This window comes from Dama dama, chromosome 27 (assembly GCF_033118175.1).
Source record: "Dama dama isolate Ldn47 chromosome 27, ASM3311817v1, whole genome shotgun sequence".
NCBI lineage: Eukaryota > Metazoa > Chordata > Mammalia > Artiodactyla > Cervidae > Dama > Dama dama.
In genome coordinates, this window is record NC_083707.1 from 2,980,985 (window position 1) to 3,120,931 (window position 139,947).

The 139,947-nt window shown below is 51.3% G+C and overlaps 5 protein-coding genes and 1 long non-coding RNA gene across 15 annotated transcripts; 3 read left to right on the forward strand and 3 right to left on the reverse strand.

Annotated features, from left to right (window-relative positions):
- Positions 1-266: 266 nt before the first annotated feature.
- Positions 267-15,716, reverse strand: RBFA (ribosome binding factor A). Its single transcript, XM_061131348.1, has 7 exons — positions 15,447-15,716; positions 12,731-12,773; positions 10,569-10,745; positions 10,008-10,120; positions 7,016-7,100; positions 2,214-2,287; positions 267-1,070 (listed from the first exon to the last, which is right to left on the reverse strand). The coding sequence occupies exons 1-7, from the start codon at positions 15,569-15,571 to the stop codon at positions 809-811; spliced, it is 879 nt and encodes a 292-aa protein (XP_060987331.1). The 5' UTR covers positions 15,572-15,716; the 3' UTR covers positions 267-808.
- Positions 15,717-16,633: 917 nt separating this feature from the next.
- On the forward strand, positions 16,634-21,049 carry LOC133047447 (uncharacterized). 2 transcript variants are annotated; one of them, XR_009690754.1, is made up of 2 exons: positions 16,634-17,186; positions 20,000-21,049. It is a non-coding gene; the product is annotated as an uncharacterized LOC133047447 (long non-coding RNA). The 2 variants fall into 2 exon arrangements; XR_009690753.1 differs by having other exon boundaries at positions 16,634-16,873.
- Positions 17,570-30,348, reverse strand: LOC133047445 (probable 2-ketogluconate reductase). 4 transcript variants are annotated; one of them, XM_061130645.1, is made up of 7 exons: positions 30,029-30,347; positions 27,523-27,638; positions 26,201-26,585; positions 25,148-25,319; positions 23,755-23,933; positions 22,311-22,407; positions 17,570-17,799 (listed from the first exon to the last, which is right to left on the reverse strand). In XM_061130645.1, exons 3-7 carry the CDS (start codon positions 26,580-26,582, stop codon positions 17,643-17,645), a joined length of 987 nt encoding a protein of 328 aa, XP_060986628.1. In that variant the 5' UTR covers positions 26,583-26,585; positions 27,523-27,638; positions 30,029-30,347; the 3' UTR covers positions 17,570-17,642. The 4 variants fall into 4 exon arrangements, with proteins under 4 accessions (XP_060986628.1, XP_060986626.1, XP_060986629.1 ...); XM_061130643.1 differs by having other exon boundaries at positions 27,523-27,707; XM_061130646.1 differs by lacking the exon at positions 27,523-27,638 and having other exon boundaries at positions 30,276-30,348.
- Positions 30,349-40,712: 10,364 nt separating this feature from the next.
- On the forward strand, positions 40,713-51,863 carry TXNL4A (thioredoxin like 4A). Of its 2 annotated transcripts, none has more exons than XM_061130666.1 (4): positions 40,713-40,843; positions 41,232-41,399; positions 47,536-47,639; positions 51,456-51,863. In XM_061130666.1, exons 2-4 carry the CDS (start codon positions 41,247-41,249, stop codon positions 51,625-51,627), a joined length of 429 nt encoding a protein of 142 aa, XP_060986649.1. In that variant the 5' UTR covers positions 40,713-40,843; positions 41,232-41,246; the 3' UTR covers positions 51,628-51,863. The 2 variants fall into 2 exon arrangements, with proteins under 2 accessions (XP_060986649.1, XP_060986650.1); XM_061130667.1 differs by lacking the exon at positions 40,713-40,843 and adding an exon at positions 43,590-43,659 and having other exon boundaries at positions 41,261-41,399.
- Positions 51,864-56,068: 4,205 nt separating this feature from the next.
- On the reverse strand, positions 56,069-64,450 carry HSBP1L1 (heat shock factor binding protein 1 like 1). Of its 3 annotated transcripts, XR_009690828.1 has the most exons (6): positions 64,335-64,432; positions 63,956-64,199; positions 62,474-62,709; positions 61,560-61,726; positions 59,039-59,096; positions 56,069-58,940 (listed from the first exon to the last, which is right to left on the reverse strand). XR_009690828.1 is itself a non-coding variant. In XM_061131210.1 (5 exons), exons 1-4 carry the CDS (start codon positions 64,383-64,385, stop codon positions 59,072-59,074), a joined length of 237 nt encoding a protein of 78 aa, XP_060987193.1. In that variant the 5' UTR covers positions 64,386-64,444; the 3' UTR covers positions 56,069-58,940; positions 59,039-59,071. The 3 variants fall into 3 exon arrangements, 1 of the variants encoding a protein (XP_060987193.1); XR_009690829.1 differs by lacking the exon at positions 63,956-64,199 and having other exon boundaries at positions 64,335-64,450; XM_061131210.1 differs by lacking the exon at positions 63,956-64,199 and having other exon boundaries at positions 61,560-61,653; positions 62,643-62,709; positions 64,335-64,444.
- Positions 64,451-71,487: 7,037 nt separating this feature from the next.
- Positions 71,488-113,622, forward strand: SLC66A2 (solute carrier family 66 member 2). 3 transcript variants are annotated; one of them, XM_061131206.1, is made up of 5 exons: positions 71,488-71,821; positions 76,391-76,524; positions 83,819-83,872; positions 99,847-100,063; positions 112,113-113,622. In XM_061131206.1, the coding sequence occupies exons 1-5, from the start codon at positions 71,619-71,621 to the stop codon at positions 112,318-112,320; spliced, it is 816 nt and encodes a 271-aa protein (XP_060987189.1). In that variant the 5' UTR covers positions 71,488-71,618; the 3' UTR covers positions 112,321-113,622. The 3 variants fall into 3 exon arrangements, with proteins under 3 accessions (XP_060987189.1, XP_060987192.1, XP_060987191.1); XM_061131208.1 differs by lacking the exon at positions 83,819-83,872 and having other exon boundaries at positions 71,490-71,821; XM_061131209.1 differs by lacking the exons at positions 83,819-83,872; positions 99,847-100,063 and having other exon boundaries at positions 112,113-112,311.
- Positions 113,623-139,947: the final 26,325 nt, after the last annotated feature.

Below are 139,947 nucleotides of genomic sequence, written 5' to 3' on the forward strand. Positions count from 1 at the left end.
AGGCCATGCCACTGCTGCTGGGACACAGGCAACCTTCCCAAGACAGGCTACAAGAAAGGGAATCACACGCCCTGAAAGCCACGCTACAAACGTCCCTGCTCTATCTCAGCAGGAATCCTTCTCCAGTCGTCTGAACTGGGTTGGTATTTTCAGTATTTTCAGCATTTTCAGTACTTCAAGGCTGACACCTGGTGAGTCGAGATGTCCCAAATTTAGGACACTTTCTCTGTGTCAGACTCAATGATTATTTCCTAATGAGGCTCATCTAAGACATGCATTCTCTTTAGAAGTCACAGCACAGAATCTCACACTCAGAAGAACTCGTCAGCAACTCAGGGCCAGGACTGACATCTCCATCAAAAGGCACTAATGTGGGGCTAACCCAGCTGCAGAGAGGACAGCCGTTTACAGTCCAAGGTGAATGAAGCAGGCAAAGCAGTGCATCTGTGAACAGAGGCCACCTGTGCATCCCAGGACTCGAGTGTCTGCGTGTCCAGGAAGACCAGGGGAGCACAGCAGCCACAGATCTGCGGGCTGTGGAGAAACCAGTGAGTGAGCAAACGTGCACACGTGGAGGCCTGACCGCTCACCATCCACCAAGAGGGTTTACACCCTTCCCACAGGCCTGCCCTGCAGCACTGCACAAAGGGTGCAGACGGCACTCGCAGTGCGCACACACCCGGAGCCAGGTCACGATCCACTGCCTCTGATCCTTTCTCTCCACCTCAGCTCCTGCTCTGCTTCTTGGAGCCCCACCCGTACCCTGGGGCGCGCTCCTCAGGAGGCCCCTCAGTCGTCCAGGGGCTTGTCACTCCCCACCCTGCAGATAGTTCTTGGGAGACAGGTCATCGTCCAAGTGGGGCTTGGCCTTCCTCCTCCTCATCTGCTTCATCACGTCAGCCATGTGCTCTGGCCACAGGTGCCCCGCACTCCTGTGCCCTTGCTCTCTTCTCCTCTTGTACTCCAGGATCTGCTTGTTGAGTGCCTCATGGTCAATCCCACACAGGTTGAAGTGTGCAGCAGGGCCCACGGTATCACTTGGCAAAGCCACATCCAGGGACTCGGGGTCGCTGGGGGAGAAGGGGAGTTGTCACACCAGGCACAAATATCACATGGCGTACAAACACTGTTAGCCCCCTGCCCACACACGGTGCTGCCACTTCTCTAATAGAACTGTGGAGCCAGCACAAAGCAGGGTTTGGTCCAGTGGTCTCCAGTCTAGCACTTCTTGATCAGCACCCCTGGAGCCTGTATGTGGCTCAGGCCACCATGCTCCTGATGCAGACATTCTGGGCTAACATCAAGTGTATTTTCATGGCTTCCCCACTTAAACATGGCTAGTGCACTAGACTAGTTAAACAGAATCATGAGGAGCTGGTCCTTAGTTACCTGATGAACCAAAAGAGAAGACAAGTCTATTCTGAGGGCAAAACCAGAGCAATCCTCACAAAACCCCAATTTGGCCACAGCACGCCCCTCACTCTCAGATCTGGAAGGGCTCCACACCCACAGGCGCTCCACCTGTCTCTCCCAGGTCTGCTCCTCATTGAGCTGGAACTGGGGACTCACTGCCACTCGGGGCTTCTGACCTAGCTCAGGGGTCCAAGTGTTACCCCCCACCCCCTGGCAGGCTGGCTCCTATAGGCCCTGGGCCCTGAGGCCCTGATGGTACCCAATTGATGCTCACATAGCTGATCTAAGGATACAGGCTAGACACCCAGTGTAGCTGTTCCCTCACCTGAAACAGGTACCCCTCCACACCCCGAATCCTCACATCACCTTCTCAGAGGCCTATCCTGATATTCATTGCTTCCTAGCAAGACACAGGCTCCAAAGACACTGCCATTTGTTCACAGCATTCCCTAAGCATTAGAACAGGCCTGCTGGGAGCAGGCACTCGACATAAATGCACAAGGGAACGGAAAGGATGGGCTGCAACCACCAGCACTCAGCATCCAGGCCCCAGCACTTCTAGTGGGCCCAGAGGCCCTCCTGACACCTCCCCGAGGTGCTGGGTAATTGGCCGGGCTGCCACTGTGGACTGCCATGGGCCAACACTGGGTTGGGCCTTAGGTCAAGACCCTAGAGCATAAAGCAGGGCCCACCCCCACACACTGGGCTGGGGGCAGGCAGGACTGTGCAGCGGTTGTGGAAACCAGAAAGTCCATAACTGTGTGTGCCCAAATCAAAAACACATGTCCACATGTTACCACCTGAAGTCACTTTGCACAAAGTCTTCTTTTTCATCCCGGGGTCCAAAATCAGCAATTGCCAGTAGCCGATCAATCTGAAACGCAACAGACAGTGGGTTACCAGAGAGAGCTGTGCTTCTCCACTGCTTGCACCCGAGAGGGGCGCCAGCAGACTGCGAGTGTCAGGCCGCCCAGAGCCACGGCCACCTCAGGGCCCGGCCGTGTGACAGGGCTCCCTCCCTGACACTGCCCATGCCCGTGATCTTAGTTACACTTGTTCTGATAACAAACCAAGACTTCTCAAAAGACTATACTTAAAGCGTGTAAATGTTAGTCAAATTTACAAAGGAACCAGTTAAATATTAGTTGAATTACTGACACTTACTGGTTTCTAATGAGGTTCAGTAAAATGCTTCAATTTTGCCATAGAATTTGCTTGGGGGAAAGAACCCCCCAGTGTGGCTATGTGGGAGTCACAAAGCCCAGCATTTGACTCCAGCTCTGTAGGGTATGAGGGGCCAAGACTGGAGATGTACTCTGCTCCTCAGCAGGGCCCAGCAAGCTCCCCCAACCTTCACCTGCCTGCTCTGATGCCGCCAGGACCTCCCACCAGGGCTGTGCACGGAGACCTGACCTCCCACTTCAGTACAAGCCCAGCCAGCCTGACCCACAACTGGGTCCCGACATCCACATGAAGTCATCATCAACAAGTGACGCTATTAAAACCACAAGGTGAGAAGAGGCAGAACAGGACACGAGCCAGTCCACAGAAAACCCAGGAACAGGATGATGATGCTACATCGAGGACAAACTGGCCTCCTGGAGTTAAAACTGGGAGTTAACTCACATTCCTGATGGCCAACGGTGCTGAGCATCTGAGTATGCACACTGGCAGAACCACCAGTGCTGGGCACCCCCGAGTGTGCACACTGGCAGAACCAGTAGTTTTGCTGAATTACCTAGGCTTCAGTTTGGACATAGTTGATACCAGCCTCTTTCAAACATCCAGACCTGTGACCTGAAGACTGCATTCTATCCTGAGAATGCAAAGTAAGCTGTTCAAACTGGAGCAGTAGCAACTACTTGCAACTTTTGTTGCAACAATATTAGACAGAAATAAACTGACAGAAGACTCCAAGTTTCATCAAGAACTAATTTCAAATTTCTGTGTCTATCCAAGCTGCTTACCAATGGAGGATTTTAAATCTTTAAAATGTACAGAGTCTGAAAAACTCTGCTCTGACTTAGCCAGGGGAAGCAGTGACCATGCCCTTGACAATCACCTGCCCAAATCAGAAACCCACTCTGGTTCAGCCTTTACTCCTAACTACAGTGAGACAGAGTGCAGGACAATGCGTCCAGCCATGGCCTGACCTTCCCTTGGCGGCTCCACGTGCAGGACCCGCCATCACCATGTGACCCTTCAGAACTTCCCTTGGGCACATGTGGTAGGACAGACAGGCCTGAAGTGGACAAAGGCCCCCCTAGAGACACACAAGCATACAGGTGGGAGCACGTCCTCCCTCTAATGACTTTTCTGGAAAGGAACCCACACAGCCAGGGAGCACCTTGCAGTCATGACATCTTCCTCCACAGAGAGTAGGACGAGTCACAATTTAGCGAGAGCAGGGAGCCCACCCTCCGGGACAGACTGGGCTCCTCCTGCAGCCCTGCACGGGGACTCCTGCTGGGGTCTGCACACCACAGCCCAAACCCTGCCTGGGCTGACAAGTGGCTCTGCATCTTCACTCCTGCTCCCCTTCTAGCGAGGAAGCCACACACCCACGAGGCTATTATCCAAATAGTGTTTCCAGTATAGGTGTATGATGAAAAATGAGAAACAACAATGTACAACCGGATCTTTCTTCCTCTGTGGACCTACGCACTACCTAGTCTTACAGTGAACACGCCACCAAATCCTCCTGCAGTGCTGCTGGCTTCTTCAGTGAACCTTTGAGAGTGTAAGACGCCTTAATAACCGAGGAACTATCACCAGATGAAAAATGCATGTATGTAATAAAAGCTATATATGACAAACCCACAGCAAGCATCACCCTCAATGGTGAAAAATTGAAAGCATTTCCCCTGAAATCAGGAACAAGACAAGGGTGCCCACTCTCACCACTACTATTCAACATAGTGTTGGAAGTTGTGGCCACAGCAATCAGAGCAGAAAAAGAAGTAAAAGGAATCCAGATAGGAAAAGAAGAAGTGAAACTCTCGCTGTTTGCAGATGACATGATCCTCTACATAGAAAACCCTAAAGACTCTTCCAGAAAATTACTAGAGCTAATCAACGAATATAGTAAAGTTGCAGGATATAAAATTAACACACAAAAATCCCTTGCATTCCTATATGCTAACAATGAAAAAACAGAAAGAGAAATTAAGGAAACAATACCATTCACCAGTGCAACAAAAAGAATAAAATACTTAGGAGTATATCTACCTAAAGAAACAAAAGACCTATACATAGGAAACTATAAAACACTGATGAAAGAAATCAAAGAGGACACAAACAGATGGAGAAACATACCATGCGCATGGATTGGAAGAATCAATATTGTCAAAATGGCTATTCTACCCAAAGCAATCTATAGATTCAATGCAATCCCTATCAAGCTACCAACGGTATTTTTCACAGAACTAGAATAAATAACTTCACAATTTGTATGGAAATACAAAAAACCTCGAATAGCCAAAGTAATCTTGAGAAAGAAGAATGGAACTGGAGGAATCAACCTGCCTGACTTCAGACTCTACTACAAAGCCACAGTCATCAAGACAGTATGGTACTGGCACAAAGACAGAAATATAGATCAATGGAACAGAATAGAAAGCCCAGAGATAAATCCACGAACCTATGGACACCTTATCTTTGACAAAGGAGGCAAGGATATACAATGGAAAAAAGACAACCTCTTTAACAAGTGGTGCTGGGAAAGCTGGTCAACCACTTGTAAAAGAATGAAACTAGAACACTTTCTAACACCATACACAAAAATAAACTCAAAATGGATTAAAGATCTAAATGTAAGACCAGAAACTATAAAACTCCTAGAGGAGAACATAGGCAAAACACTCTCCGACATGAATCACAGCAGGATCCTCTATGACCCACCTCCCAGAATATTGGAAATAAAAGCAAAACTAAACAAATGGGACCTAATGAAACTTAAAAGCTTTTGCACAACAAAGGAAACTATAAGTAAGGTGAAAAGACAGCCCTCAGATTGGGAGAAAATAATAGCAAATGAAGAAACAGACAAAGGATTAATCTCAAAAATATACAAGCAACTCCTGAAGCTCAATTCCAGAAAAATAAATGACCCAATCAAAAAATGGGCCAAAGAACTAAACAGACATTTCTCCAAAGAAGACATACAGATGGCTAACAAACACATGAAAAGATGCTCCACATCACTCATTATCAGAGAAATGCAAATCAAAACCACAATGAGGTACCATTACACGCCAGTCAGGATGGCTGCTATCCAAAAGTCTACAAGCAATAAATGCTGGAGAGGGTGTGGAGAAAAGGGAGCCCTCTTACACTGTTGGTGGGAATGCAAACTAGTACAGCCGCTATGGAAAACAGTGTGGAGATTTCTTAAAAAACTGGAAATAGAACTGCCATATGACCCAGCAATCCCACTTCTGGGCATACACACTGAGGAAACCAGATCTGAAAGAGACACGTGCACCCCAATGTTCATCGCAGCACTGTTTATAATAGCCAGGACATGGAAGCAACCTAGATGCCCATCAGCAGATGAATGGATAAGGAAGCTGTGGTACATATACACCATGGAATATTACTCAGCCGTTAAAAAGAATGAATTCGAATCAGTTCTAATGAGATGGATGAAACTGGAGCCCATTATACAGAGTGAAGTAAGCCAGAAAGATAAAGAACATTACAGCATACTAACACATATATATGGAATTTAGAAAGATGGTAATGATAACCATATATGCAAAACAGAAAAAGAGACACAGAAGTACAGAACAGACTTTTGAACTCTGTGGGAGAAGGTGATGGTGGGATGTTTCGAAAGAACAGCATGTATATTATCTATGGTGAAACAGATCACCAGCCCAGGTGGGATGCATGAGACAAGTGCTCGGGCCTGGTGCACTGGGAAGACCCAGAGGAATCGGGTGGAGAGGGAGGTGGGAGGGGGGATTGGGATGGGGAATACATGTAACTCCATGGCTGAGTCATGTCAGTGTATGACAAAACCCACTGAAATGTTGTGAAGTAATTAGCCTTCAACTAATAAAAAAAAAAAGAAAGAATTCAAAAAAATTTTTAAAAATAAAAAAAAAATAAAAGAACAAAAGCTGAAAAAAAGAAAGAAAAATGCATGTATGTTAACAGGGTTTTAACCTCTAAAACCTGTATGGAAAACAAGGAAAACAACTATGAAACAATGACAGTTCCAGGACAGAACGTAAGTGTGTCAGCCTTGATGGTGTAAAGTAACCACAGACAGACTGAAACTCAGGGAAGTGAGAGGAGGCGGCACGCTCAGGGGGCAGCTCCGACTGCGTCACATTTATATTCAAACTACAACCATGGGGTTATAGTTTTGAGGGTGATTCTGACGAGCATCAAAAAATTAAAGCTATGCAATGTGGCTTCCTCTGGGGAACTGGGGTGAGGACAGGGACACAGGAGCCCTACTTTTCATTTGTACCTTTCCAAATATTACCTTTTAAAATCTGTACACAGGATTCTTTTGAATATTTAAAACTTAAATGTAAAAGCTTATGCATACAAAAGTTGACACAGTAAAGACACAATTATGTAAAAGCCTTACCTCCATCACAGCTGCATATTTCTTGTCCTGAACGAACACTATGGGCGGCACATTCCTCAGGGTCTGCTGAGACATCAGAAGATGCCTGGAGAGAAAATAAGGTTTGAGCAGTTGAAGTGACATCTGGCGGAGGGATGCCAGAAACAGAAATGTCATCTCACAAAGAGGTGAGACGTGAGTTTTGTTCATCACAGTATTTGAGGATGAAAAATCTTCCTTAGCCAACTGCCACATTTCAATAGGGATATAAAATGCATTATCAACTGTTTTTAATGCTCTAAATGCAGCTTTTGAGACCCTTATCAAGTCTGCCGTGAACTTGGGAAGGCCTGCGGGTGTCACCGCCAGCGTCCACCCCTCCATTCACGGGCACCAGCAGCGGCTCCACAGAAGGGTGGCCACCAGCCCACCACCACCAGATGCCAGACACAGAGACACTGCTGGGACACACAAGCACAGCTGCTCAGCGACAGAACTGGTACACAGTCATGCGGATTTACACTAAAGCCTGGTGATCCAAAGAGGTGGGAAACATTCTGTTCAACTGACTTTTCTGATTGCTACTGCTGTTTAGTCGCTTTAGTCGTGTCCGACTATTTGCGACCCCACGGACTGTAGCCCACCAGGCTCCTCTGCCCATGGGATTCTCCAGGCAAGAATACTGGAGTGGGTTGCCATGCCCTCCTCCAGGGGATCTTCCCGACTCAGGGATCAAACCCATGTCTCCTGCATTGCAGGTGATTCTTCACCACTGAGCTACCAAGGAAGCCCCACTTTTCTGATTACATAAAAGCTAATAAGAAAACCATGCTGTTATCTCAACACTTGTTGGAAATCTCTCGTTTTCTTGTTTCTGTGAAATGTAAAAACTGAGAGTGACGAGCACTCTGACGCCCAGCTTCAGAGACCACAACACTGTGAGGGATGCAGAGCAGCTGAGCAAGCACACAGGAGAACACCAGACCTGCAGGACCCTGCTCTCAGCATCTACCACCTCGCATTCTAAAAAGGAAGCGTGGGGCTTCCCTGGGGTCCAGGTGTCAAGAACCCGGGGACGCAGGTTCAATCCCTGGACCAGGAAGAGCCCACACCCCATGGGGCAACTAAGCCCGTGAGCCCCAACTACAGAGCCTGTGCTCCGGAGCCCATGCTCTGTGACGAGAGTCACCCCTGCTCCCCACGACTGGAGAAAGCCCGTGTGCAGCATCGAAGACCCAGAGCAGCCAAAAATAAATAAAAACTTTAAGAAGAAAAATGGAAGCCTGCTGTACAGTGGAGGCAGGAGGCCCAGGGAGAAAGAGAAGAAGGAAGGAGAAAGCCCAGTTCTGAGGTTTTCCGAGTTTTAAAGACTGAGGAGAAAACTGATTAACTTTTTTCCTACCACCCAGCTCAGTGGTTCTCACAATTTTTGGTCTCAGAACCCCCTTTATACTCTTAACAATTACTGAGGACACCAAAGACCTTTTGTTTATGTGGGTTACATCAATCAACATTTAACACATTAGAAAGTGAAGCTGAAAAATATAAAAATATGTATTCATTAATTCATTCAAATAACAGCTGTATTTTAAATGAGACTAAGAAGAGTGACACTGCTTGCTGCTGCTGCTAAGTCGCTTCAGTCGTGTCCGACTCTGTGCGACCCCATAGATGGCAGCCCACCAGGCTCCCCTGTCCCTGGGATTCTCCAGGCAAGAACACTGGAGTGGGTTGCCATTTCCTTCTCCAATGCATGAAAGTGAAAAGTGAAACTGAAGTCGCTCAGTCATGTCTGACTCTTAGCGGCCCCATGGACTACAGCCCACTAGGCTACTCAGTCCAAGGGACTTTCCAGGCAAGAGTACTGGAGTGGGTTGCCATTGCCTTCTTCTGACACTGCTTACATGGTTTCAAATTTCTTTAAAACCCAGCATAATGGAAGTCAAGTAGTTTCTCACCTCTGTATCTGCATTCAATCTGTCCTACTATTTTGCTTAAAAAAGAAGGAAATGTAAGCTCGCGGATCTGTAACTGAAAAAGGAAGAGTATGTGAACAGCCCTTCAGAAAGGTGTCGACGTTCTCTGATGCTACACAGAATCTCAACGAAAGTGGTTTATTTAAGGCTGCAATGTGGAATCTGAAACCAGAGGGATGGACAGGTCACTCTCGGTACATTAAAATCCTGTGATCCTCTTGCCCTCTGAATTGACCTTTCCCCATTGGTGATTTTGTTACATCACACATTGGTATTTTTCCGAAAATAGTGATTTACCAAGTTACACAGATTTTCAGAATTGATGATGCACTTTACAATATATCATCTCCAATCTCATCAAAAGGGTCTTATGAACTGCAAAGCTGTCAAACTCACAGTAGTGGGTACAGGCTTTCTCAAATTCTCATTTTCACCAAAAGCTTGAATTTTATCACTGGTAACAAACATGGTCAGTTGTTTTCTTGAAGCGACACGTTCACTTTACTCACTTTGGAGAAAATGTCTGTCAGATACCTACATCTTAATAACCACAGTTGGTTCACTTGTTCTTCCAAGTGAAAAATGTGTATTCTGGATCACAATCAGCAACCACAATATTTTTCCAAGACAACCACCAGGACTTCATCCACACTTTCCACCACAGATACTAAAAAGATGTGCCCAAGGGTCAGATTTAATAAAGGGAGTAACTTCTGCTTATTCACCAAGCGTATTCTTAATGAAGCTGGCAGTTGATTACCATGAGTACATGCTGACGCCACAGTGACGACCAGGACATCCTCGGTGCAAACGTCCACACAGCAAGAAAGGAAAACCACACCTCACCATGAAAACAGCTCTTACCTCAGGAACGTCCCCCGACAAAGGACCCACTTAGGGAACCACTGACCTGGCTTGTGGCTTATATGAAGATGTGAATTCTGTTCTGAAATTCAAGAAAACACTTCCCAAATTTTCCTTAAAAGCAAAAATGGTGAACACACCGGCCGGCAGGCAGGGTCAGGCAGACGGCTCACCTCATGTGCGCAGCACTTCTCCGAAGGACGGCCTCCGTGTGTGCGTTCTGAGCCTCAGAGAGGGTCGTCCTCCAGAAGATGCGGCAGGCGGAGAAGTCTGAAGTCAGAGAGACCTGAGCTCCCCCACCCCCGCCCCAAATCTCTGTCAGTTCACCTGGGCTCTCGTGGACAGTGAGTGTCAGGAGAGAGGCACTAACCCAAGGGCAGTCCCGGCTTTGCCCCCATCACTAGTGCCCAGCGCCCTGACCTGACTCCAGCCCCTGCCCCGCCCCAGAAGCACCTCAGTGCCCTCTGCCCTCCCTGGGGTGAACCCACTCCACCCTGAGGGTGCAGACGGCAGGAGCCAGCTCCCCGTCCTTACCCGGAGAGGAAGGCACATGGGCCACCATTCATCTGACCCAGGTCTCCCTCTGATGGCCCGCCTCACCCCGGGCAGAGCACCGGGTGCTGTCTGAACCTGCCCCCCATGCCTTCCTCCCAACACCTCAAGGCACACACTGAGCCTCCCTCCTGCCTCTCCCAATGCCAGGCGCGTGATGGGGTGCAAGGCCCCTTGGCTACCTTGCAGAGCTCCACGTTCAGGTCACACAACTCCTGGCTCACTTCAGGGGTGCACAGCATGTCTGTGAGCGCTTTGTAGAGGAGACCGTTCAGGGCCCTCAGGCGCACCTGGTCTTCCTTCCGGGTTCTCCGAGAGGTGCACTTCGTCAGGAACTCCAACTGGGATGACTTGTGGGTCTCCATCAAGAAGAAAGGCCAACATTACACAAAGGCCAACATGACATCTGTACATGAACCTTACTGACAACAACGGTCACCCTCAGTCACCTTGGCTTTTATATATACTTCATTTTACAGACCTGGACCCATCCAGATTTTACCTAGTATCCCTTCAAAATTAAAAGCAGGCCAAGTACATATATATTTCCAAAAAAATTCTTAGTGAAATGTAACCCACATACCATAAAATTCTCCCTCTTAAAACGTACAATTCAGTGGTTTCCAGTATCAGTTCAGTTGCTCAGTTGTGTCCGACTCTGCAACCCCCATGGACTGCAGCACGCCAAGCTTCCCTGTCCACCACCAACTCCTCAAGCTCACTCAAACATTGAGTCGGTGATGCCATCCAACAGCCTCATCCTCTCGTTCCCTTCTCCTCCTGCCTTCAGTCTTTCCCATCATCAGGGTCTTTTCCAATGAGTCGGTTCTTCACATCACGTGGCCAAAGTATTGAAGCGTCAGATTCAGTCCTTTCAATTAATACTCAGGACTGATCTCCTTTAGGATGGACTGGTTGGATCTCCTTGCAGTCCAAGGAACTCTCAAGAGTCTTCTCCAACACCACAGTTCAAAAGCATCAATTCTTCAGTGCTCAGCTTTCTTTACAGTCCAACTCTCACATCCATACACGACTATTGGAAAAACCATAGCTCTGACTACACTGACCTTTGTTGGCAAAGTAATGTCTATGCTTTTTAATATGCTGTTTAGGTTTGTCATAGCTCTTCTTCCAAGGAGCAAGCATCTTTTAATTTCATGGCTGCAATCACCATCTGCAGTTATTTTTGAGCCCCCAAAAATAAAGTCTGTCACTATTTCCCCATCTATTTGCCATGAAGTGATGGGACCAGATGCCATGATCTTTTTTTTGAATGTTGTGTTTTAAGCCAGCTTTTTTACTCTACTCTTTCACTTTCATCAAGAAGCTCTTTAGTTCCTATTTGCTTTCTGCCATAAGGGTGGTGTCATCTGTATATCTGAGGTTATTGATATTTCTCCTACCAATCTTGATTCCAGCTTGTGCTTCATCCAGCCTGGCATTTCGCATGATGTACTCTGTATAGAAGGTAAATAAGCAAGGTGACAATATACAGCCTTGATGTACTCCTTTCCCAATTTGGAACCAGTTTGTTATTCCTTGTCCAGTTCTAACTGCTGCTTCTTGATGTGCACACAGATTTCTCAGGAGGCAGGTAAGGTGGTCCCATCTCTTTAAGCAGTTTGTTGTGATCCACACAGCCAAAGGCTTTAGTGTACTCAGTGAAGTAGGAGGTTTCTAGTATACACAGTTTATTTTTTTTCTAAAAGGAACCATTCGTTACATACACTTCCATGATACACATACAATATATTTCAGAAATACTGCAGACTATTATAGACTTTTACAGACTATTACAATATTACCTTCCAGAGTATTACAATAAAGCAGATATCACAATACAATGAGTCACATGAATTTTCTGGATTCCCGAAGCATATAAGTTATGTCTGCACTATAGTGTAGTCTATTAAGTGTGCAGTAGCAGTGTATCTAAAGACAATATACACGCCTTAACTGAAAACACTTTTTTGCTAAAACATGCTGACGCTGACCTGCCAAAGCAGGGATACCACAGACCTCAATCCGTAAAAAGTATGTAGGAAATGCAACACAAGGAGTGCCTGCATACCTACACATATCTGTGTTACACACACACACACACAACCTGAAGGGATGTCACCATGTTAGAATCTGGTAACAGATACGACATTCTGGAAAACTGTGGTGTAATTTTTTTAAAGGTCAAATCCCCACGTTAGCAGCATACATACGCAGGCTCACCCCTCCAGACCCTGCTCCCTCCCGTACTGATGCAGACGGACCACAGGCTGGAGTGCTGCCCAGGGCAGGGCCTCCTGCCCTCCAAGATCCCAAAGTGCTTGTCACTGCTCCTCCTACTTACCAAGTGAGAGCCCAAGGAAGGACCTTCATACCAGAACTTCTTCCTGTAGAAGAAAGTGAGAACTCTGCTGGATACAATGGCAAGCTGGGTAAGAAACAGTTACAAATGCTAACCGCAGGTTATGATATCACAGCTGTTTCTAAAGGGCTAAGCCTGGACATACAGACTAAGTTCCTGGGGTTCTAAAAGATTTAGATATCCACTGACAGCAGCATGGGTTTTCAGGGAGGGACAGAAGGCAGTTTTAATTCAGCTCCAAGTTTTACCTAAGTCTACTTCTAATCCTAAAGATGGAGAAAGGGGATCTTAAAAACACACCTACCGCACACGTTTCCTACTCAACAAAGCTGCTGCCTGGGATCTGGTTAACAACTGACACCGTCACACACTGACAGCTAGGTCAGCAGAAGGCAGATGGGAGAGCCAGGCTCCTGACTGCTGCAGCCAAGCAAGGGAGGGGGGTGAGGACCATCCAGGCACCAGCAGATTAGAGATGGAGGTCAGCAGGAACTCAAGTTCCACTTTTTACAGCTACAGGTGGTGACATGGAAAAACATTTATAGATAAGCATACACCCCTGACTTAACCTGAACACATATTGTTTTCACTTTGTCAGCTGAATGGGTATAAAAGACAAATACCCCAGTAGCAATGACATACTCAGCTCCAGATCATGGTTCTGATGCCAGTGTTCAGTGAAGGAACCAGGCAGAGCTCCTTGGAGAAATGGCTGGTTCTAGTGCTGAGGCATTCTGTAGTGCCATAAAGTAAAGAAATGCTAATAAATTTCTTTAAACATAAAAACTACTTCAAGGGTTTCCCCGGTAGTCTACTGGTTAAGAATCTGCCTGCCAACACAGGGGACACAGGTTTGATCCCTGATCCTGGAAGATCCCACATGCCACAGAGCAACTAAGCTACTGAGCCCACAGTTCCTAGAGCCTGTGCCCTGCAATGAGAAGCTGCTCACTGCAGCTAGAGAGTAGCCCCCTCTCCCCACAACTAGAGAAAGCCTGTGGGCAGCAACAAAGACCCAGTACAACCAATAAATAAATAAAATAAAATAAATAAAAACTACTTCAAAACCCCTAACAATGAAGTATGTCAAAGGAACACAGAAGCCACCTGAAAGAGCTGGAACAAAGCTGGAGCAAAGCTGGAACAACTGGAGCTGGTCAAAGCTGGTCAAAGCTGGAACAACTGGAGCAAAATTAAGTAGTAATGGGTTCTAACCCATGGGTGCATACTGATAGGAATTAACAAATGGAGAAAAAGAGACACATGTTCCATCAAAAGTCTCAATAATTCATGAACCTAACTCACACTACTCCTCATGTGTGAGCGGCATACAGTGACTTCCCTGCAAAGATGACAGCATGGAATCAGAGCAGGGGAGGTAACTTTACCTCAAGTGGATAAACTTGACAGACACAAAGGACCCTAATCAGTGATCAAGACCTACATCAACAGGGATAAACATCATGTATGTGTTCATATGGTGTGATGATGTGATGAAAATGTCACTTTACATGTATCATCTTCCCCCCACACCAAGACCCCAGTATAATCAAGAGAAAATCATCACACCAGTACCAACAGAGAGGCATTCTACAAATATCTAACCAGTGCTCCTCAAACTGTGGAGGTCATCAAGCACCAACAGTTGGAGAAACTGACACAGGTGAAGAGGAACCTAAAAAGATGTCCCTGGGTAGGATACCGGAACAGAAAAAGGACAGCAGAAAACGAAGGAAAGGTGCATAAAGCTCGGACTTTAGTTAATAATAATGTATCAGTGCTGGCTCATCCACTGTAACACATATGCCAAACAAATATAAGAGATTAATATAGGGGAAACTGTGCTCATATGGGAACTCTACTCATCTTTGCCAATCTAAAACTTTTTTAAAGTGTATTAAAACAAAACATATACATATATACACTTATACATATCTACAATAGAATCAAAATTATATGGAAATTAACATAATTTATTATACTTATCTCTTATCACAACAAAACGTATCCTATTTTTTTAATTCCTCAAATTAACCTCACAGAGAAAGCATCAAGGTGGAAAGGCAATTCTTACATATTTTTCTTATTTCCCTGTGATGAAACTGCTCTCCCGTAAAAACGCTTCTAATAACAAGAATCACCATCCCTCGGTGTCCGTAAGGAATTGGTTCCAAGACCCCACAAACACCAAAACTCGAGGATGCCCAACGCGTTGTGTTTGCTCATAAACTCCGCGCATCCTCCCGGACACACTAAGTCATCGCTAGGTTACTTACCATACCTAATACCATGTAAATACTACCAAAACAGTTGCCAGCAAGGCAAGTTCAGGTGCTGTTTTTTAGAACTTCGTGGAATTTCTTCTGAACATTTTCAATCCCAGGTTGGTTGAATCCGAGGATTTGAAACCTCGGACCCACGGTGGAATGTAAACATCACTTTGCTTTAAAAGTTCACTTTGCTTTTAGCAGACTTAAAATCATCACAACTACAGTTGTGTATTAAAGTACGGAAAAAAGGCAGGGTGGAAAAACCGCAAACAGCAGCCGTGACGGGTGGACTTTCACCCGCGGAGACTGCGCTCACAGACTTGGCTGCGCGCTCGGGCGCCAGCTAGCGTCCAGGCGGAGCCCCCACCCTTGAGGACCCCGGCCCGGGTCACCGCCCCAACGCCCTCCACCCCACTCGGGAACATTACTTGGTTTTCGAAGCGAATTTCTTGAGCAGGTTCTTGCCACAGGACACAGGCGAGCTGTGCAGACCTCGGACACCACTCAGGAGCCCCAGATGGAGCCCTGGCCGCCACCTTAGAGCGGCCCACATGTTTGCTCAGCGACTGCGGACAAATGGCGACGCAAGGCGGGGCGACGGTGACAAGGAGACGTGGGCTGGGGCAGAGCCAGAGGGGGAGACCTTAGCCGGGAGACGTCGGCAGGAAGACAAACGCGGCGGGGCCGTGAGCAGGGAATGGGCGGGGCCCAAGGAGACGTACAGCGGAGGGAAGCGGGGCGGGGCGACGTGTGGGGCGGGGCTACGTTTGCGCGGCGTGGGCAAAGGCGACGTTGCCACGGAGACGTAAAGCGGAGCGACGCTGAGCGGGGCGGTGTGCGGGGTAGGATACTTTGACGGGGCGTGGGTGTGGGTGGGGTAACGTTGCCAAGGAGACGGGGAGAGGAGCGCGCGGGGCCGAGCGAAGTGTAGGTGGGGCTATATGACGAGAGGTCGGTGGGGCGTCGTTGCCCAGGAGACGTGGGGCGGAGCGACACGGGGCGAGGCGACGTGGGGGCGGAACTACGTTAAAGAGGCGTGGGCGGAGCGTCGTTGCCAAGGAGACGGAGTCGCGAGACGCGTTGCAACGCTGACGTAATTTGGCGTGGGCGGGGCGACGTTGCCAAGGAGACACTCAGGCGAGTGACGCTGGGCTCGGTGACGGTAACTGTGACGTGTCGTGGAGCGAAATAGACGGGGAGACGTGGGGCGGGGCGAAGCGAGACGGGGCGATGTGTAGGGCGGGGCTATGTAGACTAGGGCGTGGCTGACTGGTATTACTAAGGAGACGTGGAGCGTCACCACTCGGGGCGGGGCGACGTAAGGCTTTGAGGCGACGTGGGGCGGGAAGACGCGCTAGGGGAACCAGTGAAGAGGCTCTGGGCCAAGTGCTGGGCATGCTGATAGTCAGCGGGAGACTGGGCGGGGCGCAAGGGCGCGGCGGTATCTGGGGCTGAGTAGACGGGCTCTGAGGCGGCCGAGCGGAGGCACGTGCGGGGAGGGGCGGGGCTGAGCGTGAGCAGGTGTGTGCAGTCACACGTCGTTAGGCGAGTGGGCCGGGCCGGGTGGGGGACTGTGCACCGTAGGTGGGGCGGGGCGCCTGTGGGTGGGGCCAGATATCAAGGTGCTGAGCGGAGCGCCACGACATAACCTGAGGAGCAGACCAACCACGACCCCGCTGTTCTTCCATCGAGTGCCGCGTTAGCTGGACTTTGCTGCTGGGGAAGCACGCAACACACCCGGAGGCGGAGACTGCAGAGCGAGGAATACACTTTATGCACACGCACGGAGCTAAGAGAGACGGGGGCGTTGCAACTCCCTTGCTACAGAACATCAAATGAGGAGCAGGGAAGTAAGGTCCGTCTTCACTCGGTGGTTTAAATGAAAAGCCGGCGTCCTGGAGCAGAGCTCCTGCTGCTGGCACAACTAGGAAGGATCAAGTTCCTTCCTCTCTTTGCTACTAGTTCGTTTACTCACTTCCTGTGACACTTGCTCGTCAGTCTATGTGGAGGAGAAAAACAGCTTCCAAACTGCTGCAGAAAGGAGGCATCCTCACCCCAGACGCCTCTTCAAGGTCACCCCTGGTAATTCCGCATTAGGCACTCTCTCCCCGCTCCTTTGCTCCCGCTCAGACAGACCTCCTGGCACTGCTTGGTCTTCTCCCCTACTAGTAAGTAAACCCTTGAGTGGGGACTTGGCACATCGAAGGTGCCCAATTATCCTTTTTTTGAATGATTGAAATAGTGATCAGACTGTCAGGGAGGACTATATAATCCAATCAATTTACCAGAATTTATCAAGATTGAAAGCAGCACAACTCTCTGGGAAACCTATAGACCAAGTGCATGCTTTTGCACTGTGGACAAGTAATTCCCTGTGCTCAGTTTTTTCACGAATGGTAACACAACTTCCCTCTTAGAGCTGCCTTGAGGATGAGGTGAGCATGTGAGAAAAGCATTTAGCAAACTTTCAGCAGGTGATTAAGTATTATGACTAGTCCTTAAGTTTTTCATCTAAGTAGTATTAATGCAATCTATATAATGGACTCAAACATAAAGTATACAGAAGTGTTTCTTTCCCATTTAATCTGCTGTTTCCATCCCACTGAATGCTTAACTCACATAAATCATTTAAGCAGCACTTCGTTAGGAATAGGAAGGCCACTGAAAGAAGCCAGGATGCTTTCAACCAAATTTTCCATTATCTGTCGTCTTGCTTGATGAGTTGCACTTCCAATGTGAGGTGTCAGAGTGATGTTCTTCAACTCCAATAAAGGATGATCTCTGAAATACAGATTAATGGAGGAAAACAGAGTCATTTGGTTTCTTTAACTTCATATTCTGGTTTCACATCCCCACTGAGATGGGGAAGGCTGTGGGAGGCCTCATGATGTACTGAGATGATACCTAGATGTACGCTAGATGATCACTGCTCATTTAACCCTGGTTTGGGTGACCCATCATTATAACATATCCTAACTGCACCCAGGCCATTAGCTCACAATTGCAGAACATGCATGATGGGTTAAATGACAGTGACCTGCAAGATAAGAAAGGGCCTTGGGGTGCTGACTCAGGCATGATGGGTCAAGATGAATGCACCTTTAATGGGAATGGCATTCAGAGGGAAAAGATTTCTTAACTAGGATTAGCAGGTTAGAGGGAGCTCTCTTCCAGGAAGAAGGCACAGAATGGGAGACAGCCTGGAAAGATAAGGTTTTAGTGAAGTCAGTCAGGCAGACTCAAGCATAATGATGGATAATATTAGAACTCAGGATTGGAAAAGTGCTGTCACCTGGCCCAACAGAGCCTCTTTATTTTAATACAGACAGAGGCCAAAGTAGCCACATGACAGTGATTCCTCCCTGCCCAATAGCTCCTGAGGCTCAAGGGGCACACCCCTGGGAATCCTAAGGACCCCCAAACCTATGGAAGTTCTCTACAAGCACCTGTAATTTATGCCAATGCAGTGCAACCACCCTCACCTCCAGGACTGATTGAAGTAAGACGTATTGTGTGGTTCAGTTAGCAGGGATAGGACTATTCTGAAAAACACTTGTGTTCCCCCCTATGAAGCAGGTGGGCCCTACTATATAACAGCACACAACAGAAACCAGTCTAGGTACGAGGGTATGAGACAGGGTGATGCTTTGTCCCAGCGGACTTGGAACCCAACACCTGCCCATAAGAATATCTGAATGTACAGGCAAGAGACATTTGTGTTGAGAAGGCATAGCAAATACCTCTGCAATTGTTACTGACTTATGTAATTAAACTGCACTGTACCATGAATGTATAGCAATATGCTGTAACTGGCACTGTTGGCAAGATTTAACTACCTCATGAAAGTAAGTCAGATGATAATACTGACAGTGATGATCAATGGGAAATGACTGGCCTGAGGAATTACTGGATTTCGCTAAATATCACCTAACTTTATATACTAAATAGTGCTACATGAGTTCATCATAACATACAAAATAGTGGTAGATGAAGAGGTTGAGGGCAAGAAGTAATCAAAAAATACAAAAATACAATGGGTTAGTTGTTTCTTTAAATCTTATCCCTGCCCCACAGTGACTCCTTCAAATGTCACACATAGTCTAACAGCAATACTATTGCTGAACCTGTCATATAAATACTGTAATAAATGTAGATACTCCAATAAATATCATTTTGCTGTGAGACAGCCTAGGCAAAGGGCCTTGCAGTCCATGGGGTCACAGAGTCAGACACAACTGAGTAACTGAACTGAAGGGCCACAGGGGTGGCCTGTGTAATAAAGAATTAACTCAGCAGGCAGGTTTGGAGTTCTTGAATTCTGCACATTCCAAAGACAAGGCTGGCCTTTGACTGGCCTCTGGAAGATAACCCATGAGCCCTTCAGATATATTGCCTGGTATCTGATCCTTGGGGTCTTGGAGAAAGCCAGAGAGTTGTTGCTAGTGGTTTAATTTGTGGTGAATGCCTGTTTTTGTTTGCCTAGAGCTCTTGGCCAGTCTGTATCAGTTTGACCTCTGTAGGGGCTGGAGACTAAGAAGTAAGTAAGTGTCAGACAAGTGGGTACTCCATGCCGACATGACTGAGTCCAGATACAACACTCAGTGAGCTTCCCTGGATGGAAATACTTAATGTATGTTGTCATGCATCACTGCTGGAGGTATAGGCACTGTCCACACAACTCTGCTTGGAGGACAAGCCTGGGTCTCCTGGACTCCACTCTAGAAGTTTTCTGCCTTTGCTGATTTTAAACTTACGTCTTTTCACTGTAATAAACTGTAACTGTGAGGATAAAAGCTTTTCTGCGTTCTGCACGTCTTTCCAGCCAATCATTAAAACTGAAGGTAGTCTTGGGGACCCCTGGCACTACTGGCAAATGAAACTTTTTAAAATAATTTGTAGCAAATCCTTTTGTAAAGTAAAGAATACTTATGTAGTATGACTAAATAACCCAAGATTTCCTACTTTTTATTTTTTTTCACAGTGAGCGGAATCAAAATGTCTCCCTGAAAAAGATGAAAACTCAAACGTATCTGATAAATACCTTGGCAAAAGAGCTTTAACAAAAATGATTTCACGTGGGACACTGGGAGTGCATCACCTATTAGGATAAACTAAGCTTTGGGATATAACACTGGTATTTGCCCTGTGACTTGTAAGGAAAAGCTCTTTTTAGCAGGTTAGTCAACAGGGGTGATCGCATGACTTCTGTTTTGAGTAAGTTGGCAACTGTCTAAAATAGTCATCCTTATTTATTTATATTGAAATTATTTTTTGTTCTAGATTAGTGGCTCTCTTCTGAAGAGCCTCTTGATGTGACAGACTATTTTCTTAGGCTCCAAAATCACTGCAGATGGTGACTGAAGCCATGAAATTAAAAGACACACTTGCTCCTTGAAAGAAAAGCTATGACTAACCTAGATAGCATATTAAAAAGCAGAGACATTATGTTGCTGACAAAGGTCCATCTAGTCCAAGCTATGGTTTTTCCAGTAGTCGTGTATGGATGTGAGAGCTGGACCATAAAGAAAGCTAAGTACCAAAGAATTAATGCTTTTGAACTATGGTGTTGGAGAAGACTCTTGAGAGTCCTTTGGACTGCAAGGAGATCGAACCAGTCAAGCCTAAAGGAACACAGTCCTGAATATTCATTGGAAGGACCGATGATGAAGCTGAAACTCCAATCCTTTGGCCACCTGAGGTGAAGAACTGACTCACTGGAAAAGACCCTGATGCTAGGAAAGACTGAAGGGGACGACAGAGGAAGAGATGGTTGGATGGCATCACCAACTCAATGTCTGAGTAAGCTCAAGGAGCTGGTGGTGGACAGGGAAGCTTGGTGTGCTGCAGTCCATGGGGGTTGCAGAGAGTCGGACATGACTGAGTGACTGAACTGAGTGGCTTGCTTACTTGACCTTTATACTCTTAAAAATTGAGAACCCCAAAGAACATGTGTTTATGAGGATTATGTCTATCAACATTTATTGTATTAGAAATTAAAACTGAAAACAATGTAATACAGTCATACACTTCATTAACTGTCTGGGTGATGATGTCATCACACATTCTGAGGAAACCCTGCTGTGCTCTTGTAAGAAAACATGAGAGGAAATGAACAACTGCTTATGCAGCAGGAAAACAGTTATGCTGTGGAAACTTCTGTCTCTTTCTAGATAGGATGCTGTCTGATTCATGTGTTTTTTTTTTGCTTTTCCTATTTTTTATTTTTTTAATATAAATTTATTTCAATTCGAGGCTATGATTCATGAATTATTAAATGAAGCCAGTTAGACCTTTAAAAAGAAAAATAGTTTTGACTTCACAGATCCCTTAAAATGGTCTCCAGACCACATTTTGAGAAACTGTTCTCAATAAATTATTGTTTTTCTCAGATATGCCTAATTTCTACGGCCAATCTTGATAAACTTAGATATCAAATTTGGTCAAAACATTGATCTGACAGTAATTTGCTTACTGGATAGAAATCAAAGTTAGGAATAGCTGGTTTAACAGATGACAGCATCAAGATTCAAAATAAATAAGAGAATTAAAACGCCAATCCCACTAGGCTGGATCACACGGTCAACATACAAGCAAATGAAATTAAATGCAAATAAATGTAAAATTTCATGCATAAACTTTAAAAAAAAAACTTGAGAGAATAGCAATTTCAACTTTAGCTGACTAAAAAACTTAATGAGTTAAGGTGCAATGAGGCTATGAGGAAACATGCTGCTAACACAACCTCTGTGTAACTTCTCTGCAGTGGTCAGACCACAACATGAATACTATGTGCAGTCCTCAGCAGAGTATTTTCAAAGGACTGGAAGGCAATAATAAGGACAATGTGTCTGGAAATGACATCATTTAGGCTACAAGTGAAGGATATGAAGATATTTAGCCTAAAAAAAAAAAGACTATGGTGAAATGTGGTTATCTGAAGGTTTGTAAAGAGAAGAAGCATCAAAGTTAGTCTCTGATGCTCCAGGGGGCAAACCAGGGTCAATGGGTAAAGGGAGGACTATTTGGCTCAACCGGAGAAAGACTATTCTGTGCGTTCTCAATCCATGGGGTCTGAGGCCCCAGTGCCCTGAGGGCCCTGTCTGTGGAGGTGCTAAAGCAGAGGCCTGACCCACTGCAGAAATGGACAGGTCACCAGGGGCATGCTCCAAGGCCAAGACCCTATGTGACTGCAACATGCGGTTCAATGTGGCTGCAGAAGTCAAAAGCAGCAGCTGTCTGAGGCCTCTCCCAACCGGAGGGAGAGAACTGTAGGTCCTGTCCGGCTTCCTTACCTGGGCAGGGGCTCTGGGTACGTCACATCCAGCGCTGCCGCCTTAATGAGCCCGGTCTGAAGGGCTTCCACCAGGGCGTCTTGATCAACTAGCAGACCTGGGTGGACGAGACCCCTCCTCTGTAGGCCCAAGTTAGGCAGTGCTCTCTGGTCACACTGAAACACATCTTGATCTTGTCAGAGGTTTGACAAAAAGCACGTGAACTTCATTCTGCCAATCTATTCTCAAGACACTGAGAGCCTGCCATGTGCCAGGCAGTGCACTAAGCCCTTCACAGATGCTTCTCACTGACTCTGCTTACCCAGCAGAAGACAATACTCATTTTACAGGTGACATACTCAGCTGAAGTCACATACTTCTAACACATCCACCCAGATCTGAGCCCAGGTCTGTCTGGCCCTGAGCCTGGGCCCTGCCACTTCACCACACCACCTCCCAACCACTGGAGGATTCCAGGAAACAGCCCCCAGATAATAGTTTTATATACATGCCAAAAAACCAAGCAGCCACAAACATGAACCGTAACTGCATTTCAAATGTGAAATAGCAGGGCCTGCTTGAACAGTGCTGAGAAGGAGACCCTTTCCCTCAAGCAGAGAAGTCCCTCTTCCCACTGGTGGGCTGAGCTGCCCCATAGTCAAGACACAACACCCAGCCTGTGCGTGCTAGCTCCAAGCCCTTCCTAGAGTGTTTGCTTTTCTAGAATCTTTGTCTCCAACCTCTGACATCACCAAAAGCACATAATGCACTGGTCCTTCCTGCTTGTCAACAGGGTATGAATTTTCGAGACCTTCAAGCACATTAGCTTGGCCCTGTGGGATTTCACGGCAAGCACTGTTATCTGGGTTTTACGGATGAGAGATCCAGGTAGCTGCTGGTAGTGCCAGGTCTCACATGTCCTCTGGCCCCCAACCCCAAAGGCAAGTCACCAGCAGGTGTGATGCCAGCACCGATCCTCACACGTGCTCAGGTCCCCAGCATTGAGGAGCCAGTTTTCTCCTTTACAAATGCTCCAGAAAACTTAGTTACAACACAGGACCTATGGCTTCCTGTACACAGACACACAAAGCTCTACACTAATGTCAAATAACCAGACTTAAGTGAGGCTCAGAAAATTCATCCCTGTAACTTTTGCTTGATTACACGTGGACAGTCAAATTGTGATGGCCCTACCCAAGGAGATGCCCACACTGAGATATGAAACTCCCACAGAGGTTCAGCATTCTCATTCTTTATGTTACTAATTTGAGGCTCAAAATGATGTGAAGATAAAAAAATCAGAAATATTTGTAACTATAAAGTATAATCCCTTTAACGCACCATCCACAAGTCTAGTGGATTTTTAAGACCATTCAGGGAAAAGGTTGACTGGAAATGAGAGAGTGGCCAGGGCTGGGGGTCCTCCTGCACAGCCCTCCAGCCCACATACAGCTGGAGCGGGTACCTCTGCCGATGTTGACAAGGATGGCAGTGGGCTTCATTAACCTCAGCTCCCGCTTCCCGATCAGGCCCTGGGTCTGTGGCGTCAAGCTCACCGCCAACATCACAAAGTCCGACCGCTGAAGCAGGTCATCCAGTCTCTCACAGTAAATGGCCCCAACAGCTTCCTCCTCCTCCAATTTTCTATGAAGGGAACAAGGGAGAAGACCATGTTCTCTGCTTAGAAATTCATCCGTTTGCCCCAGGAGTTTCTGAGAGGGCTGCAGAGTCCCTCAGTATGCTCAGTATGTCCCCCATGGGGCCAGACCCCATGTGGGTTCAGAGGTGGCTGGACCCAGAGCTCAGGGCTTACCCATGGAAACCTGCATCTCTGGGTGCTCTGAGCCCTGTGTCTGTGGCATTTCACACCAGACTGCAAGCCTCTTGTGGACAGGAGCTTCCTCTCACTCAGCTCTGAGCCCCCAGAGGCTGGTACAGCCGATGGTGTCAGACATGCTTTCAGTGACATGAGACACTGCTGGATATAGGCAAACACGTCAGAAACTCCAGAAAATAAACAACAAAATGGGAGAGGGTCGGGAGTGCCATGTGTTCAACAGAGAGCAAGGCCCCAAGGTTCTGGTGCAGGCAGCTTGTGTGCTGTTTTGGGTTCGATCCTAGCTTCTGCTCTGCCCACCCTGGCAGCTGATTACTCAACAGAAATGCCAAGCTCCAGGAGGGCTCAGCGGCCTTGGTAGCCACTCCTGCCCTACAAATACGCAATACAAAACTGTATGGATTCTTTCTACACATCTTGGCCAGGGGACCGCCTGGAGGAAAGGAACGGCCTGCACACCCAGCCACTATGAAGGCCCTGCTCGTATCACATGCCTGTCCCCAAAGAGCCCTGGCCTCTGCATCAGAATGGAATGCAGGTGAGAAAAGCCAGGGCGTAGGCAGGAGGCATCAACGAAGTGAGGGCAAACAGGCAGGTCTGAGACAGAATCAAAAGACTGGGCGCTGGGCCAAATGCTGCTCATGGAGTATGAGGAAGACGGTTTCAGACCGAACGCTGCTGGGGGAAGCCCTGTGCCCTTGTGTCATGTGTACTAAAGTGTGGGCAGCATCTCCCATGGTCAGAAAGAATCTGCTTACAAATTTAAAAAGCACATAATTGTAGGTGAGCCAAAATCTCTTTTCTCTGGTGAAATTTCTTCCATGAAGAGAAGCTTACCTGCCACATTTTTAGGGAATCATAAAAATGCTACAATCCATTCTTTGATCATCAACCCTGCTTTCTGGAGACAGAATAAGGGAATCAAATAAAAAGTGAAGAAATAATATATCAAAGCCATACTGAAGGCAGTGATGATGTAAGTTCTGCTCAGTTAATTTCAAGTCTATTTTCTGAATTTTACCTGCGTTTCCTATTGTGATAGACAATCTTCATTTCAAATGCTCTGGCCCTTTGAGCAATCTTATAGCCAATGCTGCCCATGCCGATAATTCCCAGAGTGGCCCCTGTCACTTGTTGACCCATATAGTCTGTAGGAAAGTTCTCTGTATGTGGTGAAACAGCCAACTGATGACCTAAAATAAACAAGGTGCAGAGTGGGCAGTGTGGACAGCACCATACACAGAATCCCCACAACCCTCACGGGACCTCCTAACAGAGATGAGGTTAAAGGAAGCCCGAGATGGACCCTGAGCACTCAGGCACGTCTATCCAACAGCAAAATGTTTCTGCAGGAAGGATGGATCGGACAGCAGTTTTCTCATCACAAACCCAAACTTCCTGGCATGATGCTTTAAACGAGCAACTTCTTTCACATTAAGGGAAGATTTGTAGTTAAAATTTGTTGGTTCTGGTGTGTGTGTCTGTATGTTTTTGACTACATGTATGTGTATGTGACTGCATGTGTTTCTGTATGGTTTATGTGCATATGCAAGTGCGTGTGTGTGTGTGAGTGTGCACGTGTGAACCAGCAATCAGAAGAGAACCAGCCTGGTTTTTGCCTCCTCTCCTCAAGCCCCTTCACCCCAGAGCTCCACCAGGATGACAGCCAAGTGCTGAACGGCTGCACGGTCCTTCCCAGTGATGTCCAGTGTGTGGAGAGGTGGGGTCTCACCTACTCATGTGTGGGCCTTCATGGAGGGTAGCAGGCTGACTGGCCAATGGATCACCCTGGGGTGTTTCCATAGTGGTGCTGAAATTACCTCACATGTATGGGTACCCCCATGGCACAGTGAGTAGAATGTGATGGAGGAAAAGACAGTGCTCAGACAGACCATGTGGACTGCATGTGTGCAGGGGCTGAGACCGGCCCTGGCCGGGCTGTAGCAACCAAGACTGGCTCCCACCCCAGGGCCACAAAGTCCTGGACGCAGTGTGAAGAGACCAGGGCTTTATCAGGTGTGATATTAAACATCTGTCATCTAATCTGGAAAACCAGCATCTCCTGGCTGTTTACCTTCCACAACTCTCCGAGCTGCGGCAAGCAGCAAGGCCATCCCCAGGTCTGCCGTGGGGCTGGAGACAGCATGTGGTGTGTTGGCCACCTTCACGCCAAACCTGGCCATGAGCCCTAGGTCCAGATGGTCCAACCCCGCCCCTGCACTGGCCACGATCTTCAAGGAGGGCAGGCTGCACAGGAGCTCCTGGCTGACGGCTGGCCTTCCGCCCCAGATGTATACAGCTTGGATCTTGGGACCCAGCTGTGCTTTATTTTCCAAAAAGTCTTGCATGGTAATGAGATTAAAGTGTCTCTTCAGGTCTTCAGCATGATCTTCACATATGCCATGTGGTCCTTCAAGATCAGACACCAGAACTCCAGGTAGGTCCTGATCACCCATGGCCTACAGAAAGATAGATGCAATTTCTGCTGTCAGAGAGTTTTCAAGAGAACAACCTGTATACTCTTCTACTATTCTTTAGATTTCCTGAACTATAAGACTGGAATTATTTCCTGGATGAATTCCTGTAAAGTCTGAACCACAACAGACCGGGACTCTGAAGGAACCAACACCCCATCAGGCCCACGTCCCTCCTATTGGACGTGGGTCTTTATTTCTGCCCTTTGGCCATAGCAGCTGCAGTAACTAACTGATTTTTTTTTTTACTGTGAAAGTAAAAGATATTTGTTATTGTCTGTCAAACAAATTAAATAATGTCTTATGTTCCTTGTTCCTAATTTAAACTAAGATTTTTTTTTTAAGATTTTATAGCTTTCCGCCGAAAAGAAAACCAGCTGCTTTGAAGAGTTGAGGCTAATAAGTGCATTTTATCTTTGGGTCACAAACTTGGCTAAAAATGTTTAAAATGTGTTCAAAGTTCAGAGAATAATTGGCTAAAAAAAAACTTGTGTTACTTCTTGGACTTTGAGTAAAAGATTAAAAGAGCTTCATTAAGGATAAGACTTTAGTTTTACAGAGAGCAGGCTCAATTCCTGCCTGCTTCAAGTTGGTTATGGAACAATAACACACATCCATCATGCCATTACTGTCAGTGGGTATACATAGTGAAGATCCAAGACCATCCACATGACTCGTGGCCTCTCCAAAGGAGAAGAGATGAGAGTCGAAGTGGGGAGGGATGGCCATAGCAGAGGGTGGGAGCGTTGGGCAGATTCAGGAGCTCACCCTGTCCCTGGGCTCTGCCCCTTGTTCCGTAACTCCTTTCACCAGCACCAGCCTCTGACCATCTCCACTCACAGCCAGGAGTCTAGCCAAGCAGCATGAGACAGGAAGTGGGATCCCTATTAACTGCTTTCCTAGAAGGGAGCACGGGTCCTACCTGCTGCTGACCCTGGTGCTCAGAGGGGCGGGCAGGGTTGAAAGATGGAACTTTGGCTCCAGCACCGATCTGCGGCTGATCAAAGGTCTCCCAGGCTTCCTGGGTTCTTGGTGAAACTGACATGATATCAACAGGTGTGTTACAGCTGCGCCCTGAGATCACATCTCATTCTCCTCCCACAGTTTCTGCACAGAGAGAAGTAAGTGGACTTGCCTCTAGCAGGCGTCCTTGGATGCCCAGTATTGACACGATGGTTGGTTAGGACATTCTGACAACAAAGGAACTCACCACAAAGATGTATTGTTAGATACCCACATTTTGTCCATGTCAAAAGATAAACCCATGGGTGAAATTTGGAAAAATAAAAAATTTTACAGCTTTGTTTTTAGTTAAGAGAGTGATAGTTCAGACATGTTTATTTTCTAACTGCTATGTGCATGCTCCTTGCACTGTTTAATTTGAACTGCTAACACAGATTTAAAATTAGTTATTTTCTCCTTGCAAAATGATTGCTCAATTAAAAAATAAAAGACTTTGTATTAACTTTGCTGAAATTGCCTTCCACAGACCCAAGGCTCTAAACTCAGGATTTTCTTCTTTTAAAGCCTCTTTAAAATTGAGACCCAGAAAGAAAAATAAAGTAGACTGAACTTCCAACCTCTTCTTCCAAGAAGACCGACATGTGCATGGCACTCATTAGGAAGGTGCAGAGGAAGGCATGTAGATCCCTGACCAGTGACTGTGGCTGCCCAGCTGGACTCTGAGCCCAGAGCAGGATGGGGCAGGGAGCACCAGGTAACACAAGAAAGGAGAGTGACTTCAGTTCACAGAAGGGGCAGGGGTGGGGCCAGGCAAGGGGGAGGGGGGGTAAGAGAGTTTTCTAACTTAAAAGCAAAAATGAAAATAAAAACCAACTGCAACCAAATAAATATTTTTAGTTTTGGGAACAGAGAGAAAGAAACAAAGATAGGGTGAGGCAGGAAGGAGGACAAAAAAGCAGGACCACAGGCGCTGGTTCAGGCCACTCTGCCTGACTGTGATTCTCCCTGAAACTTGCTCTCCTCCAAAGCAGAGTGAGGGGAACACACAGCCTTGCATCGTGGCCCAGATAATGAAAGAGAGCATTCTGAGCCTGCAGGACCAGGGGCAAGCCTTCAGTGAAGGGGGTTACTAATGTTCAAATCTGAAGAACAATTTAGACATCTACCTAAGTGTCTAGAAACAAACTTACACCAAAGAGAGAGACTGAATTCATATAGCACAGTAAAATTTTTTAAAAATTTCTTAAACCTCTATTTCCTCACAAAGCTTCCTCGCAGTATTTGAGAGACGAGTCCAATACCCTCCCATCATCCCCACATTCCCCAACATGCCAAGACTTGCTTCAAACTGGCGCCCACTGACTTGTATCTTCTCTCCCTGCCACTCTGTCCTCTGATCCTCTCTCTAGTCCTTTGCAAAGCCTATCCTCACCTTGAAGGAGGAAATAGACAGAGCTGGACTCCATCTTAGGCCAGGCTGCAAACATTAGGCTACACTCATGGTCACCCTCCCAATGGACTCTGAACTTAGTGCCCAGTGTCTATAGAAATGGCATACAAGTGGAAAACCAGATCCCCTCGAATAAAAGAGCCTCAGGACTTGTACTTGGACTCTCCATTGCCTAAAAGAATATGCTAATTATCTCTGTAGTAGAACAAGGTCATAAATTCCATTATGTTTATAATGTCTACTGTTTAACTATCTAGGCTTCTGACACATGACTTGTGGGTTAACTTTGATCGTATCTCTCTTTACCTTGTCCAGACTAGTTTCAAGGAATTTGGGGAAGTGGGTTTGATCAAGTACACTTAGGGTATACAAGGTTTTCACAAAAATTGGTCGGGGTCCTTGGTTAAGAGGAGACTCTGCCTTGGGCCCACCGATGTAATAAACTGCACTCCACTATCTGCATTGTCCTTCTGAGTGAGTTTGTCCTTCTGAGTTCCAGGTTCCCGGAACCCATGGCTACAACAATCTCACCTATGGAGCAGCTCTCTGCCCTCTCCATGGGGATAAAATCACAATTGTTTGTTTTCTGTCCTCTACAGATCCCTGATTCTGCTCCAAAGAGGCTCAGAAAAACAGACTGGGGTGGGGGGGGGCGGGAATTCTGTAACAAAGAGTAGGTGATGCCATGTTTAGCCCCTCTGCTTTTTTTAATCATCCTTATGCTGATTTTTGGATTTGCTGCAAATGATCTATTCATGCATGACTAGATAAAGGGACCTGAAGATTAAGATATACCAAAAGACATATCCTTGAGGGTGTGTTTGCCATTTCTGACTTAATGAATAAGAAATGGTTTGTCAGGGCTTGCTAAAAATCAGAGAAAAGAAAGGCAAGATAAAAAAATTAAAATTTGACTAATGTAGGAAATAAACTGTAAAATCTGATGTGGGTACCTGAATCTTATTCATTTAAAGCTTAATGCCACTGCCTAGAGTTTAGGAAAAAAAGTACATACCTGTCCAAAATGACCTTGAGAATCTCTGAAGCCACCTTAAGTCTTCTCTGGAACAAGGGAGGTATAAATAACAACACTGGAGTCTCCTTATTAAATTCTTCAGGATTGTGCCCTGGGGGCCCAGAAGGGCCTTAGGATGCTAATGCTGCCCACCTGCCCCAGGTGAAGTCCAAGGTCAGTCATGTTTACGCGGCAGAGCTCGATCCAGTCTCCCCCTCAAATCGCAACATTCTAGGGGTACATTTACCTTTTAAAAAGACTCCAGATTTAAGGGACGCTCCAGCCAACCTAACCTCCCAGCCAAGACCTGGACAGTGAAGGCTCAGGTCAAAGAGCACAGTTCCCAGCCCCTCCCCGCCCCGCCCCTCCCCGCCCCAGCCTCGCCCCAAAGCCCACAACCAGCTGGCCTTCTCTGCCAGCCCCGCCCCATCCAACTAGGCCGCGCCCACACTTCCAGCATTAGGTCCCTGAGGCTGAGAACTTTTGGCACGAGAAGCCGCCTGAAGGGCAAATGGCACCTAGAGGGACGGCTTTGGTGGAGCCTCCTACAGGAGCAGGGTCTAGATAGTAGAGTGTGGGGCCTGTCCAGCGCGCAAGGTTGCAGGCCGGTCTCAGCGTGAGAAGTGTGAAAATCAACACGCAGAAACCTCACTTCAGATAGAGTTGGGAGGCCAGAAGGGATAGTTCTGGGCACCACCCTCCCTTGATTGGAGACCCAGCAGGAAGAAGGGCGCAACCTAACTGCCTACAAGGAAGGAAACCTTCCTCCCAGTCTGGAAGCAACCCAGCCAATGGGAAGCTACTACACTTCCAACTCCAGGTTCCCTCCAATGGACACTCCAATGGACAAGAAGCCATGCCCAGCTCCCCCTTTGTTGTTGTCACTCAGTCCTGTCTGACTCTGCAACCCCACAGTCGCAGGCTGCACCGTCCTTCACCATCTCCCAGGGTTTGCTTAGACTCATGTCCATTGAGTCAGTGATGCCATCCAACCATCTCATCCTCTGTCCTCCCCTTCTCCTCCAGCCTTCAATCTTTCCCAGCAAAAGGGTCTTTTCCAATGAGTCTGCTCTTCCCATCAGGTGGTCAAAGTATAGGAGCTTCAGCATCAGTCCTTCCAATGAATATTCAGGGTTGATTTCCTTTAGAATTGATTTCCTTTAGGATTTGATCTCCTTGCAGTCCAAGGGACTCTCAAGAGTCTTCTCCAACACCAGGGTTCAAAAGCATCAATTCTTCAGTGCTCAGCCTTCTTTATGGTCTTAACTCACATCCATACATGACTACTGGAAAAAAACATATCTTTGACTACAGAGACCTTTGTCAGCAATGTCTCTGCTTTTTAATAACGCTGCCTAGGTTTGTCATAGCTTTTCTTCCAAGGAGCAAGTGTCTTTTAATTTCATGGTTGCAGTCACTGTCCGCAGTGATTTTGGAGCTCAAGGAAATAAAGTCTGTCATAGTTTCCATTGTTTCCCCATCTATCTGCCATGAAGTGACGGGACGGAATGCCATGATCTTAGTTTCTTGAATGTTCCGAGTATTAAGCCAGCTTCTTCTCTCTCCTCTTTCACCCTCATCTCTCCCTTCTCCTCTATAATAGAGATTCTTCTCCTTTGTTCTCTGGACTTGTCTTTCTTTTGCCATTGATTGCCTCTTTTAAATCACAGTTTTTGCTATTCCTGAATAAACCCATTCTGCAAGGCAATGCTTTCTCAAGAGCCTTTTTATGAACTTGAGATAGAATAGTAAAACACTACCTTCTCTTTCAGTCTCCACTCTACTCTATTCTACTAAACTCTACTCTCCTCTTTCAGTTCCAGACAGTTCTAAGAAGTTTCCTACCTTAGCTGTTATTTATTCTTGTTATTAGTCTAGTGTACATTTATCTTCAATTTGGGGCCTCTGCTGAAATTTGAGAGAAAGTCTCACTTTAACATTGTCTTACATTTGATTTAAAACATTTCTTCTTTTAAAAATGCAAATCCTTCTAGAAGAGTAATAAGGCTCTTCAATAATTTTTTATTAGTAACAATTAGTTCTGTCAAATTGCCTTCAACTCAAGCCAGTTGCTCCACAGGAATGAGGGCTCTGTTTGGCCATGTGTATCCTTTCCCAATTAGGAGACATAGGAACATCTTCTCCCACTGAATATCTGTCTTGCCCTTACTTGAGAATTCCAGGTTGTGTTTTATAATGCTTATGTTTAGTTATTTTTAAAATGAAGAATTCGGTTTCTAAAGATAAAATTAATTCAGGACGTCTGATTAACTCAGAGATGATTTAGCCTATTTATTCCCATCTTCTTAATGATCAGATACTTTTAGAGGAAATGAAAGGAGAAATGGAGAGCTTTGGTCAAATAATCGATTTTTCTTGGCTGGACTAGTGACTTTTCAACTCATTCCATGAGGCCCCTATACCAAAATCAGAAAAAGATACTGCAAGAAAACTACAGACCAATATCCTTTGTGAGTTATAGACACAAAACCTTCAATAAAATACTAGCAAACCAAATTCAGCAACATATTTTGAAAAACTACTTAGACCAAATATGATTTAGCTTCTCTGGTGGCTCAGAAGGTAAAGAATCTGCCTGCAATGCAGGAGACCTGGGTTCAATCCCTGGATCGAGAAGATCCCCTGGAGAAGGAAATGGCAACCCACTCCAGTATTTTTGCCTAGGAAATCCCATGGACAGAGGAGCCTGGCCGGCTACATACATGGGTCACAAAGAGTTGGACACGACTGAGTTGTTGTTCAGTCACCCTGTCATGTCTGACTCTTCATGACCCCATGGACTGCAGATGCCAGGCCTCCCTGTCCCTCACCATCTCCCAGAGTTTGCCCAAGTTGATGTTCACTGCACTGGTGATGCCGTCCAGCAATCTCATTCTCTACGCCCTCTTCTTCTGCCCTCAATCTTTCCCAGCATCAGGGACTTTTCCAATGAGTTTTCTGTTCACATCAGGTGACCAAAATAGTAGATCTTCAGCTTCAGCATCAGTCCTTCCAGTGAATATTCAGGGTTTATCTCCCTTAAGATTGCCTGGTTTGATCTCCATGCTGTCCAAGGGACTTTCAGGAATCTTCTCAAGCACCATAGTTCAAAAGCATCAATTCTTTGGTGTTCTGCTTTCTTTACAGTCCAGGTTTCACAACCATATGTGACCACGGGAAGACCATAGCCCTGACTATATGGGTCTTTGCCAGCAGAGTAATGTCTCTGCTCTTCAACATACTGTCTAGCTTTGTCATTGCTTTCCTGCCAAGAAGCAATCGTCTTTTATTTTCATGGTTGCAGTCACCATCCACAGTGATTTTGGAGCCCAAGAAGAGGAAATCTGTCACTACCTCCACCTTTTCCCCCTCTATTTCCCATGCAGTAATGGGGCCAGATGCCATAATCTTAGTTTTAACTAAGCCAGCTTTTTTAGTCTAGCTTAGTCTAGCTTCTTTTTTAGTTTTTTCAATCTTAAGCCGGCTCTTTCACTCTCCTCCTTCACCCTCATCAAGAAGCTCTTTGCTTTCTGCCATTAGAGTGGTATCATCTGCATATCTGAGGTTGTTGATGTTTCTCCTGCCTATCTTGATTCCAGCTTGTAACTGATCCAGCCCAGGCATTTCTGATGGTAAGCTCAGCGTATAGGTTAAACAATCCTATAGACAGAGGAGCCTGGCGGGCTACAGTACACGGGGTTGCAAAGAGTCAGACATGACTGAGAGACTAATACTAGTACTTACGTAAGATTTATCCTAGGAATGCAAGGTTGGTTTCAGTTCAGTTGCTCAGTTGCGTCTGACTCTTTGCGACCCCAAGGACTGCAGCACACCAGGCTTCCCTGTCCATCACCAACTCCCGGAGCTTGCTCAAACTCATGTCCATTGAGTCAGTGATGCCATCCAACCTTCTCATCCTCTATCATCCCATTCTCATCCAGCCTTCAATCTTTCCCAGCATTACGGTCTTTTCCAATGAGTCAGTTCTTCACATCAGATGGCCAAAGTATTGGAGTTTCAGCTTCAATATCAGTCCTTCCAATGAATACTCAGGATTGATTTCCTTTAGGATGGACTGGTTGGATCTCCTTGCAGTCCAACGGACTCTCAAGAGTCTCCCCCAACACCACAGTTAAAAAGCATCAATTCTTTGGCACTCAGCTTTCTTTATAGTCCAACTCTCACATCCATACATGACTACTGAAAAAACCATAGCTTTGACTAGTTGGACCTTTGTCAGCAAAGTAATGTCTCTGCTTTTTAATATGCTGTCTAGGTCTGTCATAGCTTTTCTTCCAAGGAGCAAGCGTCTTTTAATTTCGTGGCTGCAGTCACCATCTGCAGTGATATTGGAGTAAAAAAAAATTAAGTCACTGTTTTCATTGTTTACCCATCTATTTGCCATGAAGTGATGGGACAAGATGCCATGATCTTACTTTTCTGAATGTTGAGTTTTCAGCCAACTTTTTCAGTCTCTTCTTTCACTTTTATCAAGAGGCTCTTTAGTTCTTCTTCACTTTCTGCCATAAGGGTGGTGTCATCTGCATATCTGAGGTATTGATATTTCTCCCAGCAATCTTGATTCCAGCTTGTGGTTCATCCAGCCCAGCATTGCGCATGACGTACTCTGCATATAAGTTAAATAAGCAGGGTGACAATATACAGCCTTGACATACTCCTTTCCTGATTTGAAACCAGGCTGTTGTTTCATGTCCAGTTCTAACTGTTGCTTCTTAACCTGCATACAGATTTCTCAGGAGGCAGGTAAGACTGGTTTAACATACAAAAATCAGTGTAGTACACCATATTAACAGAATAAAGTACAAAACTCATATGATCATTTCAACAGAAAAAGCATTTGGCAAAACCAAACAACATTTCATGATTAAAACAAATAGGGCCAGTGGTTAAGAATTTGCCTTGCAATGCAAGGCACACCAGTTAGAGCCCTGCTCTGGGAAGATCCCACCTGCCACAGGGCAACAGGGCCCATGTGCTACAACTACTGAAGCCTGCGAATCCTAGAGTCCATGCTCCACAAGAGAAGCCATAACAACCAGAAGCCTATGCACTGCAATGTTAGAAAGCCTGTGCATGGCAACAATGATACAATGCAGCCAAAATAAATAAATATTAAGAAATAAACAACCATTCAATAAAGTAGGAATAGAAACGAGTTTCCTTAACCTCATAAAGGGCATCTGTGAAAAACCCACAGCAAACATAATATTAAATAGTGAAAGTCTGAATGCTTATCCGCTAGGATAAGGAACAAGACAAAATGTCTGCTCCTGCCACTTCTATTTAACACTGTACTGGATGTTTTAGCCAGGGCAGTTAGACAAGGAAGAAATAAAAAGCATCTAGATTGGCAGGGAAAAAATAAACTGTGCCTATTTGCAGATGACATGATCTTATATGTAGAATATCTCAAGGAATCCACTAAAAAAACCATTCAAAATAATAAATGATTCATCAAGGTTGCAGAGTATAAGTGTTAAATCACTTCAGACATCTCTGACTCTTTGCAACCCTATGGACTGTAGCCCAGCAAGCTTCTCTGTCCATGGGATTCTCCAGACAAGAATACTGGAGTGGGTTGCCATGCCCTCCTCCAGGGGATTTTCCTGACCCAACGATCAAATCTGCATCTCTTATGTCTCCTGCGTTGGTAGGCAGGTACTTTACCACAAACACCACCTGGGAAGCCCGAAGAGTACAAGATCACTATACGAAAATCAACTGTATTTTGTAATGTATAGAAATATTAAATCACTATGTTGTGCACCAGGAACCAACATAGTGTTGTAGGTCAATTATGCTTCAAAAAACAAACAAAAAATTCATAGAAAAAGAGATTTGTGCTTACTAGAGGTGGGGGGTTGAGGGAAGGAGAATTATAAGAAGGTGGTCAAAAGGTACAAATTTCCTGTTTTAAGTAAGAGGGCTGAGCTTTGCTGAGCACCAAAGAATTGATGCTTTTGAACTGTGGTGTTGGAGGAGACTCTTGAGAGTCCCTTGGACTGCAAGGAGATCAAATCCTAAAGGAAACCAACCCTGAATATTCATTGGAAGGACTGATGCTGAAGCTCCTATACTTTGACCACTTGATGGGAAGAGCAGACTCATTGGAAAAGACCCTTTTGCTGGGAAAGATTGAAGGCTGGAGGAGAAGGGGAGGACAGAGGATGAGATGGCTGGATGGCATCACCAACTCAACAGATTTGAGTTTGAGTAAACTCTGGGAGTTGGTGATGGACAGGGAGGCCTGGCATGCTGCAGTCCATGTGGTTGCAAAGAGTCGGAAAAAACTGAGTTACTGAACTGAACTGAAGTAAGTGGGACTTCCCTGGTGGCTCAGTGGTAATGCCGGAGACACAAGTTCGTTCCCTGGTCCAGGAAGATGAGTCATGCCTGGGACAACGAAGCCCATGTGCCACAACTACTGAGCCTGTGTTCTGGAGTCCTGGAGCTGTGACTACTGAAGCCCAAACGCTCTAGAGCCTGTGCTCTGCAACAGGAGAAGCTGCTGCAATGCTAAGCCCACACACCACAACTAGAGTGGCCCCTGCTTGCCACAACTAAAGAAAAGCCTATGCAGCAACAAAGATCCAGCACAGCCAAATAAATAAATAAAATTACATTTAAAAAAAGGTAAAAAAGTACTACAGATGTACATGATTAATATAATAAACACAGCTATAAATTATATATGAAGATTGTTAAGAATGTAAATACTAAGAGGTCTCATCAGGGGAAAATATTTTTTCTTTCTTTTTTTTTAAATCTATATAAGATAATGGATGCTCACTAACCTTACTGTGATAATCATTTCATGATGTACACAAGTCAAATCATTATGCTGTACACTTTAAACTTATACAATGCTGTATGTCAGTTACAGCTTAATAAAACTGGAATAACAAATAAAACCAAATGAGAAAATCTATTTCTATACATTGATTATGAATAACCTGAAAATATTTAAAATAACAATTCCATTTAAATAGCATCAAAAGGAATAAAACATTTAGGAACAAAATTAATAAAGAGTGCAAGACATGAATAGTGGTAACTATAAAAATCATAGAAATTAAAGAAGGCCTAAATAAATGGAAAGATATCCCATATTCATGGTTTGGAAGACTTAATACTGTTCAGATGGCAATATTCCCTAAATTGGTGTACACATTCAACAAAATTCCTATCAAAACCCCTGGGGTGTGTGTGTGTGTGTGTGTGTGTGTGTGTGTGTGTGTGTTTGCAGAAATTGACAAACTAATCCTAAAGATTATATGGAAATGCAAGGGACCCAGAATGGCCAAGCCAATCTTAACAAGAAACAGAATAGAAGGACTAACACTTCCTGATTTCACAGCTTATCACAAAGCTATGCTAATCAAGAGAGTGTGGTACGACATAAGGCTAGACATACACATCATTGGAACAGACTTGAGACTACAGAAATAAATCCTTATATTTAAAATCAATTGATTTTCAACAAGAGTGTCAAGGCAACTTGATGGTGAAAAAAAGAAATCTTTCCAATAGATGGTTCTGTGACGCCTGGATATCCGCATACAAAAGAACGGAGTTGTTAATCCCTGGTTGGTGAACTAAGATCCCACAAGCCACATGGAATGGCAAAAACAAAACAAAAAATCAGAAGAATGGACTTGGACTCCTACCTAACACCATACACAAAAACTTATTCAAAATGATCACAAACCTAAAAGGAAGAGTTAAAACTGTAAAACTTTTGGAGAAAGAGGAGTAAATATTCCTGGTCTTGAGTTGGGCAATGGTTTCTTAGATATGACACTCAAAGTACAAGCAACAGAGTGAAAAAAAGATACAATGGATTTCTTCAAAATTTAAAAGTTTTATGCTGCAAACAATACTAATAAAAAAGTGAAAATTTAATCCACAAAATGGGAGGTAATATTTTCATATATCTGATGAGAGATTTCTATCCAGAATGTATAAAGAACTTCTGTAACTCAATAATAAAAAGACAATTAATCCATTTTTAGTGACAAAAGGAGATAAACAGACATTTCTCCAAATGGCCGACAAGTATATTAAAAGATGCTCTATATCACTAACCATTAGGGAAAGTTGTGATGTAATAAAACATCACAACTAGCAGGGTATCATTCCAAAAAAACAGCAACAAAAACAAACAAATAACAAGAGTAGACAAAGACATGGAGAAATCCAATACCATCATGTTGCTGTTGGAAATGTAAAACGGTATAGCTGCTTCTGAAAACAGTTGGCAATTTCGCAAAACATTATATGTAATTATAATATGATTCAGCTACTCCACCTGTATATAACCAAGAAAAATGAAGACTTAAATCCATACAAAAACTTGTACACAAGTGTTCATAGCAGCATTACTCATAACAGCCAAAAAGTGTAAACAACTCTAATGGCAATTAATTGATGGATAGATAAAATGCAGTATATCTAAACAATAAACAACAAAAAGGAACTAAGTACAGTTGATCCTTCAGTGATGACCCTCTGTGAAGTCAAAAATCCTTGCATAACTATATAGTTGGCCCCTTATATCCCTAGTTCCCCAGATTTACCCAACTGCAGACCATGTAGTACACATAGTACATGTGTAAGTTCAAATCTGTGTTTGTTCAAGGGTCAACTGTGCTGATGCCTGCTATTATGTTTATACAATGTGGGTGAACCTTGAGAACATTATGCTAAGAGAAGGAAGTCAAAAAACCTACATATTTATGTTTCCATTTACACTAAATGACTAGGATAGGTTAGTAGTTGGTGGTGGTGTAGTCGCTAAATCACGCCTGACTCTTCTGACCCCACAGACTGTAGTCCGCCAGGTTCCTCTGTCCGTGGGATTCTCCAGGCAACAATACTGGAGTGGGCTCTCATGTGCTTCAGGGGATCTTCCTGACTCAGGGATCAAATCCCTGTATCCTGCATGGCAGACAAATCTTTACCAACTGAGCCACCATGAAAGACTACATATTTATGTTTCCATTTACACAAAACATCTAGGATAGGTTGCCTGCATGCATGCTACGTCGCTTCAGTCATGTCTGACTCTGTGCAACCCTACTGCAGCCTGCAGCCTGCCAGGCTCCTCTGTCCATGGGATTCTCCAGGCAAGAATACTGGAATGGGTTGCCATGCCCTCCTCCAGGGGATCTTCCCCACCAAGGGATGGAACCTAATCTTCTGCATTGGTAGGCTGGTTCTTTACCACTAGAACCACCTGGGAAGGCCCTGCTACTGCTGCTGCTGCTAATTTCGCATCAGTTGTTTCCAACTCTGTGCAACCCCATAGACGGCAGCCCACCAGGCTCCCCGTCCCTGGGATTCTCCAGACAAGAATACTGGAGTGAGTTGCCATTTCCTTCTCCAATGCATGAAAGTGAAAAGTGAAAGTGAAGTCACTCAGTCGTGTCCGACTCTTTGGGAAGGCCCTAGGATAGATTCGGAGAAGGCAATGGCACCCACTCCAGTACTCTTGCCTGGAAAATCCCATGGACAGAGGAGCCTGGTAGGCTGCAGTCCATGGGGTCAGGAAGAGTCAGACATGACTGAGTGACTTCACTTTCACTTTTCACTTTTATGCACTGAAGAAGGAAATGGCAACCCACCTCAGTGTTCTCGCCTGGAGAATCCCAGGGATGGGGTCGCACAGAGTCGGACACGACTGAAGTGACTTAGCAGTAGCAGTAGGATATATTAAAAGTTGCCAAAAGCCAAAGGGATGAGAAGGATGTGGGACTAACTGCTGTGTGTGCTCTTAGTCTCTCAGAAATGTTCAACTCTTTGAGACCCCATAGACTGCAGGCCACCAGGCTCCTCTGTCCATGGGGATCCTCCAGGCAAGAATACTGGAGTGAACTGCCATGCCCACCCGTAATTGGGTCGCAGAGTTCTATAACTCTGTGAAAAACCATCTTATTTAAAATGCGCGCATCACTTGATGGTAGTAGTATAACATAGTGAAAGTCGCTCATTCGTGTCCGACTCTTTGCGACCCATGTATAGTCCATGGAATTCTCTCGGCTATCATACTGGACTGGGTAGCCTTTCCCTTCTCCAGGGGATCTTTCCCAACCCAGGGCTCCCTCATTGCAGGCGGATTCTTTACTAGCTGAGCCACAAATGGTATGTAAATAATATCTCAACAAAGCTTTTTAACAAAGTAAGTATCTGGAGTGTTGCACAATGTTGCACAATGATGTGAACATACTAAATGCCACTGAACTATATAGCTAAAATGGTAACTTTTATATTACTTAAATTTTACAACAAAAAATGTTTAGAAACACTAATTTCAATAAGTTACTTGGGTGCATTTGCGTCTTACCAGTACTCTTCTGTACTGGTAAAGAACTGCTTTTCACAAGTAAAGCAACTGTGCTTGCGTCTGGAAAGCAGGGCCTCCAAAATGATTAATTAGGGGGGCTTTGTGTGGGAGTGAACGGCGACGAGCCTGTCCTCAGAGAGGTTATTCTCTTCGTTCACTCCCGGGTCCCGGTCGCATCGCGGAAGTTCGGACGCCGACTCACTGGAGACGCAGTAGGTCTGAAGCAGCCGCCGCCACCTTCAGCCCCAAGTCCCTCAGAGTGGAGTCCACGGCCCTGCCCGGCCCGGGCGCGCGCGCGCACTCGCCGGCGCTCACGCTCTGCGGGCGCGCGCACGCACTCGCCGGCGCTCACGCTCTGTGGGCGCGCGGGCCCACTCGCCGGCGCTCACACCCTGAGAGAACGCTCCGCGCCCGGAAGGACCGCTGAGCGGGAGGGCCCCGTGTGGGCAGAGGTGCGTGCGCGGCTGGAGACGGTGGGGAGGGGGCGGCGAGTGATGTGCGGTTGTGCGATTCCAGGCGTCCCCTGGCCTTGGGTTCTTGGCCGGGGCGCAGAGGCGTTCCTGTGGCGGGATCGGGGTCGGAACTTGGTGGACGCGGGCCTGGCCCTGCCGGCGGCGCATCGACTGCACCTCGGGGTGAGCCCCCGTAGGCCGGGGGCTCCGTGGTGAGGCTCTGTGGTGTGGGGGCCCCTCAGGCTGAGCCCCCGTGGGGTGGGGGCCCCGCAGGGTGACACCCCGTGGGGGGGCTCTGTGGTGAGGCTCCGTGAGGCGGGGGGTCCCGTTGGTGTGCCATGGGGGAGCTAGGAGGAGCTGGCCGGTGATTTCCCCCATTCACCCGCAGACCCGTCAGCCCGAGATGTCGTACATGCTCCCGCACCTACACAATGGCTGGCAGGTGGATCAGGCCATCCTTTCGGAAGAAGACCGCGTGGTCGTCATTCGGTTTGGGCACGACTGGGACCCTACTTGCATGAAGATGGATGAGGTTCTGTACAGCATTGCTGAAAAGGTAAAGCATCCCCACCTCCCGTCGCGTCCTGCCATCCGGTTTGGTGTTTGCATCCTGTTGGATTGCTGTTGTTTGGCCGGTAAGAATTAAAAGTACAGCCAGTTCACCAGTTAAAGAGAAGCAGTAGGATTCACAGAAGTACAGACTTACCTTGGGGTATGAGGATGGGCTCCCTGAAATTGGTCAGAATAGCTTATATCCTTACTGGCAGAAGTTTCCATAGATTTTCAAATTTTAAGAGGTTCATGATGTCTCTCCCTGAAGAAGTGAAAGATTCTTATTAATTTATAGGGATTTTAACTGATAGGGTGTTTTCAAAAATTTACATCTGTAGTGCCAAGAGCAAAACACTTTTGCAGAATTTGGCTGAATGTAGGAGCTTACTTTGAATGGCTTAGTTTAAAAAACTTGTCATTTTTTTGGTACCGTGTTGGTTGTATGTATTGAGCAGAACATCTATGGTAACAACATAGTAAATTCCCTTCTTTTTATTTGAGTCCCTTCTTTTCCCCAGGGTGCTCTTTGTAAGTGACTTGATTTATAGCTTAGAGTGAGTCCAGTGTAGGAAACATTGGGAAAAAGAACTGTAGTGTTAAAACTAGTTTTCCTAATCCTTAAATTTAGTACACGGGGTTGTCTGTGGCCATTTGCTCACAATAAAGAGCAATTGTAGGGCACTGTTGAATAATTAGGGCTTAATTTTCTTTCTGTAATTGTCTCATGGGTATTTTAGGGTAAATTTGATTTCAGTTCAGTTCAGTTCAGTCGCTCAGTCGTGTCCGACTCTTTGCAACCCCATGAACCATAGCATGCCAGGCCTCCCTGTCCATCACCAACTCCCAGAATTCACCTAAATCCATGTCCAAATTTGATTTAGATTTTTGCAATTGTAGTAATAGGGCAAGTAATAGGGCAAGAGGCAAAAATATTAGGGTATTAGTAAAAAATTTTAATATTCAATGTTATCTTGAAAGGTTATTCATTTTAATAAAGAGTATAAAAATAAGGGAAACATTGAAGCCATCATTTATTTCACAGGAGTAAGATATGCTAATATGGGCTGGATTAAAATAACTTCTTTGAGTAAAGAGTAACAGGTATAAGGATATAGTTTGTATTTAGGAATGGAAAAGTAGTCTGACCTGCCATCAGTAATTTTCACTGTCTCCTCTTTGGTAGGACAGGCAGAGTGAGGTAGGGGTGGTGTCACTGTGAACATTAGGGACCATCCTTCTGTGTCTGTCACCGAAAGTGCATCTCAGAGAGTCAGATTCTGCAGATCTGAGGTGAGGTCCAGAAGCTCCCCCAGGAATTCTGAATCCCTTCAACGAGAACTGAGTCAGAGCAGGAGTCTGTGGTGATAACCTTAACCTCCCCTTCCTCTTGGACACCAAGGCTTTGAGGGAGCTTGAAGAGATGCCTGGGAAACTCAGGAGAGCAGGGTTCTGCCAGTTGGGTCCTCCCCGTCGGGTCAGAGGTCATTTCCACATGACTTGAGCTGCAGTGGTCAAGGGCAGAGACTGCAGAAGTCAGTGATAACGGATGAAGACCCTGTTCCAGTAATCAAATCACTGCTGTGTGGACGCTGACGTAACTTAGGTGTATGTTCTGGGTTCTGCCTTGCAGGTGGCGCGTAAGTACCAGGGGATGTCCAGACCCGGTCGCCCTCAGCACAAGGCTAGGATGGCAGAAGTGTGAGGGTTGTTTGCTGTTCATATCTGAGCAAAACTCAGCAAGATACTCTTAGCTAGGAGACAGATTTTGTGTCAATGTAAGTTTTTAGGGACCTTTACCAGAATTGTTCTTTTTTAATCCCTATGTAGAAGTCAGAGACCAAATTGCTGTAGTGCTAGCAGGTGTGCTCTTTTTGGAATAGAACCTGTTGGTAAGAACAGTTTAATTGGGCTCACTTGGAGTATTTTTCTTTGGTCTTTTAAGTTATTCTTTTTGTTTTATCCAGAACTTGGATTTCTATTTTAATAAACTTCCGATATTATGTATTAGTATAGTCATTAAAAATGCAAACTTGAAATGCATTACAAAACTGTTAATGTTTTATTTTCTGCTTAGTATAAGGGCAGAATATGAGTTTATAATTCTGGAAGCCCTTTTCGGGGACGTTCAACAGGAATTTTTGAAATTTAAGGTTTTAGTATAAAGAACAATTTAACTGTCTATCTCCCTCTGCAGAAATGGCAGATAATGGGAGATGTTCCTCATCTTGTTACGAGCCCTGTTTGGATACCCCAGCTGTTTTAAAGTGAGTAAAATTCCAACATTGAGGCTGGACTTGATTATACTATTTTCCTGGAATGTGTTTTATTGACTCTGCTTCAGCAGCTCCAGCCCCACCTCATGCCGGATTAGTTTTGAGCTGTACTAAAAACATAGAGATTTGTTGAAAGATTTTACAGATGTCTGGAGTTTGGTAGAATTATTATCAAAATAAAGTTTTCACGACTTCCCTGTGGTCCAGTGGCCCTGACTCCAGGCTCCCAAAGCAGGGGGCCCAGGTTCAATCCCTGGTCAGGGAACTAGCTCTCACGTGCCACAACTAAAGATCCCACGTGCCACAACTAAGACCCGGTGCAGCAAAATAAATAAAAATAAATATTAAAAAAAATAAAGTTTTCTGATTAGTGGGTGATTTTATGCACAGCCTCAAGGTAAGACTATTTTGTCTTGCCATTTTGGAGGAGTGTACTTTGGCAGCACTGTGACCAAGTCCCATTATGTGTAAGAATAAATGGGATGTTTAATTTTTGTATGTTTAAAGAGTTCACACAAGTAGAATTTAAAATATGCAAAACCTCAGTTATACTATCTCATAGTCAGACCTTCTAATAAGATTGTATTTAAGGTAAATGTATTCATGGAATTATTTAGGAATGACTTCCGGGGGTCTTTCTTAAACATGTCATACAGTAGGTTGAACCTGCAGAAATTTATTCTCAATTGAGAAATCTCATAGGAACTAGTAACCAATCAGGGCAAATAATAGTTTGAGAAAAGGAAGTTATCACGCAATTTTTTGATGGCTTTGAAAGGAACTATCTAAAAATGTAAAAATTGATACTTCAAAAATACCAATTGACAGTCCAATTGACAGTCAAGAACATTTGTCCAGAATTTTAGGTGGGTTCTTAGCTAATGGAGGAGCTTCATAGAGAAGGTGGAAGGCAACACTGACAGCCCTCGGTCTTAGTGACATGCGTGAGTGGCATTGAGTGGCTTGCAGGACTGTGGAACTGCATTGTCACTGTGTGAGAGAGGCCAGCTGGTGCTGCAGGGCTAGAGGGCCTGTCAGGTCACCTCCTCTAGGAAGAACAGACCATCTTTTAAGGCAGGTCTGTTTGAACTCAGGATTATGTAATTAAGTCCATAGTGACAATAAAACATTTTCTGAGTTTTGAAATATATATGTATTTCTGAAGCTCATTCATTCAACTAGTGATATTTACTGGTCCCCTGGGTGTGTCAGGTCCTGGTTGGCTCGAGGACCACCAGAAAAGACAGCAGATGTGGTTCCTGACCTTGTGAGGCTTCTCGTCCATCATGATGGGATTTATGTGGAAGGAAGAGATGATGAAGACCTGTAGTGTCAGATGTTTTTTTGACTTCTGAATGAGCTACAGTTTTCTTACTCATTATTGGAGGCAAAAGAAAATAAGACCTTTTTAAAAAGTCTCACATAAAAACCAACATTCACAGTGTGAAAATTGTACATCATTGAGTTGTCATTTTATGCTTTAGGAGGCTATGCGTGTGTGTGTGTGTGTGTGGTTATACTGTGATGTTAATACCTAACTTTTACATTGTAGTACCTTTTTTTTTTTTCTTTTTGTGAGAGAAGAAGTAAAATAAAACATCTCTGCTTAGTAAAACTAGATGCAGGCAGGACTTATGAAAGGCAGGAGACCTAGGTTCGTTTCCTGGGTCAGGAAGATCCCCTGGAGAAGGAAATGGCAACCCACTCCAGTATTCTTGCCTAGAGAATCCCATGGACAGAGGAGCCTGGCAGGCTATGGTCCATGGGGTTGCAAGGGTCAGACACAACTTAGCAACTAAACCACAACCACCAGAACTCATAAACCAGCAGGGTACCTTTTGCCAGGAGGCAGTCGTACAGCAGAGCGAGTGGCTGCTTTCAGCAGTCCTCCGTCTCTGTGTGCATGGGACCACATGGGGCTCGGCTCCCTCTCTGCCTTCTGCAGGTGTGTTCTCTCTGTTCACCAGGAAGAGGGGATGTGGGAGAGGTTCAGAGAGACTCCTTTTCTTCCCCTACCTCGGCACTGACGTCTGTCAGCAAAAGGCGTACTTGTGAATGTAAACTTCCTTCCCTCCTTTTTGTGGAAGGTGGTGGTTTAATGTCCATAGTCAATATTTCTTAATATCCCCAGATGTACAGAGCAGAGCATAGTGGACTCTGTACTTGTCGCAATTACCAGTATTCTGTCAGTCTTGTGCCATTTAATCCCTCAGTTTTTGTACTTTAGTATTAAACCAAATCCCATGCTATTTCACTGGTAAATTACAGTCAGATTTTTAGAGTTAGTTTGGAAGAAGAAATGTGCATTTTCTGTGATGTTTCTGGGGCTGCCGTAACAAAGCATCACAAATGGGGCAGATTAAAACAAGAGAAATGTGTTGTCTCACAGCTTGGGTGTCAGAAGTCTGAGACTGGGATGTCAGCAGAACATGTTCCCTCGTGAAAGTCCCTGCTGTTCTCCCCATCCTGGTGTGTCCCCTCCTGGGGTGCTCCCCGACTTCTAGGTGCCTTCCCTAGCCCTCTGGGTTCAGTTGGCGTGTTTGTGTTCTCCCTTGGCCTGTTTCAACCAGCCGGGTTGGATCATGGTTCAGACTCCAGTATGACCTCATTTGACCTTCTCTAATGTGCTCTGCAGGCACCGTGTTCCCAGGTCAGGCCACCTTCTGAGAACGAGGGGTCAGGGCTTCAGTTTGTTTTCTTGTTAGGGTAAAAGGACATAATTCAACCCACAGTATTTTTTTTTCCATTTATTTTTATTAGTTGGAGGCTAATTACTTTACAATAGTGTAGTGGTTTTTGCCATACATTGACATGAGTCAGCCATGGATTTATATGTGTTCCCCATCCTGAACCCCCCTCCCACCTCCCTCCCCACAACCCACAGTATTTTAAGTTAGTATTCGCTTTCTAAAAGGCACTGAGACAGAAATTATAAGGAGCATTTAAAATGTCATGTCCTTTGTTCTAAAGATTCTATTTTAGGTGTATATCCTTAAGAAATAATGAAATATGTATATAAATTTAAGGGTAATAATGTTAATATGTGAATAATTGATATTAATGAAATTTTATTTATATTCATGAAAAATAAAAATAACAGAAGAATGGTAAAATAATGGCATAGCCATTTGATGAACTGTTAAGTAGCCATAAAGTTTTGTTTTGATTGTTTTCTTATATACAGTATACAGTTTATATGAAGACACTCATAATTAAAGTGAGATACAAAATATTATAGTATGATCACTGTATGATCACATTTTATTAGAACAGCATAAACAATATAGACCAGAAAAGTGGAAAGACTATAGTAAAAATATGTTCTCAGAAATTAACTCTGGGTGTTGGAATTGGACGTAATTTTATTTATGGTTTTCTGAGTTTTCTAAATGTTCTGTGATGGACTTGCAATTAAGGAAGAAATTAGAGCATTTGTTACCTACAATATGATTTGAGTTGTTAGGCAGGTGTCCAGACCTAAGTTAGAGGGAAATGTGTGGCTGAATTCCAGGGGCATGTTTTAAAAAATTTGTTTGCTACATACAATTAAATGTTTGTAAAAGTTCATGTAGCATTTTACTGGATCAGCATGAATGATGTGTCCGTGGACTTTTCTTGCAGGACTCTCATAACTTGCTATCTGGAAAACGTTAAGCATGCTAATGGACAGTTGCTCAGGACTGTGATGCTAGTGAAGTGATTTCCCACATGGCAGATCTCCTGGGAAAACCTGTTGCAGAGCTAGTTTGAAAATTGTCCTGTTATATACAGATTCTTTTGTTTTTGTTTTTTAATGTGCTTTTACAGGAAAAAAAAAGTTGATTTGTTATTTCAGTTCTTTTCCCCTCCAATCTCCTTTACTTTTAGGTTAAAAATTTTGCGGTTATTTATCTTGTGGATATTACAGAAGTACCTGACTTCAACAAAATGTATGAGTTATATGATCCGTGTACTGTCATGTTTTTCTTCAGGTATGTTCACTTATCTTAAAGTTGTTATTTAAATTGAATAGATGGTCTGGGCATTTAATGCAATCAAGGTATCTTTAGAAGGAAGTGGTAATGCAGTCATATCATAATACAGTTTGTATCACCAGGCAATCAATGTGATCTTTTAAATAATTTTCAAAGTAACAATTCCAGTTTTACCATTTACTCAGTTACAAATTACCCTTTTGAAATAACTGCCCAGGGACCTAGGTGAAGTGTAATTAAATGGAGGACATTCTTATTGACATTTAAGATAACTTTAAATTTAATCTGTTGATGAAAAATGTGTTTACAGTAATTCACTTTTTAAATTGAAGAATGTGTTTACAGTAACTCAGTTTTTAAATATATTACTGACTCTGTTTAGCATCCTTTTGTGATATCCAAGAGGGAAACCTGTACTTCGTTAGTTTGCTTATAAATACAAAATCTTATAAAAAGATCATTTATCAGCTGAAAAATTCTTTTGTGGACCCTAGTCAATCAATCATTGGCTCGAGTAATAGAATCTCCCTGGTTGCCTTGAATGAATTTGCACCTATGATTTGCAAACTTTGCATGAAAGGAGAATGTGGAGTAGCTACTGATTAGACACAGGAATCTGATTCAGATATAAACACGGTTTTTGGTATTTTTGTGATAAAGTTAAGTAACAGCATGAGTGGAAAAAAAATTTCTGTTGTGGAGGTTTAATTTGGAAAGAAATCACCATATGACACTGTTTTTACTTGTCAGAATTTCTTATGTTACTGCGGAAGTTAGTAAGCAATGTAAACACTAGGCCAGCTCTAGAAGCAGAGCTTCCTAGTGGGTGAGGAAGTCTGGGTGGGGTGTGCAGGGTGTGTACTCACTCTCTGTTCTGTGTAACAAACTTGATGGTCTGTAGGTCAGAGTCCAGGCAGGCTCAGGGTTCTGACGTGGGGCCTCCAAAGGCCAGAGTCACAGGCTGGGCTCCCGTCTAGGCTGTCGGTCAGGGAAGAATCCACTTGGCTCAGGGGCACTACTGGTTGGATCCAGTTTCCGGTGGTCACAGGTCTGAGATCTGTTTCTGCTGGGCCCCTCTCTGCTCCTAGAGGCCCCTCTGTCTTTGAAACCCTGAGCAGTGAGTCGAGTTCTTTTCATAAGCTGCTCCAACACCCTGTTCTGCTTTCAGAGGGCATGTGTGATTGGATTAGATGAACCCCTTAATCCAGGAGAATCCCCTTATTTTAAAATCAACTGATGAGTAACCATGGGGACCGCTGCAGACCCCTCTGTGCGGTATCATGTACCTGATGATGGACATGGTCGCGTTGCAGAACAGTTTCGGGGGTTCAGGCGGGAGGTAGGGGCTCTTTTAGGGTTCTGTGCACTGCAGCGTGCCAGACTAGGCCCACCCCCACCCCCAGTTGCAGAGATTCATGTTCTGCCCCCTCCGTGGCCCCCCCCCCTCAGCTCCCATTGCAGAATCAGGTGTGGATGAGGCTTCTCTGGCCAGCTTTGGAGGCTGTTCCTTATCTGTGGCCCCTCCTCCAGGATGCAGTGTGAACAGTCATGAGAAACAGTCTTCTGGGCATACAAAAAGGGAAGATGGGGAGGAGGGGCTCTGATGCAGCACTGGGTCGTCCTCCTGGCCCAATGCAGGTTTTTATTTTTTGCCTTTTCATGAAGGGCGTTTGCAGCTGGTTCATTTTTCAACTGCTTCCTGCCAACAGCGTTTTGGGGTTTTGTCAGCTCTTCTCACTGCATGCTCTTCCCTTTCAGCCTGAGCAAGTAGGGTTCCTGTCCTGGGCTCTGGGTGCCCTCTGCCCAACAGCTGTTTCCTCGGGGAAGAGCCTGTCCTGTGACTGGACACTCTGACTTTAGGTCTTTCCTAGGTTTCCGCAGAAGGTTGTGTGGCCTCTTTGTCAAGAGTTGAGCAGCCGTTTCTGGATTTCAGCACCTTCTACTACCTGGAGAGGCCGAGAAATTTTTCTGATTAACAGATCTTACACTAGTTTGTCTCTCTTCTCCTTTTATTATAAGCAACACGACACTCGGCAGCACCTTCTAGACACTTAGGTGTCCTCAGCTGGTATCCACGTCCGTCACTTTAGAGTGTCGCAGACATCCTCCACTCTCTGTAACACATCCCCGCCTCCTCCCAGTCCTTGTTCCTACTGACAGGCTGTTGAAGGCAGTCTGGGTCTTTTCTGTCTACCCCTCAGAATTCTCCCAAAGTCCTCCCGTCTTGGATTCTGCCTTCCACTGCATGTGAAAAGCCTTGAGGGGCAGGAGATGCCTTGCTGGGGGAAGAGGTTGAGTGGTGCTGGGGCTGGGTGTGTATTTTGATATTTTAGAACTGATGCTGCACTCGGAAAAGGAGACAAAGCCTTCTGCTGTTCCTGCAACCCAGAATTCTAAGTCAAGTAGTAGCAGTATTTTAGTTAATTTATTCACCAAATATGTATACACATAGAGTCCTGCTCAGTTTTATGTCTATGTTGGGACATGAATCAGATCAGACAGGGTGCCTGCTGTCACAGAACATCCTCTGATGGCAACAGCAGAGCAGACAGCACCGGAAACCAGGAAGAAGTGACAGGTGACAGCGTGTGTGCGTGCCGGTGGGAGCGGCTTCCCCTCACCCACAAGCAGTCGTAGGATCTAGAAGTGGCCTTCATTAACATGAACTCCCTTGTAACAGAAGAGGTGCCTAGGAATAGCAAGGCACCCATTTCAGCTTTATGGCCATGAAGTGTCTTCAGGAACTGAGGACCAGAGTCCAAATATCCCATCACTCTTACTGTGGACAGTTCCAAAGGTTTTGGCAGTATTAAGCCAGGAACTGTGGATAAAACCAAATACATAGGAGAGTATATCTTTTGAGTGACCACATATATATTTTTCCTATAAGTCACAGTATTGCAGCAGGTATTTGCAGAGGCACAAATACTGATTGTCATCAGGCGGCAGGGAGTGTGTAGAGGCTGCTGAGTAAGTTCAGCTTGAGCCCAGCAGGGGCATAGGGCAGAATGGCCCACACGCGTGGGGACCTGCAAGGACTTGGGCGACACAGGTGGGGGTGGGGAGTGGCAGGTATGGAAGGGAGGGCAGGGCCAGGCCCAGATGCCCGGATTCCTGGGCCAGTGTGACTCCTGGAAGCGAGTTTTTGCAGCAGGAGAGTGACGTCCAGTTTGCCTCCTGGAAGCTCGCCCTAACTGGAAGGAAACCTCATTGCAGCCCCAGGTGGAGCCCACGCCAGGAAATAGCAGCCGGCAGCCCGGCGCATAACCTCTCAGAAACAGAAAGTTAAATCAATAACCATTAGTGCAGCTGGTACAGCAAGAGTTAATATCTTTATTTTATGAAGTGCACATATAAGTTCATTTTAAAAGGTAGCTTCTTGAAAGATCCATCTATGGAGAATCGAGGAATGCAAAATATCATTCACTTCACAGTCAGTAGGACTTTCAGTAACATTTGCACTAAGTGCTCGCAAGAACACCATGAGAAACTCACACATTGCTTTGAAAAAGTACTGTAAGTTACTACAACCCCCTGGAAAACTGTTTGGCTTTCCAGGTAACTGAGGCTGTGTCCTTCGACCCTTGATTGCCCTGTAGGTTATTTGTCCTAAGGAATTACAGAGCACACAGAAGGAACACGAGTGTCTTAACAGTATTTAGATGGTTTCCAGTCTTCTAAACCATGGTGGATCCTCTTGATTGTGCTGATGTTTGACAAGAACCTGTAATGGAGGTGGGGATGTAAGGCATGTTTCCATGCAGTTCTTTTTCAGAGGGATTCTTGTGAGCACTGACCCCTTCCCTCTTACAGGAACAAGCACATCATGATCGACCTGGGCACCGGCAACAACAACAAGATCAACTGGGCCATGGAGGACAAGCAGGAGATGATCGACATCATCGAGACAGTGTACCGGGGGGCCCGCAAGGGCCGCGGGCTGGTCGTGTCTCCAAAGGACTACTCCACCAAGTACAGATACTGAGCTCGGTCCACCCGGTGCACATGGTGCCCTGGGGTCATTCTCATGGGGAAGTATTTTCAACTATTTAAAGCCTTTGAGAAAGCGTTTGGGAAAGCTCAAGGAGCTGGAGGGTTTTGCAGTGTGGGTGGCATTGCCTCGCCTTTCAGTCTGCCTGGTCATTGTATTTTTGTATCAGCAAATATCTGTAAATATCTAACTGAAATAAATAAAATACACGGTGATGGGGATGGTCAAAATTGTTTATTTACTAAGAAACTTAGTGTATAGATTAATGATTTTGGCAGTCAAGAATTGACTCTTTACCATTGAGTAAGGCTCAGTGTGTCTCATGGTTCCAGAGGCTAATGTTGGATCCAGCTGTCAGGCTGGTCCTCCAGGGCCTGACAGGAGTCTGTTCCCACCCTTCTCCTGGCTCTGGTGGTTTCTGGCGTCTTAACTGTCCCTTGGCTGGTGATGCTTCACCACAGTCCCAGCCTTCATCCTACGCGGTGTTCTCCCTCTGTGCGTGTCTGTTCAGATGTCCCACGGGGTGAGGGCTGCCCTGCTTCAGCATGACCATCTCCACTCATGACGTCTGCAACAGCCCCATCTCCACAAGGACACATTCTGAGGTCTTGGGGTGAGGACTTTCAGTGCAGAAATTGTCAGGGACACAGCTAAACTCTCAACAGAACCAAAGGCTTGAGTTCAGGAAGAATACACACAATGAAAAATTATATTTTATTCTGGTTATAAGAACAGTATGATAAAATAATGATTTTTGCAGTCTTCCCTTTAAAGACTAAGAGCTGATTCTTATACTTCCTAAGATCAAATCTAATACAGTGTATTTTACGTGGAAACCAGACCCTTCGGTCCATGTAGCTACTTTCCTCATCACAATCTCAAGTTCCTCTCCTAAATCGCTTACCCCAGCGGCATTTGTTAGTTGGAATCTTCCCGGGCAAATCTCGGTGCACACAGACTATGAAGTCAAGAGTGGACACCTGGCGTGGAGGAGCAGAGGGAACTCTCTGGGGAGCACACCTGGAGCCCACACCTGGCTTCACAGCCGTCCTCCATCGCTTACTGGGAACCTTGGGCAAGATCTCTCCCGTGTGAAGAGGATGGTAGCGTCTGCTGTCTGACACCTGCTGTACTCAGTCACAGCATTCCCTGGGGGCCCTCTGCTGTGAAAAGGCTCACTGCCTTATCAGATTGACTCATTGTTGAAACATGAGTGTACTTACCAAAGAATGAAATTTTTAAAAAGATACACACACACAAGTATGTGCTTTTAGAACCGGATATAGGGACTTTGCCAACAAAGGTCCGTCTAGTAAAGGCTATGGTTTTTCCAGTAGTCATCTCTGGATGTGAGAGTTGGACTATAAAGAAAGCTGAGTGCCAAAGAAATGATGCTTTTGAACTGTGGTGTTGGAGAAGACTCTTGAGAGTCCCTTGGACAGCAAGGACATCCAACCAGTACATCCTAAAGGAAATCTACCCTGAATATTCACTGGAAGGACTGATGCTGAAGCTGAAACTTCAGTACTTTGGCCACCTGATGCGAAGAACAGACTCACTGGAAAAGACTCTGATGCTGGGAAAGATTGAAGGCAGGAGGAGTAGGGGATGACAGAGGATGAGATGGTTGGATGGCATCACCAACTCAATGGACATGAGTTTGAGTAAACTCCAGGAGTTGGTGATGGACAGGGAGGCCTGGCATGCTGTAGTCCATGAGGTTGCAAAGAGTCGGACACAACTGAGTGACTGAACTGAACTGAACTGAACTGATAGGGGCTTCCCTGGTGGTCTGGAGGTTAAGACTGCACTCCCAATGCAGGGGGCGCAGGTTTGATCCCTGGTCAGGGAACTAGATCCCACATGCTGCATCTAAGAATTTGCATGCCGTAACTAAAGATTCCAGTACAACCAAATAAATATTTTTTAAAAAATTAAAAATGGATATAAAACTCAAATGCAAATAGGCAGTTTAATGTCTCCAGTTTTAATTTTTCCGAAAATAGTATAATACTGTATCATATGAGGTGCTAAAGCAAATGTGACCCCAAGTACCTGGCATATGAAAGACATTTGATAGTATACTTCTGACATTTATTCAAGTAAGACCATTAGCCAGTAATTACCTGAAAAGATACTCACCGTCATCAGTCACCAAGGGAATGCATATCAAAACCAGGAGATGCCGCTTGACACCCATGAGAATGGGTGTGAACAGATTCAAGAGTCTGTTATTACAAGTGCTGAGAAGGATGTGAGAAACTGGATGACATGCACTGCTGGTGGGAAGGGACAGTGGTGCAGTCACTGTAGAAATCACTGTGGCAGTTCCTCAAAAATAGGGCGTGGAATTGCCCATCAGAGTCACTCCTAGATGTACATCTCAGAGATTCAAACATGTATGTCCACACAGAAAGTTGGACACGAATTTTTATGGCAGCATTTTTCACAAGAGCCAAAGACAGACGTCTGAAATGTCCATCAGCTCCCCAGTGGATCGAACAGTGCTATATCCATGCAGTGGACTATCGCTTGGTCATATGAGGGAATGAAGTACTGATGTAGGCTCCAAACTTGAAAACATTAACATGAGTAGAAGAAACTAGTTACTATGTCATGTGTGATCCCATTTATAGGAGATGTCTAGAATGGGCAAATCCATAGAGACAGACAGTTGATTAGTGATTGCTTAAGACTGGAGGATGGGGAAATTGGGCAGTGACAGCTGATGGGTACAGGATTTCTTCTTAAGATGATGGAAATCTTGCAGAATTGTGGCGGTTATACATGTCTGTGAATATATGAAAAAATCACTGAATTGTATGCTTTAGTTGGATGAATTGCATGGCATATGAAGTCTCTCTCATTGATAAAGCTTTATTAACAAAAAAAACAAAAAAATCATACTTCACATTTGTAAATTTACTCATAAATTTGTTTTATTTACAAGTTGTAATAACTTCATTCACATTTGACTTTAAAAATTATCTTCTCACTGGTGCTTTATAAGTATAATATCACTGAATTATGATTTGACCTCTTTATTCTATGTTTATATCTTATTGTAAAAAGCTTATTAACTGTAATACTAAGCCTATATCTTATTACAATCTACCTCACCCTTAACCAAGTAACTTATAAGTCACTTCTCAAATCCTTCCAAGCACCTGCCAGGTAGATAGTTTACAGAGAAGGAAACTAAACCGTAGTTGACCAAAGTTACAACTAATTGGGCTTTCCTGGTGGCTTAGTCAGTAAAGAATCTGCCTGCAGTGCAGGAGGCCCAGGTTCGATACCTGGGTTGGAAGATCCCTTGGAGAAGGAAATGGCTACCTACCCACCTCAGTTCAGTTGGTAAAGAATCTGCCTGCAATGCAGGAGACCTCAGTTCAATTCCTCGGTCAGGAAGATCCCCTGGAGAAGGGAAAGGCTACCCACTCCAGTATTCTTGGGCTTCCCTTGTGGCTCAGCTGGTAAAGAATTCACCTGCAATGCGGGAGACCTGGATTCAATCCCTGGGTTGGGAAGATCCCCTGGAGAAGGGAAAGGCTACCCACTCCAGTATTCTGGCCTGGAAAATTCTATGGACAGAGGAGCCTGGTGGGCTACAGTACATGGGGTCCCAAGAGTCAAACATGACTTAGTGACTAAACCACCACAACTAATTGCAGAGGACATGAATTTGAAACCTAGATCTGTAGGGCTATCAAACCTTGCCTCATTGCTGTGCATGTTGCTTTTTTTCAAGTTGAACTAGTAGAGAAAGGTGATGATACCCCCAGTTCTCTGAGCATAAAGAGACTTCTTTTTCCCATTCTTCCCAGGATGAGTTTTATTGCAAAGTCCAGGAATTAGACAAGGCAGCTGACACAGAGGCAACCAACCTACGAGGTACAGAATATACTCAGTAATAGAGTAAGTAATCAGTAAACTGGAAAGACAAGCACACACAGGAGACATGAGAGTACTGCAGCACTCAGTTCAGTTCAGTCACTCAGTCGTGTCCGACTCTGCGACCCCATGGACTGCAACATGCCAGGCTTCCCTGTCCATCACCAACTCCCGGAGCTTGCTCAAACTCATGTCCATCGAATTGGTGATGCCATCCAACCATCTCATCTTCTTTCATCCTGTCTTCAGTCTTTCCCAGCATCGGTTTTCCCGTGAGTCAATTCTTCACATCAGGTGGCCAAAGTATTGGAGCTTCAGCTTCAACATCAGTCCTTCCAATGAATATTCAGGACTGATTTCCTTTAGGATTGACTGGTTTGATCTCTTTGCAGTCCAAGGGACTCTCAAGAGTCTTCTCCAACACCACAGTTCAAAAGCATCAATTCTTCTGCACTTAGCTTTCTTTATTGCCCAACTCTCACATCCATACATGACTACTGAAAAACCATAGCTTTGACTAGACAGACCTTTGTTGGCAAAGTGATGTCTCTGCAGAGTTATTTATTGCAGCATTATTTGGAAACATGATAAATAGTAAAAGGACTATTATATTGCAGTTAGTTACATTGATCTAGACCTACACATATTAACACAGGCAAATCTCAAACCACTGAATGGAAAACTAGGTACAGAAGGATACTGGGGTATAATGCTATTTACATAGTTTTAAGACATTCACAACAAAGATCTGAAACAGTACAAGAAACAGCAGCCGTCTGTTTGCAACAGGCTGTTACGTAGGCATCCAAGTGTCCACAGGCTAGACTGCCCAGTTCTGTCTGCGCTGAGCCGGTAAGAGATGAGGAGCGGGCACCGACCGAATCAAAGCATCTACTGTATACAACTCTCCTAGAAAACCGCACTGATGATGTTTCTGAAACCACACTCAGAGTGTGGTTTCTTGGGTTGCTTAGTTAAAACGCAGGGTGTATATTCAAGACCTCCTCAGACTTCTTGTGACTATATGAGGTCTTGAAGATCAGACTGGGACCTTTTGGAAGACTTGCTTTAGGTGGGTATCATTTTGAAGAGTTTTCCTACATAGTTTTTAAATGCAACTGATGCTAGCATTCTTTTTGGCATTTTTACACTTTTTGTCAAAGGTTTACAAAGAACACTCAGTGCCCTCAGGAGCTCAGTGGTGCCTCCCCACACCACCCCGGTCTACAGTCACTGCTGTTGTTCCCAGTCTTCCCTGTGGCCTCTGGTTTTCTTGTCAAAAAGTGATCAAGCTCTCACACATCTCCGTGGGCAAAAAGCATCATAGAAAAGATTGCAAAGTATTTAGAAACTTCAAAAATTCATTCATTAATTTAAAAAAATGTTTGAGTAGCTCGTGGGTCCCAGGGCTGGTGTCAGCCCTGAGAAGCTGAGGTGAGCAAAATCAAACCGGTTGCTGCCTTGTGGAGGAGACTCAAATGATTACAAAGAAGTGAAATGACAACTGTGACAGTCAGCCAGAGACCACATGAAGTACATCAGACCCAGACAGGCATTCAGGGAAAGAACCTCTCAGGAGATCATGTTTAAGCTGAGATCAGATACAAAAAGTGCTAACTGGTGTGTGTGTGTGTGTGTGTGTGTGTAACTCTGGTCCAGAAGGAACCTTGGAACCAGGCCCTGTGGTGGGACGAGGGCCTGGGACTGGGGAATGTGGTGTGGTTGAGGGGAGCTAGCGGCTGCAGAGAGGCTCTGCTAGGGAAGGAGGTGTGAGGTGATGGAATTCACTTCCAAAAAGCTTGGGCGGGAGTGCTGAAAGGAGATTTGGGGAGAGTTAAAAATCTATGATGATAGATCAGGCAATTGTAAAAAAGAAAATGAAATGTGAGAATTTAAAACTTTCAGCACTTCTGCCTTATAGATTCAACTCTATTATTAAGCTTTATATTTTCATAAGTTTCATAACTTTGTGTTAAGTGAGTTTTAAATTACAGATTCAATCCTAGAGTATAGGATTTGATATTGAAGTAACTCCATTTTACTTAGGTATTCAATGAATAAACTGCTTTCTACTAAAGTTGTGTTAATCCCATTTAGATTAGAATAAGAGTATTTAAGTACATGTAAATCTGTCTAGTATTTTCCCTCTTGTGAAAACATTCTGATTTCTTCTAAATATATGTACCAGGGTGCTGGAAAATAGCAATTATTTGTAAAAGTGTTAGGAAAATACTGAAACAGATATGATATTAAAAAATACCAAGTAATCTCTTTAAAGGTAGATATCTGTGGTTTGAGTGAATAACTGAGATGTTAAACGGCCAAATGAGCCAATAAAAGAGGATCAGCTGAGAACTTTCTTTGCAAAGAAGTTAATAAATTTTTGACAATGTCTATGTTTTTATTTAATAACTAAACAGAAGCTTTCTTTCCTACTTACTTAATTTATTAAAAATCCTGGACTTTAAGTTGTGTTCTGTGTTATTCATGGAAATGCAAATCTGTTTGGTTTACTTTAATTCAAGTAATTTTCTCTAGTTTCTGCTAAAATTAAAATTACAGCTAAGATGCTTTGAGATCTTTCATATAACCAAATGGAAATATGATTTTAAGCCACCAAGAACACTGAATTTAAATGATGCAATTTGAAAACTTTGGGTTTGCATTACTGTTGGTAAAATGACCCTTCCTTTCTTACATGCATTCTGCTCAGTGTGCTTGGCCTGTGGTCATACTTCTGGCCCTAGAGAAATGTGCAGAGAATTCGAAGATAGCCAATGCTCATTAAAGCACATTTATACTAGCCAGAAAGTAAGAAATGACCTCAACCCCAAGGAATGGTTAAGGAGATGGTTAAATTGTTTCAGCCACATGATAGAGTATAGTAACCATACAAAGTGTGTAGGAAACTTTCACATGGGGAAAAGTGTTTATGATATGAGAACAGGATATTGGATTACAAGCAATATGATGAACTATATAAAATTGCTTGCACAGAAAAAAGTATCGATAGTGTGTAATTCTGAATTGTAGAAGTGCTTTTGACTTTAGTATAAAGAGTATGATTTCTTTTATATGCAGGGATAATTTTTCTTTTTATAAGAGCCTACAATGGACCTTGTTTTAGGTGATCATAGCTTTTTTTTTACTTTGGCTCAGAGATAGGTGAATTGACAATTACTTGAAAACATCTCTAACTGACAAGATAAAGGTGGGTGCAATCTTTGTGCACCTCCTTGGTCATGACCTCTACGTGGGGGCGGGGCAGGTGAGGGTGTCCCAGGAAGCAGTCCAGAGTTCCTGCATCAGCTGCTTCTCTGGTTTTCCTTTGGTTTGGAGAACATACCATCAGGGTCTGCTTGGACTGGACGGTGAACATGAATCTTCCCCCAAATCGTGTGACTGGAATTATTGAACTGAAATGCAGATGTTGAAGAAGCAACTTCTATAGAAAACTGCTTATGATATTCTTAAGAAACCTCTATATAGAGCTTAATTCTGGAGGAAAACTGACCTGTTATAGTAAAGTTTTCACTTTTTCATATTTTCAAATGACTGTTCTGTCTTCAAGTCTGTAAGAAAAAAATTGAAAGAAGTAATGGTTGATTTAAATATCAGTTAATGTGCAGTTAAATAAACTGGACTCCAAAACTATCAACAAAAAAAATGTACCTTACTTTCCTGTAATTACTAGAACAGTTTTGTACAGGAAAAATTCAGTATATAGAAAACCTGAATGTTAAACGATTCTCATTTGAGTCAGACGCTTGTGTGGATGCACAATTTAAGGCGAATAAACAGTGCCTGCTCTTCCAATGGCAGAAGGCTACTTCGCATCAAAAGCGTGCAGACATTCTCCTCGAACAACTGCCTGCCTGCTTCCCTGCAGCAAGACAGGTGTTCAGATACCGCACCCAAGCGGGAGCCAGGAAAATGTGGAACAGTAGTCTGGGGGTTCATGGACTCCCCTACTCACAGCAGGAACACAAGTTTAGGGTGTTTACCAAACCCCCTGAAATCCACAGCAAGAGCCCTGTGTTAGGAACCCCTGGCCCAGAAAAAGCAAGAAGCACAGATCTAGCCAAACAGATTTAGACCTATTCAGGTACCTCTTTTAATTTAAAAGGCATTAACTGACCTCTCAGGAGAAGGCAAAGGCAACCCACTCCAGTACTCTTGCCTGGAAAATCCCATGGACGGAGGAGCCTGGTGGGCTGCCGTCTATGGGGTCGCACAGAGTCGGACACGACTGAAGTGACTTGGCAGCAGCAGCAGCAACTGACCTCTCATGCTGCTTTAAATAATGGCTGTATGTGCATCAAAAAGGTGAGGTTTTGATATCTACTTGTCCATTTAACTTGATGCCTAACCTATGATGGGTTCTGACCAAACTTAAAACAGCCCGCTGGAGTCTGGGTGGTGACAGGAAGGGACCACGTTCCTGGCCACCAGCCCCCTCAGGGCAGCACGCTGAGGACGTGGTGCTCGGCACCTGCAGGGAGGACAGCATTCCAGGGCAGGTGGGTCTGTCTGAGGCAGTCCTCCCACCCGGGTAGAGCCAAGTATTCCGCAGACAGCTGGAGTGCCCGCCCCCAGACCTGCAGCTCATGTGTCCAGGACAGACTCCATTGATCTTTTCCACCAGGACAGCAGATATAGAAATTTATAAATAAGTCATTGACAGTGAACTCGCTCTGATTCAGCAAGGTAAGCACAGGTGATCTGCCAGCTGACTCAGGATAACAACTGACAGAGAAATGAAAGCGAGGAAAACAACAGCATCTACCTGTTCAGCTAAAATTAGAGCGTGCTCACAGAAGCAGAATATTATGTCAGTGAAACATGCTTGAGTATCTTAATAAAATAAGGCTTGTGTCTCCAGGTATGTTACACAGACAACACATTCAGTCTGAGAACTAAAGCCTAGCATTTATCTACATCTTCCAGATGAAGTGCAGAAAAAACAAAGACACTAATTCAAAAAGATACATGTACCCCAATGTTCACTGCAACATTATTTATAGTTGCCAACATAGGGAAGCAACCCAAGTGTCCAACAGATGACTGGATAAAGAAGATGTGGTATATATATACCATGGAGTACTACTCAGTCATAAAAAAGAACGAAAATTTGCCATTGGCAGCAATGTGCGTAGACTTGGAGGGCATTATGCTAAGTGAAATAAGTCACACAGAGGAAGACAAATATTATATGTTATAACTTGTATGTGTGAAATCTAAAAAACATAACAAACTAGTGAATATACAGACTCACAGATACAGAGAACAAATGATTGGGGAGAGGGGAGCAGGGGAGAGGCAGTTAGGATTAGATAATTCGGAGGTATAAATTATTATATAACATAAGCTACAAAAATACATTGTAGCTTGGGGAATGTAGCCAATATTTTATAATAACTATAAATGGAGTTTAACCTTTAAAAATTGTGAGTCACTACATTGTACACATTACATGTACACCTATACATATAATATTGTACATCAAATACAATAAAAACTTCAATAAAAATAAAATGAACGTGAAAGATAAAATAGTAAAAAAAAAAAAATGAAGTGCAAAATTCCACCAGAAAAGAAATGCTTGCATTCTGGGGGGCAGGGTGGGACCCTCAGGAAGCGCTCATGAACCAGGGGGAGAGCCTAATGCATCTGTGTCTTCTTTAAATGAATGTACTGTCTCAAACAGAAGCCACTAGTCATCACTCCCGACCTCTCACTCATCGTGACTTGTGTTTTGATTGAAGGCTAATTTGAGCGATGAGGGTGAAAAGTACTTTAATAAAATCCACTTTTTAAATGGTGGTTTTTCCTTTAAATGTGCACTTTTTAAGGAACAATGAGAGAGTGTTTCTGTTCTACTTAGAAAAGTGCATTTGTGAATTTTTAAAATCCTAAAGGTTTTTCATGCAGTGCAGAAGCAGTAGTTCCCTTAGTGAACAAATACGGGGTAAAGGTTCAAGAGGAAAGCAGAGGACATGTGACAGGTGAACATTAGTGCCCTAATAAGGCCTCACCTGTGTTTCTGAGCAGGACTGTCAATTCCGGCTTGGGCCATCAAGTCATTCACGTTCTTCTGCAAGTCTTCAATGCGACCCCCCATTTCTTCCAGTATAAGGTCAAGGAGAGCAGAACATGGGACACGGGCACCTAGCTCGGTCCCTCAAAGACTGATGAAAACTCCCTGTGGTGCACATGAAAGGAGGGAGTTGAAGGCACAAACACCTTCAGGTCAGTGCTCACTAACCGTGTCCCGCGGGCTTGGAGCTGCCATTAATCCTTGCACTGTGTACCCAGTTCTGAAAACTTGGCTCCCTTTCTTTGCACATGAATTCTAGGCTGTGAGCTTGTCTGATATATTTAATCGTGTTTTAACCAAAGTCTAATCAGCATGTACATATGATGAAAATTACCTTTGTTTAAAACAATTTCCTACTGTTTCTTTTTATCATGTTCAAGAATCTTCTTTTCCCTGTTGGGCCCCATCTGCAGGATCAAAAGTTGCAAGTAAAGGGTTCCCTCAGCAAATGATGCGCACACATTTTAAGGCAGGAGTTTAACTGTGTGATGTGAGTTCACCTGGGGATGTCTTAGGGCAAGTGTCCCTTTTTCTGGGTTTTCTTAAACCAGAAACAAACACTCTACCTAACTTTGATTGAATTCATGTCTTACCAGATAGTCAGCTGCTGAAGTTACAAAGCAAACCAAGGCCAGGAGAGTCATTATAAAGATCCCTAGGTTGAAGACCTTCCCAGCGTGTGTGCAGGGTTCAGACTGTTTGAGGGAGTACAAACGCTACTGAACAGGCCATCCAGATTTAGTTAAGCCTGCTGGAAAAGCCCACTGGATAGTGTGTACTTTATGTATGTCCTGTGTTTTATCCCTGCCTTACATAAACACCCTGCATTGCTGGTCAAGCTGGAAGTATTACCTTCAGGTGGTAATTAACACATCAGGATGCTTTGTAAAAGCACAGATGAAAACACCAGGAAGCTCGGGGTCAGTAATTATCCACCAACAGCAGGAAACAACAAGGTAGTCCACAACAGTTCAACAGTCCAAAAGCATTGCAATATTTGTTATGAAATAGAAAAGGATATTTCTGAGGTTTAATGTTGCCGTCAGAGCTTGAAAATGTTCTTGAAGTTCCTGAAATAGATTTTCTGCCTGAAAAATTGAACAAGACAAGTGAATATATATTTACTTGTGATGCAGAGCATTCTAAGAACCATGGAAGGGGAACCATCCCTAAAAACAGTTAGTTGATTTCTTGTTTGATGCTAATTTTTTTACATTGAAGTACAGTTGGTTTACAATGTCATGCCAATCTCTGCTATACAGCAGAGTGAGTCAGCTATACATGTACATATATTATTTTTTAATATTATTTTCCATTATGGTTTATCCTAGGATATTGAATATAGTTCCTTGTGCTGTATATTAGGACCTTGTTTATCCATTCTAAAGGTAATAGTTTGCATCTACCAACCCCAGACTCGCACCCCATCCCTCCCCCTCCCCTTGGCAACCACAAGCCTGTTCTCTATGCCTATGAGACTATTTGTTTTGTAGATAGGTTCATCTGTGTCATATTTTAGATTCTACATATAAGTGATATCATATGATGTCTTTCTTTCTCTGTCTGACTTACTTCACTTAGTATGATCATCTCTAGACCCATCCATGTTGCTGCAAATGGCATTAGTTCATTCTTTTTTATGGTTGAGTAGTATTCCATTACATACATATACATACCACATCTTATTTATCCATTCATCTGTCAATGGATATTTAGATTGTTTCTATGTGTTTTGGCTTTTGTGAATAATGCTGTGAAGATAGGGGCTCATGTATCTTTTTAAATTATAGTTTTGTCTGAATACATGCCCCAGGTGGGCTTGCTGGATCACACGGTAATTCTGTTTTTACTGTTCTAGGAACCTCCAGGACTGTTTTTCACAGAGGGTGCACCTTACAGTTAATTGATTCCGGACAGGGTGAGGCGGCTTTCCCATGCAAAGAGTAAAGAAAATCAACCAACAGGTTCAACCAACAGCTGGAACAGTGACAGCCCAACCATAACTAAGCAAACAAGCCTGACCCGTACCACACACCACCCACAACGATTAACTCAAAGCCATCAGACATTTAAATACAAGCAACAAACTGTCAGACGTCCAGAAGATAGCATAGGAGAAAATCTCTAACCTCGGCTTCTCAAAGAATTCTTAAGGAGTTTTGCTAGGGTCCCCAGAGCACACCGCGTGGGCGCACGCCGCCCCTACACTCGTGGGTGCTTGTTCGCCGGGACTGGGTTTGCAGAAACCTGTTAGGGGGCCAAACCGGAACACCATCCCTGTGACTGACGGCGGGCACACTCAAGCTGCCCTGAGTGTCCAGGTGGAAGTCTCACCCCGTCCAGGACACTCCCTCCGCGCACAGTGTTATCTCCGCTTTAGAGCCGAGGCGGGTCTCCCGCTGGACTCTGCTTTCCTGTGTGGAGCAGGCCCTCTGTCTGGAGCGCTTCCCGGCGGTCAATCAGATTTTTTTTTTTTTTTTGGTCCGAAAAACGTGGCTTCAATTGTGTACACCTAACCAAATCTTCTTAATGAGACTGCCAGCCCTGGGCCATCTCATCTCTGGCACTGCAGCTCCTTCTGCAAATGGGAAGCAGCTGGGGGTGGGTGGGGGTGGTGGCGCTTCGCGGGCTGGGTGAGGGGCGAGGGGATCCAGCCTCGGGGGCAGGGCGTCCATCCCGGAGGGGCGCTCAGGGCGGAAGGGTCCCCACTCACCGTGTCCCGCAGTGCGCGCCCGCCGGGTGCTTCGGGGCCCGGTGCGTCCATGTCTGCGGCCGGCGGGCCCGGGCTGTAGGCGGGCCGGCTGGTCCCGGGTCGGCCGCTCCGCGGCGTCCGCTCCGCCACCCTGGGCTCCCGGCGGCGATGGCCCGGGACGCGCAGAGCAAGACCCGAGAGGCGCGCGGGTGGCGGCCTGGGCGGGGCGGGACCTCGGCGGACAGGCCTATCCCAGCTCCACTGTTTGTTTTACTTTCATCGTTTCAGAGCCCAGAGTGAGCACGACCTTTTAATGATCATCCTGGCAGAGAATGCACAGCATAGAAATTTCCGTTTTACCTGCTTCTAAGCGCACGGTGTGGTGGTATCAGGCACCACCGCGTTGCTGTTTGACCACGACCGCCATCCGCTCCCGGAGCCTTCTGCTCGTCCCAAAGCCAGGCTCTGCGCCTGGGGACAACACCTCCCCAGCTCCCCAGCCCCTGGCACGCGCCCTTCCATCCTGGAGGCTGGGTGGGGGTGCGGGGGCGGGATGGAGTCCGGCCGCAGCCCACGTTCGCACTAAGGTCCTGGGCCTCCTGATCTTCCACCCAGGAGACTCTCCTCTCCCTGAACCTCTGCCATTCCTGCCCCCAACTTTAAGATTAAGAATAGTTTTGTTCTGGGAATTCCCTGGTGGTTCAGTGATTAGGACTCCAAGCTCTTACTGCCAAGGGCCCAGGTTCAGTTCCTGATCAGGGAACTAAGATCCCACAGGCCTCCTAGGGTGGCCAAAAAAAAAAAGAAAAGAAAGACTAGCTCTGTCCTGTGACCAACAAAGAATGGCCAACACTTGAGTCTCTGCTCTGATTTTTTGAGGATCTGGAAGGAAGCCGTCACTGCTGCCTTCTCTCCCTCTGTGCCCTGCAGGCCCCGTCTGGATTGTGGCTTGGGGGCACTTCATGGGTGATGGTCCGGGACCCTGTGCTTGGCAAGCACCTGCTTTGTTTACACATCTGCACCTCTCTGTGGGCAGGGCTGTGTCTGTAAGGGCGCCCCAGCACCCCAGGGGTCTTGGCTGCTGGATGTGTGCGGAAGCACAGCCTTTCCTGCAAAGAAACCCAGCATCCTCTTTCATCAGGAGAATGCAAATCAAGACCACCAGCGGAGCCACTTCACACCCACTGTGATGGCCCAAGTCAAAGGAATAATGACAGGTGTGGGCAAGGAGTGGCAGAGTCTGAGTATCACACCCAAGTGGGAAGGTGCTGTGGTGCAGCCAGTCTGGCAGGTCCATAAAAAGTTGAACACAAAGTTACCAGACAACCTCAGCCCTGTCTCTAGGCATGTGCTCGAGAGAAAAGACAGCATATATCCACACAAAAACCTGTACAGAAAAGTTTATAGCAGCATTATTGACTATTAATGATAGTCAACAGGTGGAAATAGCCAGATGTCCACCAACAGATGAATGGATAAACAAAATGTGGTCCTGCCTCAGGATGGAGTACAATTCAGGCATAAGAAGGAATAAAGCCCTGACCTATGACACAGCATGGATGAACCTGGGGAGCATGATGCTCAGTGAGAAGCTAGTCATGGGAGGATGAGTGGTTAGACTCCATTCACAGGACAGGTCTAGACTGGCAGATCCATAAAGACAGGAAGTGGAGGGGGAAGGGGAGAGATTGCATCATAGTTAAGGGGTTTCTTTCTTTCTTCAACTATAATCTCTGTGGTTCAGTGGAAACCTACTCAGAAACTCTCTGATAACCCCGAGAACCCAATCTCTACTGGAGAAATGGGATCTGTCATTCTCTATCTAGCACCTAGACTCCTTAAAGTGAAAGTGAAAGTGAAGTCGCTCAGTCGTATCCAACTCTTTGCCACCCCATGGATTGCAGCCTCCCACACTCCTCAGTCCATGGGGTTTTCCAGGCAGGAGTACTGGAGTGGGTTGACATTTCCTTCTCCAGAGGATCTTCCTGACCCAGGGATAGAACCCGGGTCTCCCGCATTGTAAGCAGACGCTTTACTGTCTGAGCCACCAGGGAAGTCCTAAGAAGGGGTCAAATTCTTAGTTCTGCCTTTGTGGAACACAAATTCATTAATATGGAAATGAGAATCACTCAACAAAAACTCATTTGGTTAAGGATATTAAATCCCAGGAACTTGGTTCAGGGGGGAAATTCTCTAATGAAGCTGATCTTGCAAATCAACAACAGGAGAGTATTCAAGTGTGCTGTGAAGCAGCAGAAACTAGACAATGCTTCACTGGTGCAAAGACAGGCTGGGGAAGAAAACAGAGTCTGGGTAAGAAGTACACAGGGCTTCCCTGGTTGCTCAGTGGTAAAGAATCTACCTGTGATGCAGGAGACCTAGGTTCAATCCCTGGGTTAGGGAGATCCCCTGGAGAAGGGAATGGCTACCCACTCCAGTATTCTTGCCTGGACAATCCCATTGACAGAGGAGCCTGGTGGGCTACAATCCATGGGGTCATAAAGAGTTGGATGACTGCGAGACTAACACTTTCACTCACAAGAAGTACACAATGGAATCAGAGACACAGACCACAAGAGCAGCAGCTAAATATGAAACAAAACTTTAAATCAGAAAGCTAGAATTTTAACTCTGAGAGATGAGAACATTGGTGTGATTGATGTGACCCAACCACTAAGGCTGAAGAAGCTAAAGTTGAATGGTTCTATGCAGACCTACAAAAGACCTTCTAGAACTAACACCAAAAAAAGATGTCCTTTTTATCACAGGGGACTGGAATGCAAAAATAGGAAATCAAGAGATACCTGGAGTAACAGGCGAGTTTGGCCTTGGAGTACAAAATGAAGAAGGGCAAAGGCTAGGAGAGTTTTGCCAAGACAACTCACTGGTCATAGCAAACACCCTCTTCCAACAACACAAGAGATGACTCTACACATGGACGTCACCAGTTGGTCAATACTGAAATCATATTGATTATATTCTTTGCAGCCAAAGATGGAGAAGCTCTATACAGTCAGCAAAAACAAGACCAGGAGTTGACTGTGGGTCAGATCATGACCTCCTTATTCCCAAATTCAGACTTAAATTGAAGAAAGTAGGGAAAACCACTAGGCTATTCAGATATGATCTAAATCAAATCCCTTACAGTTATACAGTGGAAGTGACAAATAGATTCAAGGGATTAGATCTGGTAGATAGAGTGCCTGAAGAACTATGGATGGAGGTTCATAACACTGTACAGAAGGCGGTGATCAAAACCATCCCCAAGAAGAAGAAATGCAAAAAGGAAAAATGGTTGTTTGAGGAGGCCTTACAAATAGCTGAGAAAAGAAGACAAGCAAAAGGCAAAGGAGAAAGAGAAAGATATATCTATCTGAATGCAGAGTTCCAAAGAATAGCAAGGAGGGATAAGAAAGCCTTCCTAAGTGATCAATGCAAAGAAATAGAGGAAAACAATAGAATAGAAGGACTAGAGATCTCTTCAAGAAAATTAGAGATTCCAAGGGAATATTTCATGCAAAGACGGGCACAATAAAGGACAGAAATGGTACAGACCTAACGGAAGCAAAAGATATTAAGAAGAGGTGGCAAGAATACACAAAAGAACTACACAAAAAAGATCTTAATGACCCAGATAACCATGATGGTGTGATCACTTACCTAGAGCCAGACATCCTAAAGTGTGAAGTCAAGTGGACATTAGGAAGCATCACTATGAACAAAGCTAGTGGAGGTGACAGAATTCCAGCTGAGCTATTTCAAATCCTAAAAGATGATGCTGTGAAAGTGCTGCACTCAATATGTCAGCAAATTTGGAAAACTCAGCAGTGGCCACAGGACTGGAAAAGGTCAGTTTTCATTCCAATCCCAAAGAAAGGCAATGCCAAAGAATGTTCAAACTACCACACAATTGTAGTCATCTCACACATTAGTAAAGTAATGCTCAAAATTCTCCAAGTCAGGTTTCAACAGTATGTGAACCAAGAACTTCCAGATGTTCAAGCTGGATTTAGAAAAGGGAGGGAACCAGAGATCAAATTGCCAACATCCTCTGAATCATAGAAAAAGAAAGAAAATTTCAGAAAAACATCTACTTCTGCTTCATTGATTACGCTAAAGCTTTTGACTGTGTGGATCACAACAAACTGGAAAAGTCTTCAAGAGATGGGAATACCAGACCACCTTACCCTGCCTCCTGAGAAATCTGTATGCAGGTCAAAAAGCAACAGTTAGAACCAGACATGGAACAATGGACTGGTTCCAAATTGGGAAAGGAATGGTTCTACATTAAGCCTACATCAAGGCTGTATATTGTCACCCTGCCTATTTAACTTATATGTAGAGTACATCATGCAAAATGCAGGACTGGATGAAGTACAAGCTGGAATCAAGATTGCCAGGAGAAATATCAATAACCTCAGATATGCAGATGACACCACCCTTATGGCAGAAAGCAAAGAGAAACTAAAGATCCTCTTGATGAAAGTGAAAGAGGAGAGTGAAAAAGCTGGCTTAAAACTCAACATTCAAAAAAAGAAGATCGTGGCATCTGGTCCCATCACTTCATGGCAAATAGATGGGGAAACAAAGGAAACAGTGACAGACTTTATTTTTCTGGGTTCCCAAATGACTGCCCATGGTGACTGCAGCCATGAAATTAAAAGACACTTGCTCCTTGGAAGAAAAGTTATGACCAACCTAGACAGCATATTAAAAAGCAGAGACATTACTTTGCCGACAAAGGTCCATAAAATCAAAACTATGGTTTTTCCATTAGTCATGTATGGATGTGAGCATTGGACCACGAAGAAAGCTGAGCGCCAAAGAATTGATGTTTTTGAACGTGGTGTTAGAGAAGACTCTTGCGAGTCCCTTGGACTGCAAGGAAATCAAGCCAGTCAATCCTAAAGGAAATCAGTCCAGAATATTCATTGGAAGGACTGATGTTGAAGCTGAAGCTCCAGTACTTTGGCCATGAACTGACTTTGGCAAAGAACTGACTCACTGGAAAAGATCCTGATGCTGGGAAAGACTGAAGGCAGAAGAGGGGGACGACAGAGGATGAGATGGTTGGATGGCATTACCCACTCGATGGACACGAGTTTGAGGAAGCTCAGGGAGTTGGTGATGGACAGGGAAGCCTGGCATACTGCAGTCCATGGGGCCACAAAGAGTCAGACACGACTGAGCGACTGAACGAACTGAACTGGATGTAAGAGGAAGTTCTATCCCTGAGGCATGAACACCAGCGGACGTGCCCAGATGCCCCTCTGAGTCCATGTGAATGGCTTAATTTCTAAGGCCTTCAATCTAAGATGCTGCTGACTTTCAGATGCATCATTATTGCCAAAAAGGGAGAAATGCTGCCAATTCGCCGTGCTGTTTTTTATTTTATATTCATTAAAAGAGCTCTTTTATAGTTATTGATGCTTGGTGATGGATACATGGAGTTCACTGTGCTATGATCTCTACTCTTGTGTATATTTGAAATTCTTACTTAAAAATTCTGTAAGAAAAGAAGAGTTCTTTTAGGGTACTTATTTGGATATACAGATTTTTTTGAAACTTCCTATTTTATACTGACATATAGCGATTAACAGTGTGATAGTTTCAGGTTAACAGTGAAGAGACTCACTTATACATATACCTGTTCTCCCCCAAACTCCCCTCCCATCCAGGCTGCCACATAACATCAAGCAGAGTTCCATGTGCCATATAGAAGGTCCTTGTTGGTTATCCATTTTAAATATATTGGTGGATACACAGATTTTGAGCATAGAAAATTTTTTTGCTTCCTTTTATTGGTTGTTGCAATATCTCATAATTTTAACTTATTTTTAAAAAAGTATTTCCTTTATTTATTTATTTGGCTGTCCCAGGTCTTAGTTGCGCCATGTGGGATCTAGTTCTCTGACCAAGGATTGAACCCAGGCCTTATGCGTTGGGAGTGCAGAGTCTTAGCCACTGGACCACCAGGGAAGTCCCTTAACTTCTATTTTTAATGCAACATAAGCACCTATTTTTTAACCCACTAATTATTTATTATGCAATTCTGGCCCCATTTATAGTAAGTGCCTTTCCCAGAAGCAATTAACCTGAATCATGAGGACTTCCTGTGTACGTTGTGAATTTTGAAACAGTGGTTCTCAGAGCTGGCTGTACGAACGAGCCACGCCAGGAGGCTGCCTAGACTCAGCCCTGTAACACCTGTCAGCTCCCTGGAGGGGAAAAATGCCTTCCAGGGGTTTCTTTGTGTGAACAAGTGGTCAAACCTGCAGAATGAAGACTTAAGAAAACAGAAAAGGGGTAAGTGGCTTAAGCCTCCCACAGGTAGAAAGGGTCTTCATTTCCTCAAACTTGGACCAAGATCAATGTCCTACTGCCAGTTTGTTTAGAACTTGAAACAAGATAGATTTTTGAAAGATTCTTTCTTTTGCCTGCTCAAAACGGACTTTGATTTCTCCCCCAGGCCTCGCGCTGACCCTTAGGGCGGCGACAGGACCCGGTCTACGCGGCCACCCGCTGCAGAACAGGCGGAGCCGGGCCACGTGAGCCGGTGGCCCAGAAGTGGCCTTGCCAGGCAACTGTTTCCTAACCTGGCCGACCCCTGACTTCGCCCGGGTCCCGCCCCACCGTGCCGGCTCGCTGGCGCGCACTAGGACCCCGCGGAAACGGTCCCGCCGCCTGGTGTGGGCGGAGCTACGTATTGTGACGTCACTCAGAGGCGGGGCCCGGTGCGCGGACCGACGGACTGACAGAGGACAGACTGCCGGAATCGGGCCGCAGGGGTGAGCCGGAAGGGGTACGCGGAGCACGTGGGCGCGGGGGCCGCGCCAAGTCTGCCTGGCCTGCGGCTGGGGTGCGGGGCGGCCCCGGCGGCGCGTCCACCTGGGCCGGACCTCCCTCTCCTGGCCCTCTGATCCCCAGGCTGTGGGACCCCCACCCCGGGAACCGAGCCCCCACCCCGACGGCAAATCCCCCTGCCGGCCCCGGGCTGGCGGCCCGCGCCTCTGTTCTCCCGCGGAGCCCGGGGTGCGCGCCCCAGGAGGGGTCGTGCCCCGCGCGCGAGCCGGCGGTGCGCCCTGGGCGCGCCTGGGCCTCGGGCCATGCGCGGGGCGCGGCTCCCCCGGGCTAGGCGGCCCGGCTGAGTCCTTACTTCTTTTCCTCTCTCCAGGCTCGCTGCGGAGGATGGTCCCGGGCGGCGGCGGCACGTGGGGGTGACAGCGCGCGCCGGGAGCCCGGGAGCGCGGAGGGCGAGCGGGCCGGGTGGACGTCAGTCAGCCGGCGGGCCGCCGGGCGAGCGGGATGGAAGCGGAAGGCTTGGGTTGGCTTCTGGTCCCGCTGCACCAGCTGGTTTCCTGGGGCGCAGCCGGGGCCATGGTCTTCGGAGGCGTGGTGCCATACATCCCGCAGTACCGGGACATCCGGCGGACTCAGAACGCCGAGGGCTTCTCCACCTACGTGTGTCTGGTGCTCCTGGTGGCCAATATCTTACGGATACTCTTCTGGTAGGTGGGGTGCCCCGCGCAGATGGCCTTCTCTTGTCTGCGTGAGGCCAGTGGGTGGAAATGTCTGTACTTCCTGAGAAGGAGCTGTGAACGTTGAGACTATTTCCCAGGGAAAATGGTAGGAATGGAGTGGAGAATCTCACATAGCCTCAGATCTGCGTCTTCATTTCGTATGGCTCCTACCTTCACAAGATACCCAGGGCCTTCTCTGTGGGGCTGCCTCTAGGACTGGGTCCCTGCCCTCAGGCATTTGCGTGCCATTTGGGGGGCAGTGGAGAGAAAAGGAAGGGAGTTCATGAATACCAGTGACCGAAGGCGGTCAGCAGGAAGGACAAAGCACTGGCCAGTGAAAGCTGTCAGGAGGGGCGTCTGAGCCGGAAAGGAAGCAGTGTTCTGGGCGTCTGCCTTGAAGGGCTGCCTTTCCTGCCTTCTCTGTTGTGTGTGGGATTTTATGTTGTTGTTTTTTGATAGTAAGTCAATTTTCTGGTTAGTACTTAATGGACTGTCTTTTCTTGCTCCTCCCAGTCAGCTTCCTCTTACTGGCATTTGCATTCTTGTAAGGAGCGGGATGTTATTTTAACAGCTGTTGAAGCCAGATGTAGCTGGGAAGGTGCATTTTCAGTGGAAATGAGAAGAGGTCTCGAAGCCTCCTGATTTCAGTAAAACCTGGGACTGTCCTTCCTTCACGAGGGTCCCAGGCCCTCTGTCAGCGCAGACAGTAAGGGCAGCTAGTACCAAGCTGCTGGCGTCTGAGTGCTGCTTCTGGCTCCTGTTGACTTTTGGGTCACTGTTGGAGAAATCGAGCTTTCTTTCTAATTAATTTTAAGTCAGCCTTACTGAGGTAGGATTTACATTAAAGAAAAGCGCAATCACACGTGTGCATTTTGATGAGTTTTGGCCGATGTCCCCTCCGCAGTCATCAGGATGCGAGTCCCCGGAGTCCAGAAAGTCTCAGCTCCTTCACCTTCTGACCACCTGGCCCCAGGCAGCCCTTGGGCACTCTCACTGTGTTTTTTTGCTCAGTGTGGTGTTTTAACATGTGAGCTGGTGAGTGACCCCTTCTTCCAGGAGAATTTGCCAGACTGTGAGCCCTGCCTTTGGGCCAGTCTACGTCTAAAGGAGGGGTCAGAGGTCACTTATCTTTTAATTTGTTGAAAAAACTGCATTTTGAAGACTCTTACTTTCTGCTTGGCTGAGGGCAGCACTCTCTCACTGCAGCAAGACACCCCCCTTCGGTCTCTCGGCTGCCTGCTGCTGGGTCTGAGGGGCACAGATTGCTGTCACGCTGGCGCTCCAGCCCCGGCTCAGCCCAGCCAAGGTCCCCGGCTTGGGAGCCGCACTTCCTTTAGGCGGCGGCAGGTCTTCTTCAAACAGGAGGATTGAGCTGCCTCAACTGGCCGGGGTCGCTTCAGGGATTCAGTGGCTGCCCTGTGAACCCACAGCATTGCCTTCAGCCAGGATCCCAGAAGCCTGTGAGATCCTGGGGAAGAAGGAAGGGCTGGCAGGGGGCGCTGGTCTCTGCTCCAGCGTCGCTCTCACCTGGTAGTGTGTTTTCCCTGTACTTCACTCCTGGCAGTACTTTGTAGTTCGTGTGGTTAAGCCCAGCCAGGCAGGCCAGGCTCCGCCTACAACTTGTAATGAGTGTGTGCGTCTCTGCCCACCTGGTCCCAAGGTCCCTCTGTTCTGAGGGCAATGCCTGTGACCCATTTCCCCCTTTCTCTGCAGCCTCCAAAGCACCTACTCCTGGGTCCTCTCCAGGCTTCGTAGGTTAACAGAGTCCCCTCCAGTCTTCACAGGTTAGCAGCCCATTTCATTTAACAGGTTTCTGAGGGTTTCCCATGAACCAGACCCTGGGCGGACGCTGTAGGGTTAAAGCTTTAGCAGCAGTGCTGTATGGAACGTACAGACGCACACATGGGTTCTGGGTGGTGGGGAGGGACAGAGCTCAGGCCAGGGGCTCCAGGTGGGATGGAGCCAGGTCTGTGTAAGGACAGTGGTGGACATAGAGGAAGGGACGAGCGTAGTTCCCGAGAGCTTGCCGGGAAGGCAGTCCTAGAAACTCTTGTCTGCCTGGGAAGCCTCTGGGAAATTTCTAGCATGAGGCATGTGAGTGGCTCTGCAGGCCTGTTGGAGGCTGACCAAGCTACATAAACCCCAGGTTTCTGAATGTCACGAGACTAATGCTTTCATTCTTATGATTCTTCCCATCCTTTTGCAGAACCAGCATTCAGCAGATCATGCACAGTGCTGATGGACAGGACTTGGCATTTGTGTTGTTAGAAGCCAGAAGGACTGAGTGATTTTTGCAGAGAAGGGAGGGAGAGGCCCAGAGTGCAGGGATGGTGCTGCAGGGCCTCTGACCCAGGGCCTGATTTCATCTGGGAGCTAGTTCTCCAGCCACACCCCTGTCTGATCAGAGAGATTGTTATACTGTATCAGAACTGTGGTGACATTGTATTGGAGATGTAGTAAAATTGTATCCAAGACTCCAGGACACTGTATCAGTGGGGTAGTGGCAATCTGCTATTTGGGCAGAAGGCAGTCTGGTGGGGGCAGGAAATAGATACTAGCTTCTCTTCCACTTGAGCTTTTCGCTGGGGCTTTGAAGGCGCATCAGAGGTGTTCCTGGTGGAAACTTTTCTCAAGCTCTGTGAAACTTTGCACATTTTCTGCAGTGTGTGTCTCCCTGGGAGTGACAGGTGTGTGCTGCACCCTGGGGGAATGTGCTTGGACCAGCTCCCCTGAGCCCGGCTCTCCCATCATCTGCATGAGAGGCTGTGCCAACCTCACTCTCAAGGCAGGAGAAGTGAAAGGGCTCTCTGACAACATGCCAGCACAGACTGCAAGGGTTAAAAGGAGAAGTTTAACCTACCTGATGAGTACAACATAGGGTCTATTTTAATGAGCTTTTAAAAATTACTAATGATGTTGAACTTTGTTTTGTCGCTTGTATATCTTTTGTGGGAAGTTGAGCTTTTTGAAATTTTGTGTCTTGTTTAGCTTGTCTTCACCCTAAAAGCAGTTAAATATTCACCTCTGCCCCCACCCGTACTATCTCTTTCTTTACTGTAAATATTGAATTCACCTAGATTTGATTTTTTGGTGTGTGGTAGGAGGTGAAGCACAACCTTCATTTTTTCCCCAGTTTTTCTAGTCACTTATTGTTTCTGTTGAACAATTTAAAAAATGGAAGTGGCATTTATTACACAATGGCCCAAATCCCATGTCTTCAGTCTTGTAACTAACTAGAAGTGAAACACTAGACCGAAGTGTTTATTGTGATGCCCACCTGCTCCAGTGCCCCCAGTCTAATATAGACCTTTCTGTGTCTCCTCTTCTGGATTATCTATGGGTCAGTCAGCCCCTGGGGTCAGCTAGGTAACCAGTGGGGGCTAGTTCCTGGAACTGGCTAGAAATATCCTCAGATAGCCATAGTGCTTGTGGGTCTACACTTTATAGAAGAGATGAAGCCTGGAGGCGGTGGGTCGCAGCGTGAGGGCTGGGGTGGCATGGTGGCCAGAGCCAGCCTGTATGGAAGCACGTGTGTGGCCCCAGCAGTGGCAGCGCTTGGTGACCGCCTCCTTGAAGGGATGGGGGGGCGGCGGGGAGGTGGGCCACTGTCTGCCTGTCGCCTGGTTTCCAGGGTCAGTTGGAGGGCCATCCAGGGCCTCTCGACTCTTGACAGTTGGTACCAGCTCAGGTTTGGGAAACTGCTCCCAGTGGACTCTCTGCCCCAGAACAGCCAAGTAAGGACTGGGGCCTGGGCGTGCCCAGGCCTCACCTTGGGGTGACGGGTTTGCAGGCTTGCAGTGGGCTGGATCGAATGTCTCAGCCCCCGTGGTTCTCTTGGCCACATTTGAGACTCCCAGCTGGTATGTGGAGGGCAGTGCTGTGATCACCCCTTGGGGACTGGGGTCTTCTAATGGGCCCACTGGTGCTGGTCACTGGACTGTGGCTCTGGCCTTCAGGAACTTTTGGCTGAGTTGGTAAAATGCTCAACACAAAAGTCAGCAGGAAGGCCTGGGGTCTTGTAGCTGGGTGGGCTGGGGCTGGGAGAAGAGGGGGACATGGGGCTTCAGTGGGGGTCTGCCAGGCCCACACCCATACCCTTGCTGCCTTCTCCTCTTCCCTTGTGAGGGGTGGGGGCCTGGTGCCCTGCTCTGCTCACACTTCAGACTGTGCTGGCCTGGAGACCTCCTCTCTGCAGGCAGGGGGCAGGGCTACTCTTGGTCCCCACTCTGGGATGCATCTTCCTGGGGAGGCAGGGCGTCTCACCTGGTGGCAGCAGCATCTCTGCAGGAGGGTGATGGATGTCTGGCTGGGCTTTTGGGGGGTGGGCGGTGTGTAGGAGGCCCAGTCACAGTCAGTTTGAGGCCTTGGGAGGGTCCCAGCGATTCCTGGGGAGGGGTGTGTGGCATGTCTCACTCCTGCACATGATCCCAGGAGTTTGTGGAGACCCGGGGTCTGGCTGTCCAGGACTGGTCTGGGCCCTCCCACCCCAGCGTTGACCGACCAGCACACGGGGCTCTGCCCGGTGCCTCCCTGATGCCACGGCGTGTTCCCCCGCAGGTTCGGGAGGCGCTTCGAGTCGCCACTGCTCTGGCAGAGTGTCGTCATGATCCTGACCATGCTGCTTATGCTGAAGCTCTGCACCGAGGTCCGCGTGGCCAACGAGCTGAACCTGAAACGCCGGGTCTTTTCAGGTGGGTGACCGGCAGCTCTGGGGAGAAAGCCCAGTAACTCCAGGAGGGGCACTCAGCCGGAGCTCCTGGGGAGAGACTGGGCTGCCCTCGCCCAGTGGCCTCCGGGCAGTCACTGTCTCGCCAAGTGGCGCTGGCGTCTGTCATGGCAGCCGCATTCTCCAGTGACTGACTCGACAACATATCCATGAAGCTGGGACTCGGGCAAGTGATCAACTCTTCTTAACGTGCCCTTGGCTGTGGCCGTGGTCCCACTGGACCCTCATCAGGCAGGAGGTGGTACTGCTGATCTGTTTCTGGCTTGATCAGGCTGGAGACAGACGTTCCCTGCAGAGGCGGCTTTATCTATGACCTTCTGTGTGGCTTCTGCTCTAAACACAGCCTCTCCATTTTTGTCTTCCTCCTGAGTCAACTGGGATCAGTTATGTACCTTGTTAAACATTCACCTGGCGTCATGCTTTGTGGGCTTTGAATGGGCACACAGGGTCCATGAGCTCCGGTTGGCGAATCCCACGCTCAATCCACGTGCATTTTTTGGCAGCTTAGAAAATAGAAGATGCTGCTCCTGGCTTTGCCTTTTCCTTTGACAGTGTTCGTTCCAAGCTGATGTTCTGTGTTTGACCAAGTGGGCTGGTGGGCTTCTCTCTGCAGGGGGTTTGGTGTTGCACTTCATTTGTCTAATGACTGAATCTAAGACAGTTCTCGCTTTATTTCATCTGAGGCTGTGTGTGTTCAGTCTCAGTTGCTGTTTAGAGAAGGGTATACTCTGGAGTTTGTTTAGTTCAGGGACTCCTGTGGATTGTGCTCCTGCCCTGATCTTTTTTTTTTCCTGATAGTTATTTTCTTTCCCTTTGAGCAAATCATTTCCTCTTGTGTAGCTTCTGTTTTTACTGTAAGTCTATGTAGAAGATGTGTCGGCCTCCAGCTCCAGTGAGTAGCCTGGACCGCTGAGTGTCGCTTAGGCTGTAAAGGTGATCAGCACTGCCTGTTTCTGCTGCTTCTCCCCATTACGCCGTCCTCCCTGCTGTGACTTGGGAGCACTCACCCGAGGTGGTGCTGACCGTGCTGCTGTGGGTGCCTGGGAAGCAGGGCTCCTGTATCGCGGATCCCTCACCAGGGAGTAGCTGCAGCTTAGTTTCCTCTGAGACAAGAGCGTCTGTGATCTGTGCCCCTTGAACCTCGCCTGTAAGGGGTGCAGGATCTCACGGCCAACTGCGGAGCGGGCCGTGTGGGTGGCCAGCGCATTCGTCCTCACCGGGTAGGGGAAGGCTGGGGAGACCTCGGGGCCCTGGTGGCTTAGTGCCCTGAGCCTTGGGCTCTGCAGCAGTGACCTTGTTGGAAACCATGTGTGGGCCATGACAACACAGGTACAGCAGGTGTGGGGGCCCCCGCATCACTCAGTGAACTCAGAATTTAACACTTGGTGGCAGCTCGCGGGTGTTGGCCGGTGTGCTAGTGGGCGCCCTCGGCTCTGGGGGAGTGGAGGGCTGTGGCTCCTGATCCCTGGGCCCAGCGCGGCCTCAGGGAGGGTTTTTTCCTAACCTTTGCCCACATCTGCTAAGTGTTTGAGAATTCAGTACTCGAATCCAGGGTGATATATTTGTGTCCGCTGTTTAAGAGATACCTAGGTCTCCGCGCCCTCCTAGGGAAGCCTTTAATGAGTGCGTGGGTTTATTTCCTCTCATCTGCCAGAAGCGGGCTGTGAAAAAGCCAAGTGGTTTGGGTCGGGAAGCTCTGGAGCCCATGGGCCTCTGTCCTGTGCTTTCCCCATCCCGTGGCCCCCTCCACCTGGCAGGTGGCGAGCTTCCGCTTCCGCAGTGTGTCAGCCAGGGCTGCGAGGGTGCCTTCAACCCCAGGAAGCAGACTTCCAGGGAAACTGACTGTGCACGTTAAAATAACCCAGGAGGAGAGTCTGAGGAGCCCAACTTCAGCTATAGGATGGTCAGGCAACCTGCAAAAAAGCTCGAATGTTTTCCAGCCATCTTTTATAAAAGTCTTCAGTTCTAAAGATCACCCATTCAACTTGAAAGTTACGATTAAAGAAACATTACTGGTATTAAGGAAAAAAAGCAGGTTACTTAGAAAAATAAATATCTAATTTGTTATCTGATGAGTGACACCTGCTCACTAGACATTTTGCGGGAGACTGGACACAATACAAAACTCAAACGCTTTCCACCCCACTGCCAGAGGTGACTGACTGCTTTGAACATTTTGGTGTTTTTCCCAGGTTTTTCTTTTTCAGTCTCCTACCACAAGATTGGGATCATTTTCAAAATTAGGATCAAATGTTTTAAAACCTCTCATTCCACAGAAGCTTTTCAGTGCCCGTGTGTGCAGTGGAGGCAGGGCCCAGGGGTGTGGGTTCCCCTTTCAGGATGTCCAGAATGGGGCGGCATTCACGGAGGCCACGTGTTTCAGGGAGAAATTGGCTGGAGATGCTAATATACACCTGCTGTTTAACTGTGAACCAGGAGTGGAGTGTGGTGTCTGTCTTGACAGTGCTATTTTCCTTTTTCACTTTTTATTGTGGAGAATTTCAAACATGTAGAAGTGGGAGCAGAGAAGGCAATGGCACCCCACTCCAGTACTCTTGCCTGGAAAATCCCATGGATGGAGGAGCCTGGTGGGCTGCAGCCCATGGGGTCGCTAAGAGTCAGACATGACTGAGCAACTTCACTTTCACTTTTCACTTTCATGCACTGGAGAAGGAAATGGCAACCCACTCCAGTGTTCTTGCCTGGAGAATCCCAGGGATGGGGAGCCTGGTGGGCTGCCGTCTATGGGGTCGCATAGAGTCAGACACGACTGAAGCGACTTAGCAGCAGCAGCAGCAGCAGAAGTGGGAGCGCAGCATATGGCGCTCTGTGTGGGGCCATGACAGCCTCTGACCGTTTTCCAGAGCCTGTGCACATCCTCTTCCTGCAGTTTCTGAAGCAAATCCTCAGTACAGGCCATTTGTAGGTGGTCTGTAATGTGTCTCTGAAAGACAAGACTTTAAGAAAGCATGACACAATATCATCATCCCGTAAGAAGTCAATTCTTCCTTATTATCAAACTACCATCTGTGTGAGTTTCTAACTGTCTCTTGTGTTTCCTAAGTGTTTGGCCAGTTTGTTTCCTTAGATCAAGATCCGGTTATGGGCCATACACTGTAATTGGTCTGTGTCTTTTTGTTGTTGCAATTTGTCTTCTTAATCTATTTGGGGGTGCATGCTAAGTCCCTTCAGTCACATTTGACTCTTTGTGACCTCATGGACGGTAACCTGCCAGGCTCCTCTCTCCATGGGATTCTCCAGGCCAGGATACTGGAGTGCATTGCCATGCCCTCCTCCAGGGAATCTTCCTGACCTAGGGATGGAACCCCGGTCTCATATCTCCTGCATTGGCAGGTGGGTTCTTTACCACTAGTGCCACCTGGGAAGCCCTTTTAATCTATGGTTCTGCCTAAATCCCTTTTGTCCTTGGAACTCACCTGTTGTTTGTTCTATGTTGTGCACTCCGTGCCCAGCATGGGGTCAGCGGACCAGCAGCAGCACTTGGAGCGTCAGGGCTGCAAGATCTGCACAGAATCAGGCTGCTGAAGCAGGGCCATGTGGGCTGCCCTGTGAAGAACATTCTGCAAGGTAACTCGATCCAGGTCCGCCCTTTAGATTCTGCAGGACTGTCATGCTCTTCCTCCAGGAGGCATGCTGGGCAACTGGTCTCTCTGGAGGGTGGCAGCCACGGGGGCCCAGGGCCCAGACCCGACAGTCTGTCCCGGCCGCCCAGCACCCCACTCTGCTGTCCTGCTCCTCTAGAGGTACTTCCCCATGACTGCTACTCAGCCTTTCCACAGTTTGATTTATAAAGGAGAAGCAGGTCAATGCTTGCTTGTTGTTCAGTTGCTAAGTCAGGTCCGACTCTGCGACCCCATGGGCTGCAGCACACCAGGCTCTCCTGTCCTTCACTTCCTCCCAGAGTTTGCTCAAATTCATGTCCATTGAGTCAGTGATGCCATCCAACCATCTCATCCTCTGTCGTCCCCTTCTCCTCCTGCCCTCAGTCTTTCCCAGCATCAGGGTCTTTTCCAACAAGTTGGTTCTTCACATCAGGTGGCAAAGTATTGGAGCTTCAGCATCAGTTCTTCCAATGAGTATTCAGGGGTGATTCCCATATTTCTCTTTATTTACTTTTCAAAATTGGTTTCCAGCACTTTGCAGTGGTGAGCATGTTTGTTTTACTTTATTCTGTGATTCACGTGACAGAAGTTCCATTGCCCCCTGTGGCCATCTGCCCGCCTCAGACCCTCTGCCGCTGGCTCTTGACTCTGGCACGGTGGTCCCCTGGACTGTGGACCTTGCTATGACAAGATGCTCTGAGCTCACTGTCCAGTTTTCTGCCCCAGACCTGGTCTGGACATGGCCTTGGAGGTCCCAGTCCAGGTCCCTGGGATGGCTGTTGGATCAGGGTTCTTCAGGGCCCCAGTGGGTGGGACAGGGAGGTTTCCAGGAGGCGGAGCGCCATTCCCAGCTCGCTTCCCTCTTCGCTCCTGGCGGGTGCCATCTTGAGGTCGTGCCAATAGCAAGGCTGCTAGTTGTTCTAATGGGGTCCTCAGGGTCACACATCCCTCCTGCCAGATGCCTGTGCCTTGCAGTCACTAAGAACAGTGAGTGCCTCCCGGTGAGTAGGTCACCAGCCGGATACCCGAGTGAATTCAGTTGAGATTTGCCCCAGGTCTCAGCACTCTGGTGGAATGGTCTGGGAGGTAGAGGGGGATAGGCTGACTGCTGAAAAGGACAGGGTTCCTTGTGAGCTGATGAAAGCCCTAGAGTTCCATAGTAGTAGTGATGGTAGGACTCTGGGAATGTACTAAACACAGTTGAAGCATAAATTTTTTATGGTATGTAGTTATAGCTTAGTACAGCTGGAAGAAAATGTTGGGTGGGGAGAGTTGCATACCATCCTGAGAATGAAAGCTGAGCAACCCCCTTCCTGGGAGGATGCTTATCCACAGACTATTCTGCATTTTCAAGGGCTCCTTGGTGTCCTTGGACCTCAGGGTACGATCCTGCCTCAGTCCAGCCTACTGCTCGGTGCTGACCTAGGATCTTCTGTTCCTGTGCTGCTGGACCACCGTGAACACACCTCCTTGTGGGCCCTGGGCCCCTACATCTCCACTGCAGCGTTGTCCACCTCCGCCCCCTCCCACATGTAGCCCCCACGTCGTCTCTCCAAGGCGCCCCCAGCAGTGAGTCTCAAACCATGATGAGGACCAGAGTGCCTGGGGCATTTGTGGATCTGCCTCTTGTCTGTCAAGCACCGTCCTGTCCTCTGGCCGCCCCAGGGCTGACTGTCCTGTCTCAGCCCTGCTGAAACTTCGGCTTTGTTGTCTCTGGCTCCTGTCTCTGTGGCTGCTCGACAGGTGGGCCCCAAAACTTTGAGACAGGAAAGGACATTTTCACCCCAGACTCTGCAATTTGGACCGTTTACTTTCTCACTGTCTCTTGCCTCTGCCTGTCCTCCCCGTGTCTTCCTCTGTTTCTGGATCGATCTCTCTCTTTGCCTCTCCCTCCCTCTCTCCCTCTCTCTGCTTCTCTCTTTACTCTTCACTCTTGTGTCTACGTGGTGCTGGCCGTCGGCTGGACCTCAGCTGGGCTCTGCTGGATCGCTCCCACGTGGGCTCCTCATGAGAACTGGGCTTCCTTGCACCGTGAAGCCGTGTTTCAACGGGAGTGTCTGGGAAGAACTGGGTGGACACTGCATCTTTTTAAAGAGATGGTCTTGGAAATCACACAGCATTGCTTCTGCCAACCTGCACCTCAGGCCCACCCACAGTCGAGGGGGCAGAGGCCCTTCTCCTAGTGGGGGGTGCAGGCTCTGAGGGCAGTGTGGTCTGGAAGCGTTGCAGTCGTTTCTGAAGCTTGGTGCCTGGTGTGTCTTCAGTACAGATCTGTGGGGCCACGTGATCACAAAACATTGCCAGTGTCTCTTGGTCAAAAAAACCTCAGGTAGCTCGGCGCCGTGCACAAGGATGTGACCTTCCCACCCAGCTTGCTGCTGGCCGCCCCGACCAGGGTGTGTGTCTGGCTGACCCCAAGCCCTGCACCTGGCCACGCCTGGTGGTTCTGCAGGGCAGGCGTGAAGCCCTGCTTGTCAGCTCAGTGGGATCAGGCCGGGAGAGAGAAGGGCAGCTTTGCATCTGAGCCTATAAGTGGCTGAGTGGAACACCCCGTCCTGTAGCCGCCCCGCCTTCCCTCTTTTGGTACTTTGATTTTTAGAGGAGGTGCCCGTTAATGGTGAACTTGGTCTAAATCAAAGATAGAAGCAAAAAGCTGGGAGAATCTGACCAACTCTGGGGACTCAGAACCCAGAAGGTCCAGAAGCGGGTGTTGGAAGGGAGGCGGGGTGAGGAGAGGAGACTGTGGTTCCTCTTGGTTTATGAACCACCCTCTCCATCCCCCCAGCTCTTCCCCGAGCAGCGTCAGCTGTCCCTGGGTCTAGGCAGAAAGCCTGGTATTTGATTTTAGCTGATTACTTGAAAAATTTCTAGTTTGGGGTAGTTTCCATTGCCTAGTGCAGACCCATGACCTTTGATCCTGCCTCTGCTTCTGACCTCGGTGACTCTCCTCTTTAACTAACCTCCATCCCCAGCTCCAACTGCAGGTGGAAGCCCCCTGGAGGAGCTCTGGTGGTCTTCAGGGCCTCTGGTCAGTCTATTGTTGTCCTGGGGTGGCTCAGTCTAGGGAGGTCTCAGGTGGGGTGGGGGTGGGTGGGAAGGCAAGGTGGCTGGCAGTGGAATCTCACGCTGGGTCCTTCCTGGGCCACGGCTGGGGGCAGCTGCCAGCCCTGCTCCCTGGCTTGATGTGACGTCCAAGGGCGGGCAGGTTCACATGCTGAATTAGCTGTCTGCTCATGGTGGGTGTTGTGTTGAGTGCCCTCAGAAAACAGCTTTGTTCTGAAGAGTCTGGACCCTGGGACAGCTGTCTTGCAGCCAGGGCTTATGTCCAGATGAGTTTCTGGGGGAAAGTGGAAGTAGGGTCTGCTGTATCTCGTCAGCACCTCTGACGTTAGAAATTAAGTGAGGTTTGGTGACGTTTCATTTTTTCCCTCTGTCCCAGGGACTTATTTTGAAAGAGGACAGGTTTGGAGAAAAATGGTTCACAAAGTGGATTTCCTAATGCACAGAAACCAAAAGCTTGTCTTTCTGCTCCTTTTTTTTAAAAGAAATGCAACCAGGACTTACCAGTGTTAAAACCGGTCTGTTTTTGTCTCTTCTTCCTCTCTGTTTTCTCTCTCTTTCTCTTTTTAAATGTAGCTGCAGATAATAAAGATGGAGAAGTCAGAGTCCCCCCCAGGCGGTCCTCTCTGGGTATGTACACGCTGCATGTGCTGCCGCGGAGCACCCCGTCTGTGTCCTGCTCTGCCCTGTCCGTCTCTGCTCCTCCCCCACCGGTGCCAGAGCCTCTTCCTGCATGGGCATCACCCAGCCAGCTAACCAGCACAGCCTGCTGCTTTCAAGCATGAAGTAACCACTAGAAACCTACTCATTTTCTGTGTGTGTTGAGGGGGGAGGGATGCGGAGAAGTAAAAAGAAAGACATATGATCTGAACACAAGTTTTGGAATTCTGTTTGTTAAGCTTATTCCAAAGTATTTTATTCTTTTTGATTCTATGGTAAATGGAATTGTTTTCTTAATTTTCACTTTGGATTGTTCATTGTTACTTTGTAGAAATAAAATTGATTTTCACATATCGATCTTGGGTCCTACAGCTTTGCTGAACTCATTCATTCTAATAGCTTTTTAGTGGATAGTTGAGGATTTTCTATATGCAAGATTATGTCATCCACAGATAGAGAGTTTTACTCCATCTTCTCCAATGTGGAAACTTTTTATTTCTTTTCTTGACTAAGTACTGTGACCAGAAGTGGGAGAGTAGATGTGCTTGTCTGGTTCCTGGTCATAGTGAGAGAGCATTTCCTTCTTGATATTGAGTATGGTGTTGGCTACGGATTTTACAGAGATGCCCTGTATTAGGTTAAGCAAGTGCCCTCTATTCTCAGTTTGTTTTCATTATGAAAAGATATTTGAGTTTGTCAAATGCTTTTTTGTGTCTGTTGAGGTGATCATGTGGTTTTTGTCATTTATTCTACTAATTACAGTACATTATGTTGATGGAGTTTTGTATGTTGAACCAACCTTGCATTCTTGGGATGAATCTCATCTTATCATGATGTATAATCCTTTTTATAAGTTACTAGATTTTGTTTGCTAGTGTTAGGTTGCTTAGTTTCCTTTTTTTTTTTTCCCTTCTTCACATGACAACTGATTTTAGTATCACGACAGAACTGGTCTTATGAAATAAGTTGGAAATGGGAAGTGTTCCTTCCTCTTCTATTTTTTAAAAGAATTTGTGAAGAATTGCTATTAATTCTTTATTAATTAAAAATGTTTTAATTGTAATATATTTGACAAAAAAAATATATTTGACATGTAAATTAAAGGTACGTGTTGACACATTTATATGCTGTGATATGATAGCCAAGTAGTGGTAATGAGTACCTCTATCACATTACCTAATTACCATTTTTTTTTCAATGGCTGGATGATCACTTTTAGTCTCCTAGCAAGTTTGATGGTTATAACAATCACTTTTCATCTCCTGGCTAGTCTGATGGTTGGATGATCACTTTTAATCTTCTGGCAAGTTTGATGGCTGGATGATCACTTTTAGTCACTTGGCAAGTTTGATGGTTGGATGATCACTTTTAGTCTCTTGGCAAGTCTGATGGTTATAACAATCACTTTTCATCTCCTGGCTAGTTTGATGGCTGGATGATCACTTTTAGTCACGTGGCAAGTTTGATGGTTGGATGATCACTTTTAGTCTCTTGGCAAGTTTGACGGTTGGATGATCACTTTTAGTCTCTTGGCAAGTCTGATGGTTACGACTGCACTCACTGCACTCACTGTACAGTGCGTCAGATCCAGGGGCTTGTTCAGCACTTGCTGCAGGTTTATCAGTTCTTTTGAGTGTTTGGTAGAATCAGACAGTGAAACCAATCTGGGCTTGCGCTTTTTGTGGAAAGTTTAAAAGGACTAATTCAGTCTTTTACTTATAAATCTATTCTTACTTTCTATTTCTTCCTGAGTTAGTTTCAAGAGAAATTCTTTCTTGGAATTTGTCCAATTAATCTGTTATTTGTTGGCATATATTGTTTTTATAATCTTTTTGATTTCTGTAAAGTCAGTGGTAATGATCTCTCTTTAATTCTTGACATTAGTAATTCAAGTCTCCTCTTCTCCATCTTGTTTTGTTTCTTGCAGCTAAAGGTTTGTGCATTTAATTGATTTTTTTCAAAGAGCCAACTTTTGGTTTTGTTAATATTTCTCTATTTTTTTTTTTAGTCCCTAAAAATTTCCACTTTATTTATTTATTTATTCCACTTTATTTCCACTTTAGTATTTATTATCTCTTTCCTGCTGCTTATTTTGGGTTTAGTTTCTTTTTTTTTTTTTTAGTTTGTTAAGCTACAAGTTTAATTTATGGATTTGAGATATTCCTTCTTTTTTTTATTGACATATAGTTGATCTTTTTAAATATAACTTTTATAGCCATAATTTCTTTGTAAGTAATGCATTTACTGCATCCTGTAAGTTTTGGTATGTTTTCATTGGCCTTAAAATATTTTTAAATTTCCTTCAGGATTTCTCCTTTGACTCATTTATTACTTATGAGTGTGTTGTTTAATTTCCACATATTCATGAATCTCCCAAATTTCCTTCAGTTATTGATTTCTAGGGGTTTCCCAGGTGGCACTAGTATTAAAGAACACACCTGCCAATGAAAGAGACCTAAGATATGCCAGTTTGGTCCCTCGGTTGGGAAGATCCCCTGGAGAAGAGCATGGCAGCCCACTCCAGTATTCTTGCCTGGAGAATCCCATGGACAGAAGAGCCTGGCAGGCTATAGTTCATAGAGTCGCAAACAGCTGGATACCACTGAAATGACTTGGCCTGCATACATAGTGTACATGCACTGATTTCTAATTTAATTCCATTGTAGTTGGAGAAAATATTTTGTATCATTCCAGTCATTTTAAATTGAGGCTTGTTTGATGGCTTGGCCAATGGTCTCTCCTGGAGAACGTTCCATGTGCACTTGTGAATGATGTATATTTTGCTTGTCAGGTGGGGTAGGGGGCGTCTGGTTAGGTTTTGTAGTGTTGTCATCTCTCCTCTTTCCTTATTCCTCTGTCTAGTTGTTACGTCAGTTACTAAAAGTGTGTATTGAAATCTCCAACTACCCTATTTGTTTCTCTTTTCACTTCTGTCACTTTCTGCTTTTTATATTTTGGGGCACTGTTGTTAGGTGTGTATGTTTATAGTTTTATCTTACTGATAGATTGGCCCTTTTATCATTATAAAATTTTCCTTTATTTCTAGTAATCATCTTGTTTTAAAGTCTGTTTTTTTCTGATAGTAGTGTAGCCACTGTAGATCTCCTGTGATTGCTGTTTATATGGCATATCTTTTTCCATTGTGCTTTTGGCTTATTTTTTATATCTTTGAATCTAAAGTATGTCTCCTGTAGAAAGCATATAGTGGATCTTTAAAAAAATTCATTCTGGCACTTCTGGCCTTTGATTAGATTGTTTACTTCACTCACATTTCATGTTACTATGTTTGGATTTACACTCACCATTTCTGCTTTCTGTCCTCCCATCTACCCTACCCTCCACTTGTTCCTGCTTTATTACCTTCTTTGTATTAAGTGAACACTTTTAGTGTAATATTTTAATTCCTTTCAGTTCAGTTCAGTCGCTCAGTCATGTCTGACTCTTTGAAACCCCATGAATCGCAGCACACCAGGCCTCCCTGTCCATCACCAACTCCCGGAGTTTACTCAAACTCATGTCCATCGAGTTGGCGATGCCATCCAGCCATCTCATCCTCTGTCGTCCCCTTTCTCCTCCTGCCCCCAATCCCTCCCAGTATCAGGGTCTTTTCCAATGAGTCAACTCTTCACATGAGGTGGCCGAAGTATTGTAGTTTCGGCTTCAGCATCAGTCCTTCCAATGAACACCCAGGACTGATCTCCTTTAGGATGGACTGGTTGGATCTCCTTGCAGTCCAAGGGACTCTCAAGAGTCTTCTTAGTGAGCCTTAATATATATATATATATATATATATATATATATATATACACACACACATATGTATATATAATAGTATACTACATTGTATCACGTTATGTTATTTGCTTGGCATTTGACTCAAACACCAAAGCTTATGATATGCATCTTACCAAAATCTACTTTAAATTTATACTAACTTGATTTTTTTAATCAGTTAAAAGAGAAAAAGAGAAGAAATATGCACTTTTACTGCCTTTTACCTACATGATCACCAATACCTACACTTTTTGTTATTCTCAAGTGGATTATAATTACTGCCCGAGGTCCCTTTCTTTCAGAAAGAATAATTTATTTTTAGTATTCCCTGTAAGATGGGTCTGCTAACAAGAAATTCTCCCAGATCTTTTTTTTTTTCTTCCAGATCTTTTTTTAATCTGGAAATGTCCTTGTTTTGCCCTTGTTTTAAAAAATGTTGACTAGAGTCCTGCTCCCTGCAAATAAAACCCTTTTTATGTAAAAAAAAAAAAAAAAAATGTTTTGCAGGAATTCCCTGGTGGTCCAGTGGTTAGGACTCTGCTCTCACTGCCTAGAGCCTAGAGCCTGAGTTCAGTCCTTAATCAAGGAACTAAGATCCTACAAGCTGTACGGCCAGCAAAGAAAAAAAAAAACAACAAGTTTTGCTGAATGTAAGAATTTTGGTTGACAGGGGTTTTTTTTTTTGGCTGCATTTCAAATGTGTTTTTCATTTTCTCTTGCTAATTTCTCTTTCAGCCATGCCATATGACTTACAGGATCTTGGTTCCCTGATCAGGGATTGAACCTGAGCCCTCGGCAGTGAGAGTGTGGAGTCCTACTGGACTGCCAGGAAAGTCCCTCTCTTGCTGATTTCAAGAGTTTCTCCTTTGGCATTCAGCAGGTTGACTATGATATGTGAGGGTGTGGATCCCTTTGCGTTTCTTTTTTTGGAATTTGTTAAGCTGCTTGGGTGTGTAGACTGATATTTTCATCATATCTGGGAGTTTTCAGTTATCATGTCTTTGGCTGTCTTCCTCTCCTTTCTCCCCTCCTCTCCTCCCATGTACACGGCACATACTTGTGCACTGACTGCTGTCCCATGTGTCTCTGAGGCCTTGTCCAGTTTTCGGAATTCTGTTTTCTCATTCTGATTGCATGATCTTTATTGATCTGCCCTCAAGTTTGCTGATTCTTCTGCCAGCTCAGCTCTGCTGTTGTGCACTGAAAGTGTGTCTTTTGACCTCAGTTTCTGGACTTTGCAATTCCAGAATTTTCATTTGGTTCTTTTTAGTCATTTCTGCCTCTTTATTGATAGGCTTTATTTGATGAGACATTGTCAGTATACTTCCTTAAATTCTGCTTTACAAAACATTTATCTATTTGTGGCTGTTCCGGTTCTTTGTTGCTGTGTTCGGGCTTCACACTGCAGTGGCTTGTCTAGTTTTGAAGCGCAGACTCAGTAGTTGTGGTACACGGGCTCAGTTGCCCGGCGGCATGTGGGATCTTCCCTGATTAGGGATGGAACCCGCGTCCTGTGCATTGGCAGGCCAGTTTTTATGCACTGAACCACCAGGGAAGCCTTTCTTTCTATTCTTTATGTGTAGTTTCCTTTAATTTTTTTAAAAATCAAACTTGTACTGACTGCTTTGAAGTCTTTTCTGCCAAGTCTAATGCTGCTTCTGTCTCTTAAAAAGTAATTTTCCTTTTTTTTTTTCTTCTCTGTATGGGCCATTTGCCATACTTTGTTGAAAACTGGCTATTTTAAGTAAAATACTGTAGCAACTCCAGATACCGACCCCACTGTGCTTGGGGACTTGTTTGCTTGTCTCTGTGTTTGGTGACCTGGCCTAAGGGTGCCAGGAGCTGACTTTGACTCTCCTTTGTCCCCCTGTTAAGCTTCTGGTGGGGGGCGGGGTCTGACACTTTGATCAGTAGGTGCTCGCTCTGTTGAATTTGACAACAGCCTCAGGCGCATAGGGATCCACCTCGTCCTCGCTGCTGGGGTTCCTGCCCCCTGGGCTTGCGCCACTGTGTCCGCGGTCACTCGCGCGCGCGTTCCCGGGAGCGGCAGGGCGGGCCGGCCACACGGGGGCGCACGGGACACGCGGCCTGGATCGAGGGTCCCTTGCGCGGAGCCGGGCATCCTTAGTTAACTGGGTCTCGGCCTGATGGGCGGGGCGGGCGCGAGGATAGGGGGCGGCTGCTGCCTGGGGCGGCCGACCCCCCCACCCCCACCCCAGCCCCCCGCCCCGGAGGCGGGAGGCGTGTGGGTCTGACCCACAGCCGGCCGGGCGGCAGCAACCAGGCCTCCGCATCCACCCTGCCACCGGCCCGGCCAGGCGCCTGGGTCAGAAGTCCGGCCCACGCTGACCCCAGACATCTCCCTTCTCTTTGCAATGTGTCCTCACGATCTGAGAGCCTGAAGCTGTCCACTGAGACTGGCCAGGGGGTTGCGATTTTTAAAGGTCGGCTCCGCGGAGCTGCCCTTCCCTGCAGCGGAGCCCACGTAGGGGAGTTCTCCGGACCGTCCCTGGGGGCCCAGGGGCCCAGGCCAGCTGCGCCCGTCCTCAGTGGACCCCGGGCTTGGGGCAGGTCACCGTCGCTGACCCGGGGTGCCCGCTCATTCGCTGGTCCTGGTTTTCTCTGGTGAGGAAAGCGGCAGGCCCGAGCTCAGCATCCCCACGTGGCCGCGTGGCTGGAGCCGCTGCTGGAATCGCTCTGATCCAGGGCAGGAAGGGCGGCCAGCCTCTCTCCAGGCCGCTGCTCGCTCTGGCATCATTGGTGGCCCGTCTATACCCTTTGAGACCAAATCTCTTACATAGTTGTTTGGGGTATAAAAATACAATATGATAGGAAATCAAGTCCTTCTTGCCACTAGGATGGAAGCTCCTGGTGCAGATCCTTCAGATAGCAAATGGCTTCTTAACTGGGAAGTGATGGGACTGAGCAGGGAAGGAATGACTTTGTGGATCCAGGGAGCCTCAGACCTTCTGCCGGCCAGGTGGGGATTTCTCCATGTTTACGTAATTGGGAAGCTTCAGGGATGTGCTGGTCACCACCAGGCATCTTTAGCGGCAGCTCAGGGGCAGGCGAGCTGGGTGGATTGGAGGCCACGTGCTGATTGGCGCCGAGGCCTGGGACCTTCTTTCCGCTTTGAGTGCCTTGCCATGCCTTTTGGGGCCACTGACTGGAAACTGTATCCTGGGAGAAAGCATATCCCGCTTGAGCTGGGGGCTTGCCAGGGAAGTGAGGAGGGGAGGTGATTTCTGTTAACACCTCAGCTCTCCTGGTGGCGTTCTGCCTGCGTCCCTGTTCTCTGAGCACCATCCACTCATGCACAGAGTGGGACCCAGTGGCCCAGGAGGAAGGTGTCACCTGAGTGGCTCTGTTTCAGGAGTAGGGTGCCAGCCCGCCCCTGTGCCTGGTCTAGATCAGTTTTTCTTGGAGGGAGTCCAGACCACTCTTCTTTCTTAGCTTATTTTAAAAATTATTCATCAAAAAATCTTTGACATAGGAATCCATAACGAAGTATAAGAAATGCTTGATTCATCTGATTACAGATCAGCGATCTGTACATTAAGCATCTCCTGTGTTCTTCTAATTTTTTCTGATGAAACTCTGCAAGTCTCACTTCATGCTTTCTGTATCTACCCAGTGTTATCCTCAACTGACATTTTTCTATATGTAATTTCCTGCTTTTTTCTCTCTGCCGCTTGTTTTAACTCACCACAACACATCAGTTACAGTTAGTGGGTAGATGGGTCATTAAATGTATTTTAAATTGCCCAGGATTCAAATGACGGCACCTCAAACTTAAAAGTTTGAAAGAACTATTTTTATCTTCAGTATTAGAGAATATATTCTCTAAAGTGAATATGTATGTCTGTATACAATTTGAAAGTGTACAGTGTATTGGTTTTTAGTACATTCACAGTGTTGTGCAGTGACCACCACCATCTCATTACAGAACATTTCCATCAGCCCAAAACAGACCTCACACCGCCCAGTTCCATTACCCTGAGCCCTGGTAACCACTGATCTGCTCTCTGCCTCTGTTTTGCTTATTCTGGACACGTCATGTGAGGGAATAATACAGCTTTCTGTGTCTGAATTCTTTCATTGAGCATGTATTTTCAAGATTCATCCTGATTGTAGCCTGTGTCAGTACTTAATTCTTTTTAAGGCTGAGTAATATTCCACTGTGTGGCTGGACCACATTTTGTTTATCCATGTGTCCAGTGATGGACATTTGGGTTGTTTTGGACAGTTGGGTTGTTTCTACCTTTTGGCTTGTTGTGAATAGTCCTGCTGTGAGTAATCATGGGAAGTTTTCACATGAACAAGAAGGTTTTCAGTTCTTTGGGGCATTTACATAGGAATAGAGTTGCTGGGCTGTGTGGTAACTCCATGTTTCATCATTTGAGGAACTGCTGGACCACATTTTAAAATGACTATACCATTTTACATTCCTATCAGCTGTGTATGAAGTTTCCAGTTTCTCTACATCCTCATCAAGACTTTCTATTGTCTTTTTCACTTTTGCCATCATAGCAACTGTGAAGTGATATCTCATTATGGTTTTGATTTGAGTTCCTTACAATTCGTGATGTTGAGCATCTTTTCATATGCTTGTTGGCCATTTGTGTATCTTTAGAGAAATATTTATTTGGGTCCTTATCATTTTTTAATTGGGTTGTTTGTCTTATTGTTGTAAATCATATATATTCAAAAGGAATGTTTACTTCTTCTCTTTTGGGAGTTGTAAGTGGTGCTTATTTTGTAGATTATCATGCTTTAGTGTCTTGCAGAGCCTTTCTTGGTCCTGTCCTCTCCAAGGGGACCAGGACATGTGTGTCTTCCCTGCAGCAGCCCTCATGCTTCCTCTCCCGGCCTCTGTGTACCGTCTGTGGTTGGACAACTCAGGTCCTCAGGAGCCCTTGGGTGCGGCCCCCCAGGGTTGCCTGGTCCTTGGCCCATGCACTGAGGATGTGTTGAGAGCATATCCCTTGGGGGTGTCCTTAGCTATCTGCAAGTCCAGGAGGCAGAGAGGTGGACGGGCTCCAGCAGTGTTCCCTCCTGGCTCTGTGACCTGGAGGAAGCCTGTCCGGAGGCAGCCAGGGGCTCTGTCGCGGGGTGTGGAGACCTTCAAGGATGCTGGTGGCGCCCGCTGCCCCGGGCTGTGACGGGGCAGAGTTGGGATGCTGGCAGTTCCCTCATATGAGGACATGGGGCCCATCCTTGCACCTGAGGGAGCCCGAGCGGCAGAGATGGTCAGCGAGACCCGGGAGGGCCTTAACTGGGAAGTCGGCCCAGATAACTGGCAGATAAAGCCACACCAGGTCTCATCCAGCCCACGTACAGCTCTTGAGACTCAGCCATGAGGGTAGGCTTCCCGAGACGGAGGGCCTGTCCCCCTGCCCTTGCTCCTCAGGCCCCTCCGAACTCCCTGTCCGCTCAAGCAGCTCTGTTTCCTTTTAGCAGCTTTACTGAGGTCTGATCAGCATGCAATAAGTGCATCAAAGTGTGAAACTCTGGTCAGTTTGGGCCTGTGTACAACCTTTGCCCAGACCAAGACAGTGAACGTGCTGGTCATCCCCCAGTTTTCCTCTTTGTGACCCCCTGCCTACCTAAACACTAATCTGCTTTCTGTCACAATTCATTTGCATTTACTAGAATTTAACACATTTCCTGGAATTTTACCAGAATTTGGAACCATCCAGTACATACTGTTTTGTCTGGTTTCTTTCACTGAGCATAATTGTTTTGAAATTTGTCCACAGTGTAGAGTGTATCAACAGTTTGTTCCTTTTTATTGTTGAGTTTTATGGTTATATTACAAGTTTTCTGTTTATTAATGGATTGATGGATATTTGGATCATTTCCAGTTTTTGATTGTTACAAATAAAACTGCTGTGAATGAACTCTCGTGTACAGGTCTTATATGAACATGTGCTTTCTTTTCTCTTGGGTATATACCTAGCAGTGGACTGGCTGGATCATATGGTAAGTGTATGTTTAATTTTTAAAGAAATTGTTGCACTGTCTTCCAAAGTGCTGTACCATTTTGCATTCCAACCAGCAGTGTGTGAATTCCAGTTGCTTTGCATCCTCATCAGTACTTTGTATGGACCTTTTTAAAAAAATTTTTTTCCATTCAGATAGGTCTGTGGTGGCATTTCATTGTTGTCTTACTTTGCATTTCACTAATGATGTCACATCTTTTCATGTGCTTGTTTGTCATCCTTATAATCTTCATTGGTGAAGTATCCAGGTTTTCTGTCCCTTTAAAGTTGTTCTTATTGAGTTGTGAGTTTTTAATATTTTAGATACAGGTCCTTTCATCAGATACATGGTTTGCAGTATCTTCTCCCTGTCTGTGCTTTGTCTTTTCATTCTTTTAGCAATTTCTTCTGACAAGAAAAAGTTTTTAATTTTTTATGAAGCCCAGCTTATTAGTTTGTTCTGTTGTTGATTGTGTTTTTGGTGTCAGATCTGAGGCATCTTTGTCAAACTCAAGGCCACAAAGGTTTCTCCCTGGTTTTTTTCCTGGTAGTTTTAGGTTTCACATTTAGATTTGTAATCTAATTAACTGTGAGTTACTTTTTGTTTCTGGTGTGAGGTATGGATTCAACTTTACTGCCTTTGCGTGTGGATGTCCAAAGACTGTCTTTTTCCTCCACTACATCACCTATGCATCTCTGTCAGAAGTCAGCTCTCTGTGTGTGGGTCTGTTTCTGGACTCTGTTCTGATGATTTATTTCTCGGTTCCTGTGCCAGCACCACACTGTCCTAATTACTGGCTTGGTACTGAGGTTGGGATCAGGTAGTGTTAGTCCTCCAGCTTTGTTCTCTGTTCTGTGTGCTTTGCATTTCCCCGTGGATTTTAGGGTTAATTTGTCACTTTCTACATAAAGCATGCTAGGACTTTGGTTGCGGTTATCTTGAATCTATAATCTGGGAAGACTAGTCATCAGTATGATTGTGCAGAGAGTGTTACCACAGCCACCCTGGGGCTGCTGTCCTTAGAAAGGCCTGCCTCCCCAGTGGGCCCCCGAGTGATGTCTGGGAATTTGGATTTTGGGAGACTTCCCGTTGTTCCCAGAATTGGCGAGAGGTGCTCTCTGTGCTTCAGTTGTCTAGACACCTGTTGTCTTTCTGGAAGTTTGGAATTTCAGTGTGTGTTAAGCGGAAGGTGTCATGTGACCAGCCCCCAGTAAAAACTCTGGGCACTGAGGCCTTGATGAGCTCCCCTGGTCACTGTCTGTTTCTGGAGGATAAAGCTCATGCGAGGGAGAGGCTCCTGGAAGCCATAGCTGGAGTCCTCTGGGCACTGCCCAGTTGCCTTTCCCTTCGTTGACTCAGCTGTGTGTCCTGTGGCTATGTGTCACAGCTGGGACTACGCCGGCATGCTGGGTGAGTCCCCCTGAAGATCACCAGACCCGTGGCTGGTCTTGGAGGCTTTGACACGACAGCATTGAGACTTCCAGCATAGGAGGTCTGTAGGCTCTCCTCTTACTTATGTCTTCTTTGGTTTCCCTCAGCAGTGTTTTGCAGTTTTCAGTGTACCCATCTTGCACGTTGTCAGATTTGTCTGACATTTCATATTTATATGGTATCATGTAAGGTATTGCTTTTAAACTTCAGTTTCTGATTGTTCACTGCTACTATGTAGAAATGCAATTTACTTTTATAAGTTGCTCTGATAGCCTGCAATCTTGCTGAGCTCATTTGTTTGTTTTCGTGGGCTTTAACGGGTTCCCTATATATTTGATAATAAGATCGTGTCATCTGCGAATATGGATCGTTTTACTTCTTCCTCTCCCCCCTTTTCTTGCCTGATTGCTCTGGATAGTGCCTCCAATACAGTGTTGATTAGAAGTGATGAGAGTGAACTTGCTTGCTTTGGTCCTGATCTTAGTGGAAACACATATATCTGTTTATACCCTGCCCACCTTAGTGTAATTGTTGTTAAATGGTTAACTTTACATGTGCTAAAACCCACTGCTACATTGTCCTTTGTTTAAATAGCCCCTGTGTGTGTGTATGTGTGCTAGCCGCTCAGTCATGTCTGACTCTTTGCAACCCCTTCGACTGTAGCGCACCAGTCTCCTCTGTCTATGGGATTTCCCAGGCCAGAATACTGGAGTGGGTTGCCTTTACCTTCTCCAGGGGATCTTCTCGACGCAGGGATAAAACCCAGGTCTCCTGCATTGCAGGAGGATTCTTTACCATCTGAGCCACCAGGGGAGCCTTATCTGTTAATAAGATTTAAATGATAAAAAAAAAATCATATATATTCACACACTTAGTTACCATTTCCTATGGTCATTGTTGATCAGATGTCAGACATTGTGAATTTTAGTTTGCTGAATGGTGGATGTTTTTGTGGGCTTTAGACATTCTTGAGGTTAATTCTGGGAAATGCAGCTGGTCATCTGCGGGGCTCTTGGTCTCCTTGATCTCATCACACTTTGCCTTCCTCTTTTGTCTTGGATATGTGATAAATATTGTTAAAATGCATGTGAAGGTTCTTTCTCCTTCCTCTCATGTTTCAATGATGTATCCTCTTGGAAGGGGCCAGCCACTCCCAGGTGCTAGTATGTTTTCCTGGAACGTCAGAAACAGTGGTCCGTGGAGCTCCTGAAAGAGACGTTTCTCTGCCTGAGATACAGCAGGGACAGGCTTCGGGAAGTGGGAGTTGGTTGTGACTTGTCCTCTTTCCCCCTGACCAGCTCTGATCCCGCCTCCTCATGCCCTTTCCTGTCCTCAGGGACGACACCCCTGCACCCCTAGAGAGGGCACGCAGCAGTCTCCAAGTGGTGCTGGCCTTGGAGGCACAAACCAGCCTCCTGGATCTTGTTCTTTGAGTGCTGTTTGTCAAACAAGCATTGAATTGGGCAGGTTTACTCCTTTATTGGAATTCATGCTTATTGATGATGATGTCTCATTACAATCATTAGGACCCTTTGAGAAAACACCCTTGAGTTATTCATTCAAACCATGTCTATTTGGTCCTGTGGCTCCTAACCGTAGAACTGTAGGCAAGTTGCATAACTGTTTCTAGGCCCCCCACCCCTACTCAGAGGCGGAGCCTGGTGATGCTGTGGGGCCACACCCAATGTCCCCTCCTGGTCCCGCCTGCCTCCCCCTGCCCTGCTTGCCCTCTTGCCTGGGCTGCCAGCTAGTTCCTGGGTGTGGTCCTCCGGTGGGCCTGGGCTTCAGCTGCAGAAGGCGAATTCTGGTTCTGCGTTGGAGTTGGGTTTACTGCTGGGGGTCGTCCCAGCAATCCTGGTGGTTGAGATGATCACACTGTCATCACAGCTGCAGCAGTGGGTGCTCAGGTGGTGGGACTGTTGGGCAATAATCTGAGAGCTGTGATGCCTGAGTTCCGTCTGGAGTGTGGAGTCTGACCCACAAGGTGAAGGTCTATAAACCCGAACAGCAGGAATCAGGCTCATTACTGCAGCTCATCACACAATTAGTCACCATAAAAAGATCCATGTTCTTGTCGCGTAGGTTCTTGCATTGTGTGTGCCTGTTTACTCATGTCTGACTCTTTGCCACCCCATGGACTGTAGGCCACCAGGCTCCTCTGTCCGTGGGATTCTCCAGGCAAGAATACTGGAGTGGGTTGCCATGCCCTTCTCCAGGGGATCTTCCTAACCCAGGAGTTGAACCTGAGTCTCCTGCATTGTAGGCAGCTCCTTTATCACTGAGCCACCAGGGTTGCCCCTCTTGAAGTGAATTATTTGGCTCTAATCCTTCGGAAGAGGCAGGTCTCTGAGCATTGAGTCCTGGGGGCTGGCATGTGCAGTGCATCCTGCCAGCATGAGGTTCCTCCTGAGTGACCTGGCTTGCCTGCTTCTGGGACCTCGAGGGTGCCAGGCTGATGGGAGGTGGCTGCTCCGTCTGTCGTGCTGGGGGCAGAAAGTGGGTGAGGGCTCATCTGACTATATGTTTCAAAAGGAATTCTTTAAATTTATCTGAGTCTTTGTTTTTTGTCACAAATGAGTTTAGTTACATAAAATGCAATTTCGTATTTTCTTTGTGTAAACATAGATCTTTTTGCAGATTTGGCAAATGGCAGCCATGTAACCGAGCTCTTTGGCAGGTGGTGGCCAGGCTCTGGGAACCTCACGCTCCCAGGGACGCCCTCTCCCCCGTTTTAACCCCATTGTTTGGTTTTCATGTTCCCCTGCATGTCTGTCACATGGATTCAGGGAGGGGTCCTGTCCTCAGTGTTCACTGAGGGAGGGGCTCGACAGGGTGCCGGTGCCACTGAGCACCTACAGGGTGACCTCTGCTCGTTTCTGGCATTTGTATGGATGAATTTTTTTGGCTAAAACAGCTTTGCTGAACCTGCCTGTGACACAGTGGGACAGGGACCAGCAGACTGGAGACAGTGACAGCCTGAAGGGAATAAGATGGGGGAGGTGGTCACATGGACCCTGCAGCCTGCCGGAGCCAGGGTGAACCCCGGGGCCCTCCCTGAGGGTGGGCGGACATGTGTGATGCCAGGCTTTTCTCTGGGCACCATTCTCCCGTCCAGGCTTGTGCCAACGTCCTGCAGCCCTAGGACTGGGGGACAGATATTTTTTCAAGTACCTGAGTATGCTAAGTCACGTCCTCCTCACATTGACCTCGACCTTCTCACCTGCGTCCTCCTCATGTTGACCTCGCCCTCCTCACCCACGTCCTTCTCACGCTGACCTTGCCCTCCTCACTCGCATCCTCCTCATGCTGACCTCACCCTCCGCTCTCGTATCCTCAACACGCTGACCTTGCCCTCCTCACTCGCGTCCTCCTCACACTGACCTTGACCTCCTCACCTGTGTCCTCTAACCACTGAACTTGCCCTCCTCACTCACGTCCTCCTCACGCTGACCTCGCCCTCCTCACTTGTGTCCTCCTCGCTTGCGTCCTCTTCACACTGACCTCGCCCTCCTCACTCGCGTCCTCTGCACACTGACCTTGCCCTCCCACTCGCGGCCTCCTCACGCTGACCTCGCCCTCCTCACCCGCGTCCTCCTCACGCTGACCTCGACCTCCTCACTTGCGTCCTCCACACACTGACCTCGCATCCTACTCACTCATGTCCTTCTCACACTGACCTTGACCTCCTCACCCATATCCTCCTCATGCTGACCTCGCCCTCCTCACTCGCATCCTCCTCACGCTGACTTCGCCCTCCTCACTCATGTCTTCCTCATGCTGAGCTCGCCCTCCTCACTCACATCCTCCTCACGCTGACCTCGCCCTCCTCACTCATGTCCTCCTCATGCTGAGCTCGCCCTCCTCGCTCACCCTCCTCGCTCACATCCGCCTCACGCTGACCTCGCCACCTTGCCGGTGTCCTCCTCACGCTGACCTCGCCCTCCTCTTTCACGTCTTCCTCACTCGCGTCCTCCTCACGCTGACCTTGCCCTCCTTACTCGTGTCCTCCTCACTCGTGTCCTCCTCACGCTGACCTCGCCCTCCTCTTTCACGTTTTCCTCACTTGCGTCCTCCTCACACTGACCTTGCCCTCCTTACTCGCATCCTCCTCACTCGCGTCCTCCTCACACTCACCTTGCCCTCCTTACTCGTGTCCTCCTCACTCGCGTTCTCCTCACGCTGACCTCACCCTCCTCTTTCATGTCTTCCTCACTCGCGTCCTCCTCACGCTCACCTTGCCCTCCTTACTTGTGTCCTCCTCACTCGTGTCCTCCTCACGCTGACCTCGCCCTCCTCTTTCATGTTTTCCTCACTCGCATCCTCCTCACTTGTGTTCTCCTCACGCTGACCTCGCCGTCCTCGCTCGCATCCTCCTCACGCTGACCTTGCCTTCCTTACTCGCGTTCTCCTCACTCGTGTCCTCTTCACGCTGACCTCGCCCTCCTCACTCGCGTCCTCCTCGTGCTGACCTCGCCCTCCTCTTTCACGTCCTCCTCACTCACGTCCTCCTCACGCTGACCTCACCCTCCTCACTCGCGTCCTCCTCATGCTGACCTTGCCCCCCTCTTTCATGTCCTTTTCACTCGCGTCCTCCTCACGCTGACTTCATCCTCCTCCCTCACGTCCTCCTCATGCTGACCTCGCCCTCCTCGCTTGCGTCCTCCTTACGCTGACCTCTCCCTCCTCGACCGCATCCTCCCCACGCTGGCCTCACCCTCGACCCCACTCCCGGTTCATGTCTCTCTCTTTTGCCCTAGACTTCGACCCACACCACTTCTGGCACTGGAGCAGCTTTGCGGACTATGTGCAATGTGTCCTGGCCTTCACTGGCGTGGCGGGCTACATCACCTACTTGTCCATTGACTCGGCCCTTTTTGTGGAGACCCTGGGCTTCCTGGCCGTGCTGACGGAGGCCATGCTGGGTGTGCCGCAGCTCTATCGCAACCACCGCCACCAGTCCACGGAGGGCATGAGGTAGGGGCAGAAATCAGATGTACAGGTATGGCTGCTTGGTGGTCAGTTCTGCTAGGAAAACTGCCAGTTCACGAGCAGTTTCGGTTTGCTCATTGGTCTCCTGACCTCTTGGTGTGCAAGCAGGTGAGTTTGTGTGCAGCAGGTGAGGGGAGGCCAAGAGCCTCCTGTGAAGCAGCTCACCGTGAGCCATGGATGGGGTGGGGGTCTACAGATGTCTCCAGAAGGCAGAAGGTTCAAGCCCTTTAATGCAGAGATGACACAGCAGATCCTTCCGCTTGACACCACCAGGAACAGGTCCAGGCACTTCCCGATGGAACAAAAACAGTTTATTTGCAATAACATCAGGAAGTGTAAAGTGCTTAGGAATTAACTTAACCAAGGAGGAGAAAGACCCATACAGTGAAAACTGCAGAGACACTGCCTCTCACACATTCAAACAGGGACTGTCAGAAGAACAGCAAGAGTTGGTGAGGATGTGCAAAAATTGGAATTCTTGTGTTCTGTTAGTGGGAAGCAAAATGGTGCAGCTTCTGTGGAAAACAGTGTGGCATTTCCTCAAAATATTAAAAATGGAGCTAATGTGTGCTAAGTTGCTTCAGTCATGTCTGACTCTTTGTGACCCCATGGACAGCAGCCCACCAGGCTCCTCTGTCCATGGGATTCTCAAGGCAAGAATACTGGAGTGGGTTGCCATGCCCTCCTCCAGGGGATCTTCCCAACCCAGGAATTGAACTGGAGTTTCTTATGTTTCCTGCATGTGACCCAGCAATTCTGCTTCTGGGTGTATAACCAAGAGAATTGAAGGCATGGTCTTGAACAGATATTGTAAGCCCATGTTCGTAACATAGCAACCACCCAAGTGTCCATCAGTGGTTGAATGGATAAGCAAAACGTGGTCCGTCCATACAGTGGAAAATTAATCAGTCTTAACAGGAAGGAAATTCTGACATGGGTTCCAGTAGGGAAATTTGAGGACACGATGCTCAGTGGAATAAGCCAATCACAAAGACAAAGACTATGTGATTGCACTTATATGAGCTTAGAGTCGTCAAATTCATAGAAGGTACCATGGTGGTTGCCAGGGGCTGGAGGAGGTGAGAAGGGGGAGTTATTATTTAGTGTTTATTTATCTATAGTGCTTTTGAGTGAGTGTCTCTCTGTACAGATTTTTTAGTGACTTGTCTAAGTAATATATTATGCGTATAGAACTTATCACATAATTGTGTCATCATTTTACCACGTTAGATGCAGGGTAGAAACTTTACCTCCCTTGATGATGTATTTAATACATTATATATTATATACATAAAATGTTCCCCTCCACTTATAATTTTCTTAAATATTTTCTCTATTTGTATTTAGAACATCAGATAATGTTATAATTTTTGCTTCAATCAGCATAATGCATAAAATTGAAGAGGAATATTGTATTTACCTTTATTTTTGCTTATGATATTCTGTCTTCCTTCCTACTCCAATATTCCTTTTCTTGTTTTTTTCTCCCTTGTTCTGAGAAATTTCTGAAACCAGCCTTTAAGGGTATCAGGTGATGGCAGGTTTTTTCACTTTCCCCTCACCTGAGAATGTCTTGATACCCTTTCATCTGAAGGATGTTTCTGCTAATGTAGTATCTGGTTTGATAGTTCTTTTCTTTTAGACCTTGAAAAATGTGCCGTTTCCTTCTGGTCTCCACGGCTTCTGATGAAAAAGCCATTGTCATTTTATTGTTTTCCCCTATTGTTGTTTAGTCACTAAGTCAGGTCCAACTCTGTGACCCCATGAACTGCAGCATGCCAGGCTTCCCTGCCCTTCATTGTCTCCTGGACTTTGCTCAAAGTCATGTCCATCGAGTCAGTGATGCCATCCAACCATTTCATCCTCTGTCGTCCCCTTCTCCTCCTGCCTTCAATCTTTCCCAGCATCAGGGTCTTTTCCAGTGAGTCAGCTCTTTACATCAGGTGTCCAAAGTATTGGAACTTCAGCTTCAGCATCAGTCCTTTAAGTGAATATTCAGGGTTGATTTCCTTTAGGATTGACTGGTTGGATCTCCTTGCAGTCCAAGGGACTCTCAAGAGTCTTCTCCCACACCACAGTTCTAAAGCATCGATTCTTTGACACTCAGTCTTCTGTATGGCCCACCTCTCACATCTGTACATGACTACTGGAAAACCACAGCTTAACCATGTTTCAACTTGCCAGCTCATCCGCTTGACTGATGACCTTGAGGACATGGACTGCATCCCATTCATTTCTTTCCCCAACATGACACAGTGTTTGGAAAATTACAGCAGTTCAGTAAATATTTATTGAATGAACTAATGAAGGACTGAAATAGTTGATTCTCTATGTCACTTTTGGGAAATAGGAGAACCCTTGGGGATGCATTTATGAACATGGAAAATTTACCACTGTGGGTACCTAGCCAATTGGGCTAATTCTTGGAGAATTTGTGCACAGTGGCGAAAGTTGCAAAAGGCCCCGGTGGGTACCACGTCCCTGGTGGGGCTGCAGTGACTCATCCAGCTAAGGTGATGTTGGAAAGATGCCTGGCCGGACCGCAGAGGTTGGGGTTACTCTGCAGAAGTGCAGCCACGGGTGTGGCCATCCCACTTCTGGCCTCGGTGGGGTGGGGGTGTGACCACGGGAGTGACAGGATGAGCAGAAGTTCCTGGCACTTGGAGGGGAGCCTGGGGAGCTGTGTGGGGGCGAGCAGTGCTGTCTGAGGAGGTCTTGACTTTAGGACGTGAGGGATGCATGTGGTCTTGTGCTCTGCGACCACAAGCCCCTCTCCCCTGGTGCCTCCTCACCTGACTCCACCTACCCACCTCCACAGGGTGCTGGTGTGATGGGTTGGGGTGTGGGGTATGAGGGTCAGGGTGCTGGTATGAGGGGGTTGAGGTGCTGATGTGAGGGTCAGTGTGCTGGTGTGAGGGGGTCGGGGTGTGGGGTGTGAGGGGTCGGGGTGGTGGTCTGAGGGGGTCGGGGTGCAGGGTGTGAGGGGTCGGGGTACTGATGTGAGGGGGCGGGGTGTGGGGTGTGAGGGGTCAGAGTGCTGGTGTGAGGGGTCGGGATGTGGGGTGTGAGGGGTTGGGGTGTGGGATATGAGGGGTCGGGGTGCTGGTGTGAGGAGGTTGGAGTGAGGGGTGTGAGGGGTCAGGGTGCTGGGGTGAGGGGTCGGGGTGGTGGGGTGAGGGGCTGGGGTGGTGGGGTGAGGGGGTTGGGGTGCGGGGTGTGAGGGGTCGGGCTGCTGGTGTGAGGGGTCAGGGTGTGGGGTGTGAGGGGTCAGAGTGCTGGTGTGATGGGTCAGGGTGCTGGGGTATGAGGGGCGGGGTGCTGGGGTCTGAGGGGTTGGGATGTGGGGTGTGAGGGGGTCGGGGTGTGGGATGTGAGGGGTTGGGGTGCTGGTGTGAGGGGTCAGGGTGCTGGTGTGAGGTGGTTGGGTTGCTGGGGTGTGAGGGGTTGGGGTGTGGGCTGTGAGAGGTCAGGGTGCTGGGGCAAGGGGTCAGTGTGAGGGGTCTGAGGGGTCGGGGTGCTGCAGTGAGGGGTTGGTGTGAGGGGTCTGAGGGGTCGGGGTGCTGCGGTGAGGGGTCGTGTGGGGGTGTGAGGGGTCGGGCTGTGGGTGTGAAGGGTCGGGGTGCTGGTATGAGGGGTCAGGGTGCTGGTGTGAGGGGTCGGGGTGCTGGGGTGAGGGGTCGGGGTGCGGGTGTGAGGGGTCAGTATGAGGGGTGTGAGGGGTCGGGGTGCTGGTGTGAGGGGTCGGGGTGCTGGTATGAGGGGTCGGTGTGCAGGTGTGAGGAGTCGGGGTATGGGATATGAGGGGTCGGGGTGCTGGGGTGAGGGGTCGGGGTGCGGGTGTGAGGGGTCGGGGTGCTGGGGTGAGGGGTCAGTATGAGGGGTGTGAGGGGTCGGGGTGCTGGTGTGAGGGGTCGGGGTGCTGGTATGAGGGGTCGGTATGCAGGTGTGAGGAGTCGGGGTATGGGATATGAGGGGTCAGGGTGCTGGCGTGAAGGCGATGTTGGGGTGCAGGTGTGAGGACACAGAGGCAGAGCGTTTCCCTGGGGCGGCAGGCAGCGGGGTGTGAGAAGGCCCGGAGGTGCCGCAGCCCCAGCCTCGCGTTGGGTAGAGACCCGGCCGTCAGCCGGCGGGTCCTGAGCAGGCCCCGAGCCCGCGGAGGAGGCCGGTGTCTGCTCCAGACATGCGTCACTGCTCCAGTTGGCTCCGCCTGCAGGGTCCTCTCCAGACCGCGCTCGTCCTCGTTAAGGAGACTGACTTGATGACAAGCAGCTGCCGGCCCGAAAGCCGGCTCTGGGGGCGGCGTGATGAGGATGGATGGTTCTGCGAGCCCAGGGCGGTCAGGCTCCGGGGGGTCTGCAGGGCTGGTCCTGGGGCCATCCTGCACTGCTGCCCACGCCCCCTGCCAGCTGATGGTGCAGGTGATGCGGGGCCGTGCCAGTGACAGGCGGCAATGGGGCCCCAGGCTCAGGGCAGGGGTGTGCTTCTTGTTCCTGGGCATCGAGCTGGGGTCCATGCAGGGTGACCTTGCTCTGTGTGCTTTTAAAGGCCCAGCACCCGGGGACAGAGGAGCCTGGTGGGCTACAGTCCACGGGGTCACAAGAGAGTCAGAAATGACAACTGAACAACTCTCTTTCTTAGTGAGTGAGCAGGCTGAGTGCTTGGAGAGAAACTGCAGGCGTGGAGCCTCGTGCAGTTTTGTTTTCTGTAAAATTAGTTCTTCTTCACAGAAGTCTGTGTAAGAGAACCTCTAAGATGAAGGGATGTTCATGTGACAGTGGATCAAATCTGAATCCGCTGTGTTAAACAGGCCGCTCCAGTGTCTGCTTCTCTCAGCCCAGCTCACGGGCACCTGGGCTCTGTGTGTCCTCTCGGGGGTCTTCCCTCAGCCCCAGCCTGGTCTCTGCTCTGTCCCTGACAAAGTTGTCACACTGTCCCCAGGGCAGGGGCCTTCTTTCCTTGCTCAGTGCAGTGTCCCCAGCACCCAGAACAGCTTGGCTGTCGAAGGTCAGTGAGTCTGACTCCATGATCCTGAGAAGGAGACTCCAGGTGTCCCTGTACAGCTGAGGCTGGTCTGACCTGTGCCCCCAGGGCCAGCGCCCTGTGCCTGTGGGTTCAGGGAGCCTGAGCCGTGGTGGCTGGGGTTCCCTGAGTGTCCAGCCCGACACTTTGCAGCCGGACTCCTGGCAGGCAGATGGCTGGCTCCCAGGCGGAAGCGAGGAGGGTGGGGTTGTGAGGGAAGTGCCCCTCGCCTGTCCACACCCCAGCCTGGAGGAGAGAAGGCGGCATGCTGGGTGTGCGTGTGGTGGCCCGGTTCAGCCTGAAACCAGAACCTACCCCAGCCCGCAACACCGTGGCCAGTGGACAGCCCCACTGGCGAGGACACAGGAGCCCCCTGAGGTTGGCTCCTCCTGTCCAGAGCTCAGGACCAGAGCCCTCCCGCCCTCCGCAGTGTCCACGCCTGGACTCAGGACTTGGGCTCAGGGCTGCCCTGCCCCCGTCCCCACTGCCCAGCAGCTGCACCACATGGACTGACTTGAGCATCCTCAGGTGTCCCCCAGGGAGGTTTCTGTTTCACCCCCAAGATGGAGCAGCCCTGGACCTGCTGGGACTCAGGACTCTTGAAGCCCTGCAGTCAAGGCCAGCTCTGATCTGCTGTGGGACACTCAGCTTCAGACCATCAGGAGGTGTAAGAGGGGAGGGGTTGTGAGGTCCTGCTCAAAGTCCAGCTTCGCCTGTCTCCCAGGGGACCTGCCCAGAGGGTGTGCACCCACGCACACAGGTGTGCACCCACACTCATGCACACAGACACATGCACACATTCACACACGTGCACACACATATTCATACACACACACTCACATGCATGCTTTTGCTGCTTCTACCTTGGAGGAAATGCAGGAGGTACTTTCGAATGATTTCCCTTTACAGAATGTTAAGCGATAGTTGGAATGGTGCTTCTGAACCAGTAATAGAAAGTGACGCAGCTTTGAAATAAGGTCTCTAATGAGTGCTGCAGCCCTGAAAGGCAGCTTGTGAGCCAAGTTCCTTCCTCTTTCCTCCGCGTTTTGCTGCATTAGAAGATGTTCCCCAACAAGTAATTACTGGAGAGCCTGGGGGCGGGTGAAGGGGGCCAATGTGGGGAAAACCAGCGGTGGATCCAGTTATGACCGAGGAGAGGGAGGGGCAGGCGGGAAGCCTGCAGTTGGGGGCGGTGTTCAGAGAAAATGCTGGCCCTGGCCACGGGGGCCGAGGGGGCCCCAGGAGGAGGTCACGTGTGTGGTATTGTGAGGCGAGGATGCTTCTGGGAGCAGCAGTTCGGGCCAGCTGCTGGCTCGTCCCAGCCAGGACACGCCTGGCTTTGACAGCAGTGTCCAGCATCCAGTGTCTGGGAAGTGCTCACCTGGTCCGGCTCCAGACCTGCCCTCGAGCCTGGGGCCTTAGCTGCTTGGGAATCAGGGCAGCGTCTCCCCAGGGCCACGTGTGTGTTACTCCCAGCCCCCACCCATCATCCTCTGTGTCGTCCTTGACACGTGGTGAGCCTGCCATCGTGAGTGGAGGTGCCGTGCATGATGCCCATTAGAGTGCACCTGTGGGTGTGTACACACAGGCACACCTCTACCACAGTGCACACCACACTTGCACACCCAGGGGCCAGTCAGGAGACGAGGAGGGCTGGAACTTACAAAGTCCAACCAAAGCCCTGGAACTTACAAAGATAACTTCATGGAGTGGTAACTTGTCACACCATCACCCATTTAAAGTACCCCATCCAGTGGATTGTAGTGCATTCACAGAGCTGTGCAGCCATCACCAGTCTAATTTTAGGACGTTTCGTCACCTGAAAAGCAGTCTTGTGCCCGCTGGTGATCGCTCCCCACTGCCCCCGCCTCGGCCAGGCCTTGGAACCACTGATCTGCTTTCTGTCTCCACGGCTGTCTGTTCCAGACACATCAGAGAAATGGAATGACACAGCACGTGGCCCTCTCTGCTGCTTTCACTCTCCGTGACGCTCCCAAGGCCGTCCACAGTGAGCAGCCAGTGTCCATCCTTCCTGAGTGACAGTCACTGTGCTCACAGGTCAAGCTCTGCTGATCTCCTCTTCAGTTGCTGGACGTCTGGGTGGGTTGCCGTCTTCTTGGCTACTGTGAGCAGGGTTGCTGTGAACAGCAGTGTTGTCTGTGTGCCAGTTTCTGTGTGGACGTGTGTTCCTCTGTCTTGGACACACTTAGGAGTGGAGCTGGGGAGTCGCGGCCGTGCCATTTTACGTTCTCGCTGGAGGTGCGGGATTCTGGCCTTTGCACAGCCTCACCAGCACTTGTTACCTTTTGATCTTGTGGGTGTGAAGTCGGGTTTCCTGTGGCTTTGATTTGCATTTTCCTGATGACTGATGACATCAAATACCTTTTCCTGTGATTATTGGTCGTTTGTGTATCTCTTTAGAGAAAGGTCTGTTCAGACTTTTGCCCATGTAAAAATTGATTGCTTGTCTTTTCTTATTGACTGGTAGAGATCTTTAAATATTCTTATTGGTTTGCATACATCTTCTCCATTGCAGGCCATCTTTTCACACTGCAGCACAAAAGATTTGAATTTTGATGAAGTATATATTTTTTTTAAACAAATTTCTATGCTTTTGGTGTCACACCCAAGAAACCTTGTGACCCATGGTCACAAAGACCTACTCCTGTGTTCTGGGTAGGTTTTGAATTTTGGGAGAGCTTTGGATGGGCAGGAAGGAGGGGAGGTGTGGGCGCAGGCTCGGAGGTAAGAGTGAGGAGTGGCAGGCAGGTGTGTGGGCTCCGGTGGGGCCGGCGCAGGTGCAGGAGTGAGGCTTCTTGCCATGTGGGCGCTGGCTGGGGAGAGGCATTCTGGTTGTCTGGATGGGGCAGGGGCGAGGTGAGAAGTATTTTAGGAATAGTCATCAGGCTGCTCGGTTTGGGAGGAAAAATGCTGGCGCCAAGAATGAAGTAACAGGAGCTTGGGTTAAACTCATGGGGAGGGTCAGGCACAGGATGCAGCAGCTGGAGTTGGGGCCGGGGTGAGGAGGAAACTAGAGAAAGGAATCAGCTCCCGGGCCGCCCACCTGGCCCATCCCCAGCTGAAGAACGCAGCCTGGGGACAGTCCCCGCCTGCCCAGACTGGCTCCCACAGCTTCTCCCTGCCCTGAGCTCCCTGTGCCATCCAAACCCCAGGCTGGCGGCCCTCAGTCGAGGAGGGGTCTTCTTGGAGACCCCGCCATGTGCAGCGGACACGCTCCAGCCTTGGTACACATGAGGACGTCCCTGGCCTGCTGGACGGTGGTAACTGGGCCTCAGGGCTCGCCCACCTGATAGCTGTTGAGGGTAACAGGTGGCCTGACACCATAGGGGAGAATGGGTCTGGGCCTGTGCACACGCCCACAGGGTGCAGGGTCCAGGGTGACCAGGGGGTTCGGAACATGAGCTTGAATGTCCAGAGTGTCCACACCTGGCACACGGGCTCCCATGGCTCAGGGTGGCACTTGGGCTGGCAGGAACAGTTTGATTAAACATTTGCCCTGAGCCCTCAATACGCGGGGCTGGTTGTGGGGCCTTCGAAGGCTGTCGGATTCCTGCTTCTGGGGCGAGAGCCAACTGAGGGCCAAGGCCAGGGAGAGGCATCTGGGCAGCTAAAAATGTCCGTGAGTGTCAGGCAGAGCCCAGCTCTCGGTGTTGACCTCACGTCTCCACTTGCTAGGGTGAAGGTACACCTGTGCCTTCAGGCCCAGAGGGACACCAGCTGGGACGGGCTCAGCTGTGCCTTCTGCCACGCCTCCACAGCCCTTCCCATGCTGCGAGGCATTGGCTGTGTGTCCTTGGGTGAGTCACCCAACCTCTTTGTGCCTCAGCGCCTCCTCTCTAAAAGGGGCACTGCACAGGCCACCATGTGGTGTCTGTTTTTGAAGGGAGGGTCCTTGGGTCTTCTGTTAAGCTCTGGTGTCTCTGGGGGAGACTGTGTCTTAGCTCTTAATTCTGTAGAATGGAACTAGAGTCATTTATGACATTGGTTCTCTTCCCATCTTCACGGCCATTTGCAGAAATTGTGGTTGCTTGTTGGAGCTTCTCCTGGAAATGCTTGGTCTGTGGGTGTGGGTTTCCTTTGAAATGGAAGTGCTCTGAGCTGGAGAGCTGTGAGCAGCCTCGCTGCAGGCCGGCATCTCTGCCGCTCTGGTCTGCCACGATGCCCGCAACCTCCTGGGGCCGCCCAGCCACACTGGTGCCCAGTCCCCGGTACACGGTGCTCCCGCCGCAGCTGTGGACATGGTCTCATCCCAGCGGTCACTCTGGTGCATTCGCCCACCACATTGTGTTCATCCCCCTGCCTCTGCACTTTCCCCAGGGTTCGACGTGTGCAGGTTGACCCCAGCCGCTGCCAGGCGGTCCCTGTGCCCCCACCTGCTGTTCCTTCCAAACACCGCTGTGGGGGTCCCACCCAGTCCCCTCCGTGTCCATGATGTAGAGTCACCTGCAGGCCACTTGTTACTTCCCTCTCAAGTTCTGAGTTGGTGCACCAGAGCAGGACAGAATTTGGATGGAGAGAGGGGCACAAGTTTGTGGGGAAAGATGCCACATAGAAGAGAGGACAGCAACAAGACACCCTCCCTCCTGGTCCTCAGCCTCCGGCCAGGGCCCACTAGGTCTCATCCACAGGGACCAGTCAGCAGAGGCCAGCACTCTCAGGATGGATGCTCCCCAGGCTACCAATCTCAGGTCTTTTCACACCAGGCCCATGTCTCCCTTGAGTGCACCTACAGACAGGACCAGATGGATGGAGCAGCCCTGGGTGCAGGAGCGGGCGGACTGTGGGAGGACGTATTCCATGAATGACAGGACACATCTTGTTTTCCCACATCTGTCAGTCTGGACTCCTGCACAGCCCCAAGCCCAGAAAGGTGCACGGGGCAGAAAGCTTCCTGTCTCAGGCGTGGAAAGGGGTTCCCCCAGGACCTTTGGGGCAGACCACCACTCAAGTCCCACGCTGGCCACTGACTGCTGGCCATGCTGTGCAGATCTGAGTGGTTTTGAAAACTGAACTGAATTCAGCCATAGTCCCCAAATACCAGCCACAGCTTGCAGCTTGAACTTAACCATGTCAGATTCCTGCTGGAACAAAAAAAACAACATTCTCCACAGGATTGCAGCAAGACAGAGTCTCCTTATGTAGTGTTAAAAACCTCCAGGATGTAAACCAAAACTACTCACCATGAAGACTAGGAAAATCTCAACAACTCTCAAAAGAAAAGACAACAGACAACAAAGAATCGACACAGGGACTGGAGTTACCAGATTTTAAAGGCACTGGTGTAACTATTCTCTAAAGAGCAATAGCAGATACTCTTGAAATCAATGCAAAGATAGACCATCACAGGAGAGAAATAAATGCTATGAGAGAAATAACTAAAAATTTTAAAATTGAAAAATACGGTAGCTGAACAGAAAACATACTTCATTAGTTCATTAGTAGAATGGAGATGACAAATGACAAATCAATGAACTTGAAGATTGATACAAATCATCCATTCTGAACAACAGGAAAAAAAAAAATTGGGGAAAAAGGGAGAATAGACTCAGGGACAGCAGCAGATGTTTAACATTTGTGTCACCCGAGATGCAGAAGAGGCGAGAGTGGTGCAGAAGAGTTGAAGAAATGATGTCTGAAAACTTCCCAAATTTGGCGCAAGATCCATGTACGGATTTAAGATACTCAGCAAGTCCCAAATGTGCATTCTATCACAGACTCTGAAACCAAAGTCAAATGTCAAAAGCTGCCAGAGAAAAAGGACTGATGATGTGTAGTAATCCTGCTGTTTAAATGCAGAGTTATATCAGCTAACTGAAAACCAAAGTCTTTAAACACTGTGTGAGCCCAGATGACAAGCCAGCAAGAGTTGCAGGGCTGTTTGGACGCAGACGCCTGGCGGCAGGGTAGATGGGGGCTGGGCTCAGAGCCCCAGCCTGAACCATTCTCCTGAGTAAGGATCCTGGAAGCTCTAGCTTTCAAGAGTGCAGGTCGGGGGAACTGTCCACTTTCTGCCCTGCTTCTGTGTGATCTGTCTGATGCTCCAGTGGGCAGAGCTGGGGATGTGGGGATCACTGCCCTGGACACGGGTCATGGCCCCTCGCCTGGCTTTACTGATAAGAACCAGCCTGGGGTCAGAGGCCTCCCAACCCCAGGTGGATGGGGCCACTTCAGGAGCGCAGAGCGCCTGCCCTGCCCTTGGCACAGACGGCTCAGACCTGCATCCTGTCCCTGGAGTCCTCCCAGCTGACAGGCAGCTGCCCCCACAACTGTAGCCTGGCTTAATCAGCCACATAAGGTTCGCCTGCTGTGGAAATGGGTCTGATTTAAACATTTTATGCAGGAAAACAATGTGCTGGTACTTGTGCCTGGCCAGCCAGCTGTTAGACGTGGAGAGGTGTGTGCAGACGCGAGCGGTCAGAGATGCATGTCTGCTCCGAGGACTGGTCTGAGACTCCTGGAGCGACACTGATGACTGGAAGGGGGTCCCCCTCAGGCTGTCTTGGGAGTGAGGAGCCTGGCTGAGCAGGAGTTACCAAGAGAGGCCCCTGGTTTCCTGCTCAGTGCCCTGGGTGCAGGCCAGTTCTGGTGCTGTGAGCTTGGCTGGTGGGACACGGTATGACAGGCCTCTCCCACCTGAGGCCATAGCAGGTCAGCTTAGGGCCACACAGCCTGCTGTGCCTGCAGCCAGGACGGGACATTTGTGAGCCCACATGGGCTTGGCCCTGCGGCACCCTTCTCTGCCCCGCAGACCTGAGGCTTCTCCTGCCCGAGGGCCTTCCTGTCCCTGCGGCCATGCACGTGGCGACTTCATGGCCAGGACAGGAGCGTGGGCCAGGGTCTGGCATGTCCCCTGACTGACCCCTGGATTAAGTCCCTTGACCTCCGGTCTGTGACCCCTGGGTTAAGACCCTTGACCCTGCTGTGTGACCCCTAACCGTGGTCTGTGACCCCTGACCCCGGTCTGTGACCCCTGACCGCTTCTGTGTCTCCGCAGCATCAAGATGGTCTTCATGTGGACGAGTGGAGACACCTTCAAGACGGCCTACTTCCTGCTGAACGGGGCGCCCCTGCAGTTCTCGGTGTGTGGGCTGCTGCAGGTGCTGGTGGACCTGGCCATCCTGGGGCAGGCCTACGTGTTCACCCGCCACCCACTGAAGCCAGCCCCCCACGCGGCCCACCCCACCAGCGCAAAGGCTCTTTGAGGTGGCCGGGAGGATGAGGACGTGGGACCGAAGCTTCTGGCCCGACCACCTATGCTCCACGTGGGCAGCAGAGGCCACAGCCCCGAGACGGGTCCGGCAGTGGGGGACTCGCCTGGCCTCCGGCTCTTGGGCATGGCAGGGCCCAGGGGCCAACGCTGCACTCTGCCGCCCAGGACTCCACGAGCAGGTCTCCCCAGGCGGGGCTGCCGCGCTCTTACGCTGACAGAAAATAGGCCTCTCTTCCACTTCAGCTCAGGACACCACTGGCCAGAGCCTGGGGCAAGCTCACAGCCCCGGGCGGCAGTCCTGCACCCCGTGGGACCCAGGACCTCCGGGAACCTCCATGTCTCCGGCCCCGGGCCCCTGACGTGGCGGGTGGGGGGCCCTGCAGCCAGGCCGGGGGTCTCAGGATGGGTGAGATGTGGCAGGAGTGAGAAACAGCACCTGGGAGCCTCGGTCCCCGCCAGAGAGGCCCGCGGTCTCAGGCCAGCCGGGGTGACGCACCGCAGGGTCAGGCTGGGCCACGTGGGACGCCGGGCTCTGGATTCCTAACCTTAGGGTGGCACCTTTCCAGGCCCTAGTGGCCTCGCTGCTCCACCGGCCCTTCCTGGTGAGGCTGCTGTGGACCCAGTCACGTCCGGCAGAGCTGTGGCCGGCATGGGCCCGGGGTGTTGGGAGGGGGCCTGGGTGCTGGTGGGCTTGGGGTACGCCCGGGAAGGCTAGGGGCTCGGGTCCAGGACTGGGCTGCCCCAGGCATCCATTCCCTCTGGGAACCGTGCCCTTTTCAGACGCAGCCCAAGGCATCCATCTTCCAGGCCTGGAGGCACCTGCGGGTCAGGGCAGGGGGCGGCGGAGCAGGCTTCCCCAGGCTGCCCCCACCTTCTGCGTGGCCCTCCGCGTCCCCTGTGTCTGACGTTGGCCCTCTTCAGTCTACATGGGCACCTCAGTCTCCCGGGTGAGTGTTCTAGATACTTCTGCAGGCTTTCCGCAGGCACTTCCCCTCCTGCTGGGCGGAGGGCCTGTGGCATCCATGCTCCCCGGGCCACTGCCAGAGTGCCCGTGTTCGTGCGGTCGGTGGAATGCGTGCGAAGCCGACTCCTCCTCCTGACTTTTCCTCAAAAGCTCCTGAATGTTTGAGGATCCCGTGCAGATCTCTGGCCTGCAAGATGCTCTGAAAATCTTTATTTTTTAAAATGAAGGGAGATGTCTGTCGCCGGGTGCAGTGGTGCCCTGCGTGCCCCGTGTGGGAGCCCCACAGTCCTGTCAGGGTGACTTTAACTCAATAAACTGCTCGCGGATCCAGTGTGGCTTTGTGAGTGGAGTCGGAGCGCGGCCCAGGGCAGAGTCAAGGGCCCGTCTATCCTTCACCTCAGAGGATCCAGGGAAGTGCTGGGCCGGCACCCCGCCCTGGGGACAGCGCTACCTGTGACACCGGGGTCTCCCCTCAGGCTCCCGGGGGACAGTGCTGCCTGTGACATGTGGGTCACCCCTCAGGCCCCCGGGGAACAGCGCTGCCGGTGACACCGGGGTCGCCCCTCAGGCCCCCAGGGGACAGCACTGCCTGTGACACCGGGGTCGCCCCTCAGATCCCTGGGGGACAGTGCTGCCTGTGACACCGGGGTCGCCCCTCAGATCCCTGGGGGACAGTGCTGCCTGTGACACTGGGGTCGCCCCTCAGATCCCTGGGGGACAGTGCTGCCTGTGACACCGGGGTCGCCCCTCAGATCCCGGGGGACAGTGCTGCCTGTGACACCGGGGTCGCCCCTCAGATCCCGGGGGACAGTGCTGCCTGTGACACCAGGGTCGCCCCTCAGATCCCTGGGGGACAGTGCTGCCTGTGACACGTGGGTCACCCCTCAGATCCCTGGGGGACAGCGCTGCCTGTGACACCAGGGTCGCTCCTCAGATCCCTGGGGACAGTGCTGCCTGTGACACTGGGGTCACCCCTCAGATCCCTGGGGGACAGTGCTGCCTGTGACACTGGGGTCGCCCCTCAGATCCCGGGGGACAGTGCTGCCTGTGACACCAGGGTCGCCCCTCAGATCCCTGGGGGACAGTGCTGCCTGTGACACTGGGGTCACCCCTCAGATCCCGGGGGACAGTGCTGCCTGTGACACGTGGGTCACCCCTCAGATCCCTGGGGGACAGCGCTGCCTGTGACACCAGGGTCGCTCCTCAGATCCCTGGGGACAGTGCTGCCTGTGACACTGGGGTCACCCCTCAGATCCCTGGGGGACAGTGCTGCCTGTGACACCAGGGTCGCCCCTCAGATCCCGGGGGAAAGTGCTGCCTGTGACACCAGGGTCGCCCCTCAGATCCCTGGGGGACAGCGCTGCCTGTGACACCAGGGTCGCCCCTCAGATCCCTGGGGGACAGCGCTGCCTGTGACACCAGGGTCGCCCCTCAGATCCCTGGGGGACAGCGCTGCCTGTGACACCAGGGTTGCCCCTCAGATCCCTGGGGGACAGCGCTGCCTGTGACACCAGGGTCGCCCCTCAGATCCCTGGGGGACAGCGCTGCCTGTGACACCGGGGTCACCCCTCAGATCCCGGGGGACAGTGCTGCCTGTGACACTGGGGTCGCCCCTCAGATCCCTGGGGGACAGCACTGCCTGTGACACCAGGGTCACCCCTCAGATCCCTGGGGGACAGTGCTGCCTGTGACACCAGGGTCGCCCCTCAGATCCCTGGGGGACAGTGCTGCCTGTGACACCGGGGTCGCCCCTCAGATCCCTGGGGAACAGTGCTACCTGTGACACCGGGGTCACCCCTCAGATCCCTGGGGGACAGTGCTGCCTGTGACACCGGGGTCGCCCCTCAGATCCCTGGGGAACAGTGCTACCTGTGACACCGGGGTCACCCCTCAGATCCCTGGGGGACAGTGCTGCCTGTGACACCGGGGTCGCCCCTCAGATCCCGGGGGACAGTGCTGCCTGTGACACCGGGGTCGCTCCTCAGATCCCTGGGGACAGTGCTGCCTGTGACACTGGGGTCACCCCTCAGATCCCGGGGGACAGTGCTGCCTGTGACACCAGGGTCGCCCCTCAGATCCCGGGGGACAGCGCTGCCGGTGACAGCGGGGTCGCTCCTCAGATCCCTGGGGGACAGTGCTGCCTGTGACACGTGGGTCACCCCTCAGATCCCTGGGGACAGTGCTGCCTGTGACACCAGGGTCGCCCCTCAGATCCCTGGGGGACAGTGCTGCCTGTGACACCAGGGTCGCCCCTCAGATCCCTGGGGGACAGTGCTGCCTGTGACACCAGGGTCGCCCCTCAGATCCCTGGGGGACAGTGCTGCCTGTGACACCAGGGTCGCCCCTCAGGCCCCCGGGGAACAGCGCTGCCGGTGACAGCGGGGTCGCTCCTCAGATCCCTGGGGAACAGTGCTGCCTGTGACACCAGGGTCGCCCCTCAGATCCCTGGGGGACAGTGCTGCCTGTGACACCAGGGTCGCCCCTCAGATCCCTGGGGACAGCGCTGCCTGTGACACTGGGGTCGCCCCTCAGATTCCTGGGGGACAGCGCTGCCTGTGACACCGGGGTCACCCCTCAGATCCCGGGGGACAGTGCTGCCTGTGACACTGGGGTCGCCCCTCAGATCCCTGGGGGACAGCGCTGCCTGTGACACCGGGGTCACCCCTCAGATCCCGGGGGACAGTGCTGCCTGTGACACCATGGTCGCCCCTCAGATCCCTGGGGGACAGCGCTGCCTGTGACACCGGGGTCACCCCTCAGATCCCGGGGGACAGTGCTGCCTGTGACACCAGGGTCGCCCCTCAGATCCCTGGGGGACAGCGCTGCCTGTGACACGAGGGTCACCCCTCAGATCCCGGGGAACAGTGCTGCCTGTGACACCAGGGTCGCCCCTCAGATCCCTGGGGGACAGCGCTGCCTGTGACACCGGGGTCACCCCTCAGGCCCCCGGGGAACAGCGCTGCCGGTGACAGCGGGGTCGCTCCTCAGATCCCTGGGGACAGTGCTGCCTGTGACACGTGGGTCACCCCTCAGATCCCGGGGGACAGTGCTGCCTGTGACACTGGGGTCGCTCCTCAGATCCCTGGGGGACAGCGCTGCCTGTGACACCAGGGTCGCTCCTCAGATCCCTGGGGGACAGCGCTGCCTGTGACACCGGGGTCACCCCTCAGGCCCCCGGGGAACAGTACTGCCTGTGACACTGGGGTCGCTCCTCAGATCCCTGGGGGACAGCGCTGCCTGTGACACCAGGGTCACCCCTCAGATCCCTGGGGGACAGTGCTGCCTGTGACACCAGGGTCGCCCCTCAGATCCCTGGGGGACAGCGCTGCCTGTGACACCAGTGTCACCCCTCAGATCCCTGGGGGACAGTGCTGCCTGTGACACCAGGGTCGCCCCTCAGATCCCTGGGGGACAGTGCTGCCTGTGACACTGGGGTCACTCCTCAGATCCCTGGGGGACAGCGCTGCCTGTGACACCAGGGTCACCCCTCAGATCCCTGGGGGACAGTGCTGCCTGTGACACCAGGGTCGCCCCTCAGATCCCTGGGGGACAGTGCTGCCTGTGACACCAGTGTCACCCCTCAGATCCCTGGGGGACAGCACTGCCTGTGACACTGGGGTCACCCCTCAGGCCCCCGGGGAACAGTGCTGCCAGTGACAGCGGGGTCGCCCCTCAGGCTCCCAGGGGACAGCGCTGCCGGTGACACCAGGGTCGCCCCTCAGGCTCCCAGGGGACAGCGCTGCCTGTGACACCGGGGTCACTCCTCAGATCCCTGGGGGACAGCACTGCCTGTGACACCAGGGTCGCCCCTCAGATCCCTGGGGGACAGCGCTGCCTGTGACACCAGGGTCACCCCTCAGATCCCTGGGGGACAGCGCTGCCTGTGACACCAGGGTCACCCCTCAGATCCCGGGGGACAGTGCTGCCTGTGACACGTGGGTCACCCCTCAGATCCTGGGGGACAGCGCTGCCTGTGACACCAGGGTCGCCCCTCAGATCCCTGGGGGACAGCGCTGCCTGTGACACCGGGGTCACCCCTCAGATCCCGGGGGACAGTGCTGCCTGTGACACTGGGGTCGCCCCTCAGATCCCTGGGGGACAGCACTGCCTGTGACACCAGGGTCACCCCTCAGATCCCTGGGGGACAGTGCTGCCTGTGACACCAGGGTCGACCCTCAGATCCCTGGGGGACAGTGCTGCCTGTGACACCGGGGTCGCCCCTCAGATCCCTGGGGAGCAGTGCTACCTGTGACACCGGGGTCACCCCTCAGATCCCTGGGGGACAGTGCTGCCTGTGACACCGGGGTCGCCCCTCAGATCCCTGGGGAACAGTGCTACCTGTGACACCGGGGTCACCCCTCAGATCCCTGGGGACAGTGCTGCCTGTGACACCGGGGTCGCCCCTCAGATCCCTGGGGAACAGTGCTACCTGTGACACCGGGGTCACCCCTCAGATCCCTGGGGGACAGTGCTGCCTGTGACACCGGGGTCGCCCCTCAGATCCCGGGGGACAGTGCTGCCTGTGACACCGGGGTCGCTCCTCAGATCCCTGGGGACAGTGCTGCCTGTGACACTGGGGTCACCCCTCAGATCCCGGGGGACAGTGCTGCCTGTGACACCAGGGTCGCCCCTCAGATCCCGGGGGACAGCGCTGCCGGTGACAGCGGGGTCGCTCCTCAGATCCCTGGGGGACAGTGCTGCCTGTGACACGTGGGTCACCCCTCAGATCCCTGGGGACAGTGCTGCCTGTGACACCAGGGTCGCCCCTCAGATCCCTGGGGGACAGTGCTGCCTGTGACACCAGGGTCGCCCCTCAGATCCCTGGGGGACAGTGCTGCCTGTGACACCAGGGTCGCCCCTCAGATCCCTGGGGGACAGTGCTGCCTGTGACACCAGGGTCGCCCCTCAGGCCCCCGGGGAACAGCGCTGCCGGTGACAGCGGGGTCGCTCCTCAGATCCCTGGGGAACAGTGCTGCCTGTGACACCAGGGTCGCCCCTCAGATCCCTGGGGGACAGTGCTGCCTGTGACACCAGGGTCGCCCCTCAGATCCCTGGGGACAGCGCTGCCTGTGACACTGGGGTCGCCCCTCAGATTCCTGGGGGACAGCGCTGCCTGTGACACCGGGGTCACCCCTCAGATCCCGGGGGACAGTGCTGCCTGTGACACTGGGGTCGCCCCTCAGATCCCTGGGGGACAGCGCTGCCTGTGACACCGGGGTCACCCCTCAGATCCCGGGGGACAGTGCTGCCTGTGACACCAGGGTCGCCCCTCAGATCCCTGGGGGACAGCGCTGCCTGTGACACCGGGGTCACCCCTCAGATCCCGGGGGACAGTGCTGCCTGTGACACCAGGGTCGCCCCTCAGATCCCTGGGGGACAGCGCTGCCTGTGACACTGGGGTCGCCCCTCAGATTCCTGGGGGACAGCGCTGCCTGTGACACCGGGGTCACCCCTCAGATCCCGGGGGACAGTGCTGCCTGTGACACCAGGGTCGCCCCTCAGATCCCTGGGGGACAGCGCTGCCTGTGACACCGGGGTCACCCCTCAGATCCCGGGGGACAGTGCTGCCTGTGACACTGGGGTCGCCCCTCAGATCCCTGGGGGACAGCACTGCCTGTGACACCAGGGTCACCCCTCAGATCCCTGGGGGACAGTGCTGCCTGTGACACCAGGGTCGCCCCTCAGATCCCTGGGGGACAGTGCTGCCTGTGACACCGGGGTCGCCCCTCAGATCCCTGGGGAACAGTGCTACCTGTGACACCGGGGTCACCCCTCAGATCCCTGGGGGACAGTGCTGCCTGTGACACCGGGGTCGCCCCTCAGATCCCTGGGGAACAGTGCTACCTGTGACACCGGGGTCACCCCTCAGATCCCTGGGGGACAGTGCTGCCTGTGACACCGGGGTCGCCCCTCAGATCCCGGGGGACAGTGCTGCCTGTGACACCGGGGTCGCTCCTCAGATCCCTGGGGACAGTGCTGCCTGTGACACTGGGGTCACCCCTCAGATCCCTGGGGACAGTGCTGCCTGTGACACCAGGGTCGCCCCTCAGATCCCTGGGGGACAGTGCTGCCTGTGACACCAGGGTCGCCCCTCAGATCCCTGGGGGACAGTGCTGCCTGTGACACCAGGGTCGCCCCTCAGGCCCCCGGGGAACAGCGCTGCCAGTGACAGCGGGGTCGCTCCTCAGATCCCTGGGGAACAGTGCTGCCTGTGACACCAGGGTCGCCCCTCAGATCCCTGGGGAACAGTGCTACCTGTGACACCGGGGTCACCCCTCAGATCCCTGGGGGACAGTGCTGCCTGTGACACCGGGGTCGCCCCTCAGATCCCTGGGGAACAGTGCTACCTGTGACACCGGGGTCACCCCTCAGATCCCTGGGGGACAGTGCTGCCTGTGACACCGGGGTCGCCCCTCAGATCCCGGGGGACAGTGCTGCCTGTGACACCGGGGTCGCTCCTCACATCCCTGGGGACAGTGCTGCCTGTGACACTGGGGTCACCCCTCAGATCCCGGGGGACAGTGCTGCCTGTGACACCAGGGTCGCCCCTCAGATCCCGGGGGACAGCGCTGCCGGTGACAGCGGGGTCGCTCCTCAGATCCCTGGGGGACAGTGCTGCCTGTGACACGTGGGTCACCCCTCAGATCCCTGGGGACAGTGCTGCCTGTGACACCAGGGTCGCCCCTCAGATCCCTGGGGGACAGTGCTGCCTGTGACACCAGGGTCGCCCCTCAGATCCCTGGGGGACAGTGCTGCCTGTGACACCAGGGTCGCCCCTCAGATCCCTGGGGGACAGTGCTGCCTGTGACACCAGGGTCGCCCCTCAGGCCCCCGGGGAACAGCGCTGCCGGTGACAGCGGGGTCGCTCCTCAGATCCCTGGGGAACAGTGCTGCCTGTGACACCAGGGTCGCCCCTCAGATCCCTGGGGGACAGTGCTGCCTGTGACACCAGGGTCGCCCCTCAGATCCCTGGGGACAGCGCTGCCTGTGACACTGGGGTCGCCCCTCAGATTCCTGGGGGACAGCGCTGCCTGTGACACCGGGGTCACCCCTCAGATCCCGGGGGACAGTGCTGCCTGTGACACTGGGGTCGCCCCTCAGATCCCTGGGGGACAGCGCTGCCTGTGACACCGGGGTCACCCCTCAGATCCCGGGGGACAGTGCTGCCTGTGACACCAGGGTCGCCCCTCAGATCCCTGGGGGACAGCGCTGCCTGTGACACCGGGGTCACCCCTCAGATCCCGGGGGACAGTGCTGCCTGTGACACCAGGGTCGCCCCTCAGATCCCTGGGGGACAGCGCTGCCTGTGACACTGGGGTCGCCCCTCAGATCCCTGGGGGACAGCGCTGCCTGTGACACTGGGGTCGCCCCTCAGATTCCTGGGGGACAGCGCTGCCTGTGACACTGGGGTCGCCCCTCAGATTCCTGGGGGACAGCGCTGCCTGTGACACCAGGGTCGCCCCTCAGATCCCTGGGGGACAGCGCTGCCTGTGACACTGGGGTCGCCCCTCAGATCCCTGGGGGACAGCGCTGCCTGTGACACTGGAGTCGCCCCTCAGATTCCTGGGGGACAGCGCTGCCTGTGACACCAGGGTCGCTCCTCAGATCCCTGGGGACAGTGCTGCCTGTGACACTGGGGTCACCCCTCAGATCCCTGGGGGACAGTGCTGCCTGTGACACTGGGGTCGCCCCTCAGATCCCGGGGGACAGTGCTGCCTGTGACACCAGGGTCGCCCCTCAGATCCCTGGGGGACAGTGCTGCCTGTGACACTGGGGTCACCCCTCAGATCCCGGGGGACAGTGCTGCCTGTGACACGTGGGTCACCCCTCAGATCCCTGGGGGACAGCGCTGCCTGTGACACCAGGGTCGCTCCTCAGATCCCTGGGGACAGTGCTGCCTGTGACACTGGGGTCGCCCCTCAGATCCCTGGGGGACAGTGCTGCCTGTGACACCAGGGTCGCCCCTCAGATCCCGGGGGAAAGTGCTGCCTGTGACACCAGGGTCGCCCCTCAGATCCCTGGGGGACAGCGCTGCCTGTGACACCAGGGTCGCCCCTCAGATCCCTGGGGGACAGCGCTGCCTGTGACACCAGGGTCGCCCCTCAGATCCCTGGGGGACAGCGCTGCCTGTGACACCAGGGTTGCCCCTCAGATCCCTGGGGGACAGCGCTGCCTGTGACACCAGGGTCGCCCCTCAGATCCCTGGGGGACAGCGCTGCCTGTGACACCGGGGTCACCCCTCAGATCCCGGGGGACAGTGCTGCCTGTGACACTGGGGTCGCCCCTCAGATCCCTGGGGGACAGCACTGCCTGTGACACCAGGGTCACCCCTCAGATCCCTGGGGGACAGTGCTGCCTGTGACACCAGGGTCGCCCCTCAGATCCCTGGGGGACAGTGCTGCCTGTGACACCGGGGTCGCCCCTCAGATCCCTGGGGAACAGTGCTACCTGTGACACCGGGGTCACCCCTCAGATCCCTGGGGGACAGTGCTGCCTGTGACACCGGGGTCGCCCCTCAGATCCCTGGGGAACAGTGCTACCTGTGACACCGGGGTCACCCCTCAGATCCCTGGGGGACAGTGCTGCCTGTGACACCGGGGTCGCCCCTCAGATCCCGGGGGACAGTGCTGCCTGTGACACCGGGGTCGCTCCTCAGATCCCTGGGGACAGTGCTGCCTGTGACACTGGGGTCACCCCTCAGATCCCGGGGGACAGTGCTGCCTGTGACACCAGGGTCGCCCCTCAGATCCCGGGGGACAGCGCTGCCGGTGACAGCGGGGTCGCTCCTCAGATCCCTGGGGGACAGTGCTGCCTGTGACACGTGGGTCACCCCTCAGATCCCTGGGGACAGTGCTGCCTGTGACACCAGGGTCGCCCCTCAGATCCCTGGGGGACAGTGCTGCCTGTGACACCAGGGTCGCCCCTCAGATCCCTGGGGGACAGTGCTGCCTGTGACACCAGGGTCGCCCCTCAGATCCCTGGGGGACAGTGCTGCCTGTGACACCAGGGTCGCCCCTCAGGCCCCCGGGGAACAGCGCTGCCGGTGACAGCGGGGTCGCTCCTCAGATCCCTGGGGAACAGTGCTGCCTGTGACACCAGGGTCGCCCCTCAGATCCCTGGGGGACAGTGCTGCCTGTGACACCAGGGTCGCCCCTCAGATCCCTGGGGACAGCGCTGCCTGTGACACTGGGGTCGCCCCTCAGATTCCTGGGGGACAGCGCTGCCTGTGACACCGGGGTCACCCCTCAGATCCCGGGGGACAGTGCTGCCTGTGACACTGGGGTCGCCCCTCAGATCCCTGGGGGACAGCGCTGCCTGTGACACCGGGGTCACCCCTCAGATCCCGGGGGACAGTGCTGCCTGTGACACCATGGTCGCCCCTCAGATCCCTGGGGGACAGCGCTGCCTGTGACACCGGGGTCACCCCTCAGATCCCGGGGGACAGTGCTGCCTGTGACACCAGGGTCGCCCCTCAGATCCCTGGGGGACAGCGCTGCCTGTGACACGAGGGTCACCCCTCAGATCCCGGGGAACAGTGCTGCCTGTGACACCAGGGTCGCCCCTCAGATCCCTGGGGGACAGCGCTGCCTGTGACACCGGGGTCACCCCTCAGGCCCCCGGGGAACAGCGCTGCCGGTGACAGCGGGGTCGCTCCTCAGATCCCTGGGGACAGTGCTGCCTGTGACACGTGGGTCACCCCTCAGATCCCGGGGGACAGTGCTGCCTGTGACACTGGGGTCGCTCCTCAGATCCCTGGGGGACAGCGCTGCCTGTGACACCAGGGTCGCTCCTCAGATCCCTGGGGGACAGCGCTGCCTGTGACACCGGGGTCACCCCTCAGGCCCCCGGGGAACAGTACTGCCTGTGACACTGGGGTCGCTCCTCAGATCCCTGGGGGACAGCGCTGCCTGTGACACCAGGGTCACCCCTCAGATCCCTGGGGGACAGTGCTGCCTGTGACACCAGGGTCGCCCCTCAGATCCCTGGGGGACAGCGCTGCCTGTGACACCAGTGTCACCCCTCAGATCCCTGGGGGACAGTGCTGCCTGTGACACCAGGGTCGCCCCTCAGATCCCTGGGGGACAGTGCTGCCTGTGACACTGGGGTCACTCCTCAGATCCCTGGGGGACAGCGCTGCCTGTGACACCAGGGTCACCCCTCAGATCCCTGGGGGACAGTGCTGCCTGTGACACCAGGGTCGCCCCTCAGATCCCTGGGGGACAGTGCTGCCTGTGACACCAGTGTCACCCCTCAGATCCCTGGGGGACAGCACTGCCTGTGACACTGGGGTCACCCCTCAGGCCCCCGGGGAACAGTGCTGCCAGTGACAGCGGGGTCGCCCCTCAGGCTCCCAGGGGACAGCGCTGCCGGTGACACCAGGGTCGCCCCTCAGGCTCCCAGGGGACAGCGCTGCCTGTGACACCGGGGTCACTCCTCAGATCCCTGGGGGACAGCACTGCCTGTGACACCAGGGTCGCCCCTCAGATCCCTGGGGGACAGCGCTGCCTGTGACACCAGGGTCACCCCTCAGATCCCTGGGGGACAGCGCTGCCTGTGACACCAGGGTCACCCCTCAGATCCCGGGGGACAGTGCTGCCTGTGACACGTGGGTCACCCCTCAGATCCTGGGGGACAGCGCTGCCTGTGACACCAGGGTCGCCCCTCAGATCCCTGGGGGACAGCGCTGCCTGTGACACCGGGGTCACCCCTCAGATCCCGGGGGACAGTGCTGCCTGTGACACTGGGGTCGCCCCTCAGATCCCTGGGGGACAGCACTGCCTGTGACACCAGGGTCACCCCTCAGATCCCTGGGGGACAGTGCTGCCTGTGACACCAGGGTCGACCCTCAGATCCCTGGGGGACAGTGCTGCCTGTGACACCGGGGTCGCCCCTCAGATCCCTGGGGAGCAGTGCTACCTGTGACACCGGGGTCACCCCTCAGATCCCTGGGGGACAGTGCTGCCTGTGACACCGGGGTCGCCCCTCAGATCCCTGGGGAACAGTGCTACCTGTGACACCGGGGTCACCCCTCAGATCCCTGGGGACAGTGCTGCCTGTGACACCGGGGTCGCCCCTCAGATCCCTGGGGAACAGTGCTACCTGTGACACCGGGGTCACCCCTCAGATCCCTGGGGGACAGTGCTGCCTGTGACACCGGGGTCGCCCCTCAGATCCCGGGGGACAGTGCTGCCTGTGACACCGGGGTCGCTCCTCAGATCCCTGGGGACAGTGCTGCCTGTGACACTGGGGTCACCCCTCAGATCCCGGGGGACAGTGCTGCCTGTGACACCAGGGTCGCCCCTCAGATCCCGGGGGACAGCGCTGCCGGTGACAGCGGGGTCGCTCCTCAGATCCCTGGGGGACAGTGCTGCCTGTGACACGTGGGTCACCCCTCAGATCCCTGGGGACAGTGCTGCCTGTGACACCAGGGTCGCCCCTCAGATCCCTGGGGGACAGTGCTGCCTGTGACACCAGGGTCGCCCCTCAGATCCCTGGGGGACAGTGCTGCCTGTGACACCAGGGTCGCCCCTCAGATCCCTGGGGGACAGTGCTGCCTGTGACACCAGGGTCGCCCCTCAGGCCCCCGGGGAACAGCGCTGCCGGTGACAGCGGGGTCGCTCCTCAGATCCCTGGGGAACAGTGCTGCCTGTGACACCAGGGTCGCCCCTCAGATCCCTGGGGGACAGTGCTGCCTGTGACACCAGGGTCGCCCCTCAGATCCCTGGGGACAGCGCTGCCTGTGACACTGGGGTCGCCCCTCAGATTCCTGGGGGACAGCGCTGCCTGTGACACCGGGGTCACCCCTCAGATCCCGGGGGACAGTGCTGCCTGTGACACTGGGGTCGCCCCTCAGATCCCTGGGGGACAGCGCTGCCTGTGACACCGGGGTCACCCCTCAGATCCCGGGGGACAGTGCTGCCTGTGACACCAGGGTCGCCCCTCAGATCCCTGGGGGACAGCGCTGCCTGTGACACCGGGGTCACCCCTCAGATCCCGGGGGACAGTGCTGCCTGTGACACCAGGGTCGCCCCTCAGATCCCTGGGGGACAGCGCTGCCTGTGACACCAGGGTCACCCCTCAGATCCCTGGGGGACAGCGCTGCCTGTGACACCAGGGTCACCCCTCAGCTCCCGGGGGACAGTGCTGCCTGTGACACGTGGGTCACCCCTCAGATCCTGGGGGACAGCGCTGCCTGTGACACCAGGGTCGCCCCTCAGATCCCTGGGGGACAGCGCTGCCTGTGACACCGGGGTCACCCCTCAGATCCCGGGGGACAGTGCTGCCTGTGACACTGGGGTCGCCCCTCAGATCCCTGGGGGACAGCACTGCCTGTGACACCAGGGTCACCCCTCAGATCCCTGGGGGACAGTGCTGCCTGTGACACCAGGGTCGACCCTCAGATCCCTGGGGGACAGTGCTGCCTGTGACACCGGGGTCGCCCCTCAGATCCCTGGGGAGCAGTGCTACCTGTGACACCGGGGTCACCCCTCAGATCCCTGGGGGACAGTGCTGCCTGTGACACCGGGGTCGCCCCTCAGATCCCTGGGGAACAGTGCTACCTGTGACACCGGGGTCACCCCTCAGATCCCTGGGGACAGTGCTGCCTGTGACACCGGGGTCGCCCCTCAGATCCCTGGGGAACAGTGCTACCTGTGACACCGGGGTCACCCCTCAGATCCCTGGGGGACAGTGCTGCCTGTGACACCGGGGTCGCCCCTCAGATCCCGGGGGACAGTGCTGCCTGTGACACCGGGGTCGCTCCTCAGATCCCTGGGGACAGTGCTGCCTGTGACACTGGGGTCACCCCTCAGATCCCGGGGGACAGTGCTGCCTGTGACACCAGGGTCGCCCCTCAGATCCCGGGGGACAGCGCTGCCGGTGACAGCGGGGTCGCTCCTCAGATCCCTGGGGGACAGTGCTGCCTGTGACACGTGGGTCACCCCTCAGATCCCTGGGGACAGTGCTGCCTGTGACACCAGGGTCGCCCCTCAGATCCCTGGGGGACAGTGCTGCCTGTGACACCAGGGTCGCCCCTCAGATCCCTGGGGGACAGTGCTGCCTGTGACACCAGGGTCGCCCCTCAGATCCCTGGGGGACAGTGCTGCCTGTGACACCAGGGTCGCCCCTCAGGCCCCCGGGGAACAGCGCTGCCGGTGACAGCGGGGTCGCTCCTCAGATCCCTGGGGAACAGTGCTGCCTGTGACACCAGGGTCGCCCCTCAGATCCCTGGGGGACAGTGCTGCCTGTGACACCAGGGTCGCCCCTCAGATCCCTGGGGACAGCGCTGCCTGTGACACTGGGGTCGCCCCTCAGATTCCTGGGGGACAGCGCTGCCTGTGACACCGGGGTCACCCCTCAGATCCCGGGGGACAGTGCTGCCTGTGACACTGGGGTCGCCCCTCAGATCCCTGGGGGACAGCGCTGCCTGTGACACCGGGGTCACCCCTCAGATCCCGGGGGACAGTGCTGCCTGTGACACCAGGGTCGCCCCTCAGATCCCTGGGGGACAGCGCTGCCTGTGACACCGGGGTCACCCCTCAGATCCCGGGGGACAGTGCTGCCTGTGACACCAGGGTCGCCCCTCAGATCCCTGGGGGACAGCGCTGCCTGTGACACTGGGGTCGCCCCTCAGATTCCTGGGGGACAGCGCTGCCTGTGACACCGGGGTCACCCCTCAGATCCCGGGGGACAGTGCTGCCTGTGACACCAGGGTCGCCCCTCAGATCCCTGGGGGACAGCGCTGCCTGTGACACCGGGGTCACCCCTCAGATCCCGGGGGACAGTGCTGCCTGTGACACTGGGGTCGCCCCTCAGATCCCTGGGGGACAGCACTGCCTGTGACACCAGGGTCACCCCTCAGATCCCTGGGGGACAGTGCTGCCTGTGACACCAGGGTCGCCCCTCAGATCCCTGGGGGACAGTGCTGCCTGTGACACCGGGGTCGCCCCTCAGATCCCTGGGGAACAGTGCTACCTGTGACACCGGGGTCACCCCTCAGATCCCTGGGGGACAGTGCTGCCTGTGACACCGGGGTCGCCCCTCAGATCCCTGGGGAACAGTGCTACCTGTGACACCGGGGTCACCCCTCAGATCCCTGGGGGACAGTGCTGCCTGTGACACCGGGGTCGCCCCTCAGATCCCGGGGGACAGTGCTGCCTGTGACACCGGGGTCGCTCCTCAGATCCCTGGGGACAGTGCTGCCTGTGACACTGGGGTCACCCCTCAGATCCCTGGGGACAGTGCTGCCTGTGACACCAGGGTCGCCCCTCAGATCCCTGGGGGACAGTGCTGCCTGTGACACCAGGGTCGCCCCTCAGATCCCTGGGGGACAGTGCTGCCTGTGACACCAGGGTCGCCCCTCAGGCCCCCGGGGAACAGCGCTGCCAGTGACAGCGGGGTCGCTCCTCAGATCCCTGGGGAACAGTGCTGCCTGTGACACCAGGGTCGCCCCTCAGATCCCTGGGGAACAGTGCTACCTGTGACACCGGGGTCACCCCTCAGATCCCTGGGGGACAGTGCTGCCTGTGACACCGGGGTCGCCCCTCAGATCCCTGGGGAACAGTGCTACCTGTGACACCGGGGTCACCCCTCAGATCCCTGGGGGACAGTGCTGCCTGTGACACCGGGGTCGCCCCTCAGATCCCGGGGGACAGTGCTGCCTGTGACACCGGGGTCGCTCCTCACATCCCTGGGGACAGTGCTGCCTGTGACACTGGGGTCACCCCTCAGATCCCGGGGGACAGTGCTGCCTGTGACACCAGGGTCGCCCCTCAGATCCCGGGGGACAGCGCTGCCGGTGACAGCGGGGTCGCTCCTCAGATCCCTGGGGGACAGTGCTGCCTGTGACACGTGGGTCACCCCTCAGATCCCTGGGGACAGTGCTGCCTGTGACACCAGGGTCGCCCCTCAGATCCCTGGGGGACAGTGCTGCCTGTGACACCAGGGTCGCCCCTCAGATCCCTGGGGGACAGTGCTGCCTGTGACACCAGGGTCGCCCCTCAGATCCCTGGGGGACAGTGCTGCCTGTGACACCAGGGTCGCCCCTCAGGCCCCCGGGGAACAGCGCTGCCGGTGACAGCGGGGTCGCTCCTCAGATCCCTGGGGAACAGTGCTGCCTGTGACACCAGGGTCGCCCCTCAGATCCCTGGGGGACAGTGCTGCCTGTGACACCAGAGTCGCCCCTCAGATCCCTGGGGACAGCGCTGCCTGTGACACTGGGGTCGCCCCTCAGATTCCTGGGGGACAGCGCTGCCTGTGACACCGGGGTCACCCCTCAGATCCCGGGGGACAGTGCTGCCTGTGACACTGGGGTCGCCCCTCAGATCCCTGGGGGACAGCGCTGCCTGTGACACCGGGGTCACCCCTCAGATCCCGGGGGACAGTGCTGCCTGTGACTCCAGGGTCGCCCCTCAGATCCCTGGGGGACAGCGCTGCCTGTGACACCGGGGTCACCCCTCAGATCCCGGGGGACAGTGCTGCCTGTGACACCAGGGTCGCCCCTCAGATCCCTGGGGGACAGCGCTGCCTGTGACACTGGGGTCGCCCCTCAGATCCCTGGGGGACAGCGCTGCCTGTGACACTGGGGTCGCCCCTCAGATTCCTGGGGGACAGCGCTGCCTGTGACACTGGGGTCGCCCCTCAGATTCCTGGGGGACAGCGCTGCCTGTGACACCAGGGTCGCCCCTCAGATCCCTGGGGGACAGCGCTGCCTGTGACACTGGGGTCGCCCCTCAGATCCCTGGGGGACAGCGCTGCCTGTGACACTGGGGTCGCCCCTCAGATTCCTGGGGGACAGCGCTGCCTGTGACACCAGGGTCGCTCCTCAGATCCCTGGGGACAGTGCTGCCTGTGACACTGGGGTCACCCCTCAGATCCCTGGGGGACAGTGCTGCCTGTGACACTGGGGTCGCCCCTCAGATCCCGGGGGACAGTGCTGCCTGTGACACCAGGGTCGCCCCTCAGATCCCTGGGGGACAGTGCTGCCTGTGACACTGGGGTCACCCCTCAGATCCCGGGGGACAGTGCTGCCTGTGACACGTGGGTCACCCCTCAGATCCCTGGGGGACAGCGCTGCCTGTGACACCAGGGTCGCTCCTCAGATCCCTGGGGACAGTGCTGCCTGTGACACTGGGGTCACCCCTCAGATCCCTGGGGGACAGTGCTGCCTGTGACACCAGGGTCGCCCCTCAGATCCCGGGGGAAAGTGCTGCCTGTGACACCAGGGTCGCCCCTCAGATCCCTGGGGGACAGCGCTGCCTGTGACACCAGGGTCGCCCCTCAGATCCCTGGGGGACAGCGCTGCCTGTGACACCAGGGTCGCCCCTCAGATCCCTGGGGGACAGCGCTGCCTGTGACACCAGGGTTGCCCCTCAGATCCCTGGGGGACAGCGCTGCCTGTGACACCAGGGTCGCCCCTCAGATCCCTGGGGGACAGCGCTGCCTGTGACACCGGGGTCACCCCTCAGATCCCGGGGGACAGTGCTGCCTGTGACACTGGGGTCGCCCCTCAGATCCCTGGGGGACAGCACTGCCTGTGACACCAGGGTCACCCCTCAGATCCCTGGGGGACAGTGCTGCCTGTGACACCAGGGTCGCCCCTCAGATCCCTGGGGGACAGTGCTGCCTGTGACACCGGGGTCGCCCCTCAGATCCCTGGGGAACAGTGCTACCTGTGACACCGGGGTCACCCCTCAGATCCCTGGGGGACAGTGCTGCCTGTGACACCGGGGTCGCCCCTCAGATCCCTGGGGAACAGTGCTACCTGTGACACCGGGGTCACCCCTCAGATCCCTGGGGGACAGTGCTGCCTGTGACACCGGGGTCGCCCCTCAGATCCCGGGGGACAGTGCTGCCTGTGACACCGGGGTCGCTCCTCAGATCCCTGGGGACAGTGCTGCCTGTGACACTGGGGTCACCCCTCAGATCCCGGGGGACAGTGCTGCCTGTGACACCAGGGTCGCCCCTCAGATCCCGGGGGACAGCGCTGCCGGTGACAGCGGGGTCGCTCCTCAGATCCCTGGGGGACAGTGCTGCCTGTGACACGTGGGTCACCCCTCAGATCCCTGGGGACAGTGCTGCCTGTGACACCAGGGTCGCCCCTCAGATCCCTGGGGGACAGTGCTGCCTGTGACACCAGGGTCGCCCCTCAGATCCCTGGGGGACAGTGCTGCCTGTGACACCAGGGTCGCCCCTCAGATCCCTGGGGGACAGTGCTGCCTGTGACACCAGGGTCGCCCCTCAGGCCCCCGGGGAACAGCGCTGCCGGTGACAGCGGGGTCGCTCCTCAGATCCCTGGGGAACAGTGCTGCCTGTGACACCAGGGTCGCCCCTCAGATCCCTGGGGGACAGTGCTGCCTGTGACACCAGGGTCGCCCCTCAGATCCCTGGGGACAGCGCTGCCTGTGATACTGGGGTCGCCCCTCAGATTCCTGGGGGACAGCGCTGCCTGTGACACCGGGGTCACCCCTCAGATCCCGGGGGACAGTGCTGCCTGTGACACTGGGGTCGCCCCTCAGATCCCTGGGGGACAGCGCTGCCTGTGACACCGGGGTCACCCCTCAGATCCCGGGGGACAGTGCTGCCTGTGACACCATGGTCGCCCCTCAGATCCCTGGGGGACAGCGCTGCCTGTGACACCGGGGTCACCCCTCAGATCCCGGGGGACAGTGCTGCCTGTGACACCAGGGTCGCCCCTCAGATCCCTGGGGGACAGCGCTGCCTGTGACACCAGGGTCACCCCTCAGATCCCGGGGAACAGTGCTGCCTGTGACACCAGGGTCGCCCCTCAGATCCCTGGGGGACAGCGCTGCCTGTGACACCGGGGTCACCCCTCAGGCCCCCGGGGAACAGCGCTGCCGGTGACAGCGGGGTCGCTCCTCAGATCCCTGGGGACAGTGCTGCCTGTGACACGTGGGTCACCCCTCAGATCCCGGGGGACAGTGCTGCCTGTGACACTGGGGTCGCTCCTCAGATCCCTGGGGGACAGCGCTGCCTGTGACACCAGGGTCGCTCCTCAGATCCCTGGGGGACAGCGCTGCCTGTGACACCGGGGTCACCCCTCAGGCCCCCGGGGAACAGTACTGCCTGTGACACTGGGGTCGCTCCTCAGATCCCTGGGGGACAGCGCTGCCTGTGACACCAGGGTCACCCCTCAGATCCCTGGGGGACAGTGCTGCCTGTGACACCAGGGTCGCCCCTCAGATCCCTGGGGGACAGCGCTGCCTGTGACACCAGTGTCACCCCTCAGATCCCTGGGGGACAGTGCTGCCTGTGACACCAGGGTCGCCCCTCAGATCCCTGGGGGACAGTGCTGCCTGTGACACTGGGGTCACTCCTCAGATCCCTGGGGGACAGCGCTGCCTGTGACACCAGGGTCACCCCTCAGATCCCTGGGGGACAGTGCTGCCTGTGACACCAGGGTCGCCCCTCAGATCCCTGGGGGACAGTGCTGCCTGTGACACCAGTGTCACCCCTCAGATCCCTGGGGGACAGCACTGCCTGTGACACTGGGGTCACCCCTCAGGCCCCCGGGGAACAGTGCTGCCAGTGACAGCGGGGTCGCCCCTCAGGCTCCCAGGGGACAGCGCTGCCGGTGACACCAGGGTCGCCCCTCAGGCTCCCAGGGGACAGCGCTGCCTGTGACACCGGGGTCACTCCTCAGATCCCTGGGGGACAGCACTGCCTGTGACACCAGGGTCGCCCCTCAGATCCCTGGGGGACAGCGCTGCCTGTGACACCAGGGTCACCCCTCAGATCCCTGGGGGACAGCGCTGCCTGTGACACCAGGGTCACCCCTCAGATCCCGGGGGACAGTGCTGCCTGTGACACGTGGGTCACCCCTCAGATCCTGGGGGACAGCGCTGCCTGTGACACCAGGGTCGCCCCTCAGATCCCTGGGGGACAGCGCTGCCTGTGACACCGGGGTCACCCCTCAGATCCCGGGGGACAGTGCTGCCTGTGACACTGGGGTCGCCCCTCAGATCCCTGGGGGACAGCACTGCCTGTGACACCAGGGTCACCCCTCAGATCCCTGGGGGACAGTGCTGCCTGTGACACCAGGGTCGACCCTCAGATCCCTGGGGGACAGTGCTGCCTGTGACACCGGGGTCGCCCCTCAGATCCCTGGGGAGCAGTGCTACCTGTGACACCGGGGTCACCCCTCAGATCCCTGGGGGACAGTGCTGCCTGTGACACCGGGGTCGCCCCTCAGATCCCTGGGGAACAGTGCTACCTGTGACACCGGGGTCACCCCTCAGATCCCTGGGGACAGTGCTGCCTGTGACACCGGGGTCGCCCCTCAGATCCCTGGGGGACAGTGCTACCTGTGACACCGGGGTCACCCCTCAGATCCCTGGGGGACAGTGCTGCCTGTGACACCGGGGTCGCTCCTCAGATCCCTGGGGACAGTGCTGCCTGTGACACTGGGGTCACCCCTCAGATCCCGGGGGACAGTGCTGCCTGTGACACCAGGGTCGCCCCTCAGATCCCGGGGGACAGCGCTGCCGGTGACAGCGGGGTCGCTCCTCAGATCCCTGGGGGACAGTGCTGCCTGTGACACGTGGGTCACCCCTCAGATCCCTGGGGACAGTGCTGCCTGTGACACCAGGGTCGCCCCTCAGATCCCTGGGGGACAGTGCTGCCTGTGACACCAGGGTCGCCCCTCAGATCCCTGGGGGACAGTGCTGCCTGTGACACCAGGGTCGCCCCTCAGATCCCTGGGGGACAGTGCTGCCTGTGACACCAGGGTCGCCCCTCAGGCCCCCGGGGAACAGCGCTGCCGGTGACAGCGGGGTCGCTCCTCAGATCCCTGGGGAACAGTGCTGCCTGTGACACCAGGGTCGCCCCTCAGATCCCTGGGGGACAGTGCTGCCTGTGACACCAGGGTCGCCCCTCAGATCCCTGGGGACAGCGCTGCCTGTGACACTGGGGTCGCCCCTCAGATTCCTGGGGGACAGCGCTGCCTGTGACACCGGGGTCACCCCTCAGATCCCGGGGGACAGTGCTGCCTGTGACACTGGGGTCGCCCCTCAGATCCCTGGGGGACAGCGCTGCCTGTGACACCGGGGTCACCCCTCAGATCCCGGGGGACAGTGCTGCCTGTGACACCAGGGTCGCCCCTCAGATCCCTGGGGGACAGCGCTGCCTGTGACACCGGGGTCACCCCTCAGATCCCGGGGGACAGTGCTGCCTGTGACACCAGGGTCGCCCCTCAGATCCCTGGGGGACAGCGCTGCCTGTGACACTGGGGTCGCCCCTCAGATTCCTGGGGGACAGCGCTGCCTGTGACACCGGGGTCACCCCTCAGATCCCGGGGGACAGTGCTGCCTGTGACACCAGGGTCGCCCCTCAGATCCCTGGGGGACAGCGCTGCCTGTGACACCGGGGTCACCCCTCAGATCCCGGGGGACAGTGCTGCCTGTGACACTGGGGTCGCCCCTCAGATCCCTGGGGGACAGCACTGCCTGTGACACCAGGGTCACCCCTCAGATCCCTGGGGGACAGTGCTGCCTGTGACACCAGGGTCGCCCCTCAGATCCCTGGGGGACAGTGCTGCCTGTGACACCGGGGTCGCCCCTCAGATCCCTGGGGAACAGTGCTACCTGTGACACCGGGGTCACCCCTCAGATCCCTGGGGGACAGTGCTGCCTGTGACACCGGGGTCGCCCCTCAGATCCCTGGGGAACAGTGCTACCTGTGACACCGGGGTCACCCCTCAGATCCCTGGGGGACAGTGCTGCCTGTGACACCGGGGTCGCCCCTCAGATCCCGGGGGACAGTGCTGCCTGTGACACCGGGGTCGCTCCTCAGATCCCTGGGGACAGTGCTGCCTGTGACACTGGGGTCACCCCTCAGATCCCTGGGGACAGTGCTGCCTGTGACACCAGGGTCGCCCCTCAGATCCCTGGGGGACAGTGCTGCCTGTGACACCAGGGTCGCCCCTCAGATCCCTGGGGGACAGTGCTGCCTGTGACACCAGGGTCGCCCCTCAGGCCCCCGGGGAACAGCGCTGCCAGTGACAGCGGGGTCGCTCCTCAGATCCCTGGGGAACAGTGCTGCCTGTGACACCAGGGTCGCCCCTCAGATCCCTGGGGAACAGTGCTACCTGTGACACCGGGGTCACCCCTCAGATCCCTGGGGGACAGTGCTGCCTGTGACACCGGGGTCGCCCCTCAGATCCCTGGGGAACAGTGCTACCTGTGACACCGGGGTCACCCCTCAGATCCCTGGGGGACAGTGCTGCCTGTGACACCGGGGTCGCCCCTCAGATCCCGGGGGACAGTGCTGCCTGTGACACCGGGGTCGCTCCTCACATCCCTGGGGACAGTGCTGCCTGTGACACTGGGGTCACCCCTCAGATCCCGGGGGACAGTGCTGCCTGTGACACCAGGGTCGCCCCTCAGATCCCGGGGGACAGCGCTGCCGGTGACAGCGGGGTCGCTCCTCAGATCCCTGGGGGACAGTGCTGCCTGTGACACGTGGGTCACCCCTCAGATCCCTGGGGACAGTGCTGCCTGTGACACCAGGGTCGCCCCTCAGATCCCTGGGGGACAGTGCTGCCTGTGACACCAGGGTCGCCCCTCAGATCCCTGGGGGACAGTGCTGCCTGTGACACCAGGGTCGCCCCTCAGATTCCTGGGGGACAGCGCTGCCTGTGACACCGGGGTCACCCCTCAGATCCCGGGGGACAGTGCTGCCTGTGACACTGGGGTCGCCCCTCAGATCCCTGGGGGACAGCGCTGCCTGTGACACCGGGGTCACCCCTCAGATCCCGGGGGACAGTGCTGCCTGTGACACCAGGGTCGCCCCTCAGATCCCTGGGGGACAGCGCTGCCTGTGACACCGGGGTCACCCCTCAGATCCCGGGGGACAGTGCTGCCTGTGACACCAGGGTCGCCCCTCAGATCCCTGGGGGACAGCGCTGCCTGTGACACTGGGGTCGCCCCTCAGATTCCTGGGGGACAGCGCTGCCTGTGACACCAGGGTCGCCCCTCAGATCCCTGGGGGACAGCGCTGCCTGTGACACCAGGGTCACCCCTCAGATCCCTGGGGGACAGCGCTGCCTGTGACACTGGGGTCACTCCTCAGATCCCTGGGGGACAGCGCTGCCTGTGACACTGGGGTCACTCCTCAGATCCCTGGGGGACAGTGCTGCCTGTGACACCAGGGTCACCCCTCAGGCTACCGGGGGACAGTGCTGCCTGTGACACCAGGGTCACCCCTCAGATCCTGGGGGACAGTGCTGCCTGTGACACGTGGGTCACCCCTCAGATCCTGGGGGACAGTGCTGCCTGTGACACCAGGGTCGCCCCTCAGATCCCGGGGGACAGTGCTGCCTGTGACACCAGGGTCACCCCTCAGATCCCGGGGGACAGTGCTGCCTGTGACACTGGGGTCACTCCTCAGATCCCTGGGGGACAGCGCTGCCTGTGACACCAGGGTCACCCCTCAGGCTACCGGGGGACTGTGCTGCCTGTGACACCAGGGTCACCCCTCAGATCCCGGGGGACAGTGCTGCCTGTGACACCAGGGTCGCCCCTCAGATCCCTGGGGGACAGCGCTGCCTGTGACACCGGGGTCACCCCTCAGGCCCCCGGGGAACAGCGCTGCCGGTGACAGCGGGGTCGCTCCTCAGATCCCTGGGGACAGTGCTGCCTGTGACACGTGGGTCACCCCTCAGATCCCGGGGGACAGTGCTGCCTGTGACACTGGGGTCGCTCCTCAGATCCCTGGGGGACAGCGCTCTCTGTGACACCAGGGTCGCTCCTCAGATCCCTGGGGGACAGCGCTGCCTGTGACACCGGGGTCACCCCTCAGGCCCCCGGGGAACAGTACTGCCTGTGACACTGGGGTCGCTCCTCAGATCCCTGGGGGACAGCGCTGCCTGTGACACCAGGGTCACCCCTCAGATCCCTGGGGGACAGTGCTGCCTGTGACACCAGGGTCGCCCCTCAGATCCCTGGGGGACAGCGCTGCCTGTGACACCAGTGTCACCCCTCAGATCCCTGGGGGACAGTGCTGCCTGTGACACCAGGGTCGCCCCTCAGATCCCTGGGGGACAGTGCTGCCTGTGACACTGGGGTCACTCCTCAGATCCCTGGGGGACAGCGCTGCCTGTGACACCAGGGTCACCCCTCAGATCCCTGGGGGACAGTGCTGCCTGTGACACCAGGGCCGCCCCTCAGATCCCTGGGGGACAGTGCTGCCTGTGACACCAGTGTCACCCCTCCGATCCCTGGGGGACAGCACTGCCTGTGACACTGGGGTCACCCCTCAGGCCCCCGGGGAACAGTGCTGCCAGTGACAGCGGGGTCGCCCCTCAGGCTCCCAGGGGACAGCGCTGCCGGTGACACCAGGGTCGCCCCTCAGGCTCCCAGGGGACAGCGCTGCCTGTGACACCGGGGTCACTCCTCAGATCCCTGGGGGACAGCACTGCCTGTGACACCAGGGTCACCCCTCAGATCCCGGGGGACAGTGCTGCCTGTGACACCAGGGTCGCCCCTCAGTCTCCCGGGGGTCAGCGCTGCCTGTGACACCAGGGTCACCCCTCAGGCCCCCGAGGGACAGTGCTGCCTGTGACACCAGGGTCGCCCCTCAGATCCCTGGGGGACAGCGCTGCCTGTGACACCGGGGTCACCCCTCAGATCCCGGGGGACAGTGCTGCCTGTGACACCAGGGTCGCCCCTCAGATCCCTGGGGGACAGCGCTGCCTGTGACACTGGGGTCGCCCCTCAGATTCCTGGGGGACAGCGCTGCCTGTGACACCAGGGTCGCCCCTCAGATCCCTGGGGGACAGCGCTGCCTGTGACACCAGGGTCACCCCTCAGATCCCTGGGGGACAGCGCTGCCTGTGACACTGGGGTCACTCCTCAGATCCCTGGGGGACAGCGCTGCCTGTGACACTGGGGTCACTCCTCAGATCCCTGGGGGACAGTGCTGCCTGTGACACCAGGGTCACCCCTCAGGCTACCGGGGGACAGTGCTGCCTGTGACACCAGGGTCACCCCTCAGATCCTGGGGGACAGTGCTGCCTGTGACACGTGGGTCACCCCTCAGATCCTGGGGGACAGTGCTGCCTGTGACACCAGGGTCGCCCCTCAGATCCCGGGGGACAGTGCTGCCTGTGACACCAGGGTCACCCCTCAGATCCCGGGGGACAGTGCTGCCTGTGACACTGGGGTCACTCCTCAGATCCCTGGGGGACAGCGCTGCCTGTGACACCAGGGTCACCCCTCAGGCTACCGGGGGACTGTGCTGCCTGTGACACCAGGGTCACCCCTCAGATCCCGGGGGACAGTGCTGCCTGTGACACCAGGGTCGCCCCTCAGATCCCTGGGGGACAGCGCTGCCTGTGACACCGGGGTCACCCCTCAGGCCCCCGGGGAACAGCGCTGCCGGTGACAGCGGGGTCGCTCCTCAGATCCCTGGGGACAGTGCTGCCTGTGACACGTGGGTCACCCCTCAGATCCCGGGGGACAGTGCTGCCTGTGACACTGGGGTCGCTCCTCAGATCCCTGGGGGACAGCGCTCTCTGTGACACCAGGGTCGCTCCTCAGATCCCTGGGGGACAGCGCTGCCTGTGACACCGGGGTCACCCCTCAGGCCCCCGGGGAACAGTACTGCCTGTGACACTGGGGTCGCTCCTCAGATCCCTGGGGGACAGCGCTGCCTGTGACACCAGGGTCACCCCTCAGATCCCTGGGGGACAGTGCTGCCTGTGACACCAGGGTCGCCCCTCAGATCCCTGGGGGACAGCGCTGCCTGTGACACCAGTGTCACCCCTCAGATCCCTGGGGGACAGTGCTGCCTGTGACACCAGGGTCGCCCCTCAGATCCCTGGGGGACAGTGCTGCCTGTGACACTGGGGTCACTCCTCAGATCCCTGGGGGACAGCGCTGCCTGTGACACCAGGGTCACCCCTCAGATCCCTGGGGGACAGTGCTGCCTGTGACACCAGGGCCGCCCCTCAGATCCCTGGGGGACAGTGCTGCCTGTGACACCAGTGTCACCCCTCCGATCCCTGGGGGACAGCACTGCCTGTGACACTGGGGTCACCCCTCAGGCCCCCGGGGAACAGTGCTGCCAGTGACAGCGGGGTCGCCCCTCAGGCTCCCAGGGGACAGCGCTGCCGGTGACACCAGGGTCGCCCCTCAGGCTCCCAGGGGACAGCGCTGCCTGTGACACCGGGGTCACTCCTCAGATCCCTGGGGGACAGCACTGCCTGTGACACCAGGGTCACCCCTCAGATCCCGGGGGACAGTGCTGCCTGTGACACCAGGGTCGCCCCTCAGTCTCCCGGGGGTCAGCGCTGCCTGTGACACCAGGGTCACCCCTCAGGCCCCCGAGGGACAGTGCTGCCTGTGACACCAGGGTCGCCCCTCAGATCCCTGGGGGACAGTACTGCCTGTGACACCGGGGTCGCCCCTCAGTCTCCCGGGGGTCAGCGCTGCCTGTGACACCAGGGTTGCCCCACAGGCTCCTGGGGGACAGCACTGGCCTGTGACACCGGGGTCACCCCTCAGAATCCTGGGACAGTGAACCGCCCTGTGCCAGTGGGACCAGGCCGAAGGAGACAGTCACACAGTTCTGTTGACAACGGAATGTCTCAAGAGGTTGGGGAATGTCTCCTATAAAGGCCAGAAGAGGTATTTTAAAGAAAACGCACAATTCTGTATAGAAGGTCGGGTTGGAGCTGTTTGTACTAAGCAGCTTGTTTTAGAGCATTTATAAGAGGGGCAAAGCTAAAAAATCCACCAAGTCAAGATACATGAAAGGGAATTATTTTAAGTTTTTTCGATGAGTCACGCCAGCCCTTGAGTGTCCGAGGATGAGGTCGGCTGCTGGAGCTGACCTGAGCTGGTGACAGTCGACACAGCAACCCCAGGCAGCACAGAGCCTCATTGTGGACCCCAGATTCCCCGTACTGAGTGGTGCAGGGCAGGGGTACTGCTCTGGCGTGGATGTTTATTTTCCCTCTAATAATGTGTTAATTCAGAATAACTATTTTAATTAAAAATTATTCAGTAAAAGTTTAGTTTAAAAAAAGAGGCAAAAAATATATGGGGTGCCTTTTTGGGGAACCCATCTTTGTTCCTGAGAACTTACCTGTAGCCTCCTCTGACTTGACTGATGAGCAGAGAACCAGCTTGGAAGCAGCTCTCATGTTCCTCTGAGGAGCTGCCCTTTGGAGACTGAGCAGAGCGGGCGGGTTCACAGGCCTGGTGCCACACTGGCCAAGGGGGCTCTGTGCCCGGGCCCTGGACAAGACGTCCACTAGGGCAAGGCAGATATTTTTAATAGTAACTCCACCTGGCGCTCCCAGTGAGAAAAATATATGAGGGTCACTTTCATAGCTCTTCCTCTCAACACGGGGGACATTTTGGAAACGGGAAGAAGACGGTGTTGCTGCCCCGGCTCCTGGGTGAGTGACCACGTCTACTCAGAGTGAGAGCAGGTGAACAGCTCAGAGAGCCGCCTGCCTGCCCACAGCTCGAGTGCCTCTTGCTGCCCGTCCTGGATTCCAGCTGGCCGGGAAGAAACTGTGTGTGGGGGGGTGGGGGGGGGCATTTTCCTTTGAAATAAGAGGTACCAGAGTTGGGCCTATTTTGGCAGCAGATATGGGGGTTTCAGACCCACATCACTGTCGGTGGAGCACAT

What these genes read in the sequence shown, in the direction of transcription:
- RBFA (XM_061131348.1), bottom strand. Translation starts at nt 15,571, where the DNA reads ATGTGGGCCGCTCTAAGGTGGCGGCCAGGGCTCCATCTGGGGCTCCTG. An exon ending in CTTCCTTGGGCTCTCACTTG is followed by an intron (nt 10,746 to 12,730) that starts GTAAGTAGGAGG and finishes TTCTTGATGGAG; the next exon opens with ACCCACAAGTCATCCCAGTT. An exon ending in AATATGCAGCTGTGATGGAG is followed by an intron (nt 2,288 to 7,015) that starts GTAAGGCTTTTA and finishes GTTGCGTTTCAG; the next exon opens with ATTGATCGGCTACTGGCAAT.
- LOC133047445 (XM_061130643.1), bottom strand. Translation starts at nt 27,645, where the DNA reads ATGTCAGTTTCACCAAGAACCCAGGAAGCCTGGGAGACCTTTGATCAG. An exon ending in TATCACAATAGGAAACGCAG is followed by an intron (nt 23,934 to 25,147) that starts GTAAAATTCAGA and finishes TTCCCTTCATAG; the next exon opens with AAAATTGGAGGAGGAGGAAG. An exon ending in CCTTGTCAACATCGGCAGAG is followed by an intron (nt 22,408 to 23,754) that starts GTACCCGCTCCA and finishes TCGTCCACCCAG; the next exon opens with GTCTGCTAGTTGATCAAGAC.
- TXNL4A (XM_061130666.1), top strand. Translation starts at nt 41,247, where the DNA reads ATGTCGTACATGCTCCCGCACCTACACAATGGCTGGCAGGTGGATCAG. An exon ending in TGTACAGCATTGCTGAAAAG is followed by an intron (nt 41,400 to 47,535) that starts GTAAAGCATCCC and finishes CTTTACTTTTAG; the next exon opens with GTTAAAAATTTTGCGGTTAT. An exon ending in ACTGTCATGTTTTTCTTCAG is followed by an intron (nt 47,640 to 51,455) that starts GTATGTTCACTT and finishes TCCCTCTTACAG; the next exon opens with GAACAAGCACATCATGATCG.
- HSBP1L1 (XM_061131210.1), bottom strand. Translation starts at nt 64,385, where the DNA reads ATGGACGCACCGGGCCCCGAAGCACCCGGCGGGCGCGCACTGCGGGAC. An exon ending in GGCGCGCACTGCGGGACACG is followed by an intron (nt 62,710 to 64,334) that starts GTGAGTGGGGAC and finishes TCAATTTTTCAG; the next exon opens with GCAGAAAATCTATTTCAGGA. An exon ending in GGCAACATTAAACCTCAGAA is followed by an intron (nt 61,654 to 62,642) that starts ATATCCTTTTCT and finishes TTGACCTTATAC; the next exon opens with TGGAAGAAATGGGGGGTCGC.
- SLC66A2 (XM_061131206.1), top strand. Translation starts at nt 71,619, where the DNA reads ATGGAAGCGGAAGGCTTGGGTTGGCTTCTGGTCCCGCTGCACCAGCTG. An exon ending in GAAACGCCGGGTCTTTTCAG is followed by an intron (nt 76,525 to 83,818) that starts GTGGGTGACCGG and finishes TTTTAAATGTAG; the next exon opens with CTGCAGATAATAAAGATGGA. An exon ending in CAGTCCACGGAGGGCATGAG is followed by an intron (nt 100,064 to 112,112) that starts GTAGGGGCAGAA and finishes GTGTCTCCGCAG; the next exon opens with CATCAAGATGGTCTTCATGT.